Source organism: Pholis gunnellus (assembly GCF_910591455.1).
Source record: "Pholis gunnellus genome assembly, chromosome: 10".
NCBI lineage: Eukaryota > Metazoa > Chordata > Actinopteri > Perciformes > Pholidae > Pholis > Pholis gunnellus.
The window spans coordinates 24872598-25016776 of NC_136537.1; the positions used below are offsets into that span (position 1 = coordinate 24872598).

A 144179-nucleotide genomic window follows, 5' to 3' on the forward strand; every position below is an offset into this window, starting at 1 on the left:
ACACTGATCAAATTCCGTCTCTGGTAGAGACCTGTCAATCACCGTGTAGCCCCGCCCCTAAAGCATCCTCTGCTTTATGGTCTGTTTGACTCTAAATGGACCATCATTTACTAAATGAACATCATGCTGTATTGAAGAAGACTTGAAACTAGAGATTGAGACCATAAACTCATGTTTACAATGTTTACTGAGGTAATAAATCAAGAGAGAAGTAGAGTCATTTTCTCATAGACTTCTATACAACCAGAGGAGTCGCCCCCTGGTGGACACTAGAGAGATTGCAGGTTTTAAGACACTTCTGCATGGGCTTCATTCGGCAGAACCGGAGGAGTGAGAATGGTTTGGTTTGACAATAGTATATCTGTGTCCCTCTCTTCTCTCAGTTTTACTTTGCTGTACCTTACTCTTTGTCTGTCACAACCTCGTTCCTCTCCCTCTTTACTTTACTGTCCTTTGCTGTTGTCTTTGCTCTTCATCTCTTAACGTCTCTTTGTTTTGCTCTCGTAAAAATGGGATTCCTGAGGTTGATATACATTGTGACACTTTGTGGTAGAGGTTGTAAAAACAGACTATCAGTAAGCCAGACTGGTCAATTTTGTTTACTGTTTCAATCTAGTAAGGAAGAATGAAGCATGTTTTATAGCAGGTATTACTGTATAGAAAATGAAAAATGAAAGTGTTTATTTTATTATTTTTTTTACAAGCTCCAGCTGAAGAGGCGAAAGATTCTTAATGCGACAGCAATCAAGTGTGTGGCTGGTTCCAGGGTGGATTGCTGTTTTGCTAACTTGCTCGTTAATTGCCAAGTTCCAGGTTTCCTTGACTGGCATGCTCATTGGTAAGTTTATTGATTGGGTTAGCTTAGCAACAAGCTGGTTTGAATGCTGGTTGGGTTATCTGGCCGGCTGATTGGTTTGGTGCCTGTTCAGCTGTTTGGTTGAAGGTTATTAACTCCGGATGGTCGACTGCTTGATGGCAGTTTGATTGGTTTCATGGTTTCTCTGTTTCCCCGGCTGTTGCTTTATTTACAGGCTCAGTCACCACCGACCACAGAAGCTGCCTTGCTGCAAACATCCGAGCGGTGTAATGTCAGTGATTTCTTTCTCATACCATCCCTTCCCATCCATGTTGTCGCATCACCTCAGGGTCCTAAAACCCCCTCAACTTTTAAAGCCATTCTCCATTATTCTACCTTCTCTTTGCGTAACCATCTACCGCTGTCTCTCAGGATCAGCCCTCCCCGTGCCGTCCTTACTCCAGAAGAAGAACAAGTGCTGCCGAAGGCTTCAGGCCAACAAATCTCAGTGAAAATTACAGTGGTGTCCACGGCACAGTACCAACCAATACAAGCAGTCGCTGGTCTAACAGACAAGAAGCAAAATATGTTTTGATTTGTCTGAAGGTGGCCTTTGGCCTTGTTGCTCTGTTTCCAAAACTTTGTGACAGGCTGGTGAAAGCAGGGGGGCATTTTATCACACTGTAGTGGAGTAACCGGGACATCATGGGAAAGGACAGCCGGCCAGGTCACATCCCAGAGGCGTCAAATACCGACATTTTGCGATGACTCCTCTGTGTCTGATACTGACGCACGGGGCACACTTTAGCGTCTGTGCGAGACACACCAGGTTGTCCAGTGACTCCAAAGTAAAACCATCCGTGGCAGCGTTTGACTCTCATGGTTCAGATCACCGAATCCGGCCAACAAACGGAAAGACGCGACAGAACCTCAAACGGTCCGGTAGGGGGGCTCGACTTGGTTCTGGCTCCACTATTTTCAACATAGCGGTCGTGTCACAAACTTTCTCCCTTTTTACAGCTAAAAAGCACATTAAAATGTGTTTCTAAAAACGTTAATATTGATTTATTTTTGATTATCCGTCCTTGATGATGAAGGTTGGGTGGATGGGTGGACCAAACTAACTCAGGAATATCACCCAGTAAGGTCGCTGTCCGTGTCCGGTATCGCACCATAAGCCAATGTTGACTTATCGTAGTAGGCTAAGTTGCGTCCTTTATATTTTTCAGGTAATTTAGGACATTTTAACCCAAACCAGGATCTTTTACTAAACCTAACCAAGATGTTGCCTAAACCTAAGACATGCCATCGGGTCCTGACCCAGATGTGATGAGTGGTGAATGAGAACAGGATGGGACAGAGACAGAGTTTCCTGTAGACTCTGCTGCTCCAATGACACCATTTGAAAATTTGAAAATTTTATTTTCACTTATGGGACTTCACTTCTGCCCATGAAGTAATGTACGTGGTTAAATGATCTGCATGTGACAAACAGAGGGACGTCAGACAATCACTGGCGGTCGTCTCCACATCAGAGGAAAGTATCCGGACATTTATATGAGTTGTGTCGATGCTTTTACCAAACAAAACTTAATGCAAATCAGTATCAATGTCAGTGCTAGAGATTAAAGGACGAAGACAATCCGTGCACATCTCCAGCCACTACGATTGGTCCTCTGGAGTGTGTGACAGACACATGAAAACAATATTTTGATTGGTTCACAAAGGCCCGTTGGCCCTGCCAGCTTCGATCAGCAACTGCATGAGATCTTTTTTCCTGCCTTCCTTGTTTTTTTCACCCTTTTTTTAACAAAAATGTGTGTTATGGGATGTCCTTGATTGGTTTAAAGTCACAAAATCTAAATGTCTTTGGGGTCTAAAACTTTTTGGGATCCCACCTTCAAAATAAATCTCCAATTGCACGACAATTACATCTGATGTGACGAACCAGCCGGGACATGAGAGGACGGGCACATCGCTGAAGCAGTTGCTGGAAATACGGTTCAATCCAAAAGTGCTCAAATTGAGAATCCTGCTCTGAGTTTAAGGAAATATTTATAATATTTAGTCAGGATGAAATAAAAATAAAGCCTTTAATTCACACCCCGGTCATATCGAGGACATGTTTATCAATAACTGCAAAACAAATTACAAATTTTTTTTCGTAATTTTATATCAAATGATCTTTTCTTAAAGATCTTAAAATATGACTCGTGCTTATGTGAGCTAGAATCAACCAGTTCCAACCAATAATCAATCTGCAACGTTTAGCTGCAAGAGTCGACTGTTTAGAGCCAGTTTCCTTATCGGGCTACATCCTAACCCCGCCCACTTTGTAGAGGTCCAATCAAATGAGAGGGATTTGATTTAAAGCCCTTTGAAGCTGTGCAGCGCTGTTGTATTTCACAGGAAAATACATCACAGTACAGAAGATAAAGACACTGTTTTGCTCGGACATTATGAAAAGCATCATCATTGTTATCATAATTGTATCAATGTTATCATTATTTAGATCAGAATTTCTTCTAAAAAAGATGTTTGATAAACATCTCTCTGTATTATTCTGTAGCATGCGCTCCAACCAAGAGCTGCAGGAGACCAGAGTGCAGCTGAAAGGCTCTAATCTCTACATCTGCTCCTCTGAAGCGCACTTATTGAAATCAAGCTGCTTCTTTCGTTTCTCTTGAGCACGTCGTAGCTCCCTCATGCATCCGTCTCATGCAGCCGTGGAACCGTGCAGCACCTTTACAAAAAGAATAATGTATTGTTTCCAGTGTATGTAAATAAATACAGCCCGAGTACCACTCCACCTCCACAGGGTAAACACCGCTATGTGTTCCTTCCCCCCCCCCCCCGCTGGAAGACTTCACGTAAGGGAGAAATTACATGTCAGCCACAGTCTCAGAATGATTAATTTGCCTCTTGCATCATTTCATAGTAACCCTCCTCACGACGGCGCCATCGATCACACGCCGCCCCAGCAGGTCGCCACGGAACACGCCGCACAGCCCAAGCCGAACGCCGAGGTGAGACGGGTTCCTCCCGTAATACAGTCACAACAAACCGCTTGATAGAGACTTGGCTGCCAGCAGCAGCAGAGGGGAAGAGATGCAGTGTGTATGAAGAAGTTCAGAGCTTGAAACATGGAAAGAGATTCCAGATTCTCGAGATGGAGGTACGGCTCGAATAGAAGAACCATGTCGGCCTGAATGGAGCAGGGCAACGTTGCTATAGTGAGGTTGAAAATGAATAGTCAGCAATATGATTGATGATTGTTTAAATAATTTACTGGAGTTCTGCAACACTGCAGCAGTACGACAAACGCATCCTCATCCTCATCCTCATCCTCATCCTCATCCTCATCCTCATCCTCATCCTCATGCATGATTCCGAAGTTCCTCGCCGTTCTGTGTGCGCTTCTTTGTTGCACTTCTCGTTATACTTCCTCCTTCATGATTACGTGATAATACGTCTATTGACACGACCAACCAAAGGCCTGGTGCGCAAAGCCCTTATGAAGTGTCTCATTTTCTTTTTTTACAGAAATACCTCCAGGAAGGACAACATGTCCGCTCCTCATGAATGAAGTGTGACCGCAACAGTCTCAGACAAACTCATTTACAACTAAACAGGTTGAAGCTGTCGGCTCACAGCAGCACCAGGATTACAAGTCATCTCACTGCTAACCAGGTCACAGTGTGTGTGTGTGTGTGTGTGTGTGTGTGTGCGTGCTCTCCAGTGACACTCAAGCACACAACATGCACTAACCAGCCTGAGGCGATGCTCAGCTTTATCGCCGATAAATTACATATTGATTTGTCCGTGTGCACGGGGGACTGCAGGACGGGCTGAGCCGGTGAATTGACTATTGAGTTTTCTTCCCCGAAGAGATGATCGAATTCCTGCCGCTCTTCTCCGCGTACGCGAGCCGCCTGTCGGCATCTCGCAGCCCGCAGACAATATTTAACACCGACATTGTTTGTGTGATTTAAGCTCTGCAGAAAGTCCTGAGAGCCGCCCAGTAAGACCTCCTCAGTGACGTGTTAGTATTAATGGATAATTCTGTTTTCTCTCATTAAGGCCGTCATTTATATCAGACATAATACTCAGAGATGAAATCAATGATTCATTCATGAAAAATACCACGATGTAACATTTGACTAAAGTAAATGGTGGTTTAGGTTAAAATAACATAATGACTTCAGCGTTACTAAAGTACGAACGTTACGCAACTAAAATCAGAAAAACAAAGTTAAACCCACTTCTTGTTTCACACACGGAGCACAAACGGCCTCTTGGGTAAAAGACCCATCCGCCTCCCTTCCTGCCCTGTGGGGGGTTCGTGGTCTTTATACTTCCTGGTTTTGATTACGTAACAGACTAATTGATCTCCTGCATGAAGGATTGACAGCGTGGGTACAGCTATGAACGCTGTTTAACAGCCTGAAAATCAATCTTTTGCATTATTTTATGTTCACAAAATGTAACAGCAGCAGTTATTTTCTAGCAAAAATGGCCGACTTTAAAATCCACTGATAACAATTTTCAAAGGGAAATCTACACGGATGCATAACACCAGAGATTATAGCGTAGCGTGCAGGGTATCTAAACGTTATTACATATTAACGTCTGCAGTTTGTCCATTTATGTGTTGCTAAAATGTGTGAGTGTTTGCCGCATGCAGGTGTGTGTATGTGTGCGTGTGTGTGTGTGTGTGTGTGGAGGGGAACTGGTCAGCAGCCAAAAGCACCTTCTTAATACGCGCTCCGTGCTCAGCAGGGTGGAAGTGTTCCACGCAGAGCCTCGCCGGATCCTCAGCCAACTATCACTACTGTGTACAAGCTCACACTCACACTCACACATCACACACTCACACATCACACTCACACTCACACTCACACTCACACTCACACTCACACGTCACCACGTTCAGGCTCGCAGGTAACCGCCTGCTCACGTGACACGTTCTCTGTCTTCATGTGTCTGCAGCACGTCTCTGTGTGAAACACTAGATTGACTTTAATAAACCTGTGAGGATGTGAAATACGGAGGACTTGATGTAAAATACTGCGATGCTGAAGATGATATGCAGCCATATACAATATTAGAGACACTTAGTTCATTGAGTGCACTGATATGAGAGGTTCAGGTGTGAGCCGTCATTCCTAATTACATCTGTGATAATTAAAAAGGAGGAGATGTGGAATTTGGGGGGTTAGTTTGTAGTTTCATCCAGAGTCAGAGGAGAGGATCAGAGTCACGTTCATCACCTGATGAGTCAGCTGATGTGGGCAGCGGCTCTGTAGAAGAGAGAGGAACGCGTGGAATAAACAGGATATCTCTGTTTCTGCTGCATGGGTTTCATCTCTTTTGTCCACTGTAAGAAGTGGACGTCTCTGTGTGTAACAGAGGGTAACGCATTCCTCCATCTCTCCCTGTTTCCAGGAGACTGATGACATAAACAAAACCTCTTTGTCTCCAGTTGTTCCGCGTTTCTCTTCTTTATGCGCTGCGTTATTGTGTCTCCTCCAAACGACAGCAGATGGCCGTAAAAACAGGAAGAGAGAGAGAGAAAAACAAAAACAGTTGGAAGTTTAAACACCCGACTGCTGCCGGCACTCGAAAGATGGCGTCGCCATGGTAACAAATTGCTTTCTTAATTAGCCTCGATTTCCACTCGAGCCTCCAAACGGAGGAGAGCCGTGTGTGTGACGGAGACGTTTGTCAAACACCGAGTGGCTGCCGGGCGAAACACAAACGTCTTCGTATCCGGCGACGCAGACGGCGGTTCAGACGTCTGACGGGACGTCCGGAAGCTTTTCAACAGCTGAGAAACAAAAGATCTGTTTGAGGTTATTGTGGCGCGACTCGCCTGAATTCCTGCCGATGTGCGGCTTAAACCAACTTTATGATCGTAATAACAATAAACTTTATTTATACGGCACCTTTCATAACACAGAATGCGACTCAAAGTGCTTTTACAGAAGAAACAAATCAATAACACGAGTATTAAAAAGACACGCAGGAGACACGAGCAGGGAAACAATTCAATAACAAAAGTCCTGAAGGAATAACACCAGCAATAAAAACAGGTTGATTATGGTAAAAACTAGAATATATGTCGGCGTCGTACCTTTCTATAAACCACGGGATGCTTTGCGTGTCGACGTGTTTGCATTTGGTCTCGTTATTTGTTCTTGTTGAGGCTCGAATCCATCATCTCTACCGCTGCTGCTTTTATTTATTGAAACTTACAATGTCAACATTTCAGTAATCTTGACTTGAAAATATTATTATATTATTATTAGAGTCAAGAATACCAAACAGGCTTATTCTTCAGAGCCAGACTTCACAGTGTGCTTAACTATCTTAAAGCCTCTCTGAGCGTTTGCACCCGTTGTGCAGTTTAAACCGTCGAAGTGTGTTGGTGTCGCTGGTCCAGAGCGTCACAGAGCGTCACAGAGCGTCACAGAGCGTCACAGAGCGCTGTGACACCGGACACTGAGAGGAGATGTTACCATATAGCTGCTGCTGTCACCAGCCCTGCCAGATGGAAGGAGAACAGGGGAGATATAAAACTGCTGAGTTGCATCTGCGAGGCCTCCTTCAGCAGCGACACTAAGAGAGGGAACGAAGTGAAATCCCTCGGAGGTGTTGTGACGAAGCAACATTCAACATCGTGGCCCGTGCTGTCGTCTCTCTCATCCTGTCTTCCCTGGATGTCGTCAGCCCTCTAGTCCTCATAAAAGAGAGCCATAACAGCATTTTACAACGCAGCAGATGTTTCTGCATCCCCCCCCCCCCGAGTTCATCATCCGGCTGTGTGGGAAACAAATGAGGAGGCACTATTCAGAGATCCAACACGTAAAGACGCGATGGCTTCATCTACAGAGCTCCCTCTGACATGACGACGTGTCGTGCACTGTGAGGATACGTAGATCAAGCACATGATAGACAGAGACTAGGGGAACTACCAGCATGCACAATATGCACATTTAACACAGTTATTGGCTCGAACTACCTGCTGCTTGATCCAAAGTGAGGCTACATGTGACTCCAGCAGATGAAGAAGAACTCTGGTCGTCTCAAACACAATGAAACCCTCACGAGGTCATCACGTCGTGTGAGCAACAAGCAGAACACAACAGCTGTTTGTGGAGCAGCCGTCAGGCAACGGTAGTGATGTCATACGGTAGTGATGTCATACGGTAGTGATGTCATACGGTTGTGATGTCATACAGTAGTGATGTCATGCGGTAGTGATGTCATACGGTAGTGATGTCATACGGTAGTGATGTCATGCGGTAGTGATGTCATACGGTAGTGATGTCATGCGGTAGTGATGTCATACGGTAGTGATGTCATACGGTAGTGATGTCATGCGGTAGTGATGTCATACGGTAGTGATGTCATGCGGTAGTGATGTCATACGGTAGTGATGTCATACGGTAGTGATGTCATGCGGTAGTGATGTCATACGGAGTTTGATCAGGATCATCAATGAAAGATCATCACTGAGATCATTGTTTCGCTGACAATGTGTTTTAAAGATTTTATAACTTCTTGTACTGCTGCTCAATAAATACTATTTGTTTACAGACAATAATAAGGGACTGTGCGTGAAGGGCCACCCAGTGGTTTTCTTAACTGAGGTTTTGAAGCTTCAAATTTGGCGTTTTGGCCACTGTCGTCTTGTTTTTTGCAACCAGTGAACGAAAGTGACCGTATTTACACTGTATAGGAGTCACGTAGATGGACCATCATTTACTAAATGAACATCATGCTGCATTGAAGAAGACTTGAAACTAGAGATTGAGACCATAAACTCATGTTTACAATGTTTACTGAGGTAATAAATCAAGAGAGAAGTAGAGTCAGTTTCTCATAGACTTCTATACAACCAGAGGAGTCGCCCCCTGGTGGACATTAGAGAGAATGCAGGTTTTAAGACACTTCTGCATGGCAGAACCGGAGGAGTGAGAATGGTTTGGTTTGACAATAGTATATCTGTGTCCCTCTCTTCTCTCACTCTTACTTTGCTGTACCTTACTCTTTGTCTGTCACAACCTCATTTTCTCATAGACTTCTATACAACCAGAGGAGTCGCCCCCTGGTGGCCATTAGAGAGAATGCAGCTTTAACACATGAAGCGTTGGCTTCTCTTGACAGACCAGCAGGTTGCCGTCTGGTCTAAAGTCCTGAGGCTGATTCTCATTCCCACAACATACAGTGGCATTAACATGGATGACTGAATACCAAACAAAACTGTGAGTTAGAAAATAAATCTTTAAAATGGTTCAGCGGCTCCACCAGAGTTTTATTAAGCACTACAATTTAAACCCAGGATGATAATGAGAGGTAATATTAATATGCAGCCCTAACACACACACACACACACACACACACACACTTGGCCGCATGTAGAGAAGTGTTGTTAGTACACGAGAGACCGACTTTCTTACAACTAATTAGTCCCTGCTTGTTTTCCACCGTTGGTCCCGAGTGACTGATTGTGTTAAAACCACAAAGCCTTCTCTCGTCTTTCTCTCTCCATCCGCTAATACTTCCAACACCATCCAAGGGCATTCTCTAACTTTTTAGCTTCTCGCTTGAACAAACAAAACAAAGCAACAACAAGGATTTTAATGTTTGTTAAAGCGGTAACAGTGGAATGGAGGCAGTAATGGCGGGCGGATCACAAATTCTCATGGTGTCTTTGCCATCTGCTCCCAATAAAGGAAGCGGAGGTTCTGCCCGCGACGCCTCGGCCTTTCATTCCTCAAATCTGTCGGCACCAGCTGTCGCGTGGCGGCGTTCAGGTGTACGACGAGAGCGAGCCACCAACCCGGCATTTCCAAGGTCACACAGCAGTCCAAATTAACAAGAACAGAGATTATTCTGTGTGAGGTAATTCGGGTTTTGTGAAACTTTACATTTGAATGTTTAAAGGACAGAATGGAAGCGTGGAGCCGGGCGGGGTGGGCTCAGTGCTTGGTATTCAGCGAGGATTACAGGTAGCTAATGCTGACCTTTAAAAGTCAGAAACACTTCAGTTATGAGTCACGCTGCTCTTTTCCTTTGTTCCGGTTCCTGACCTTGGTGTTTCACTCGGCCTAATAAAGCAGAAGTTGTGCTGGAGGTCTGAGACACCGGAGGAAACAAAAAAAGCTGAGAAATGTTCTCAGGGCACCGCTATCGGAAACTGTTTAGGAAAGAGCAGACGCTCTAATAATGTATGTGGCAGGTCATTGGATGAACCGTCTGTCAATCAAACTCGTACTGAAACGAGTGAAACTAATATTCTCGTTCTTTACTCTTCTTTCAATAAAGAAATGCTCTGCGATTGTGAAATAACGGATGCACACAACTCGTGCGGTATAATCCAAGTGTCATTTATCGAGTTGTATACTCGATACAAACTCATGCATCCTCACTAAAACCTTTTTAAATCGGTCTCACACTTGAGCAGCTGCCGCTCCTCTGCTGTGTTTTAAATAGTTCGGTTTCAGTTTAAACGGCGAGTTTAAACCCCAGTGATTCACCACGAGAGAGAAAAACAAAGTTTCCTTTAAGAATTGAAGGCGACACGAGCCGAGTGGTTGAAATACAAAACTGTCACTTTGGGTGTGAAGACTTCCTGTCACCGGGGTTGTTCTCTCTTTGTGTACAAAAAACATTGCAAACAACATTTCTTTTGTTCTCCCAGTGGTGCAATTTAAACTAGTGCAAGAGACAAAAAAAGAGCTGAAGGCGACACCTCCAACATGTCATCAAGGTTAAAACCAATCACGATGTGTGAGCGTCACAAAATGTGATCGCGGTTGCTCGTGGCATGACGGGGTGAGAGTGTCCCAACCTCTGGATGCCCGGTGGCCTGATTTCCCCTGAAGGCATCACGTCAGTCTTTTACAGTAAAACATGAGGGTCTTTCACGTTGTGCTTCAGCCTCAGAGTTTTCAAACATGAACACAGACATGTTGCTGTCAATATGTGTCAGGTGAGTGTAGGATGACGACACAAAGTAGCACAAATGTCGTGTTTTATAAAGATTCATCGGTTCATGTCTGTTCTGGCTGAAAATGCCAATTCTACACAACAGAAGAGAAGAGATGTCCCTTTATAGATGGATGGATTACTGAACGGGCCCACTGGTCACAGGCCCAGAGACGAAGAGAGGCGAAACAACCACAAAGAGACAAAAAAAACATGACAAAGTGACACAAAACAACTACAAATAAATGCAAAACAGCTGCAGAGAGAGATAAAGAGACTCACAATGACAATGAAAGGGGCAAGACAACCACAAAGAGACACAAAATGACCACAAAGAGAGACCAAGCAACTGCAAAGCAACCACAGATAAAAAATTACAAAAGAATTACAAAAGAATTACAAAAGAATTACAAAAGAATTACAAAAAAATTACAACGTGACACAAAACGACCACAAAGAGAGACAAAGCTACTCCACGGAGACAGAGGACGACAAAAATAACTACAAAACCACCAAAACATTGTCAAAGTGACACAAAGCAACTACAAAGAAAGTGAAAATGACTACAGAGACACAACATGTCCACAAACAGAGACAAAGCCACTACACACACAGACACACAACCACATGGAGATGCAGAGCGACTACAGGACTACTTTTGCACGTTTGTCCAGAGGCCCGTTGGCCCCTGATCCTATAGGGCCTCTGGCCGTGTGAAGTATTAAAAGCAACATTTAAAAACCTTTACGTGATACAACAGAACTCTCCGTGCATTGTTAAACACTGCGTTCTCTCTCAATGCTCCACGTCGACCGATCTTAGGAATCCCGAATGCTTCATTGGAGGCTTTGCCGGCACTTTTCTATCTTGTGATTATCTTTCAGGGCTGGTTTCTCTTCTCCTCTGAGCCTCCGTCCCGTTGGCCTGCAGTCACATATTTTAATCAGGCTCTCAGACGTGACAGTTTGCTGCGACAGGATTTGGTGTTCCGGTGTTTTTTGTTGTGTTGTGCTGCTGCTGCTGCTGCTGCCAGCTCCTGTTAGGACCGGAGAGAGACGAGACACGACAAGGTGGGGGGGGAGGAGGTGAGCCAACACACACACACACACACACACACACACACACACACACACACACTGCATACATGTGTGTGTTTTTCTGTATTCATGAGGACCCACATTCATCGTATAATCCTCTCACATCAACCCTAACTTTGAGGGGATTCGCTACAGGTGAACAGGGTCAACACATGTTTAAACATGTAAATGAGGCATTATCTTATTAAATTTGTGCTAAATTGTGCAAATTCTTCTGTCATATTGTTAACATATTAAGAGTCAAAGGTTCTCACAGAGGGGATATTGGATATCTCTTTGTATCGCTCCATTAATCTGAAAATACTGTCAACAGCCATTAAAAAATCTATTTTCTACATGTTTTTATTAATGTAATGTCGTTTAAATGAGTGTGTGAGTGATGTGTGAACTAACCGCTCTGTGTGAACCTTCAGCACATAGAGAGGAGTGAACGTGTAGAGTTTGGTGTGTGTAAGAGCTGCTGAAGTGGAGATTTATCATCAGAGTCTGAGAACAAACTCATTGAGAGAAAACGTCCTTTAAAGAGACGTTTAGTTCATTACAGACATTTACAGATTCTACAGGTGAAGAGTTAACACATGAACTCATAGAGATCACCATGAAGCTTCACCACTTCATCACTCACATCAAGAGGAGGATTTATTGTATCACAGGTTTTCTTGGAAATGAAATGTCATGTTTAAATATGCAAATGAGGCATTATGTGATGGTAACTTTTGGTGAATTTAGGAGAAATCTACAGACGCAAACAGACAAAGTAGTAAAATAAATGTTTTCTTTCCAGTAGACTGAAAGAGGACGTGTTGTGGAAGAAAACAAGACTAAAATCTCAAGGATTTGTACGTGTATTTCCTTCCTGAAGTGTTTCATTTTAACTGAATGCAAACTAACAAAAAGAAAATCCCCAAATAGAGTCTGAACCAAGAAGAACGACTGGTTTCCCTCATTCAACCTGAGAGCAAATGAGGTGCATCAACATGTCTGCTGCTGCTTCTGTATCCTTGTGACAACTTCCTCAGAGTCTAGAAGTAGAGCATGTACACAAACATGCACACACACACACACACACACACACACTCCTGTCCCTGGCTCACAGCCAGTGACCATATCCTGTCCCTCTGAGGACGGACAGGACATTAACACCTCAACACCTCTGGCAGACGGGAGAGGAGGACGTTGTGTCGGGGGGGGATGGGGGGGGGGGGGGGGGGGGGGGGGGGTGAGGCCGCCTACTTTAGGCTGTTTCCTTTTTTTTAATGTTCTTTATTTTTAGCCGAGACAGATACGAACAGTCAGTGTGAGCAGAGGACATTCATGCACCATTAATTTCAATTAAATCACCTGAAAAAGTGAAATTATGTTCCGGGTGAAACGCGACACGTCAATCAAAGTGCAGCCAGAACGTGTTCATTTGTGAGGCCGTGATCCCCGATTATCCCGGTGAACTCAGACGAGCGCAGCTCATCAATCAAAGCTCAATAACAGGAAATGACACTTTTGCCTCGTAATGTTTCTCTGACATTGAGAATTCGTTTGTTCCTCTCAACGACTTCTCCTCGTTCTCCTTTTAGACGCTCAACGTATCCTCGTAGATGATATTCTACGAGAAGTCACTCCTCATTTTTCGTCCGTTTTCCAACAAAAGTCCAGCAACACGTGTGAAACGCTTGTTACATGCATACGGTATTTTCAAAATAAAGTTCCGTCTTCACAGGAAACAACTCGGTTACATTAAGGCAGCAAAACTACTCAGTTAGTTTTGAGACCGGCCTGAGACGCGCTAGTGGAATGATGCTAATGCCTCACTACATCTTTGGTCCAAACTAAAATATAGAACTGTTTATTTATTTATTATTATCTGGGTTCAGAGAAGTAATTGTAACGTCAGTGATCGCCTCACTTTAGCGTTATTTCACGACAGAACTTTAATCTGCTGTAAGACCACATACCTGCAAAGGACGACGTCCTCGTCACCTTCAGCTCTACTTTGTGTTTACCTCCAATTAGCTTATCTTAGCGTGCTAAACTGAGCTTGCCAACGCGCTACATTAAACCCGCTAAATGTCAGCATGCTAGCATCGTCGTGAGCGTGCTGACGCTGTATTTCATCTTGTGTGCTCGTCTTGTTTAATGTCTTGTAACATTTGTCCGCGCAATGACTCTGCTTTTTGTTTAAAACAAAGAAGCAGCGGATAAATAAATAAAAGGATTAGGCCCAGATATAGAATGTAGAATTGATCAAATATGTAAACAAATAGTCAACAAGGAAAGAGCATTTAGTTCCAGAAAATGAAAGTAATGAGACAAAAAGGAGATGAGCTGCTGCTGCATGCACACACACACACACACACACACACACACACACACACACACACACACACACACACACGCACACACACACACACACACACACACACACACACACACACACACACACACACACACACACACACACACACACACACACACGCACACACACAGACGGTTTGTCTCACTGTCCCCAAGTGAATCATTTTACTGTCCCGATGACAGAAAGAAATTACTGATGTGCATGCATTCGAGTTTGTCCACAGGCAAAATGAAATGACTAGCCTCCCGTGGAGAGGGCTGTTTGTTTCATAAAACTCTTGCGGTCTTGACGTTAACATTGTAATGCTAATTGCCTGAGCTTCTTCTGTCAATACTAACGCCATCTGGAGAAGATTGAAAGACGGTAATAAAAGTTGGGACAACATACATTGTTGCCAGAGGCAGAAAGACTGACCTGCAGAATAAATAAAAAGGATCCAAATGAGTTTGGATCCCTGTGTGATTAAACTAACAATGTAGAGGCAACTTGTTAAAAAGTGTTGCCGCGCATCACTGCTTTAGGACTTTTGAATTCTGACTCGTAGCAGTGCAGAGCCGAAGTACCGAGATAGCATCTAAACACTTTGTTTTCCATGAGCTGCTCCTTGTTTACAGTCGGATTAGTAACTCGAGATCAGGCGGCATCCTCCGGTTCTGCCGAGTGAAGCCGATGCTTCATGTGTTAAAGCTGCATTCTCTCTAATGTCCACCAGGGGGCGACTCCTCTGGTTGTATAGAAGTCTATGAGAAAATGACTCTACTTCTCTCTTGATTTATTACCTCAGTAAACATTGTAAACATGAGTTTATGGTCTCAATCTCTAGTTTCAAGTCTTCTTCAACACAGCATGATGTTCATTTAGTAAATGATGGTCCATTTAGAGTCACACAGACCATAAAGCAGGGGATGCTTTAGGGGCGGGGCTACACAGTGATTGACAGGTCTCTAACAGAGACGTGTACGGCGTCTCTACGTCACTCCTCCACATTTTCAATATGGTCACTTCTTGTTCATTGAGTACAACAACAAAAAACATGGCGACTGCGAAATCGACAAACTAATAACTTCAAAGCGTCCACAAACCGATGGGTGACGTCACCATTACTACGTCCACTTGTTATATACGGTCTGTGGTTTCGGTTCAAAGCTGGATTCTTTGAGAAACTGCGACGTTTCGAACGTGATATTGAATGAGGTTTTAATACTTTATGGTACAGAACCTGGAAGCTCCATTTCCACTTCGGCTCTCCGTCTCTGCAGACTTTATTATTGTGGTTTGGTCACTTCCATCGCTCTGCCCCCCTCTTGTCCTGTGTCTGAATGGGGCCTGATGAGGACTAATGAAGGAACAAAGCCTCAGTTTCTGACACCGCTGTCGACTCCCCTGCATGACTCATCATGTCTGCGCTGCAGCAACGCGAGGACGGGAGGCTCACATACATCACACACACACACACACACACACACACCCTATACATACCATATGAGCAGCCGAGTACAACCACAGGCTTCACCGCTGCAGCTCCGTTAAGAGTTTAAGCAGCTCGTTCGAGGACACTTTGATGGCGGCCATTAAAGGAGAGACGGAGCGTCTCATTCGGTTCCCGTAATCAGATTCTCCTTTTTGGAATAGAAAGAGCCAAAAAGAAAACATTAATGAAACACACACACACAAAGCACAACAGGGATATTGGAAACCCGGGGACTCACTAATGTCCTGCATTAGGACGACGTAGCTGCAGGGGGAGACATTATTCAGCAGAACAGAGGCAGGACACACACACACACACACACACACACACACACTCTCATTTCCCCCTCCTCTCCTTTAGCTCTGGTACATTTTATATCACGAATGCTCATCCAGCAATATATCGACCAAACTTTGATTCAGTCAGTTCCATCGGTAAGAAAGTCATTTATTTGCACAACAAATAGAAAACACCTCAGTAAACATACAGTCCAGAGCGGGCGAGATATTAAGAAAGATAAATGCATATCAACACACACATTTCGTGTTGCGCGAGCTCAAACACACACACACACACACACACACACACACACACACACACACTGTTTAAACACGCGAGAGAAAAACAAGCATGCCCTCTCCCGGGACCGAGGAAGATGAACTGCGGTCATTATCTCAGTCCATTGTGACACTCTTTGCTTTCGTGAGGCTTAAGAGTGTCTTGATCCAAAGATTATATCAACCTTGAAATAAATCCTGTTGGTGTGAGAGGTTAGGAACTGTTGTTGTTGTTGTTACGCTTCAGTCCATTGTTAGCAGCGTTATTTGGGTTCAGCCAAAGCAGTGCTGTCGGTTTGACTCAACAAAACTAATGAAAATGTATCTTTATATATTTTGTCAGGAGAACATCCGGTTCCACTTTTTGTTCCACTTTAGTTCGTCAAAAAGCGACATTTCCTCTGAAAATCCCAGCAGCTCATCAGTATGTCGTTGGTTCTCCAGGTATTCTGACACCTGCACCCCGACTATCAGCTGAGCGGCCAAAGCTAACTAGCTAAACGTATCCATGCAAGCTAACGTTTTAAAGTAGCAGCTGCAGGTCAAGTAAAGGACTGAGGTCAAACAAACAGAGCGGATTAAGAGTTCCAGCATGGAACAGCAAACGCACAGCGAGTTTACTTTGTGGGATCATTTCGTGTTTGATACCGACAGCATTTTTATTTCGGCAATAACCGTTAAAGTAACCGCGTCAGATCGGTTAATCTGGTTTACTACAGCGGTGTGAACCCAAAATAAATGATTTTGCTGCGATTTAATTGCCATAAACGGATCAAACAGATGGTGAAATAACTACACAATGATGCCGATTTGTAAAAAAGTCTGAATTCATGCTTTGTCTATCCGCAAGACGACAAGCAAAGACCTTTTAAAATGCTTGTTTTTCTAATGGAGTTTGGATTGATCCGTGCAAGGCTACGCTAACATTGTAGCTGCTTCATCAAACCTCAAAAAGATGTTTGTACCACAGACAGTCTGTGGTTTATAGACACAGATTTATGAGATGCTGTCGTCTGCTGACCGACGGCTGAAATATATTTTCCTCTCTTCCTGATAGAAACTGAAATGCCAGGAAGTGAGTGACGACAGGAAAATCTCAACGCTGGTAGGCTTTCATGACACGGTGCCATGCAAAAGTAACATTCTAAGATGTAAATGTGTGTCCATTTGGGAAATGTTTGCTTCGTGTTTGTTGTGAAAACAGCATGAGAGAGAGAGAGAGAGAGAGAGAGAGAGAGAGAGAGAGAGAGAGAGAGAGAGAGAGAGAGAGAGAGAGAGAGAGAGAGAGAGCTAAATGGAAGTTCCCGTTCCCATGTTCCCAAAAAACAACAATTCCAATCTGCTGCACTTTAGTCCAAAATGCAAATAAGTTGTTTGCCGTGTCGGAGGCCGTTTGGCAGATGGATTCCCTCCGAGGTGCCTCACAGTCACAGGACGGCGAACGCTTTTCCAGCACGCTCGACCTCAGTGGACAGTGAACCGCTAAGCTGGCAGTGTTAGCGCCTCGCTCTCCTCTCTGTCTTCTGCTGCACAGGAACATATGAGCTGTGATTCAGCAGATGCTCTGGGAGGCTGATTCAGTGTCCTGAAACCTCAGACCCCCCTTCACCGTCTCGGGGGCGTTCCTGTATTCCCTGACAGGTGTATGAAGTCGCCTCCTGTTTGCTACTGAAACGGTAGGCCGTGCTGCAACTGTGCAACACATTCTTTTATTACCTACAGCGAGGGCTGCGAGCTGTTAGCGCTCGTGTATTTCGTATCCAGCTCTTCATCTTCATCTGAAAATATTAGTAATTTTTAGCGTACATATTGCTGTTTGTCCAAGACTCTCAGAGGATGCTGCTGACAAAGTTAAACCTGCTGGAAAACCAGAAACACATTCTCCAGATGCTGGTCCTTATATATATATATATATATATATATATATATAATACTTACTCTACACACATTCACATTGCTGTCAGCTCAGGGATATGAGTTCCAGCAAAGACCAGATATGAACAATCAACCAGAGCATTCAATCAAAAGCATTTCACGACTGAACATGGAAGCGTACGAATGCGTAACAGAAACAATATAAACTATAAACACCTCACAGAAACCGTCAGTCACACATCTCCATCACCTGCATGAGTGCAGAATGCTGGCAGAGCTTTGAGTGTGTGTGTGTGTGTGTGTCTGTGTGAAAATAAAGGCACACACACACAGTTCAGTCACATCCAGCAAAGATAACACAATGTGCATCCGTCTAAAACGCTGTGCGATTGAAGCGTGATACTGATGAGCACCTAAAAACAGATGCAAACTCTGGATTGAAGTTAGTTTGGAGTTGGCTGTCAGTTCTGCTCCGTCACGGTCATGTGACCGCTGACCTGAGCGAGCCACAGCTGACAGAGCGACGGATCAATCACTCAATCACTCTGCAGTCAACGTCATGTCTGCTCGTTGAAAGTCTCTCTGGAACATGAAGCCAGCAGTGTGGTGCAGTAACTTCTAACAATGGTATCAGAGATTACAACTTAGAATGAATTTACGTCACAATTAGTCCCGGCAGAAGGACAAGACGAGTATTTGACAAAGTTTGGAGCGAGAACGAGTTGCTTTATGAACTCTCGGTCTGTTGTTAAGCCTTCATTTGCAGACACTCACCAGTGCTAAGCTAACGTTAGCTGTTCAGGCTGGTCTCAGCATTCGTAGCAGAAGCTACGAAAAATAATGTGCTATAATTTATAGATATTCCTCTTGTTTATTTCCCATGTGTCATCCACATAAGAATAACGCACGATGAAACACAAACAGCGACCGTTCAGCTGTGAAACGAGGCGTCACTTGTTCGACACTTCCGTAGTTATTTAAACCCAAACGACGATCTATTCCTAAACCTCACTGAGTTTCCTTTAAAGACAGAAGTCTACTTTTAAAGGACCGCGTGCATGAAACGGGTGGAAATTGACGCGTGTTGCTGTTTTGAAAAACGAGGAGTAACTTTAAGTGAGGTGTCATTCGGACCGTCGTTTAGATACGCTGAGCTGTCGATGGTCAGGAAATACCTCCGAACATCTGGCTGCTTGTTTGCGAATTCTACATGCACTAAATACAAGATGTGGTGTCTGTGGAAGCCCATTCCCGCCAGAAAAATAAAATAAAAAATCCACCCGAAAAAAAAAAAGATTCTGTTTTTTTTTTTTTTTGCATGTCGTATTTGTTCCGGAAAAAAGTGAAAAAAAAAAAAAAAAAAGATGTTTTTTTTTTTTGCCAGAAAAAATACGACATGCAATTCTACACAAGGTAACTATTACTGGTGACTTTTGTAAATGTTAGATGTTATATATCATTATAAGTATTAATATGTAGAATTGCATGTCGTTTTCATGGAAAGACTGACGAGGGGATGAAGGGACCTGTGAGGAGATCGTCACTGAAGCGCTTCTAATCTCTTTTGCTAGCAAAAAAAAAACATCATAATCTTTTTGAAGTCATTGCATAATTAGTGAAGTAAAGTAATTGCTTTTTCAATGCAACAAGCAAACTTATAAAAACCTTGAATGAACTAGTCAATAGTCTGTTTTAATGTTTAATTAAAACATTTCCATTGTGCATTCTTAAAACTATTCTGGGATGTTTGCTTTCGGAGGTTGTGCTGATGTTGTCGATCAGTGAACTTTTGTCTGTCAAAGCAGGAGTTGAAAAGTAATGGAAACTTTGCATTAAAAGCACGAATCAGGAGCTGATTCAACAACGCTCAATGTTCTCAAACTGCACACCACCGAGACTTTATGCGAAGGCTGCTGCCCGATGGCTTCCCCATCGATGGTGTGCCAGGACTATTAAGGTCAGACCTGGAACAACTTTGAACTTCAGTGTGAAAAACAGCCTCAAGCCTTAATTTATGCTTGAAGGCTCGACACTCTCTTCGTCTCATCTCTTTGACAGAATTTACACGTTTTTCAGCCGTAAAAATGTCACAGGGCATGATCGTCACATGGAGGTTTGTCATGTCATGGGCAACGTCGAGATCTCTCAGCACAATCCAAGTGAACATCAGACATGGAAGGTAGAAGAGCGGCTTGTCTGAAGAAGACAAAACCATCACTTCAGAAGACGGCAGTCTGCCAGAGCCGGAGAGGTTAATTGTGTGATCACCTCCCTATGAAGCCCCCTCGTCTCTCTTTCTTTATCTCCCCTCCAGACTCTACCTTTCTGTCTTGAGGAGCAGCTTCCTGGCAGCACAGTAAAGGAACGTCAGTCACTTTCAGACAAACTGCAGCAGACAGGCCGGTATAGGAGCCGGAGGGGGCGGCGCTGAGTCCATCAACCACGAGGAGAATGAATCCACCTCGTAGTTCATTAGCTTCCCCCAATTTCAATAAATCATACGTGACGCACAAAAGGTACGCGGTTATATACGTCAGGCAAACATAACTGACAAGAAGAGTGACGTGACATGAAGCGGCATTTCTTCCACCGAACGTTTAGGTTTACCAAACAAAACTACGGTGTTAGGTTGAGCACTTTAAAGTTAGCTTAAACTATTAATTGTTAGGTTTCGGAAACAAAGCTATGTTTTTCTTCATGACCTGGATTTAATGAAGTCATATGTAGATACAAAGGAGATTAAACTAATATCTCTTAAATGAAAGCTGAAGCCAGCAGGAGTCCAGAGCAATAACACCGGTACAGACGGTGTTCTCTAGGCAGCAAACATTTCTGTTTTGTTTTGGCCTTTTTTTCCCACCGAGTCATGCCATCTTAAGATTAGACAAGCCAGACATGAACAGAGTTTGTCTCGGGGCGCTCAGGTCTGTCACTTGATCGCTATCCAGATGTCAGGTCCAAGGTTATATCTCTGTGCCTACGGGCCCGGTGTCAGTGAAGAAGCAGATCTGAAGACACCTACAAACACACAAACACACACACACACACACACACACACACACACACACACACACACACACACACACACACACACACACACACACACACACACACACACACACACACACACACACACACACACAACAGGAGCAAAGCTCACCTATTTATTTATATTTCATGCTGGTGATACTCGGGGCAGGTGAAGAGAGGAGAGAGAAAGTGATGGGGAGGAGGACTAAAGGAGGAGGAAGAGAAGAAAGAGAGTGAGGAGAAATGAAGGAGGTGAAGAGGAGTCAATGGAGAGAAACTGAGCCCAGCTGCTGTCAGACACAGTAAATCATTCTGAAAGAGAGAAAGGGAGACAACTTCTCCAAAAACAAGAAGAAAAGCTTCACACGGTAGAAGTGTGGTCAGTGGGAGCAACAAAACCCCCAAAAGTTTTTCTAGGTAGTTATCACACATTGAGCAGGAGCGTTGATCTACGAGTTACAGCCTGAAGCTTTAAGAATCCGTGTTCTCCGTTTATTATTCATCAGATTTGAGTAGTTTCTGTGACGTTAACCTCGCCAGAGCTGCGCTCTCGTCCGACATTTGTAGCAAAAGCTGCGAAAAACAATGTGCCGTACTCGGCAGATATCCCACCAAATGATTTAGTATATTATCCACGTAAATGCACACCGGGGGGGCGGTGGGAGTGGTTGGGTCCAATAAATGAATAAATAGCGATCTTTCAGCCGGCTGTTCGTTCCCCATGTGAAACAACGTTGGTGTTTTTGTCACGTAACTCTGCGAACAAAGTGGTTTTATTGCCTAAAACCAACTGAGTTTCCTGAAGAAGTTGACACGTGTTGCTGGATTCTTCGTGGGAAATGAGGAGCAACCTTTTCGTAGAATATCATCCGAACCGTTGATTGTTTAACCCCGCATCCAGATGTGACTGCTGTGTTCACATTATGGTGAACGGACTTGTATTTCTATAGCACCGACCTCTCACAGCTCCGTACGCTTCATGTCATTGTACGCTGATGATGGCAGAGGCTACCGTGCAATGTTGCCACCTGCCCCGTCAGGACCCCAAAACTACTAATTCACATTCGTACGCCGATGGCACAGCCTCCGGGAGCAATTTGGGGTTCAGAGTCTTGCCCGACAACACTTCCGACTGCCAACCTTCCAATTGGAAGTCGACCCGCTCTACCTCTGAGCCACAGCCGCCCCCAAACACACCGAACACGGTGAAACGCTCGGTCCAAATGAGCTGCGTGCCAGACTCTCGTTTGACTTTGTTGGTGTTTGATCAAATAACTTGATGGATGAGAAAGAAAGTAGTTCCATGTCGGGGAAGCAATTACAGCCGGTAGGATCGTTAGACCGGCACGCATCTAGAAGGTGTTTGAAGAAAAAGATAAAAGCATGATTCTGGTTAGCTCGTGCTCATTACAGCAGAGGGAGAAGCACATTTAAGGAGGGACCTGTTCATGCTGTGAGTTTTAACTGCAGCACAAAATGCTAAGTTTGTTACATGAATATCCATCATTAAATGAAACTATGAGCTAAACCTCCACTAACGCCTGCTTCCAATGCTCATCCTGCAGCCTCGTCCTCTCCGCCAACAACAAACTAACGCCTCTCTCTCTCTCTTTGAGGCGCAGACTTTTAAACGTTCAATTTCCCGTCTTGTTTGGTCTCTGTTGTTCCTGTTGGAACCTTTTCTCACACTTAACCTTGCACACAAACCGCCGAAGCGGCAAAAAAAAATAAATAACCCAAAACTTTGTTCCACTTGGTTTTTCTTTTCTCCTCATCAAAAAGCTCCTTTCCAGCCTCGCGGCCAACATTGCAGAGTCAACACATTACCCCCTCTACCAAAACACACACGCACACACACACACACTCACACACACACACACACTCACGCCACAGGACAGGCAGCCTATTCTCTTTTACTACTGTCACTCCACATTAAGGATGCTCCCCCTCAAACGAGCGGCTGGAGGCTGCAGCAGCAACCTTGTTTTACATAAGCACCTCAGACACACTCTCTCACACACATGCCAACAGTACGTTCTTCTGTACTTGTGAGGACACTCGTTGACAAACTGTGTATTGCAGAGTCCTTAACCCCTTAAACCTAAACGTCCAACCTTAACCTTTACAGCCGGCTCACAGAAATAAAATAAATGGCCTCATTTACCAAAAGTCCCTATTTTTTAAATCACCTACTGAATGTGTCTTCATGTTGCCCTCCGAGGCTAATTTGTAATTTGTGATTTTGGGCTGTACGAAAATAAATTCAATTGAATGTTCAAAGTTCATTCTCTCTTTTCAAAGACTCCCTCTCTTCCCAAAATGTCCTCACCTTCAGAAACAAACATGTCAGCTTCCAAAACACAACAAAAATGCAACACTTTCAAAAGATGATCAAAATATTTCCTCAATTTTGCAAAATGTCCTCACGTTCCAACAGTGCCGTAACACTCAACTTGGTCCTCACAAAGGTAGTATGAACAACATCACACACACACACACACACACACACACACATCAGTATGCAAACAGAATGATTATATTCATGTGTGCATGGATGCAAACAAATACACTTACATATATATATATATATATATATATACATATATATATATATACATTATGTAAATGGAGATATCTGTATGCATAGAGACACAAATACACAGTCACTGTACAAACATACGAGGTGTATGTTCACAACATTACCAATACAGGAAAGCATACTGATGTCCTGCACACACACACACACACACACACACTCGGCCCTCCTGTGAGTCATTTCTCTTCCGGGCGTTTTGGCCTGAAGTCAGTGACAGTTTTAACCTTTCAGACTGAACTGTCCTCCGTCATTTATCTCTGTTCTTTAACTGAAAACCTTCCCGTCCAACAGGAGCTTGAACACCTTGAACGCAGCATGAAGGCAGGTGTTTCTCTTTCCCGTCCAGTTGTTTGGGTTTAAGTTTCTCGTACGTCACATGTGACCTCGTCTGCAGTCCCACTTTTCACCGACACCGCTCTGCTGTTTCCAGACTAAACTTCCTCCTCTTCTCACGTTCTCTCACTTCTCTTCATGCTACATCTTTGCTAATCACACCTTAAAGTCCGGTTCAGAGCTACAGGACAGCATTTGGAGGTGTGATCACACCTTCAGCGGCCTGACGTGGCCTCGCTGTGAGGCTTCTCCTGGCTGATGGGGGATCAGCAGCCATTTATAACGTGAAGTCCTCGCTAACACTGCGTCACATCAAGGTCTGTCCTGTCTGAGGGCGCTCGGCTGCAAGTCAAGAATATTGTTGACCTCCAACTCTGAGAGGGTCCTTCAGTCCGTCTTCTCAGCTCCTCTTTTAGAAACACAGCAGGAAGCATGAGAGAAACAAATGTTCTGTTGGTATCCACGACTTGTTCTTATTTTGGTGAAACCATTGATTTTCATTAGTTTTCTTGTTTATGCTTTTCTCTCCAAGATAAAAGAAAACATCTGGTTTCCACTAATCGTTTGACCAACACAAGGAAACACAAGTTTAAGAAATACTTTTCAGGACTACACATTCTCATAATGTTGATCTTCACGTGAAGTTTAATACCAATAATAATTACAATAATACCAGCCAGTCTGCTGAAACCATAAACACACCTAGATGTGATACATTTTTATGATTTAAAGTTGTTTCCCACACAAACTAACTAACTACCACCAAGTATGTAGTAATATACAACTTTTCTGTCCTCTTTTATGGGATAACATTTGATTGAAAAGGTCTCTTCACCTCCCTCCAGTATTTGCATTCACACAAATAAATTCACAGCGCATTGTTGCAAGGGCATGATGCTGAAATATTGATACGCTTTCTCCTCGGGGGGAGCATTAAAGATGAATCTAATTAATACAAATGGTCATGGCGAGTGAAATATACTGCACACGTGTGTGTGTGTGCTGAGACACGGCTGGTTGCAGCAGTTTGCGTGCAGCAGCAGAGCACCGTGTGAGCATTAGTCATCTAGAAATGTGCAGACGTGTGCACACGTTCGGTCGGTGAGTGCAGGAAGCGTCGGCGGGTAATACATGTTTGGATGCAGACGGTTGGATTGCAGCAGAACGCTCCACATATATCACTATTAAGCTATCGCACACACGGCTGAGGATCACTACATGTTGAAAGCGTATTTGTGTTCATCACCCGAGCGCTGCACTGTTTATCGGTGTGTGGCGGGTTGGCAGATAATCAACTCTGGCCTTCGGAGCGTAGACAAGTAAAGTGCAACAGTAAACGTATGAAGCTTACTATGTTCCCGACGACATCACAGTACATCAGCTCGCCAGTCAGACGACTACCGTGTTCTTCAGAGACACAGTGGCTGGAAGTTCAACCCATCTCACTATTTTATCTCCAACACAAGTATATTATTGTACTTTGCTACAATTTAAAAGCAAATAATGTACTTTTTATTCCACAACATCTATCTGATGCCTCTAGTTACTTTGTCGATTCAGATTAATAATACGAAACATAATCAATAAACACATTCTGGTTTATTATTACAATTTAAGATGAGATAAGACTTTATTGCTGGATGGGGGTTGAAATGTGTAGATTATGTATACTACATTACAAAAAAAAGTGCAAATAATAATGCTGAAGTTTGTAAAAAATAACGTAGAGTAAACCAGAGCAAGTGTATATTTGATCCGAAACACAACCTTCATGTGGTTAAAGGAGCAGTGTGTAGGATTTAGTGACATCTAGTGGTGAGGTTGCAGATTGCGTCCAACTGAAAAGCCTCTCTAGACGCAGTTTCTTTCACGTCTGTTTGACAATATTATTAAACGACGAGTGCGAGACGATGTTTAGGAACCATTTGTACGGAGCGTGTTTCATGAGGAACATAAAACGATGTTGCACGTGGGCAGTAAGGGCAGCTGGTTAGGCCAACATTAATGTAGCCTCACAGTTAGAGGGTTTTAATATATTTAGCGAATCAGGCGGCTTTAGGGCGGGGCTTACTGTGATTGACAGGTCACTGCCACTACGTCACTCCTCCTCAGTCCAAATACACAAACAGAGTGAAAGTGGGCAGGAAGAGATTATAGAGGCCGGATTAGAAATAGCCCAAAGTGTTGACGATCACTCTTATCTCAAATATTATTGATGATAAAGATTTACCTTCACAGAAATTGAGGACCTTCATCCAAAGTGTTAGACAAACAAATCTCTCAAGAAGTACAGAACAGAGAAAGCAGAATATTTTCTATCAGTTTTTAAAATAATGATAATAATAATAATAGACGAGGACAAGCGTCTCTTTAGACCAGAGAGAGAGTCAAAAGGTCGAGAGATTGTGAAAAAAACGTTCATCAATGTTCTGACAGCGGACTCAGAATGATCACACAGTGAGACGGACAGAATCAGTTGCAGGGCGGATAAATGATGAGGACAGGCTTTGTCTGCGCTGCGATTTAATGGAAATTGAAAATGAGTCTCATTTCATGTTCTATTGTCCTTTATGGGACGAGCTGAAAGGGAAGCCTCGCAGCGTAATTGCCTCAATTTCTACTAATTTCTCCTGAATGGATGAATGATGACAGACTTCAGAAAAAATGTGCTAAATTTGGAAAAGTCTGGGGAGAAAATGGCAACATTCCCCCGACGTGAAAATCTGAGTACACCACGGACACCTTGTGCATAAGACACTGACATTAAAACTAAAGTATAATTTAACACGTCCTCAGAACATTCATCACACGTCCCAACCCTGTCTCCCAGAATTGACCTTCGTACACTAGTAATTTACAACAGCAAATGTGTTTTAACAGAAGCGTAACGCCACCTGAATAACGTGTTTCACATAATAAAGTATCCTCCAAGTCCCAAAATGTTAAAGATGCTAAATATTACATTCAGAGCGCTAATGTGGAAAGACATAGTGGCGCATAGTGTTAGTGCGCGTGGGCGCACTCCACTGGTTAGCTCACGGGTGTCGTTGTTAGCACCGTTAGCTGCTGGACCGGCCACGTTGTGAGCCTGCTGAGCGTCAATCAAAATGCTCCCAATCTCGTATTTAGCACTTTAAACGTATCTGCTAAATGTTCTCTGACAACATAATTCGCTTTGCCAACAATATCTGTTTTTGCAATACAGTATCTGCTTGTAAAAATGCGTTTTTTTTCTGGTATTCTTTGTTATGGTCAGGCGGTCACTGCACTTGGTTTAGGTTGAGAAAAGAAGAAGAACTCTTCTTAGCATAAGATTGCTGAAGACGTGAAGTTGCATTTTAACCTGACAAATATACAATCGTCTGCTGTTGTTTTTTAAAGTTGTGGTTGATCGTCGAATCCTAACGTTTTCCGTGAGCCTCTGGCCTTTCCATCGGTCCAAACCTGCACAAGTAATACTCCAATTGTGTATTCATGCTCCTCAGAGGATGAACCCTTTTTTTGGGACACTCTATGAGCATTGCTGTAGCACCAACCACGGGAAGATTATCGACACTGTACACAAGATATATTTTATTACTTTGTTACTGTCACGGGGCATGGTGGAGGACTCAAGCGCAGACCAGGCAGAGTAGCGTGTAGAAGGTGTTTTAATGAACAATTCAAATCAAACAGCAGACTTACAGGCACAATGGGGCATCCACGGAAGAGACAAGGGAAGAGGACAGAAAACAGGGCAGGCAGACAGGGAAACCAGTAACAGGACAAACCGAACGGGCGGGTAGACATTGCAAGAATCTGGCAAGGAGTGACTGAGGGGCAGGAGTTTATGTAGGGGGAAGAACAGGTGAGAGGAGTTGTGCTGATGAGGGGGAAGTGCTTGATTAGTGATCAGAGGCAGGTGAAGGGAATAAGCTGAGGGAGTGACTGACAGGTAGAGTGAGGAGGGTAGACAAACACAGAACACAGAGGCAAAGCCTAATCGTGACAGTTACTTTGCAATCAATCATGATCCCCAGAGGATCAATCATAGTTTTTGGAACCTCATAACTTTTAATCTGGTGCCACCGTGAGCCTAAAACTTTTGCCTTTTGCCCAAAGACCTGTACAGCTCCACCAATAGAAACGGTCAGTATGTTGTTTATTTCAACCAATTACTATTGAGCTGTGTAGTGAACACTGCAGCCTCTAGGGGGCAGCATAAATCAACTCTTATGAATTATTATTTGCTTATTTGCTTCTGTTTTTGAACTGAAGGCTTTTTTTCCTCTCACCAGAATATTTATTTTCTCCGTTTCTTTCTGTTTTAAGACAATATTTACTTATCTTTATGCCATTTTTTTAAAGTCTAACAGCCTTGGCCGCAAATAAAAAATGGAGTCTGTCGCCTCGGGACTCTGGCTCATTAAAACGTATTTCTATCCCTGTCATGTAGGGCCCTCGCAGCAATGAGCCTGCACCGCATTCTGAGTCTGCAGACTCTTAAAAAAAAAAGGATGTTAATAGAATTCATGAAAGGAGTTTGTGTTCTGCTGGACGATTAGAGGAGGTCGACAGAAGAGTCCAAACTAAATCTATTCAGCTTCCGTCTCTGAGAATAACTTCATTTGGCTCTGAGCTGGAGCCGTAGACAACATGTTGGACAAAGAAAGTGAAATGATATAACAACAAGAGTCTGTCATTTTAAATCTCATGATCATATTGATAAGTTGTAATTTCTATACAATTTTAGCTCATTTTCTATGTTAAAGTTGGTTCATGTTTTGGTTCCACTTTCTTTTACTTTGCCACCAGTTTATTGATTTGTTGGAGCTCTAAACTTGTTTTCACAGACTGTTACAGATGTTTGTGTTCTGTGAATCAGTGTAAATGTGAGACTATCGTGTGCCGAGACGAGGAGGCGATTGGTTGACCAGCTACCGCCTCCTGCGTGTGATTGGCTCCTTTCGGATGACGGCCTCTTTTATCTAGTAGACAAGAATGTATTCAAAATATGTTCAAAAGGCAAAACAATATTCCGGCATATGAGGAAAAGCGCATCATAAAATAACGTTGATTAAGCTCCACGCATTCATTCAGATCTTCTCTAATTTGGGTAATTTATTACAAACCTTCTCATTCCAGGTGGTTGAAGGATTGGATGAGGTTTCATTTAGAACGACTCGGGTAAAGCAGCAACATCACACATAAACGTAGAACAGGTGGCGTTCAGTCGGTCCGCTCGGGGTTCTTCATATCTGATGAAAAACACTTTTTAACTATGTGTCTTCAAAAGACTTTCTATGTTACATCAAGTATCTTCTCTTCATCATGTAAGAGTCTTCATCATGTTTTCATATCAGCCAATAACTGAACGGTACATTTCAATAATATAAAGATAGTTTAAGGGGAACACGGATCAATACGGTGAACTGAGAGATATCACAACGAAGCGTCCACAGATGATCACTGACATTAAGACAATTATATTTTGTAAGTTTTCTGAACTGTGCACATTTTCATACATTTCAAGAACATAAATGTGAAAATTGGATGAAGCCAGGTTCAACATTTTAGAGAAAACGTCCTTTAAAGTTCATTACAGACATTTAGAGACTCTACAGGTGAAGAGTTAACACATGAACTCATAGAGATCACCATGAAGCTTCACCACTTCATCACTCACACTAAGAGGAGTATTTATTGTATCACAAGTTTTCTGAAATGTTGTGTTTAAATATGTAAATGAGGCGTTATGTAACGGTAACTTTTGGTGAATTTAGTAGAAATCTACAGACGTAAATAAACAAAGAAGTGAAATAAACTCCTTAATGTGTGTCGAAGATGTTTTCGTTCCACTAGTCTGAAAGAAAACCTGTTGGAAGCAAAATAAACCAAAATCTCCAAATTTACCAGTGCACTAAGATTAATATTTCAGCCGGTGGGTCTCTCCTTCAGAGCACACGGAATCAACACAAAACATAAACATTCAGCCGAGACTTCAATTAGTTTTTTACCCATAATCCCTTGTGTTTCGTGGTTGTTGACTGTAAGTGGAGGGATTATGTTCTCCCTCATAATTATCCACATCACTCTGTTTATGGTTGCAACATGCTTGTTGTGAACACAGCTTAAGACGGAGTGTTTCAAATCCAACTGTAACATATGCACAACAAACACGGGCCTCCGAGGACGAGATAACGAAACCCTCAGGACGCTACGCTCAAACATGCAACACGCTGCTGCTATTCAGCATCCACCACTGTGCACCGCCTCCAGCATCTACAACCTTCACTTACAAACATCTCAACATACAAACATGTCTGTTGATGACATTCAAGCACATGCTTTGACAGTTTATTATTCATTTCATTCCAGATACATATGTGCATATAAACATCATCTGCACAGTTTATAAATACCGTCATTTCTATAAACATTCTGCACACGACCGGTTTACATGCATGAGGCCACAAACGGAGTGGTGACCTTTTGAATTCTTCCACACACACACACACACTCAGCCTCTGTGCGTTGTTTTCATCTCGTGCATCTAATCCGGGGTCAGATGTATTTACCGGGCTGCTTTAGGAATTCCATCGGAATCGCATGTTGCGTGACACGAATGCTGCCACGCGAGGCGGAAAAAAGGTCGTCCGTAATTGAAACTGTGACATTGAAAAAGGAAAGACAGAGGTGGAATGAATGGTCTGTCCTGACATTCAAAGATGAAGTTATTCTGCCCCCTGGTGGCGGTTAGTTGTTTTTTTATTTTCAGTCCTTTTGCTGCTGTTCTGACTCGCATGATTCTTTCTTGTTGTTTTTAAATGAAATTACATCTGCTGCTATTACTGCATTCAACGTTAGTTGTTCTGGAGAATCTACTGGTGCTTTTTATATTACTGTGTAAAAGATGTGTGTGTTGCTATATTATAATAGCATATAGTATAGAACCGCTGTATTAAAGACAGCTGTGAGCTGGATATTTGCTTTTATGACAGAAGAGGTTAAGGACCAGGTATCAGGTACCTCAGTATCTTTGCAGACTCTGAGTCCGTGTGTGGATGTCAGTCACATGTTCATCAGTATGTTTCATCCCTTCACAGTGACCCAGCAATGGATCGCTTTCAAGCTCATTCACAAGAGTATTCCACTGATTCATACGGCAGCTCCGAGAGGGAAGTGAGCACAACACATTCTGGTGATCCAGTTTCTACGTCTGATCTAAATAGTTTTCTCTCCTGTGTTTATAACTAAAGAGATAAAAGTGTTTATAACTAAAGCGATAACAGTGTTTATAACTAAAGAGATAACAGTGTTTATAACTAAAGAGATAACAATGTTTATAACTAAAAGATAACAGTGTTTATAACTAAAGAGATAACAGTGTTTATAACTAAAGAGATAACAGTGTTTATAACTAAAGAGATAAAAGTGTTTATAACTATAGAGATAACAGTGTTTATAACTAAAGAGATAGAAGTGTTTATAACTATAGAGATAAAAGTGTTTTTAACTAAAGAGATAAAAGTGTTCATAACTAAAGAGATAGAAGTGTTTATAACTAAAGAGATAAAAGTTTCTATAACTATAGAGATAAAAGTGTTCATAACTAAAGAGATAAAAGTGTTCATAACTATAGAGATAAAAGTGTTTATAACTAAAGAGATAAAAGTGTTTATAAATAAAGAGATAACATTGTTTATAACTAAAGAGATAACAGTGTTTATAACTAAAGAGATAACAGTGTTTATAACTAAAGAGATAGAAGTGTTTATAACTAAAGAGATAGAAATGTTTATAACTAAAGAACAGATGAAATAAAGGTTTTGCCAGGATAATGTTTTTACGTTCTCTAATGTTTTGCTAATTTATCAGACAGGTGAAAATAAATCCATAAAAAAAGACAATCAGTTGTAAAAAGTGTTTTTTGTAATATCAATTGTGTCCACAAGAGGCTGAAATGCTCCTCTACCTCATGTTCTACATAGAAACCAGAGCATTCATGTTGTCTTCCACCTGAGTTTTAATTTGTACTGTGTGTGTTTCCTTCCGTAGTGTAGCATCGAACATGTGTGCTTCTATCAGGCGTTGAGGAGTTATTCCTGGAGTTGGGAGTGACACCCGGTTGCCCACAGTGCCACTCGACCACTCCAGATTTGGGAACGTTATGACTTTTTGATTTATATATAAAGTAAGCTAGCACTCTCAACGGACGTTGACGTGTAAAATGTAAAAATGTAATTTCCTGTTGAGCAAACACATCCCCGTCTTTTCCTTCCGTTGTCTTTGTGTGTGGTCTTTTGGAGTGGAGGCCGAGAATGTCTTTTCTACATTAGATGAAGACGACGCATCAATAATTCAGAATCATTTTTGTCACTTTTGTGTTTCTGTAAGTGCAAATTGGAAAAATAGCATTAAACAGATGAATCACGTGTGGCCTGCTTTAGTTCGTTAGTAGAGTCTTTTCATAGGGTTTTTTTTTTAGATTGGTAATTTTCATCTTTTCCTCCCTAACCTCCAAACACACAAAACGCTCCAGGATCAGAGTCACTGTCCTGCTGCTCAGCACAAAGAGTTCAAAAGACTCTCAGTGGTATGTCCCAAACTAAGGCCCCGACTGGTCCTGTGCAAATACAGACATCATGTGTTCCATCTCAAACAGATCCATGCGTAGGTACTACCGGTCAGTGCACTTTACACAGCACACAAGGAAAAAAGAACAGCTGTGTTGTTGTTTGACGTGACATCAAATCAGAGCGGATTTCTGAGAAATGTCCTCATCTTTCAAGTCTTGCATAACAAACGGCAGACCTCTGTTGGTCCGTGTGACGTAACAGGAACATCCACTGAGTTTCAAAGAGTAGTTGAGCAGCAGAAGACTGCGGTTGTACTGAGCAGCCTTCACATCTGAATATAACAATGTGTGTTTGTGTCAGTCCACCAGAGACAGAAGCTGCAAGACAAAGTCATTCTTCACTTTCAGCTGAAACAAAAATACCAACGTTTGTTTCAGAGATAATATAAAAACCACGCTCTCTGGATTCAGATGTAAAAAAACTAAAACAAGATGGCGACGGCCAAAAAAGCAGAATTCCAGGCTTCAAACCGCTGATCCACAAACCAGTGGGTGACCGACCGCTGACTGCGTCTACTTCTTCATTATAATCTACGTTGTGAGGCAGCTGCAGCGTGTACGAAAAGTACAAGAATGCAATTTGGATTGCAGCGGATGTTTCACACGGACAGCGGTCTCCTGAGTGAAAGTCTTTGTTTGACGCTTCCATCCACGTTTCCCTCACGTACTCTCTCGCTCTTCATACTACGTCACCTGACTTCCAAAGCTTTATAGAGTTTCATATCGTCACGGAGTGAAAGAAAAGCGTAATAAAAACACGCAAAACGACTTGAGACCGGGCTGTTTTCTATTCTTCGACAAAATGTATTTAATCCACAAAACATCATTTAAATGACACAAAGAAATGTTTTCCTCAAATAGTCAAGAGTGACCTTTTGGTCGTAAGTCGCCATGATGTTTAAATGTGTTGTGCGACCACATCTTTAATGTGTGCTGAGGGAAGAAACTGGAATGTAAATGTCTGACTCGTAGTTTGCACAATTCATCCTTTAAAGCTTTAACATTCTCAGGAGTTCGCTTCTCTCCATTTTGATTTATTGATATCATTTAGTTACATTTATTTTGCCATTTTCGTCACTTTTTTTAGTATTTTGTTGCAGATTATATCTCTCATATTTTTTGTTTTAGTGTAAACAGAGAAAAGATCTTTGTGTCTCTTGTCTGACCGGCTGTTGTCTGAAGGTTCACAGACACTAAGTTTGCAGTCACACACAGTTCTGTCTGTTCCTGATGAACCATCCATGCCGACCACACCTGTCCCCACGGACCAATCAGAGGCCAGAACCGGTACACACCACACACACACACACACACACACAGATAAAGTGTGGGACCTCATGTGTATGTGTTTTAGGTTAATATTTACACATGGACTTTGTCGACCGTTGATAAACTCAGGGTTTTATGTGGAAGTATAAATAATGATTCTAATGCATCATATATGGTTTCTATGCAGCTCATCCTTTTGTTTGTGTTTCTTGTATTTGTGATTTCAGGCGATAACTCCGCAGGACACAAGTTAAGAAAATAACGATTCATCAAGAGATGAGAGAGATTACCAATTTATTCAGAATAAAAATCAGACTTCTCAGAACATTGAGATTCATAAAAACAACTACGAAGGTTTTCACACTTTAATAATAAATCAATTTTAATATTGAGAGGTAAAACATGTTTCACTTCTTCCTCTCCGGTGGACTGAACATGACCCGTCTTCTATTCATTTATTAGTTATCGGTGATGTTATGAAACACTTCCTTCATATCTGAGTGGATCAGCTGGAGTGAGACAGATGTGAGTGAGGTGTGAGCGGGTCGAGTGTGATGACACGGCGGGGTGCAGGTCTTCAGTGATAAACACACGTGAGACACACCTTCTACGTATAGATACGCAGCTTATCTATCGATGTTCATCAACCAACCACAGGTTTACAATCTATCTCTCTCGTCGGTCAAATATTCATTCATCGATTCAATTCTGAGTGAATGAAGCATAACTCAATCTGTGATATTAACAATCAATAAAGTTTGTGTCTTCACAAGTGAATCTGTGCATTTGGTTTTTAACAGGACAAATGGAGCATTTCTTCCTTTCCTGGGCTTGTATTTATTCTCGCCCCGTCGATAGTCATTTAAAGTGCCGGGTTAGCGGTTCGATGCACCGGCTCCTCCGCAGGTCAAAGTGTTATTGAGCGAGACGCTGAACACCAACTCTGCTCACTGCTGCCAATGCTTCAGTGCAGGGTCCAGCATCACCGCGGTGTCTGCATGTATATGAGCATTTAAATCCAGTTTGAACCAGATGTACGTACGAACAGCTGATGTTCTGAGGTGAATCCACACAAAGCACCTTCATCTTGTTTTATTTACGCCGTAAACAAAGTGGGAGGAGCCACGGGACATGAATGCTGTGGGTTGCATTATCAATGTTAATGAACAGTATCTGAATATAAACTGGAGGTCTGGCGATAAAACGATTCTCTTCTCAGGCAACACTTTCAGAAATATGAAAAATAATAATGATAAAAAAAACTGTTTTTTGTTTGATCTGCAGGAGCAGAGGAGACCCTCTTTGTTTTGAGGAGACAGATATCAGTTTCATCTCTGTTAGCCTAGCTTAGCACAAAGACTGAAAGCAGGGGGAAATGGTAGCATTGCTCCACCAAAATAAAAAAAAAATGAAATAGATAAACAAAAGCTCTCTAATGTACATGTTTCATCTTGTCTGGGAAAAAAAAGGGGAAGGTTTCAGTGAGGTTCAACACATCGTGGAGTCTCTGCACTGAAACTGATATCTAGTCCCAGAATATCGCTCGTCCCTCTAACCTGAACCCAAGTGTTGCTGCAGATGCATATTTCTGTTACAGTAGAGTCACACGAGCTCAATATATCCTGTCAATACATGAATATATCCTCAGAATAGTTCATGAAGTCTTAAAGCTCGACACTAATAAAAACACATTGTGCTTTTTAATCCTCTTTGAGTTTGTTGTCTTCATTTTTGCCTCTTTTATTTTGAAAGATTTCTGTCTCTTAATGTTTAGGAGATGCATGATGAATCGGTTTCTATATATAACGCGGTGTTCAGAGTAGCTGGGGGATCCTGGAGGCCTGACTGTCTATAAATACTATATCTATCTATATATATATAGATATATATATATATATATATAGATATATATAGATATATATTCCTATATATATATAAATATATATTTCCTCTCCATCATAAGGAAACCCAGACTAAACTTAGTATCAGGAAGTATATTCTGACTGTTTTATACTCTGATGCTTTGATTTAGTCCCTTTTTGTGATTCAAATTGTATTTTGTATTTTTTATGTTTATATATTAATGTATCTTTTCACTGTACCAACAATTCATTAAAGGCCTTGCTAGTTTACCATTGATTGTTAAAATGCATAAAATATATAAATACAAAAATATACAAACATATAAATAAACTTAACGTAATTAGATTAAATCCGCCTACTTTAAATGTTAACAGCGATTTCAAGATCATGCAACGGTGTCGAATCATCTTTCCTCCTGTTCGTTTCCTCTCCTTCCTTTACATCACATATGGAACTTAAAGGTAGTGAGGAAAGGAAGGGAGGAAAGGAAGGGAGGAAAGTTAAAGGATAGGAAACAGAAATGGAACGGTGGGTTTCTGTTTGTGTCCGCCACAGATCAGTAAAGGTTACTGCGATGAAATGATTTGTCTCAACCTGAAAAGCAACAAGTTAAGTTGGAAACTAAGTCTGTGGGAATATTGTATTTTTGATGGGTTATTATACTTATATTTAGGTCAAATGAGATGTTCTTCCTGTTGAGTTTCCGTCGACGGCCTTGATCCTGAACAGTAGAAAGTTTTCCTAGAGAGCCGAGACTCTGATGGAGAATTATTCTGTGTTTCCAGATCACTGAGGAAATGTAGAAGCACAATAAAGAGCCAAAGTCTTTATTTATATATATAACATTCATTCTACAGATCTAGATGTGTTCAGTAACCTGTAACCTGTAACCGGCTTTAGTTTTGAGAGAGTAAGACCACAGAAAGACGTGATGCGATGCAGCAGCAGCTGCTTCTGGTGTTTCCTGCTGCAGGTCAAACTTGCATTTCTCTGGTGATTTTCCACCAAAGTGTGAAACTGTCTCTGTTATCAGCGTCTTATCACGAGGTGGAGCGGGTTGGTCTGCATGTGGAGAACGTCCTTCATAACCGCTGTCAAACATTAACTTTCATCATTTTTTGTGTTTAACCCTTTAACGATCATCTGACTGTACATATACTCTGTGTAGCTGTATTCATGGTGCTGCAGTTTAATGTGTCAAATATTAAAGACAAACATCTCATACTATATGAAAGGCCCAAAGCAAGATGATTGACAGCAAAAGCAATACAAATATATGAATCACATTATATACATGTCAATAAATAACACTATTTTAAAATATGAACAGAAAGAAATTGTGTAATTTATTTGCAAAACTAGATATTTAAATATATATATATATATATATATATATATATATATATATAAATGCATACAGAAAAAAATGAACAAATAAATTAAAATGTTTTTATATTTTGTTATTTGTCTTATATATTTTAACATTTATTTACTCTTTTATTAATTTCTCTTTATATTTCTAGATTTTTTTATTTACTTGTTTATTCTTTTCTTTATTCCTCTTTATATTTCCACGTTTATTTTCTTATGCCTTTACTGATTTAATGTTTTTTTAAGGTAATCTACTTTCAGTATCTGTTAGTCTCCCCGGGTTCACTCGGTTTGCTTTGGTGTGTGTGTGTGTGTGTGTGTGTGTGTGTGTGTGTGTGTGTGTGTGTGTGTGTGTGTGTTTTATATGAGCGATCAGGAATCCTGCCGCTGCCCGTGAATGACCTCAGGATTGGAGTTGGTTGTGTTCATTAAATTAGGACCAATAACCCAGGTATATAATATATAATATAATATAATAACAGGTATTAATAATGAAGCTGAACTTAAGAAACACAGACGGGCAGAACTGGAAACCATTTCCTTTGTTCTCAGCTGCCTCAGAGGAGGTTTTACCTTCATGTTGTTCTTTTGTTGCTGTTTTAATATATTAGTTGTTTATACTGGTGTTATATATTATATATATTAATAAAATAGAATCAGGTTTGGTCTTTGGAATATCTTATTTTTGTATGTTTGTTTTCCTCTCACATCAAAGTTAGTTATATTCCTAATTATGAAATGTAATATGTTTCTATTCATTTGGTTAATTGTGTAGTGTTTAGTTGTATGGTGAAAGATTCTTATATAATGTTTGTATTATGTCATGAAACAGCTTCTTGTGTGTTTCTGCTCAGCTCTCCACCTCATGGCTCATTTCCATGACGGAGTCTCTATTGGCTGTGTGGCTCTGGGGAGCTCGCACCTGATTGGCCAAGAAAGCTGTACCCCGCAGAACCTTGTTCTGATTGGTTTTCTCGGGGCCACACAGTTGTGTAGCTCTCTTGCCACAGCTCACACACACACACACACACAGACACAGACACACACAGACACACAAGGTCTCTTGTTGTCTTTTCTCAGAAACAGACCTGCTCGCTACATTGTCAATAAATGGCTGTAAACACGTCCAGCTTCAAGCCGCTGGCTGATGAGAGACAGTCGGCTGAAGTTTGGACGCCCTCTGATCTGAAGATGCAGAGCTCAAAGAGATTTCTGCTGGAGGACTTCATCGCAGGATGTATCGGCGGTGAGTGACACGTTTATTACCCTCTGTTACCCCGGTGTGTGTGTGTGTGTGTGTGTGTGTGTGTGTGTGTGTGGGTGGGTGCGTGGGGGGTCCGTGCACTTAATCGCTTCTCATAATGCATGCTTGTTAGGATTACATCATCTGTGCATGCATGGAGGAAAAAGGGTTTAGAAACAAGCACAAGATGTTATTTTGGAACCCCCCCCCCCCACACACACACACACACACACACACACACACACACACACATCCAGTGTAAACTAAATAGGGTCTGCACAGGAATCTCCCCCCCCCCTGTTATCCCTCCCCGACACACGCTCACCTCCCAGTGTTATACTCTGAACTGAGATAGAGCCAGTAGTTCAATGCGTTATCACGTCCACAGATGCGTTCAGGGCCGCGCAGGACTGATTATGTCAAAGTGTCAATTCTACTGTAAAAACGCCTTCTTCAAGTGGGATACCTGCTGTGACGGGCCCGGCCGCTAGGGGCGCTGTGGACGCATCGTTTTTAGTTGCTCAAACTAAAAAGTAGGCCGCTGACAGTGAGACCAGATCCAAGACAGCTGCAGCTGTTTTAAATATAAAATTAATGTACGATGAATGAAATATGAGAAGAAAGAAGCAGTGACTCTAAAATAAATCTGCTTTGTACAGAAGAAATGAAAGAAAGTTCAAACTGAACATCCATGTAAACCAAAACTAAACACATACCAAGAGAAATGAATCCTTGAGCTGTGAATGTTCCAAATCTAAGAAGAAGAGTTGTGTCATAAAAACTCTAAAGTAACGTCCTGTGATTGAATAGAAAGGAGAAGTTAAACCTCTGCCCTTCTGTGTGCAGATGTTGTGGCATCAAAAGGTAAAAAGCAACGACTGGACAAGCCGTTTAAATGCATTAAAGTGCTCCCAATACTCAAGTCAGAGCTGTCCGAGGCTGCGCTGTGATTGGCCGGTCCGTGTTCGTGGGACGGATTTAGCAAAGAGTTCATTGGTTTCTCTAAATCGTTACTGATGGATGAGCCCTGCAAAACAGGAATATAGCAATAAATCCAGAAGAGATTAAAGTGATAAGATCCATTTTAAGAAACCTTATTCGTCCCTGTGAGAGAATATTATAGGAACGTTTTACTGATTTATTGTGACGTTACAGGAAACAAGGTTTAAGTTTTTAGAAACGTATTTCAATGTCTTTAAAATGTTGCATTCTCTTGTTTTCTGCTGCTGAATTCAAGTAAATGAGTTCAAGTTAACAAAGCTGGACTCTGTTAACATGACTATGTTAACAAACATGTCTGCGAGGGTTAACTCCAGTCATGCACTGCATGCTGGGAAGCTGCAGCAGCACTTCTGAGATGAAGCTCGTTTTCTCTCCGGCAAACCGTTTGCTTTGGTTTGGAAAGTTCTGAAAGACGGATCTGAAGTCCAGCCGACACACAGCGGCCGTAGCCGGTTTGTACTCGGTGTGCTCGTGTGAGGAACACTCACAATGAGAGCGCCGTTAGAACGAGGGGTTAATAAGGGCACAAAGGCTTGTTTTTGTCCCAGGGGCCCCGTGACGGGGGCCCAACTTGACAAGTCTCTTTACAACATGGAGGAATGGAACAGAGAATGAAATATGTTTCTATACATCCCTCTCCCTCCCTCCCTCCCTCCCTCCCTCTCTCTTTCTCTTTCTCTTTCTCTTTCTTTCTATTTAATCAAAGTCAACTTTATTAGCATTACGTGCAACACGAACAAAAAGCCCAAAACATTTGAATGACATTCTGTTTCAGTTTGTTGCTTTTATCTTTAGAGGGAATAAAAAGTGTCAGAAATAAATCCAATGATTTCCTTTTCCAGCTAAAAGCAGCTCTTCATTTTCACCAGCAGTTCCACGGATGCATGTGTCTCTGTGTCTCTGTGTCTGTGTGTCTCTGTGTCTCTGTGTCTCTGTGTCTGTGTGTCTCTGTGTCTCTATGTCTCTGTGTCTCTGTGTCTCTGTGTCTCTGTGTCTGTGTGTCTCTGTGTCTGTGTCTCTGTGTCTCTGTGTCTCTGTGTCTGTGTGTCTCTGTGTCTCTATGTCTCTGTGTCTCTGTGTCTCTGTGTCTCTGTGTCTGTGTGTCTCTATGTCTCTGTGTCTCTGTGTCTCCTCCTCCTCAGCACTCATTCTGTTCTCCTTTCTCTGTCTTTCTTCGGGCTCTGGCTGCAGGAGGCTCCAGCGTGGTCGTGGGCCATCCGCTGGACACAGTGAAGGTATGAAGACCACCTCGTCCCTCAGCTCTTTACAACCTTCTCCTGGTTACACTTCTATAAAAGAGAATAAAAAACAGCAGCTGGTCCAGATGTGGATCAGCTACAGATGCTCTTTTTTAGTTCTTTATTTGAAGAACCTCCTGTTATTTATTTGCATTACTTGAGCATATATTCCTGTCCTCTTATCTGACTGCTTACTGCTCGGGTAAAGAGCTGTCCAGTCAGAGAGTAGATCTTTATTATTATTGATATCTTAGAAGTTTGGACAGAAAAACTATAATCTGTGAGGAAAGACTTAACGGAGCCGAGGCTCACTACAGAAACCTGGTCTGTCCGTTGTTTTCTGTGTTTTTGTATTTTCTTGTTTAAACTGATTTGGTTTCTCTGGTGCAGACGCGGCTCCAGGCGGGGAAAGGCTACAAGAACAGTCTTCACTGCGTCCTCACCATCTACAGGAAGGAAACGGTAAACACCAAGCTGCTGTGAAGCAGTACGGTTCATTATGATTCGTACATCGATATGCCGAGTTTTTTTATACATTTGTTAGGAAATGTGGATGTTAACAGTTTAATCACAGTCATTTTATTCAGCTTACAGGAAACAGTTGAGTTTGCAGATTCTCTGTAAGTTTCAGTGACACTTTCTTGAGGGCGAAGCAAGAATTTCACAGAATATTACTCGTATTCACACAACCGTGCATTACGAGTTTTGTAATTCTTCTTTCCGTTTGTCGCAGTAACTTGTTTCTTTTTTAAATATTTTTATTGAAAGACGAAAGTCAAATTGAAAACAGCAATGGAGAGAACGGGTCAGCAGGATCAGTCCTGCAGGGTTCATTTTATAGACATTAAATATTATTCATTATTTTTCAAAAGCTGGTTTGAGTTGTGTTGTTTGCTGGATGTGTGTGTCGCCCACAGACCCATGTTGTTGTTGTTGGAGGTTGATCTCCTTCAAAGAAAGCCGCTCCTCAGTAACCTATTTCTGTCCCGGAAATTCCAGACTCTGTCCAGGAATACTTCTGTTAAGTTAAATGAGTTCAGCCGTCCTCTGGAATTCAGGGATATCAGATCCACGAAGCCTGAGCATGTTGTAACAAGCCTGAATCTCTGTCTCCTAAACTCCAGCCTCCTCTCAGCAAAGATAAAAACACATTTGTCAGCAGAGTTGGCTCAGGCCAACATGATCTACGACGCGTGAATGAATGTGTCCTCGCTGCTCTCTGTTTCTCAGGTGATGGGCTTCTTTAAGGGCATGTCTTTCCCGCTGGCCAGCATCACCGTCTACAACTCGGCGGTGTTCGGCTTCTTCAGCAACACGCAGAGACTCATAAGCAAGTATCGCTATGGGGACGGGCGGCACCCCTGCGGTATGGTGGACCTGACTGTGGCCAGCATGCTGACCGGCCTGGTGTCGGTGGGCCTGGGAGCCCCGGTGGATCTGGTCAAGATCAGACTGCAAATGCAGACGCAGATGGTTCTCGCAGGTAAATCACTGTTTACTGTTTTTTTTGGCTTTGAGTTTTTCCTCCTTGAGCAGCAGGAGGAGGACTTGTTCCTTCCTTCAGAATTCATTCTGCAGCTGAAAACAAGATGAGGATGGTGTTGTTGTTGTTTTTTGGTTTTATCTAGTATTCTGGCACAATTACCTCGTCAACACCTGTGCAGACCCAGCTGGTCCCAACAAATTTGTCCAGTTTTGTTTGCCTAAATAAATAAATAAAAAAGAAACAAGAAAAGCAAGACTGAAATGGAAGGAGTCTTTCTTACTTCCTGATGTTGTGCCTCCTCCATTCCCTTCCCCGCCCTGCGTCTTGTTCCCGCTCACGGGAGACGCGAGTGGAGGAGACAAGAGGAGAACAAACTGCTCCTGCAGTATGTTTCTAATCACCCTAACACATAAAGATTACCACGATAGATAGTTTAGGGTACTTAAAAAAAGACTTTACCTTGAAACAATGAACCCCCCCTCTATACTCAAACTCTCACTACAACTCAACTCCACTTCCTGTTTGAACCCTAACCAGCAGGTGAAGAGGATTGAGCTCATTAACTATCATTTGGTCAGTCGATGTTACATATAAGCACTTCAATGGATTTGAATGGAACGTGTAAATAAATGAACTGAGTGGTTACTTCATTGAAAATGTGACAATGATGAGCAGAAATCTCTTATGCTAGCAGCTTAGCATGCTGGCCATGCTATAGCCACAAGTGCTTATTGTGCTAGCATAACTTAGCCGCAGAAGCCTGTGCTACGTATGTAGCAACACAATAGGACTACAGATCTGTTGTGTGGAATAGAATTGCAGGAACTAGAATGTGTCTGGCCAGTGTGCAACCTGCCCTTAAAGAGACACTAAAGGAAGTTGACATGACGATAGGGGAAGTTATAGTGCTAGCCTACTATAAATTGAAGTGGCAGTTGAAATGAAGGCACTGGACAACGTGTTTAAATGGAAGTGCTGAAAGAAGTTGAACTGGTATTAGAGCTTGAGGCTATGCTGGCAGCTGAAACGGAAGTACTCAAAGATATCGAAGTGGTTGTTGAGCTGAAAGTTTAAATGCTTAATGGAGTTGAAGAGCCAAGTTGAGATGTAACGGGAGTGTTAGCGCTGAAAGCAACTGAAGTGTTGCGTCATTGACAAGAGTTTAGATGAGTCTCTTGCTTCCATTTCCTCCTCTTCTCAGTCAACACTGTTGCAGCAGTGATTAACATCCGTACATTCATCCACTCTGACAAGACAAACTCTGACACAAATGATCCGTTTACCAGTAAACCAATAAAACTGAGGTGAGAGAAGGTTAATTACAAGATTTGGTGGACATGAAACCTTTCTATCCTTTTATTTGTTTATGGTGTCTGTCAAGCTCACACCCTTCACACCTCTCCTCACGCGATGACTCGCATTTGTTTCGTTGACTTCACGCTTCGGCCTCGTCTTTTAGGAGATTCAGATTGTTTTTATGATGGTGCAAAGTGCAACAAAGCTTCAGGCAACATTTTGAAAGTCATTTCCGCTCACTCTCCTGTGATTAATGTTTCTGAATTGTTTATAAACCTGACAGTTTGTGCATGATCATGTAAAGAGCAATGATTGTTCTTTATATCTACAATAAAAAGGTTTGTCACAGCTGAACACAGTGAATGTGTCCTTATAATAGCAGTAAACCCAATCCCAATGAACAGTAGGTCAATGATTCCTAAAGAGTCAGACATGAAGGTAATGAGTCAGACAATCTCTTTGCAAACTCATCAAGTTTTTCTATCGCAGTGTGGAGAAAGAAACACCAAAGTACAATATGTCTGCTAATGTTTAGAACATTCACCAAAAATAGTCAGTAACTACAAATAAAAGCGGTTCTTTCAAGAGTCGCCAGTTTCTACTGATTTTCAACAATCCTTAGAAAATGGACCGGTTTCAGTCGCAGGAAACAACTAATCGCTGGTTAATCACATTGTATTCCGTCTCCACAGAGAACTTAAACCTCGCCGGCAACGTACCGAATGGCACCAACATCCCTCTGCGCTCCATCGACAATCCCACCCAGAGACTCTACCGAGGCCCCGTCCACTGCATCAGCAGCATCCTGCAGACCGAGGGCCTGCAGGGCCTGTACAGGGGCGCCGGCGCCATGATCCTGAGGGACGTTCCCGGGTACACGCTCTACTTCATCCCGTACACCATCTTCTGCAACCTGCTGAAGCCCGACGGCACGTCAAGCCTTCACCCCGGTTCCATCTGGCTGGCTGGAGGACTGGCAGGTAAACGTCACGGACAATGTCCAGCTTTTTAACCTCACCAGAGCTGCGTTTATTAGGAGGTTTGGTGAGTAATTAGTGTGGTGCAGCATGAGGAAACGACTGAATAGTATTTGTGGAGCTGTCATTGGTTACTCAAGATTGAGTCTCACTGCATTGAATGACCAAATGGGGAGAAAGTTGCATTCAATCCACACCGACTTACAAAGGCCTTAAAAGTGCTGCTGCTCTGCTTTTGGGTTGGCAACTGAAGCCGGTTGTGTTTTTAGCCAAATGTATGTTCCAAACAAAACAAGAGTTTTGGCTTCTGAAGCATCTGAAAAACCCTAGTGCAGCATGTTTGACATGTTCCTCAGAGTGGTATGTCAGTCAGTGTTGATTTGAATGTGTTGGGGGAGTTTTTGTGTATTTTTAATGCAAATAGAGGAGTGTGGGGGAAAATGAGTGTGTCTGATTTAAGCTTCCACGCAATTTGGTATGAAAACAGAGTATGTTTGGAGCTTATCAATCTGTCTATCTGTCTATCCATCCATCCATCCATCCATCCGTCTACAAAACAAGACATTTAAAGGCGACATCTCGGGTTATGGTTACTATAACGACCATTTTTCCCAGTTTTCTGACTTTTAATCGACGAAATGATCAATCAAGAAAATAATCAGCAGATTAAATCATAGAGAAAATAACCCTTCAGTGTGCACTGACTGGCCACCAAAGAGTTCTTGTGGGTTCATCGTGTATTTTGGTCATACTTTCATAATTCTATTTTCACTTATTTTTAATAATATCTTGCAAACCACGTGACTTTATGTTGGACAATACAAGAACTTAAAAACATCACGTTGGGCTTTAATTGTGAAAAATGGTGTCTTTTCAGTAATTCACTTTTTGGACATTTCATAGACTGAAAGATTCATTGAAAAAAAACATGTGGCAGACTTATTGATAGTGAAAAATACTTGATCTAGCTATCTCTACATACATACCTAGCTGTAGCTCTAACTCTAGTTCTAGCTCTAGCCCTAGTTCTAGCCCTAGTTCTAGCTCTAACTCTAGTTCTAGCCCTAGTTCTAGCCCTAGCTCTAGCTCTAGCCCTAGCTCTAGTTCTAGCTCTAACTCCAGTTCTAGCTCTAGCTCTAGCCCTAGTTCTAGCCCTAGTTCTAGCCCTAGCTCTAGCTCTAGCCCTAGCTCTAGTTCTAGCTCTAACTCCAGTTCTAGCTCTAGTTCTAGCTCTAGCCCTAGTTCTAGCCCTAGTTCTAGCCCTAGCTCTAGTTCTAGCCCTAGCTCTAGCCCTAGCTCTAGTTCTAGCCCTAGCTCTAACTCTAGTTCTAGCTCTAACTCTAGCTCTAGTTCTAGCTCTAGCTCTAACTCTAGCCCTAGCTCTAGTTCTAGCTCTAGCTCTAGCTCTAGCTCTAGCTCTAGCTATCTAAAGCTAATCAGAGTCGGCATGTCACCAAGTGAAAGCAGCACAGCAGCAGATTCCTCCGGATCATGTAGTAACTGAAGCCACCAGTGTGCTGTAAACTAAATCCATCTTGGAATGATCTCCCACTGCTTCTCAGTGGACACCACAATACTCTCTTGGTCTATTTAATGGCAGCTCGGGGGCAGGGCTGCATCTGACAAGTATTTTACATTACCGATAACGCTGACACGTGTTTTTAATTAATCTTTTAGTCAAAAAACAAAATGACTGAAAAGACTCAAACGTGACGTTTTTAAGTTCTTGTTTTGTCAAACCAACAGTCACATGATTTGCAAGATTGTAATGAAAAGAAACAATGAAGAAAATATACAATGAACCCACAACAACTCAGGAAGTTGGTGATGAATTTGGTGGCCAGTCAGTTCACACTGAAGGGACGGAAGTCTTGATTCATTTCAGTCTCAAACTCATTCTGTCTGTGAGAACAAGTCAGATTTGACTCCAATAGGAGTGTCCTTCCAGCCCTGGATGGGTCTCCATGATACAATTATGTATTTTGCAAATTATTTTCTTGATGAATCCTTTTGTCGATTAAAAGTCAGAAAACTGTTGTTAACCACAACCCAAGATGTCTTGTCCGATCAGTCCAGGCAGCAACCTCCGCTTCTGAAAAGTGAGACTGTGGTCTGGGAGTTGTTTTCGTCTTCCAGATGCTAGCTGGCAAACCGGCTAAAATTATCTGCGTGTCATTAATCCGAGAGGTGTGGATGTTATATAAGCCGTCAGTTTATATGGGACTGAAGCATTCAACACAGAGAATATCCTCAACCAGACCGCTGAGCTGTTCTACTTTGTAACTGAAGAGTATAAACTGCTATTTTATAACAACACTACTGATTAACAAATTATTAATTTCTATATTTAAAGCAAGTTGTTGTCAGAAGAAAGTTTATTTAGTTTGGCATCTTGTGAGTAGCGCTGCAACTTCTAAGTATTTTCATTATCGATTCACCTGCTGGTTATGTTCTTGACTAATCCGTTACTTGTTTTGTAGATAACTTGTAAAAAGATGTTTGTTATAATTCACCACGGAATGATTAAATGACTTAAGGGGAGACACTACAGGTGAATAGGGTCAAAACATGAACTCATAGATATCACCATGAAACTTCACCACTTCATTACTCACATTAAGAGGATTATTTATTGTGTTACAAGTTTTCTAAAATGTTGTGTTTAAATATGTAAATGAGGCATTATGTAATGGTAACTTTTGGAGAATCTAGAAATCTACAGACATAAATAGAAAAAGTAGTAAAACAAATAACTAAATGTGTATTTTGGATGTTTTCGTTCCACTAGCCTGAATGAACATGTTATGGAAGAAAAATAGACCAAAATTGCAAAAATTAACCAGTGCATTAAAAACGTATTAATTAATAGTTTTTATTAGGTTTTACGTTAAATTAATCATTCCCCGTCCGATCTGACAGGATGTAGTTTTTTGGATGGATGGATGATAGATGGATGGATGGATGGATGGATGGATGGATGGATGGATGGATGATAGATGGATGGATGGATGGATGGATGGATGGATGGATGGATGATAGATGGATGATAGATGGATGGATGGATAGATACTGTATGTGAACTCTGAGTGCAGATATAGTCTTTTAAACCCTCAATATGAAAAAGCAAACTCTCTCTATCTGCATATAATACAAGCTTTGCATAATGTCCGTGTCTGTTTGCTGGAACGTTAACACTTTGTACTTTTCCTTGTTCGATGCTTTATAATCTGACTTTCTGCATTACATATGTTCGTGCCTCCCTTCGCGTCTAACAGCAGCAGCTAAAAGTTGACTTTTCTCTCATTCAGGGTCTATTTCCTGGGTCACAGCGACGCCAGCCGATGTGGTGAAGAGCCGATTGCAGGCCGACGCTCATCTGCAGAGGAAGTACAAAGGGATCCTCCACTGCATCCTCCACAGCTACAAGACAGAGGGAGCACAGGTGAGCGGTCACCTCATGGTGCTGAAAGAGGGTTTGCATTTTAAAAGACACTGGTTTTCCTCTGCATGGTATCAGCAGTGTTTTTATTGGGGAAGTTTGAGGAAATAAAACCAGAAGAGGCCGTGTTTCACACAGTGGATGCAACATTTTCTCGAGCGTGACTCGTCTTTTCGTCCATCCTCTACGAATTAAAGTGATGCTTCAAGACTCGACTGACTACATTTCTCTCATCTGCCTCCAAGCAGATGAGAGAAATGTAGTTTTGCAAAAATACCTGATGAGATTATGTTAGTTTTATTGAACATTTTACAGTATATCTACTGTAGTGCTGATATAATATACCAACCATGACTTGGTTTCAACAGCATCCTCGTGTTGTACGGAGTAGTTCCAGCCCCTTAATTCATTTATTGTTTTAATTGTAATCGTCCATCCATGATTGCATGAATGTCCTCAGATGTTATCACCGTTACCCAGCCCGGCGTTCTGTACTGGCTGCTGTAAATGCAACAGATGGTTTGATCATCGGGAGGTGAAACTGTAACCCAGATGAGACTCAAGCAGAGTTATCAGAACTTGAATCCCCTGAAGTGTAGTGAAGTTAAGATCAGGTTACAACACGACATCACATCTACACATGCAGAATGAAGAACTAACTAGTGACTGATCTGAGTATTTATTCATCAGATAGTTTTATTTACTAGAGAAAACATAGAAATATAGGTTAGTGGTCAGTGGAAGTCACATCAGGTCAACAGTTGCAACATGGCCGCCCGGCCTAAAGTCAACAACACGTCTTCTGCAGCTTCCAGTGAGGTGGCAGAATGTAGACAAACTATCCAGACGTCCGACATGGAGACGCGTCAACAAACTCTGTTTTTTGGTAAACAGTTAGGTGTGATCAATAACGGGAGGTCGCTGGTGGACCGGACCTCATGGTCACAGATAAATGGGTCGGGTTATTACTGGACAAACGTCTTCAAGTAGCAGTCGGCAAGAAAAACAATCAAGACGATGAACGACACAAAACACTGATGGAGAGAAAAAACAAGTTGAAAATAAGTACAAGTAACTAAAGCCTCTGGATACGACTCTAAAATAAGATTAACAGCATGAAATATGAAATGTATACAACATATCGAGCTATAGCTCCAACTACTGCAGATGTTATGCACTTATGAATTTGATGAAATATTGATATATGCGTTAAAGTTTCAACTGCATTTGATGTGACGTGAACAAGATTATTTTCTCCAGAGAAGAAACGAGTTTTAAACAGATTTACATTTTGTATCTACAGGTTGTGAACATTGAGGAGGACTTAATGTCTTCTGCCTTCTCAGCTAAAAAATGTGCTTACAGACCAACTGGATCTTTGAGTTTGACTTATTTTTAACTTGCTGAACATCAATGAATTGGACAGGGATTTGATTCTGGGTTCATATCGGTTAAGTCCCCCATAATCAGAAAATAAAAACTAAACGGAACGTTCTTGTGTTCAGGTGTTCTTCCGCGGAGCGTCGGTCAACGCCGTCCGAGGCTTCCCGATGAGCGCCACCATGTTCCTGACCTACGAACTCTCCCTGCAGTTCTTCAGGAGTTTCTAGGACGGAGGAAACATTTGGGTGATAACTGGAATCACACTATTTTTTTTTTGGCAAATGAGCAAACAGGCCCCAGTTTCTTTGAGACAACAGATTGGTAGCAGCTGATGCTAACGTGCACTTAACACTTTGAGCTCTCTGATGTAGACGTCGCTGACCTTCTCGCCACTCAAAGATTGGTCGTTCATTTTTGGATTGATGATGTTTAAATAGAGTAACTGCTTGATTGGGTATCGACGAAATCAAATATAACGTTATAATATTATTTATCAGCTCATTTACCCTAAACAGGACTACTCAACTACCCGAAACCTAAAACCTGCCGATAGCTAGTTAACATTAGCCGTTAGCTGTTAGCAGCCGGTGGGCAGCAAGGTCCTGCTTGGCTAAATAACGGAGCTAACAGCTAACGTTAACTGAGTTTGCATTGAACAACATTATGATGCGTTCAAGCTCTATTCAGCAAAAATTTGCATTGGATGAAGGCAAATTCTATCGTTATCATTTAGTTTTTTAGAGAGAAACTTGAATTATTCCAGTTATTTGAAGGAAATATTTTCACAGCAGTGACTTGTACTTGATGTCGGCCAATATGCAAGTCCAGGTATCGGAACTGGTATCAGGAAGAGAAAAAATGGTATCAGAACACCTCTATAAAGTAGTACTTTAAGTTTTAAATTACTGAGAAATAGGACATCAAAGTCATCGATGTGATCCTGGCTGGTGTACTGAACATTTAGCTTTAATGCTAAAACTTTACCTCACAAGTCCTTCTGGAATCTCTGGGAGATTAGTGATTATTATTAAAACAACTGAATTGTTATTTTTTTTGTACTAATACAAATTGCAACAATTGAGTTGCTGAAAGTATCGTAACTAGTTACTAGTAACTTTTCTGAGTGTAAAATATCTTAACAGCTAGCATGCGCAACAAGCTGTTCATGAAGCTGATGCCGTTGCTAAATGCTAAAATATTAGCATTACAAAGCTAACCGAGAACACATGGATGATTTTGGTGTCAAGGGATCAAAAGTATTTCTTATGCAAATGTCACCAAAGAGCTCTGTGTGCTGCTCTTGAAGCAGTTCGGAGGGATTGAAGTTCTGTTGTCTGTCTGGAATCAGTCTGTCCTGAAACGTATTTCATAAATGAAACTTCAGCTTTTTCATGGTAGAAACCTTGATTCTTCTGTGTGAGCCTGAGACAAAGAAGAAGTACTTAAACCAATGTCAAACAGCTGACATATTTAGGTTGGAGACGTTTTGGTTAAAACCAGGCAAAGTTTGGTTAAAAAGTGAATGTTTTGTAGTTATTTAGGTTCTATATAACCATTATTTTAGTAACTATATTTGAACATGTACAGACCCTCCACACCGTTTATAATAGATATGTATCCTGTAAGGGCAGTTGCTGTTGAAATAATGTCCATACGTTCCCTTTACTTTTTAACAAAATGTAACTTAGTTTTAACCGAGACGTCTTGTGATATGCAAATCACCAAATCAATGCTTTTGGTCATCAAGAAGTCATTAAGTCATTAAGAAGGGAGTCGTGCTGGATGGACATTTTCAACACAGCCGTATAAAGTTATCATTTTTGATTTGTTTCAGTTTAATTTAACTTCAGTTTAAATTTACATTTACGTGCATTGACACGTTTTCATTTCAGTTTTAGAATATTTCTTTAAACATAGAATCATATTCAAAACCAGTTGATTTTGTAGTGAATTGACTGCTCTTATGTTGTATTGAAAATGACGCATCCATCCGTTTCATTCATTAATTGTTTTCCAATGCACATGGACTGTATGTGCGTCCACCTGTAAATATGTTTGTGTTTCTTATATTAAGAAAAGGCAGTTTAACGAGTCAATTTTGACTTCACCTTTTTCATTTAATACCGTAATTCAGAGACTATGAGCTACTGCAGCAGAGTTACATTATTGTTTGTAGAATTACTAATCTCAACAGTTTTATGGCATTTGCAGCTTACGATGCACAAAAGAAGTTTCATTGTAAAATGTGATTCACCTGAGACTGAAGGAATCTTCACTTTGATGGATTAAAAGCACATTAACACGAGGACTCATGGGTCTTAAGACCTAAACCAACAGCCTCTTCACATTTTGGAGCGAATACTTTCAGAGAAATTGTCTTTGCCAGCCTAATAGCTATGTTTTAAATTATTGTCATGTAAATACTTGTAAATATGTGAATATACCATTTCAGACAGAAATGTATTATTGTAAATAATTAAAGCTTTTAAACACACGAGTGTTGCTGCTTCTTCTCTCAATGGATACTTCTCAGAAAAATGTGCGACTCATGTGACTCGCTGTCACGTGTCAATTGCAACATAAAGATAATGAATTGTTACGAGATAAACGCTTGATGCTGTCACAGGCGTGGCGGCCTGACGTTGGCCCGCTGCCTGCAGACTGCTGATAATAGTCTGAGGCTCTGAAACAGTTATGACAGTAAACTATACAGTAAACTGTATGCTCTGTTTGTACAGTAACTTGAACCTCCCTGTGATGTTAGTGTCCACTAGATGGCAGCGGTTCATTATCTGCCTCAGTTCTGTTTCTCTGCATTCAAACTGGATGTCCACTGGAGTTCAGTAGCCGAGGATATCCGCAAAGAAATCCAAGATAGCAACTAAAATATCACTAATAAGCTTCTTTTTTTTTTATTACATCTTTATTGATTTTTTTTTATTCATTTGTTGATTTCATTGTTCACTGCATTTAATAATGCAGGAATCCTGAAGTAACTTTGATTTCCAACCGGCTACACCAATGACACACTTCTAGGTTTACAATACATTGATTGTAAGATAGCACAACTAAACTCCTTGAACCACTGTATCAATGCAACATGATTCAGATAGGCGGGACGGGAACAAAGCACAAGACAATGAATTGAGTGACTAACCCAAAGCAAGGTTTATTAGAAATAGTATTATCAGTAATACACAACACTAAAAACAGTCCTGTTCCCCAGAAAAAACACTCAAACAAAGTCATAGTATAGTAAGACACCATTGACAGGCGACCACATGAAACGGGTTAATAACTTGATTAAAATGAAGGATTTCTAAATTGAATTCTCAAACTGTTTATTAGAAAGTCATTGTACAGTCCTTTAAAATAAAATCCAAATATTTAAGCATACAAAAAGTGAACAAAATTCCTAAAATTACAAAGTAGCAGCTTTAATGTTCATTACCTTTCAGCTGGTTTGATCAGAAATGACTCTGGGACTTTAACAATGGAATATACACCTGAACATAAATATTTGGGAAATACTTTTGATGAATTTATGACCTTTGAAGATGGAATTCAAATCTCAGCAGGTTCAGAAAATGACTCGCTAGATCTGAAGAAAAATGGTTGAAAGATTTCTCTGTAAAAAACCAAGCTTATGAACCTATTTTATAATTAAGCGCAGTTATGGCACAGAATGTTATGTTCTAGCAAAAGTATCAAGGAGTCAAATGTCTTTAGTTTCCCGCTGAGATCAGGAACCCTTCGTCTGAACTTTGAAGAGGGCAGATTTTAAAACATCCAGAAGGAAAACGTGTGAATTATGCAAATTAGGAGTTGAGAATGAATCACATTGTTGTCCTTGTGGTGAGTTTAGAATATCTTTATCAAACAAATGTTCAGAATCCAGAAATGTTTTGGTGCACTGATGCAAAATGAAATAACTCTTTGTTTCTGATCTTTGGTTTATTTGTTTAGAATTATTTGAAACATGTATGTTGCTACTCTGGTTTCTTGTCTCTCTTTTTTAAAATAGTGCTGGGAATATTATCTATGCATGACAATAATAAATAACAAACCCAGCCTTTGTGTCCTCGAACAAAACACTGAATATTTCACAGAGAAAATACAATTAAAACAACAAGTCTGAAAGTCCACGTTTTCCTCTTTCTGGCGTTCCTGATTCAGATTTCTGGGTAAATTCCAAAAAAGGTTTGAACTGGTTCAGAAGTTCCTCATGAAGTTTCAGACAAACAGATTATTAAATCAGAATAATACATGAGTCACAGTGTTTGTGTGTATTCAGCCTTTCAGGAGGTTGTGTTATTCAAACGTTCAGCTCGCCCACGGATCTTTCCCCGTCTTCTCCTGAAACACAATAAAAAGGTTTCCATCACAATCAGCAGCATTAACGCAGCTGACAGGAGAGATCGAGACTTAATTAATTAAGACTGTTAATAAAATGAATATTAAAGATATGAAATCACCTGGTACTTCCTGTAGTGCGTTAGAGTTCTGCAGTGCTGCAGCTTGGCTTCATCCTCGTCAGCGTAGATCAGCTGACACAAGTTACAGAAGTAACCGACGACCGGACGAACAAACTCTGTTCCTGTAGGAACAAGAAGAACACAGTGAGGGGACAGTGAACGCACCACGGCTGCTGATCCAATGAGAGACAAACTAAATGATACTATACAGTGTATGTGATAGACTAAACCTGTAAAATGCATACTAGACACTTAAAGATACCCATATCTACTGGTGTAATCAATTCCCCCCCAATAAAGTTTTAAGACATGAAGCATCGGTTTCACTCGACAGAACCGGAGGTTGCCGCCTTTTTCCACCCAGGGTCAGGTGAGCAGTGTAAACAATGAGGTGGATTCTCTTACCAACAGGTTTGGTGGGTTCCTGCAGATCCACAGCGCTCCCTGCAGGTCCAGATTGTTGCTGCACTTGGATCGTAGCCTCCGAGTCCTGCAGCCGATCAACAGCAGCTTTCTATACACAGGATAGATTATTAAAACCTTTATCTGGTGTTCCTGATCTGCAGACTGAGTATTCATTCATAAACAAACTGAACCACATGCATATCAGTGAGAATATCCAGGTTTTTAAGTTGACTTTACATTCTGCAGCTGCAAAACGCTGCTGGTCTTCAGTTGTACCTGTTCAGTCAGTGGTTTTGGAGGATCTCCAGTAGAGTCTGGTTGATCAGGACTCTGTGAATCCTTCAGTCCTGAACCAGATGTCTCCCCCTGAACATCGGAAGACTTTTCGTCATTACACTCGGCCATCTCTTGAGTCTTTTTGTCTCTAGACTCGTCCATCTCTTGAGTCTTTTTGTCTCTACACTCGTCCATCTCTTGAGTCTTTTTGTCTCTACACTCGTCCGTCTCTGGAGTCTTTTTGTCTCTAGACTCGTCCGTCTCTGGAGTCTTTTTGTCTCTAGACTCGTCCGTCTCTTGAGTCTTTTTGTCTCTAGACTCGTCCGTCTCTGGAGTCTTTTTGTCTCTAGACTCGTCCGTCTCTGGAGTCTTTTTGTCTCTACACTCGTCCGTCTCTGGAGTCTTTTTGTCTCTAGACTCATCCATCTCGTGAGTCTTTTTGTCTCTAGACTCGTCCGTCTCTTGAGTCTTTTTGTCTCTACACTCGTCCGTCTCTGGAGTCTTTTTGTCTCTACACTCGTCCGTCTCTGGAGTCTTTTTTTCTCTAGACTCATCCATCTCGTGAGTCTTTTTGTCTCTACACTCGTCTGTCTCTGGAGTCTTTTTGTCTCTAGACTTGTCTGTCTCTGGAGTCTTTTTGTCTCTAGACTCGTCCATCTCGTGAGTCTTTTTGTCTCTACACTCATCCGTCTCTGGAGTCTTTTTGTCTCTACACTCGTCCGTCTCTGGAGTCTTTTTGTTTCTAGACTTGTCTGTCTCTGGAGTCTTTTTGTCTCTAGACTCGTCCATCTCGTGAGTCTTTTTGTCTCTACACTCGTCCGTCTCTGGAGTCTTTTTGTCTCTACACTCATCCAACTTCACAGTCTCTTTGTCTCTACAATCGTTCGTCTTTGACGTGTTTTTCTCTTTACACTCGTCTGTCTTTTGAGTCTTTTTGTTTTTAATCTCGTTCGTCTCTGGAGGCTTCTTAGTTGATCCTTCCTTCTTGTGGATCGCAAACTTTTTCTCATCATTCGTCGATTCGTTCAACTTTTCAGGCATCGAGTCATTCTCATGAGTCCTTTTTCTTTTTAACATCTTGTATTCCGGACTCGTTTTAGAGATGGACTCTTTTTCTGGAACTTTTTTAGCAGCAGACTCCTTCTCAGTGGAGTTCTTCTCTTCAGTCTTTTTTGACTCTCTTTCTGGAGTATTATTATTGACAGACTCTTTCTCTGAAGTCACTTTAGACCAGTCTTCCTCTGGACTCTTTTTAGACGTAGACTCTTCCTCTCGAGTCTTTTTAGACGTTGTCTCTTCCTCTCGAGGCTTTTTAGGCGTAGGCTCTTTCTCTCGAGGCTTTTTAGACGTAGACTCTTCCTCTCGAGTCTTTTTAGACGTTGTCTCTTCCTCTCGAGTCTTTTTAGGCGTTGGCTCTTTCTCTCGAGGCTTTTTAGACGTTGGCTCGTCCTCTCGAGTCTTTTTAGACGTTGGCTCGTCCTCTCGAGTCTTTTTAGACGTTGGCTCGTCCTCTCGAGTCTTTTTAGACGTTAACTCTTCCTCTCGAGGCTTTTTAGACGTTGACTCTTCCTCTCGAGTCTTTTTAGACGTTGGCTCGTCCTCTCGAGTCTTTTTAGACGATGGCTCTTCCTCTCGAGGCTTTTTAGACGTTGGCTCTTTCTCTCGAGGCCTTTTAGACATTGGCGTTTTAGACGTTGACTCTTCCTCTGGAGTCTTTTTAGATGTTGACTCTTTCTCTGGAGTCTTCTCAGACGTAGACTCTTTCCCTTGATGTTTTTTAGTCGTTGACTCTTTCTCTTGAGGCTTTTTAGATGTTGACTCTTTCTCTGGAGTCTTTTTAGACGTTGACTCTTTCTCTGGAGTCTTTTTAGACGTTGACTCTTTCTCTGGAGTCTTTTTAGACGTTGACTCTTTCTCTGGAGTCTTCTCAGACGTAGACTCTTTCCCTTGATGTTTTTTAGTCGTTGACTCTTTCTCTTGAGGCTTTTTAGATGTTGACTCTTTCTCTGGAGTCTTTTTAGACGTTGACTCTTTCTCTGGAGTCTTTTTAGACGTAGACTCTTTCTCTTGAGGCTTTTTAGACGTAGACTCTTTCTCTTGAGGCTTTTTAGACGTTGACTCTTTCTCTTGAGGCTTTTTAGATGTTGACTCTTTCTCTGGAGTCTTTTTAGACATTGACTCTTTCTCTTGAGGCTTTTTAGATGTTGACTCTTTCTCTGGAGTCTTTTTAGACGTTGACTCTTTCTCTGGAGTCTTTTTAGATGTTGACTCTTTCTCTTGAGGCTTTTCAGACGTAGACTCTTTCTCTGGAGTCTTTTTAGATGTTGACTCTTTCTCTTGAGGCTTGTTAGACGTTGACTCTTTCTCTGGAGTCTTTTTAGACGTAGACTCTTTCTCTGGAGTCTTTTTAGATGTTGACTCTTTCTCTTGAGGCTTTTTAGATGTTGACTCTTTCTCTGGAGTCTTTTTAGACATTGACTCTTTCTCTGGAGTCTTTTTAGATGTTGACTCTTTCTCTTGAGGCTTGTTAGACGTTGACTCTTTCTCTGGAGTCTTTTTAGACGTAGACTCTTTCTCTGGAGTCTTTTTAGACGTTGACTCTTTCTCTGGAGTCTTTTTAGACGTTGACTCTTTCTCTGGAGTCTTTTTAGACGTTGACTCTTTCTCTGGAGTCTTTTTAGATGTTGACTCTTTCTCTTGAGGCTTGTTAGACGTTGACTCTTTCTCTGGAGTCTTCTTCAAGGACTCCTCGCTCCCATCAGACTTCCTCTTATTAGATTTGTCGATGTTTAGTCTCTCACTCCTTTTGCTGCCCTTCTTCACATCCTCGGCCGACTGAGGCGACAACCTATGAAGACAGGGATTCAGGATTAATGACCACAGAAATCTGAATGGTGAACAGAAGAAGAGGTGAAAGTTTGGGGACTCTGACCCGTTGGGGAGAGTCTTGTATCTGTTGGAGATGTGTGGGTAGATTATGAAGCCGTTGATTTTAACAGATTTAGATGTCAGCTCTTCAACGACTCTCAGAGCCTCAGAAGAAGTCGACATCTCGATGAAACCCTGAAACACACCAACAATAATGATGAAGAGATGTCATTAAACTCAAGTCCCATCTGTGTTTCCCCCAATTCAAAATCCGCTTTATGAAAATCCGCCTATTCAGAATAAATTTGCAATCTAGTATTAATTATTGGTTTAGATGAGGCAGAACATGGCGCGTATTGGGGTTATCCCAGGGTAGAAACTTCAGTAGCAAATCTCAAATTCATGCTTATTAATGAATAATGTTAGGCCTATGCCTAGACGGTGTGTTTTTTATTTTATTTATTTATATTTATATATATATATATATATATATATATATATATATATATATATATATATATATATAAATTAGTGGTGGGCAAGTTAACACATTCATTAATTAACGCCGACAATTATTTTATCACGCGTTAACGCAGTTTTTAAAATTTATTATTAAGCGGACATTTTTAACAAGAACCGGGCAGCGAGCGTTTCTCCCTACGTTGCATCAACAGATGACATTGTGTGTTGTAACAAACAGAAGAACAGTTTCTGACCGCTCTGCGTCTGCGGGTCCGATAGAACTTCACCGCCGTCCCAAAATCTTTCACCAGGTTGATGAATTCAGTGTCGTCCATGGGACTAATCGGGAGGTTAAGGAAGTAAACCACTCGGGACGGCGAAGACTGCAAACAACAACAAAAAAACATCAAGACACATCTGACCAACAAATTAATTAATTATTAATGTCATTATTTCCTTCTTACTTCGCATTCATCTCGTACTTCTTCATCTGCAACAAACAAAGCAGAGATTAAATATTATATATAATGACTAATGAAATTAGATTAGAGTCATTTCAGATTGTTCCAGAACAGTCGCTCCTGGTTTACCTTGATCATCAGACTGGTCTTCTCCCAGTTCATCCAGAGTGATGCAGTTCTCCAGGTCTATAGGGAAATCTGGTTCCTCCTGGAGACAACACACAGGCCAGAGACTGGTGAGACCATTTGCTGATATTTGTTGTTCATCTGATATCAGTGATTCATAGTTTGAAGTCTAAACATTAGTTTTATACACGTATCCTGTTTCAAACATTGGGTATTTAAGTCTTCTGAGCCCACAGTGGTTAAATACTTTAAGTAGTACTATTCCTACTGCTACTACAAATACTCTGTCTGCAGATATCGGACTGGTGGATTTGATTATTATTATCATTACTGATATTATTGTTTTCTACTTGAATCATCTGTTGCTGACAATCCATAACCGTCAAAGTGTATTTCTAAATACTAGGGGAGCAAATATTACTTTTAGAGATGGCGCGATCACGTTTTCTGTGCCGTCTGTACCGATTGTCTATGAGCAATAACGGCCGATACAGATAGTTTGTTTTATTTTAGCAGCTGGTGAACAACACTTTTTCTTTCAACACCATCACGAAATTTCAATCATTTCCACCACCGTAAAGTCAGTATGAACCGTCAAAAATGCTAAGTCAATGGACTCCACCGTTACTCGCTCTACTTCTGTCGATGTTACAATGTAACATTATCAGAAAGCATCAACGGCGATCTCCAGATAGCAGATTTTCTACTGAATATTGGCTCATAACTTTTAACACTACGATGGTCAAACTGTGTGATTAATCCACAGTTCATGTAAGCGCCGAACCGTGACGGGGGATCCGTACGGATCATCCATCAACTCAATCTGTTACAGGGCTACTAAATACATGTGTATTTCAATTTTATATCAAAGTATGATGTTTCATCTGTAAAAGAAGTGTGTTGCGTTTGCACCTCGTCGTCCTCCAGTTGAGTCTCCTCTGCTTCTTCCTCCTCCTTAATCGGTATCTCCTCCTCTTTTTCTGCCTTTTCCTTCTTTATCTCCATTACTCTCTCCTGATGATCAACCTTTTCCTTCTTTATCTCCATTACTCTCTCCTGATGATCAGCCTTTTCTTTCTTTATCTCCATTACTCTCTCCTGATGATCAACCTTTTCTTTCTTTATCTCCGTTGCTTCCTGCTGATCATCAGCCTCTTCCTTCTTCAACTCCGTTTCTTTATCTGAAAACGGAAATCAGAACAGTTTCTTTAAAATCTGTCTCTGGTTTTCCTTTTCCAGAAACAGCGTAGAATTTATTCATGTCTACCTTCTTTAGGTGAGTCAGTTCTCTCTGCAGGACGGTCGTCTTCCTCCAGCTGGTCCTCTTCCTCCTCCTCTACATCTTCATCCTCCAGACTCTCTCCGTCCTCTCCGATTACCTCCATCCCCTCGATGTCACTCTCCTCTGCAGACGACCTGCAGGGGATCACCATCGCAGTTTTTTACTTTGTAAAACTCAAAGACATTCAAAGCAGCAGGTGGTGTTAAATGTGGGATTGATATAACAAACAGGAGAAACTCACTCGTCTTCCTTCTCAGTGGCTTCTTTGTCTTCAGGTTTGGAGTCTTTGACAAGAGCTGGATCAGGATCAGACCTGGACTCAGAGTCTGAGGAGAGAAGGAGACAATCATCTAACAGGTTTTACGGGTTGGATGATTTTTTCAAAGTGGAAAGACTTTACTACAATTGTTTCTTTCTGTTTCTTCTTTATCATATTCCCCAGATGTTTTATGATCCCTCTGTTGGTTTTATTGTTGCTTTTATCTGCCATCTTTCTCTGTAAAGCACTTCTTAAAAATACGTGTTAACTATATTATTATTACTACAATCACTAATCATACTTAATGTATGGAGAGATTAAAAAGAATGAGTTGACAGTTGATTAATCTGCATCTATTCTGATAGAGTAATTATTGCTTCTCAGCTGTGTAGATTTGTTGCTTTTCTTCCTCAAACATCAAAGCTAAGTTAAATAGTGCTGCAACTAAACATCTACCGAATATATTCCGGATTGACTGCCTGGTAAATAAAATTTCCAAATTTTTTGTTCCAAATCCAAAGATGTTCTGTTTAATATGATATAAAACAGAGAAGAGCACAAAATATTCATATCTGAGAGGCTGAAAACTGCATTTTCCGCAATTTTTAAATGAAAAACTATCAAAATAGTGGATAACACGGTTTCTGTCAATTCACTGATCGATAAGTCGACTTATAGTTGCAGCTCTTCAGTAAATATCTGTTTTCTTAGCCGTTGGTCCGATAAAGAAACTTTAGTGAACATAATACATATATAAAAACATTGTGTTTTCTTACCAGTCGTCTCTGGCACCACCAACTTTTCTCTGGACTTGCTGCTGGATTCCTCTCTGGACTTAGACCTGGACCTCGTCTCTCTGCTGGGCTTTTCTCTAGATTTATCTCTGGTTCTGTTGCTTTTCTCTTTTGTGGACTTTTCCCTGGATTTAGACCTGGTTCTGGTGGCCTTGTCTTTGCTGGATTTGTCTCTAGACCTGGACCGCCCCTCTCTGCTGGACTTTTCCATAGATTTATCTCTGGATCCGGACTTAGTTCTGGTGCTTTTCTCATTTGTGGACTTTTCTCTGGATTCAGACAGGGTTTTGGTTGTCTTGTCTCTGCTGGATTTATCTCTGGACCTAGACTTGGATCTGGACTTCTCTTCGCTGGACTTATCTCTAGATTTATCCCTGGATCTGGACTTCCCCTCTTTGCTGGACTCGTCTCTAGATTTATCTCTGGATCTGGACCGGGTGCTCTTTTCCCTGCTGGATTTCCTTCCCTCCGCCTCCTTCTTCCTGTCCTTCTCTCTGTCCTCACTGCTCCTCCTCCTCTTGGTCTCTGTCATCTTGTCTTCATTCTCTCTGCTTGAACTCCGCGTCCTTTTGGTCGAGGACATTTCCTCTTCGTACCTCTTAGCTGCAGTGACCCGCCTGCAAGAAGAAAAGTATTCTTACTGATCAATAATCCATGGATCAGAATCAGCTGATCAATCACCCATCAGGCTGATCGTACTCACATGAGGCTCTTGTATTCTCCGGAGAAAGACACTTTGATGGATTCATTGTTGATCCACAGAGCTTTGGAGGAATAATAATCCACCATCTTCTGAGCATCAGGAGTGTTTTTCATCTCTACAAAGGCCTGAAGAATAAACACAACTGATGTTCGAATATGGTACTCTGATAAAGTACTACAGTACATTATTACGGAAATACAGAATGGTACTACGGCATGGTATTAGAGTATGGTACAGTATGGTATTACAGCACAACAGTACGGCACAAGAGTATGGTACTATGTACTACAGTTTGGCACTATGTATTACAGTATGGTATTATGTATTACAGTATGGTACAACAGTACGGTACTATGTACTACAGTATAGTACTATGTATGGTATTACAACACAACAGTACAGTACTATGTACTACAGTATGGTATAGTACTACTACAACAAAAACACTATATTGTCTTCAACAAAGGACGAAGGACTCGTCTATCTCCAGATTAAATGTTTCCTAGTTGTAAAGTTTTACTTTACTTGTAGATTTTAACAAAAACATTTACAGATTGTTAAATGTGGAGGAAAAGAGGTATTGGATCAGCATTCAGTACGAGGGGAGAAAGAGTCGGATCGGTACAGACCGAACAGGACTCTCTCACCTTAGACGGCAGGAACAGGGTGTAGAGCGGCGGGCCGAAGCGCTTGATGATGGTGAGCAGATCTGATTGGTTGTCTTCTCCTGCTGGAGCCGGAGAGAAACTCACCACCCGAGAACTCTGTGAGGAGAAACAGCTGATTTTATCTCTCTAGTGTGGAGGGCAAGCTGAGGCTTTTTTTAAACTATCCACGACCGTTTTAGACATGATTTCCGTCCACACTAACACGTCTACATATGTACACTGGCCATGCGGGTGCCGGTGTAATCAGGAAGTAGATTGTTGTATTTTCTGTAGCTAAGCTATCAGAATATTATTGTAATAATAAAAGGTCAGACTTGATACTTGAGATATATATCTTTATATTACCAAAGCATGCACTCAAACAGACACATTTAGTGTTAAAAATACTCTTCCTAATTTAGTTTCAAGGCTGCAGGTGTATATTTTAAAATTAAAGTTTTACTAGATTATGGGTCAAGAAATTTGGTCTCTCACTCGCCTCCTCTTGGTTTCATTGTCGGTTCTCTCACTCTTAGCTCTGCTGGTGGCTGAAGTCTCTGTCGTACTGGAGAGCATTTATGCTTTTGTTTGTTTACAGTTTCTTTGTGAACTTCACAATAGTTGTGCAGAACAATAGGCATTGATAAGAAAAGGAAAGTCCTTCGCTTTGTGTCCATCGTCCTCCTCAAAGCCGCTAACCGTGACTTCGGGCGCCTGCTCCGTAGGGCTGATAACGCCGCCGGACACGTCACTCGCTAATTGCTCCAATAACAGCTGCTTCCACCACATGTTGGCAGTAGAAGAATTATAAAATGCAGAATTTAACTGCACAACAGCTGCTAGTATTAGCAACGCCTGTAATCTGTTACACATGTTGAATTAAGCTGGTAGTAGATTGGTAATCAAGGCTAGCAGTAAACGTAGCAAAAGATATGCGTTGTAAAACAAAAATGTAGCAGCGTGGATGTAGCCTGAGTTTTATATGCAAGTGTTATCTAGTAAATGATGTTTACGTGATGCTAAAGCTGTCACTGAAGAGTCAGGCCGTATTGTAACTGTGAAGCTCAGATGTAAAGGGAATGGGTGAAGTGGACTTTGAGTCTGACCATCGTGTTGCTTCAGCGGCGGCATGTTGGATGAATATCTACCTGGAGGAAGTTGAAGGTATTGGAGATCCTGAACTCCATCTTTTCTCCGTTCACAGTTGGAGGATAGTTCCCGTGGAACTTCACCAAGTCTTTGGCCTGGTCGGTGGTGCCCAGCTCCACAAACGCCTGCAGCATTCACAACAGATTGATTTTTTTGTTGCGTGTGAAAAAATAAACTACATTTTTTTGTTATGCTTCACTGAGCTGCACATTTGTCTGAAGTGGTTGATTCTTCCAGCTATTTATGTACAACATGCATGCCATTTACTTTGTTTTCTAACCACCGAATAGACTGCAGAGGACCCAAAGACAAACGGACTAACTCAATACGTAGAGCCCAGTTGCTCCGTGTGGTTCAATAAAGATCGAGGGTCACTTGCACTAAACAAATTCAAAGTCCAAGTTCCAACGATAACTGTCATGCAACACTGTGGGGACGTTGGCAAAGTTGGAATCATTTCATTCTTTTGCTGCCGAAACTATTTCATACATCTGGTGTCTTAATTACACCTTTTGTATTTCTGTTAACATAGTTATTACTGAAGGGGAGAAGAAGACCATCACTGTAACAGCTGATTCATAACATTTGACCAGTGGTGTATTACACCGCTGTGTGTGATGAACCACGTGGACTCACTAGAGACGGGAACATGAGGACCGTGACGATCTTTCCAAACGGTTCGGCCAGCTTCCTGAGGTACGCCTCGTCCACGGACTGAGCCGGAAACCTCACACACACCACTTTACCTTTCTCTGACGTCTGACAGGAAACACACACACAAGATGTTTGTTATTTAAGAGCAGATACATTCAACGTTAATGCTTTCTGACTTTCTGAGTCTTTACCTTCTTTTGGGTCTTTTTATTTGGCTTTACTGTTAAACACAGAAAACAACAAATGTTAGTGCAATAATAAGAAGAGAATGAACAGTGAACTGAAAACAATAAGATGTCTTTACTGGAGGAGTTCTGATTGGCTGTCTGGGGCTGCTGGGCAGCCTTTCCTTCGTCCTTCTTCTCCGATTGGTCGTCGGGCCTTAAATGACGAGACAGATGATATTGAAGACGTAAACCTCTTTATTAAAACTACATAAATAAAGGCTGTTACGACCATATATGAGGTACTCTTTAGGTAAAAAATAATTAAACAAATACATTATGAAGTAGGGGGAGGGGGGTGATATTCAGTTCATTAATTCAGACGTCACCGTTAACGTGAGCCACCCAGTGCAAAATATATTATTTATATTTATTTATGGATGGTTCCTTGACAAAAGAAATCTCGTAAATGTATTCAACTTTTCGTCTCAGTTGTTTTTTTCCCCTTACAAAAATATACCACTTTAATCTCAGATATTTTTTTGGCCCTTTTAAATTCCATTCCACAGTCTTTATGGATATTTTGTTGATCTGTTCTAGTGGTGAATGCCACTGACCTGCTGAATGTCTCCATGCGACAGTCCCAGTTAGGAAACCTGCAGCAGAGACGTGACGTAGTTATTAAAACAGAAACAAAAGACAATCATTAAATGAAATCCTAAGACTTATTCTAGTCCTTCAGGGTTAGGACTGCGTTAGGGCTCCAAAAGTGTTTTGGGTCACTGAAAACAAACCTTTTCCTTTCAAGGTGAAGATGTCAAGGTGAACTTTTAAGTGTTGACATTTCAACGCGGTAAACAGAGATCTGGACTTGTGATGTCAGACTGTGCGCTATCAACTCCTTTATGAGGCATCACTAATAAGGAATTGGCCAAAATGACTTAGGTCACTGCTACATAACCCAAGCCTTTATGACGAATAATTTGTTCATCGTTTCTATGATGTTTTTTTAAGCTAAAGGTTTCAGGGCTTGGAGCAGTTAAAGTGAACTACTCTGAGGAAAAACAAGAAAGAGAAACTTACTGCTGCAGGAGGCTGAGCTGTCCGTCTGCATGGTGAGGCCCGTTTATATGTTTAACCCACACCTGAAACACAAGAACAAACAGCAGCATAAACAAACTCGTCTCACTGGACTGCGTCTACCTGACAGCTGCTGCAGGTGCATACAACTTCCATCCCACCCCCCATCAGACTCTGTAGAGAGAGGGTTCGAGGAGGAGAACAGGTGTACTTACCTTCTCTGACATCACAGTGATATCACACAGAGAGCACGAGTACGGGAACCCTGGCGGAGACGTCCCGTGGAAGTCCAGAGCTTCATTCTTGGAGGGCAAAGAGGCGGCGGCGGCGGCTACGACGGCAGGCCGGCTGCTGCTGCTCCTGATGGAAGAGGTCTCAGACTCACAGCGCTTCACACAAGTTTTTGGATGGTACTCTTCAGTAGGAGGCATTGACATGTGATCAGCTGGTTCCAGCTGAGAGAAACGGGAAGCACGAGTTTTTTTGGTTCTTCCTGCAGAGCTGAAAGAGGGTCGGTCCTGTGAGGATGCTGGAACGGTGTCTCTGCCTGTCTTACCATACTTAGAGGGTCCTGGCTCGGGGTTGTAGTCCTGAGAGGGCACTGGACCAGCATCTCTGCCCGTCTTACCATAGTCAGAAAGTCCTGGGTTGTAGCTGTAGTCTTGAGAAGACACTGGAGTGGCGTCTCGGCCCGTCTTACCATAGTCAGAAAGTCCTGGGTTGTAGCTGTAGTCTTGAGAAGACACTGGAGTGGCATCTCTGCCCGTCTTGCCATAATCAGAAAGTCCTGGGTTGTAGTTGTAGTCTTGAGAAGACACTGGAGTGGCGTCTCTGCCCGTCTTGCCATAATCAGAAAGTCCTGTGTTGTAGTTGTAGTCTTGAGAGGACACTGGACTGGCGACTCTGCCCATCTTACCATAATCAGAAGGTCCTGGTCTGTGGTTGTAGTCTTTGGAGGAAACTGGACCGACGTCTCTTCCCGTCTTGCCATAATCAGAAGGTCCTGGTCTGTGGTTGTAGTCCTTGGAGGAAACTGGACTGGCGTCTCTGCCCGTCTTGCCATAATCAGAAGGTCCTGGTCTGTGATTGTAGTCCTGGGAGGAAACTGGAGCGGCGTCTCTGCCCGTCATGCCATAATCAGAAGGTCCTGGTCTGTGGTTGTAGTCCTGGGAGGAAACTGGACCGGCGTCTCTGCCTGTCTTGCCATAATCAGACAGGCCTGGTCTGTGGTTGTAGTCCTGAGAGAACACTGGACTGGCGACTCTGCCCGTCTTACCATAATCAGAAGGTCCTGGTCTGTAGTCCACCAAAAAGCTGGAGGACGATAATAATGATGGTATGTATTTTCTGACAGAGCTGTCGGTCTTGGGATTCCCCCACCGGTCCAGCTCAGATGAAAGAGGACCAGCCGTTACCTGGTCTAGAGGGTACTGGAGTGGCTGGCTGCGGGGATGATCCCAGTCGCCAGCGGTGGGGTTGACGGTAGGTCGAAGGGAGGAGCTGGGGGGATAAGAGGAAGAAGAGGAGAAAGAAGGAGAAAGAGTATCGGGACAGAAAGGTTTGACGGTCCCCCTTTTTCCTTTGATCTGTTTGAGGACTTGAGGCAGGGACTCGAGGGTGAGGACGTCTTCGGGAAGCTCGGCCAGCAGCGCCAGGTCGGCAGGCTCCAGACCACAGCTATTCAGGATGCCAAGAGCGCCGTCCTGCGACAACTGAGACCCTCTGGAGGAAAAGGACGAGGGCGGGTGGGACGAGGATGGATGGGACTCCTGAGGTTGCCTGTAAAAGTCGCGGTCCGATGAGGCGTGGCGGCGGTCCGATGAGGCGTGGCGGCGGCCCGAAGAGCCATGGCGGTGGTCCGAAGAGCCGTAAGGTCCAGGATCAGGTCTGCGATCGGAGTCAGACGAAGGTGGTCTGTACGGGTAGTTGTGAGACATGATGGAAGTAGAGACGCTCGGGGCGTCTTCTGCAGACAGAAGGTGTCAGGGAAGACAGGAGATGTAAAATCTGACTCACAGAGACGCAGAAATGGTGAAGACGGTTCGTCTCAAGATAAAAACATGAACACAAGCTGATCAGTTGAGTGAAAAGTACACAGGAATGGTGACGGTATCTTTGTTTCATACGAGAAACAAAGAAAATGAACAAGTAAATTGTATTAAATACATGAACTTTAACTAAACCTCTTACCAAAGTATACCTGAAAAAGCCAAATCCATCTTTACAATTCAACCATAAAAAAAAGGAAGACCCATCATAATAAGACAACGGTAGATATTGTACTTTGTACTTAAACTTGTTATGTATTTAAACTGAAGGATGAAGCGTTCCTTTATGTGTTGATGTTGAATGTTTGTGATAAACTGAAGGATGAAGTGTTCCTTTGTGTGTTGATGTTGATTGTTTGAGATAAACTGAAGGATGAAGTGTTCCTTTGTATGTTGATGATGAATGTTTGTGATAAACTGAAGGATGAAGTGTTCCTTTATGTGTTGATGTTGAATGTTTGTGATAAACTGAAGGATGAAGTGTTCCTTTATTTGTTGATGTTGAATGTTTGTGATAAACTAAAAGATGAAGTGTTTCTTTGTGTTGATGTTGAATGTTTGTGATAAACTGAAGGTTTACGTGTTCCTTTATGAGTTGATGTTTGTGATAAACTGAAGGATGAAGTGTTCCTTTATGAGTTGATGTTTGTGATAAATTGAAGGATGAAGTGTTCCTTTATGAGTTGATGTTGAATGTTTGTGATAAACTAAAAGATTAAGTTTTTGTGTTGATGTTGAATGTTTGTGATAAACTAAAAGATGAAGTGTTTTTGTTTTGATGTTGAATGTTTGTGATAAACTGAAGGATGAAGTGTTCCTTTATTTGTTGATGTTGAATGTTTGTGATAAACTAAAAGATGAAGTTTTTGTGTTGATGTTGAATGTTTGTGATAAACTAAAAGATGAAGTGTTTTTGTGTTGATGTTGAATGTTTGTGATAAACTGAAGGATTACGTGTTCCTTTATGAGTTGATTTTGAATGTTTGTGATAAACTAAAGGATGAAGTGTTCCTTTGTGTTGATGTTGAATGTTTGTGATAAACTGAAGGATGAAGTGTTCCTTTGTGTTGATGTTGAATGTTTGTGATAAACAGAAGGATGAAGTTTTCCTTTGTGTTGATGTTGAATGTTTGTGATAAACTTAAAGATGAAGTGTTTCTTTATGTGTTGATGATGAATGTTTGTGATAAACTGAAGGATAAAGTGTTCCTTCATTTGTTGATGTTGAATGGTTGTGATAAACTAAAAGATTAAGTGTTTTTGTGTTGATGTTGAATGTTTGTGATGAACTGAAGGATGAAGTGTTCCTTTATTTGTTGATGTTGAATGTTTGTGATAAACTAAAAGATGAAGTGTTTCTTTGTGTTGATGTTGAATGTTTGTGATTAACTAAAAGATGAAGTGTTTCTTTGTGTTGATGTTGAATGTTTGTGATAAACTGAAGGATGAAGTGTTCCTTTGTGTGTTGATGTTGATTGTTTGAGATAAACTGAAGGATGAAGTGTTCCTTTGTATGTTGATGATGAATGTTTGTGATAAACTGAAGGATGAAGTGTTCCTTTATGTGTTGATGTTGAATGTTTGTGATAAACTGAAGGATGAAGTGTTCCTTTATTTGTTGATGTTGAATGTTTGTGATAAACTAAAAGATGAAGTGTTTCTTTGTGTTGATGTTGAATGTTTGTGATAAACTGAAGGTTTACGTGTTCCTTTATGAGTTGATGTTTGTGATAAACTGAAGGATGAAGTGTTCCTTTATGAGTTGATGTTTGTGATAAATTGAAGGATGAAGTGTTCCTTTATGAGTTGATGTTGAATGTTTGTGATAAACTAAAAGATGAAGTTTTTGTGTTGATGTTGAATGTTTGTGATAAACTAAAAGATGAAGTGTTTTTGTTTTGATGTTGAATGTTTGTGATAAACTGAAGGATGAAGTGTTCCTTTATTTGTTGATGTTGAATGTTTGTGATAAACTAAAAGATGAAGTTTTTGTGTTGATGTTGAATGTTTGTGATAAACTAAAAGATGAAGTGTTTTTGTGTTGATGTTGAATGTTTGTGATAAACTGAAGGATTACGTGTTCCTTTATGAGTTGATTTTGAATGTTTGTGATAAACTAAAGGATGAAGTGTTCCTTTGTGTTGATGTTGAATGTTTGTGATAAACTGAAGGATGAAGTGTTCCTTTGTGTTGATGTTGAATGTTTGTGATAAACAGAAGGATGAAGTTTTCCTTTGTGTTGATGTTGAATGTTTGTGATAAACTTAAAGATGAAGTGTTTCTTTATGTGTTGATGATGAATGTTTGTGATAAACTGAAGGATAAAGTGTTCCTTCATTTGTTGATGTTGAATGGTTGTGATAAACTAAAAGATTAAGTGTTTTTGTGTTGATGTTGAATGTTTGTGATGAACTGAAGGATGAAGTGTTCCTTTATTTGTTGATGTTGAATGTTTGTGATAAACTAAAAGATGAAGTGTTTCTTTGTGTTGATGTTGAATGTTTGTGATTAACTAAAAGATGAAGTGTTTCTTTGTGTTGATGTTGAATGTTTGTGATAAACTGAAGGATTACGTGTTCCTTTATGAGTTGATGTTTGTGATAAATTGAAGGATGAAGTGTTCCTTTGTGTTGATGTTGAATGTTTGTGATAAACAGAAGGATGAAGTGTTATTTTATGTGTTGATGATGAATGTTTGTGATAAACTGAAGGATGAAGTGTTCCTTTATTTGTTGATGTTGAATGTTTGTGATAAACTAAAAGATGAAGTTTTTGTGTTGATGTTGAATGTTTGTGATAAACTAAAAGATGAAGTGTTTTTGTGTTGATGTTGAATGTTTGTGATAAACTGAAGGATGAAGTGTTCCTTTATTTGTTGATGTTGAATGTTTGTGATAAACTAAAAGATTAAGTGTTTTTGTGTTGATGTTGAATGTTTTTGATAAACTAAAAGATGAAGTGTTTCTTTGTGTTGATGTTGAATGTTTGTGATAAACTGAAGGATTACGTGTTCCTTTATGAGTTGATGTTTGTGATAAATTGAAGGATGAAGTGTTCCTTTATGAGTTGATGTTGAATGTTTGAGATAAACTGAAGGATGAAGTGTTCCTTTATGTGTTGATGTTGAATGTTTGTGATAAACTAAAGGATGAAGTGTTCCTTTGTGTTGATGTTGAATGTTTGTGATAAACAGAAGGATGAAGTGTTTCTTTATGTGTTGATGATGAATGTTTGTGATAAACTGAAGGATGAAGTGTTCCTTTATTTGTTGATGTTGAATGTTTGTGATAAACTAAAAGATGAAGTGTTTCTTTGTGTTGATGTTGAATGTTTGTGATAAACTAAAAGATGAAGTGTTTCTTTGTGTTGATGTTGAATGTTTGTGATAAACTGAAGGATTACGTGTTCCTTTATGAGTAATGTGTTTGTGATAAACTGAAGGATTACGTGTTCCTTTATGAGTTGATGATGAATGTTTGTGATAAACTGAAGGATTACGTGTTCCTTTATGAGTAATGTGTTTGTGATAAACTGAAGGATTACGTGTTCCTTTATGAGTTGATGTTGAATGTTTGAGATAAACTGAAGGATGAAGTGTTCCTTTATTTGTTGATGTTGAATGTTTGTGATAAACTAAAAGATGAAGTGTTTCTTTGTGTTGATGTTGAATGTTTGTGATAAACTGAAGGATTACGTGTTCCTTTATGAGTTGATGTTTGTGATAAATTGAAGGATGAAGTGTTCCTTTATGAGTTGATGTTGAATGTTTGAGATAAACTGAAGGATGAAGTGTTCCTTTATGTGTTGATGTTGAATGTTTGTGATAAACTAAAGGATGAAGTGTTCCTTTGTGTTGATGTTGAATGTTTGTGATAAACAGAAGGATGAAGTTTTCCTTTGTGTTGATGTTGAATGTTTGTGATAAACTTAAAGATGAAGTGTTTCTTTATGTGTTGATGATGAATGTTTGTGATAAACAGAAGGATGAAGTGTTCCTTTATTTGTTGATGTTGAATGTTTGTGATAAACTAAAAGATGAAGTGTTCCTTTGTGTTGATGATGAATGTTTGTGATAAACTGAAGGATGAAGTGTTCCTTTATGTGTTGATGTTGAATGTTTGTGATAAACTAAAAGATGAAGTTTTTGTGTTGATGTTGAATGTTTGTGATAAACTAAAAGATGAAGTGTTTTTGTGTTGATGTTGAATGTTTGTGATAAACTGAAGGATGAAGTGTTCCTTTATTTGTTGATGTTGAATGTTTGTGATAAACTAAAAGATGAAGTGTTTCTTTGTGTTGATGTTGAATGTTTGTGATAAACTAAAAGATGAAGTTTTTGTGTTGATGTTGAATGTTTGTGATAAACTGAAGGATGAAGTGTTCCTTTATGAGTTGATGTTGAATGTTTGTGATAAACTGAAGGATGAAGTGTTCCTTTGTGTTGATGTTGAATGTTTGTGATAAACAGAAGGATGAAGTTTTCCTTTGTGTTGATGTTGAATGTTTGTGATAAACTTAAAGATGAAGTGTTTCTTTATGTGTTGATGATGAATGTTTGTGATAAACTGAAGGATGAAGTGTTCCTTTATTTGTTGATGTTGAATGGTTGTGATAAACTAAAAGATGAAGTGTTCCTTTGTGTTGATGATGAATGTTTGTGATAAACTGAAGGATGAAGTGTTCCTTTATTTGTTGATGTTGAATGTTTGTGATAAACTAAAAGATGAAGTTTTTGTGTTGATGTTGAATGTTTGTGATAAACTAAAAGATGAAGTGTTTTTGTGTTGATGTTGAATGTTTGTGATAAACTGAAGGATGAAGTGTTCCTTTATTTGTTGATGTTGATTGTTTGTGATAAACTAAAAGATGAAGTGTTTCTTTGTGTTGATGTTGAATGTTTGTGATAAACTAAAAGATGAAGTGTCTCTTTGTGTTGATGTTGAATGTTTGTGATAAACTGAAGGATTACGTGTTCCTTTATGAGTTGATTTTGAATGTTTGTGATAAACTAAAGGATGAAGTGTTCCTTTGTGTTGATGTTGAATGTTTGTGATAAACTGAAGGATGAAGTGTTCCTTTGTGTTGATGTTGAATGTTTGTGATAAACAGAAGGATGAAGTTTTCCTTTGTGTTGATGTTGAATGTTTGTGATAAACTTAAAGATGAAGTGTTTCTTTATGTGTTGATGATGAATGTTTGTGATAAACTGAAGGATGAAGTGTTCCTTTATTTGTTGATGTTGAATGGTTGTGATAAACTAAAAGATTAAGTGTTTTTGTGTTGATGATGAATGTTTGTGATAAATTGAAGGATGAAGTGTTCCTTTGTGTTGATGTTGAATGTTTGTGATAAACAGAAGGATGAAGTGTTATTTTATGTGTTGATGATGAATGTTTGTGATAAACTGAAGGATGAAGTGTTCCTTTATTTGTTGATGTTGAATGTTTGTGATAAACTAAAAGATGAAGTTTTTGTGTTGATGTTGAATGTTTGTGATAAACTAAAAGATGAAGTGTTTTTGTGTTGATGTTGAATGTTTGTGATAAACTGAAGGATGAAGTGTTCCTTTGTTGATGTTGAATGTTTGTGATAAACTAAAAGATGAAGTGTTCCTTTGTGTTGATGATGAATGTTTGTGATAAACAGAAGGATGAAGTTTTCCTTTGTGTTGATGTTGAATGTTTGTGATGAACTTAAAGATGAAGTGTTTCTTTATGTGTTGATGATGAATGTTTGTGATAAACTGAAGGATGAAGTGTTCCTTTATTTGTTGATGTTGAATGTTTGTGATAAACTAAAAGATGAAGTTTTTGTGTTGATGTTGAATGTTTGTGATAAACTAAAAGATGAAGTGTTTTTGTGTTGATGTTGAATGTTTGTGATAAACTTAAAGATGAAGTGTTTCTTTATGTGTTGATGATGAATGTTTGTGATAAACTGAAGGATGAAGTGTTCCTTTATTTGTTGATGTTGAATAGTTGTGATAAACTAAAAGATTAAGTGTTTTTGTGTTGATGTTGAATGTTTGTGATGAACTGAAGGATGAAGTGTTCCTTTGTGTTGATGATGAATGTTTGTGATAAACTGAAGGATGAAGTGTTCCTTTATTTGTTGATGTTGAATGTTTGTGATAAACTAAAAGATGAAGTGTTTCTTTGTGTTGATGTTGAATGTTTGTGATAAACTAAAAGATGAAGTGTTTCTTTGTGTTGATGTTGAATGTTTGTGATAAACTGAAGGATGAAGTGTTATTTTATGTGTTGATGATGAATGTTTGTGATAAACTGAAGGATGAAGTGTTCCTTTATTTGTTGATGTTGAATGTTTGTGATAAACTAAAAGATGAAGTTTTTGTGTTGATGTTGAATGTTTGTGATAAACTAAAAGATGAAGTGTTTTTGTGTTGATGTTGAATGTTTGTGATAAACTGAAGGATGAAGTGTTCCTTTGTTGATGTTGAATGTTTGTGATAAACTAAAAGATGAAGTGTTTCTTTGTGTTGATGTTGAATGTTTGTGATAAACTAAAAGATGAAGTGTTTCTTTGTGTTGATGTTGAATGTTTGTGATAAACAGAAGGATGAAGTGTTACTTTATGTGTTGATGATGAATGTTTGTGATAAACTGAAGGATGAAGTGTTCCTTTATTTGTTGATGTTGAATGTTTGTGATAAACTAAAAGATGAAGTGTTTCTTTCTGTTGATGTTGAATGTTTGTGATAAACTAAAAGATGAAGTGTTTCTTTGTGTTGATGTTGAATGTTTGTGATAAACTGAAGGATGAAGTGTTCCTTTATGAGTTGATGTTTGTGATAAACTGAAGGATGAAGTGTTCATTTATGAGTTGATGTTTGTGATAAATTGAAGGATGAAGTGTTCCTTTATGAGTTGATGTTGAATGTTTGAGATAAACTGAAGGATGAAGTGTTCCTTTATGTGTTGATGTTGAATGTTTGTGATAAACTAAAGGATGAAGTGTTCCTTTGTGTTGATGTTGAATGTTTGTGATAAACTAAAAGATGAAGTGTTTTTGTGTTGATGTTGAATGTTTGTGATAAACTGAAAGATGAAATGTTCCTTTGTGTTGATGATGAAAGTTTGTGATAAACTAAAAGATGAAGTGTTTTTGTGTTGATGTTGAATGTTTGTGATAAACTGAAGGATTACGTGTTCCTTTATGAGTTGATGTTTGTGATAAACTGAAGGATTACGTGTTCCTTTATGAGTTGATGTTTGTGATAAATTGAAGGATGAAGTGTTCCTTTATTTGTTGATGTTGAATGGTTGTGATAAACTAAAAGATGAAGTGTTTTTGTGTTGATGATGAATGTTTGTGATAAACTGAAGGATGAAGTGTTCCTTTATTTGTTGATGTTGAATGTTTGTGATAAACTAAAAGATGAAGTGTTTCTTTGTGCTGATGTTGAATGTTTGTGATAAACTAAAAGATGAAGTGTTTCTTTGTGTTGATGTTGAATGTTTGTGATAAACTGAAGGATTACGTGTTCCTTTATGAGTTGATGTTTGTGATAAATTGAAGGATGAAGTGTTCCTTTGTGTTGATGTTGAATGTTTGTGATAAACAGAAGGATGAAGTGTTATTTTATGTGTTGATGATGAATGTTTGTGACAAACTGAAGGATTACGTGTTCATTTATGAGTTGATGTTTGTGATAAACTGAAGGATGAAGTGTTCCTTTATGAGTTGATGTTTGTGATAAATTGAAGGATGAAGTGTTCCTTTATGTGTTGATGTTAAATGTTTGTGATAAACTAAAGGATGAAGTGTTCCTTTGTGTTGATGTTGAATGTTTGTGATAAACAGAAGGATGAAGTTTTCCTTTGTGTTGATGTTGAATGTTTGTGATAAACTTAAAGATGAAGTGTTTCTTTATGTGTTGATGATGAATGTTTGTGATAAACTGAAGGATGAAGTGTTCCTTTATTTGTTGATGTTGAATGGTTGTGATAAACTAAAAGATGAAGTGTTCCTTTGTGTTGATGATGAATGTTTGTGATAAACTGAAGGATGAAGTGTTCCTTTATTTGTTGATGTTGAATGTTTGTGATAAACTAAAAGATGAAGTTTTTGTGTTGATGTTGAATGTTTGTGATAAACTAAAAGATGAAGTGTTTTTGTGTTGATGTTGAATGTTTGTGATAAACTGAAGGATGTAGTGTTCCTTTATGAGTTTATTTTGAATGTTTGTGATAAACTAAAGGATGAAGTGTTCCTTTGTGTTGATGTTGAATGTTTGTGATAAACTGAAGGATGAAGTGTTCCTTTGTGTTGATGTTGAATGTTTGTGATAAACAGAAGGATGAAGTTTTCCTTTGTGTTGATGTTGAATGTTTGTGATAAACTTAAAGATGAAGTGTTTCTTTATGTGTTGATGATGAATGTTTGTGATAAACTGAAGGATGAAGTGTTCCTTTATTTGTTGATGTTGAATAGTTGTGATAAACTAAAAGATTAAGTGTTTTTGTGTTGATGTTGAATGTTTGTGATGAACTGAAGGATGAAGTGTTCCTTTGTGTTGATGATGAATGTTTGTGATAAACTGAAGGATGAAGTGTTCCTTTATTTGTTGATGTTGAATGTTTGTGATAAACTAAAAGATGAAGTGTTTCTTTGTGTTGATGTTGAATGTTTGTGATAAACTAAAAGATGAAGTGTTTTTGTGTTGATGTTGAATGTTTGTGATAAACTGAAGGATGAAGTGTTATTTTATGTGTTGATGATGAATGTTTGTGATAAACTGAAGGATGAAGTGTTCCTTTATTTGTTGATGTTGAATGTTTGTGATAAACTAAAAGATGAAGTTTTTGTGTTGATGTTGAATGTTTGTGATGAACTAAAAGATGAAGTGTTTTTGTGTTGATGTTGAATGTTTGTGATAAACTGAAGGATGAAGTGTTCCTTTATTTGTTGATGTTGAATGTTTGTGATAAACTAAAAGATGAAGTGTTTCTTTGTGCTGATGTTGAATGTTTGTGATAAACTAAAAGATGAAGTGTTTCTTTGTGTTGATGTTGAATGTTTGTGATAAACTGAAGGATTACGTGTTCCTTTATGAGTTGATGTTTGTGATAAATTGAAGGATGAAGTGTTCCTTTGTGTTGATGTTGAATGTTTGTGATAAACAGAAGGATGAAGTGTTATTTTATGTGTTGATGATGAATGTTTGTGACAAACTGAAGGATTACGTGTTCATTTATGAGTTGATGTTTGTGATAAACTGAAGGATGAAGTGTTCCTTTATGAGTTGATGTTTGTGATAAATTGAAGGATGAAGTGTTCCTTTATGTGTTGATGTTAAATGTTTGTGATAAACTAAAGGATGAAGTGTTCCTTTGTGTTGATGTTGAATGTTTGTGATAAACAGAAGGATGAAGTTTTCCTTTGTGTTGATGTTGAATGTTTGTGATAAACTTAAAGATGAAGTGTTTCTTTATGTGTTGATGATGAATGTTTGTGATAAACTGAAGGATGAAGTGTTCCTTTATTTGTTGATGTTGAATGGTTGTGATAAACTAAAAGATGAAGTGTTCCTTTGTGTTGATGATGAATGTTTGTGATAAACTGAAGGATGAAGTGTTCCTTTATTTGTTGATGTTGAATGTTTGTGATAAACTAAAAGATGAAGTTTTTGTGTTGATGTTGAATGTTTGTGATAAACTAAAAGATGAAGTGTTTTTGTGTTGATGTTGAATGTTTGTGATAAACTGAAGGATGTAGTGTTCCTTTATGAGTTTATTTTGAATGTTTGTGATAAACTAAAGGATGAAGTGTTCCTTTGTGTTGATGTTGAATGTTTGTGATAAACTGAAGGATGAAGTGTTCCTTTGTGTTGATGTTGAATGTTTGTGATAAACAGAAGGATGAAGTTTTCCTTTGTGTTGATGTTGAATGTTTGTGATAAACTTAAAGATGAAGTGTTTCTTTATGTGTTGATGATGAATGTTTGTGATAAACTGAAGGATGAAGTGTTCCTTTATTTGTTGATGTTGAATAGTTGTGATAAACTAAAAGATTAAGTGTTTTTGTGTTGATGTTGAATGTTTGTGATGAACTGAAGGATGAAGTGTTCCTTTGTGTTGATGATGAATGTTTGTGATAAACTGAAGGATGAAGTGTTCCTTTATTTGTTGATGTTGAATGTTTGTGATAAACTAAAAGATGAAGTGTTTCTTTGTGTTGATGTTGAATGTTTGTGATAAACTAAAAGATGAAGTGTTTTTGTGTTGATGTTGAATGTTTGTGATAAACTGAAGGATGAAGTGTTATTTTATGTGTTGATGATGAATGTTTGTGATAAACTGAAGGATGAAGTGTTCCTTTATTTGTTGATGTTGAATGTTTGTGATAAACTAAAAGATGAAGTTTTTGTGTTGATGTTGAATGTTTGTGATGAACTAAAAGATGAAGTGTTTTTGTGTTGATGTTGAATGTTTGTGATAAACTGAAGGATGAAGTGTTCCTTTATTTGTTGATGTTGAATGTTTGTGATAAACTAAAAGATGAAGTTTTTGTGTTGATGTTGAATGTTTGTGATAAACTAAAAGATGAAGTGTTTTTGTGTTGATGTTGAATGTTTGTGATAAACTGAAGGATGAAGTGTTCCTTTGTTGATGTTGAATGTTTGTGATAAACTAAAAGATGAAGTGTTTCTTTGTGTTGATGTTGAATGTTTGTGATAAACTAAAAGATGAAGTGTTTCTTTCTGTTGATGTTGAATGTTTGTGATAAACTAAAAGATGAAGTGTTTCTTTGTGTTGATGTTGAATGTTTGTGATAAACTGAAGGATGAAGTGTTCCTTTATGAGTTGATGTTTGTGATAAACTGAAGGATGAAGTGTTCATTTATGAGTTGATGTTTGTGATAAATTGAAGGATGAAGTGTTCCTTTATGAGTTGATGTTGAATGTTTGAGATAAACTGAAGGATGAAGTGTTCCTTTATGTGTTGATGTTGAATGTTTGTGATAAACTAAAGGATGAAGTGTTCCTTTGTGTTGATGTTGAATGTTTGTGATAAACTAAAAGATGAAGTGTTTTTGTGTTGATGTTGAATGTTTGTGATAAACTGAAAGATGAAATGTTCCTTTGTGTTGATGATGAAAGTTTGTGATAAACTAAAAGATGAAGTGTTTTTGTGTTGATGTTGAATGTTTGTGATAAACTGAAGGATTACGTGTTCCTTTATGAGTTGATGTTTGTGATAAACTGAAGGATTACGTGTTCCTTTATGAGTTGATGTTTGTGATAAACTGAAGGATTACGTGTTCCTTTATGAGTTGATGTTTGTGATAAATTGAAGGATGAAGTGTTCCTTTATTTGTTGATGTTGAATGGTTGTGATAAACAAAAAGATGAAGTGTTTCTTTGTGCTGATGTTGAATGTTTGTGATAAACTAAAAGATGAAGTGTTTCTTTGTGTTGATGTTGAATGTTTGTGATAAACTGAAGGATTACGTGTTCCTTTATGAGTTGATGTTTGTGATAAATTGAAGGATGAAGTGTTCCTTTGTGTTGATGTTGAATGTTTGTGATAAACAGAAGGATGAAGTGTTATTTTATGTGTTGATGATGAATGTTTGTGACAAACTGAAGGATTACGTGTTCATTTATGAGTTGATGTTTGTGATAAACTGAAGGATGAAGTGTTCCTTTATGAGTTGATGTTTGTGATAAATTGAAGGATGAAGTGTTCCTTTATGAGTTGATGTTGAATGTTTGAGATAAACTGATAGATGAAGTGTTCCTTTATGTGTTGATGTTGAATGTTTGAGATAAACTGAAGGATGAAGTGTTCCTTTATGTGTTGATGTTGAATGTTTGTGATGAACTAAAAGATGAAGTGTTTTTGTGTTGATGTTGAATGTTTGTGATAAACTGAAAGATGAAGTGTTCCTTTGTGTTGATGATGAAAGTTTGTGATAAACTAAAAGATGAAGTGTTTTTGTGTTGATGTTGAATGTTTGTGATAAACTGAAGGATGAAGTGTTCCTTTGTGTTGATGATGAATGTTTGTGATAAACTGAAGGATGAAGTGTTCCTTTATTTGTTGATGTTGAATGTTTGTGATAAACTAAAAGATGAAGTGTTTCTTTGTGTTGATGTTGAATGTTTGTGATAAACTGAAGGATTACGTGTTCCTTTATGAGTTGATGTTTGTGATAAATTGAAGGATGAAGTTTTCCTTTATGCGTTGATGTTGAATGTTTGTGATAAACTTAAAGATGAAGTGTTTCTTTATGTGTTGATGATGAATGTTTGTGATAAACTGAAGGATGAAGTGTTCCTTTATTTGTTGATGTTGAATGTTTGTGATAAACTAAAAGATGAAGTGTTTCTTTGTGTTGATGTTGAATGTTTGTGATAAACTAAAAGATGAAGTGTTTTTGTGTTGATGTTGAATGTTTGTGATAAACTGAAGGATGAAGTGTTCCTTTATGAGTTGATGTTGAATGTTTGAGATAAACTGAAGGATGAAGTGTTCCTTTATTTGTTGATGTTGAATGTTTGTGATAAACTAAAAGATTAAGTGTTTATTTGTGTTGATGTTGAATGTTTGTGATAAACTAAAGGATGAAGTGTTCCTTTATTTGTTGATGTTGAATGTTTGTGATGAACTGAAGGATGAAGTGTTCCTTTATTTGTTGATGTTGAATGTTTGTGATAAACTAAAAGATGAAGTGTTTCTTTGTGTTGATGTTGAATGTTTGTGATAAACTAAAAGATGAAGTGTTTTTGTGTCGATGTTGAATGTTTGTGATAAACTGAAGGATGAAGTGTTCCTTTATGAGTTGATGTTGAATGTTTGAGATAAACTGAAGGATGAAGTGTTCCTTTATTTGTTGATGTTGAATGTTTGTGATAAACTAAAAGATTAAGTGTTTATTTGTGTTGATGTTGAATGTTTGTGATAAACTGAAGGATGAAGTGTTCCTTTATGAGTTGATGTTGAATGTTTGAGATAAACTGAAGGATGAAGTGTTCCTTTGTGTTGATGTTGAATGTTTGTGATAAACAGAAGGATGAAGTTTTCCTTTATGTGTTGATGTTGAATGTTTGTGATAAACTTAAAGATGAAGTGTTTCTTTATGTGTTGATGATTAATGTTTGTGATAAACTGAAGGATGAAGTGTTCCTTTATTTGTTGAAATTGAATGGTTGTGATAAACTAAAAGATGAAGTGTTTTTGTGTTGATGATGAATGTTTGTGATAAACTGAAGGATGAAGTGTTCCTTTATTTGTTGATGTTGAATGTTTGTGATAAACTAAAAGATGAAGTGTTTCTTTGTGTTGATGTTGAATGTTTGTGATAAACTAAAAGATGAAGTGTTTCTTTGTGTTGATGTTGAATGTTTGTGATAAACTGAAGGATTACGTGTTCCTTTATGAGTTGATGTTTGTGATAAATTGAAGGATGAAGTGTTCCTTTGTGTTGATGTTGAATGTTTGTGATAAACAGAAGGATGAAGTGTTATTTTATGTGTTGATGATGAATGTTTGTGATAAACTAAAAGATGAAGTGTTTTTGTGTTGATGTTGAATGTTTGTGATAAACTGAAGGATGAAGTGTTCCTTTATGAGTTGATGTTGAATGTTTGTGATAAACTAAAAGATGAAGTGTTTCTTTGTGTTGATGTTGAATGTTTGTGATAAACTAAAAGATGAAGTGTTTTTGTGTTGATGTTGAATGTTTGTGATAAACTGAAGGATGAAGTGTTCCTTTATGAGTTGATGTTGAATGTTTGAGATAAACTGAAGGATGAAGTGTTCCTTTATTTGTTGATGTTGAATGTTTGTGATAAACTAAAAGATTAAGTGTTTATTTGTGTTGATGTTGAATGTTTGTGATAAACTAAAGGATGAAGTGTTCCTTTATTTGTTGATGTTGAATGTTTGTGATGAACTGAAGGATGAAGTGTTCCTTTATTTGTTGATGTTGAATGTTTGTGATAAACTAAAAGATGAAGTGTTTCTTTGTGTTGATGTTGAATGTTTGTGATAAACTAAAAGATGAAGTGTTTTTGTGTCGATGTTGAATGTTTGTGATAAACTGAAGGATGAAGTGTTCCTTTATGAGTTGATGTTGAATGTTTGAGATAAACTGAAGGATGAAGTGTTCCTTTATTTGTTGATGTTGAATGTTTGTGATAAACTAAAAGATTAAGTGTTTATTTGTGTTGATGTTGAATGTTTGTGATAAACTGAAGGATGAAGTGTTCCTTTATGAGTTGATGTTGAATGTTTGAGATAAACTGAAGGATGAAGTGTTCCTTTGTGTTGATGTTGAATGTTTGTGATAAACAGAAGGATGAAGTTTTCCTTTATGTGTTGATGTTGAATGTTTGTGATAAACTTAAAGATGAAGTGTTTCTTTATGTGTTGATGATTAATGTTTGTGATAAACTGAAGGATGAAGTGTTCCTTTATTTGTTGAAATTGAATGGTTGTGATAAACTAAAAGATGAAGTGTTTTTGTGTTGATGATGAATGTTTGTGATAAACTGAAGGATGAAGTGTTCCTTTATTTGTTGATGTTGAATGTTTGTGATAAACTAAAAGATGAAGTGTTTCTTTGTGTTGATGTTGAATGTTTGTGATAAACTAAAAGATGAAGTGTTTCTTTGTGTTGATGTTGAATGTTTGTGATAAACTGAAGGATTACGTGTTCCTTTATGAGTTGATGTTTGTGATAAATTGAAGGATGAAGTGTTCCTTTGTGTTGATGTTGAATGTTTGTGATAAACAGAAGGATGAAGTGTTATTTTATGTGTTGATGATGAATGTTTGTGATAAACTGAAGGATTACGTGTTCCTTTATGAGTTGATGTTTGTGATAAATTGAAGGATGAAGTGTTCCTTTATGAGTTGATGTTGAATGTTTGAGATAAACTGAAGGATGAAGTGTTCCTTTATGTGTTGATGTTGAATGTTTGTGATAAACTAAAGGATGAAGTGTTCCTTTGTGTTGATGTTGAATGTTTGTGATAAACTAAAAGATGAAGTGTTTTTGTGTTGATGTTGAATGTTTGTGATAAACTGAAAGATGAAGTCTTCCTTTGTGTTGATGATGAAAGTTTGTGATAAACTAAAAGATGAAGTGTTTTTGTGTTGATGTTGAATGTTTGTGATAAACTGAAGGATGAAGTGTTCCTTTGTGTTGATGATGAATGTTTGTGATAAACTGAAGGATGAAGTGTTCCTTTATTTGTTGATGTTGAATGTTTGTGATAAACTAAAAGATGAAGTGTTTTTGTGTTGATGTTGAATGTTTGTGATAAACTGAAGGATGAAGTGGTCCTTTATTTGTTGATGTTGAATGTTTGTGATAAACTGAAGGATTACGTGTTCCTTTATGAGTTGATGTTTGTGATAAACTGAAGGATGAAGTGTTCATTTATGAGTTGATGTTTGTGATAAATTGAAGGATGAAGTGTTCCTTTATTTGTTGATGTTGAATGTTTGTGATAAACTAAAAGATGAAGTGTTTCTTTGTGTTGATGTTGAATGTTTGTGATAAACTAAAAGATGAAGTGTTTTTGTGTCGATGTTGAATGTTTGTGATAAACTGAAGGATGAAGTGTTCCTTTATGAGTTGATGTTGAATGTTTGAGATAAACTGAAGGATGAAGTGTTCCTTTATTTGTTGATGTTGAATGTTTGTGATAAACTAAAAGATCAAGTGTTTATTTGTGTTGATGTTGAATGTTTGTGATAAACTGAAGGATTACGTGTTCCTTTATGTGTTGAATGTTTGTGATAAACAAGGATGAAGTGTTCCTTTGTGTTGATGTTGAATGTTTGTGATAAACTAAAAGATGAAGTGTTTTTGTGTTGATGTTGAATGTTTGTGATAAACTAAAAGATGAAGTGTTTCTTTGTGTTGATGTTGAATGTTTGTGATAAACTGAAGGATTACGTGTTCCTTTATGAGTTGATGTTTGTGATAAACTGAAGGATGAAGTGTTCATTTATGAGTTGATGTTTGTGATAAATTGAAGGATGAAGTGTTCCTTTATGAGTTGATGTTGAATGTTTGAGATAAACTTAAGGATGAAGTGTTCCTTTGTGTTGATGTTGAATGTTTGTGATAAACTAAAAGATGAAGTGTTTTTGTGTTGATGTTGAATGTTTGTGATAAACTAAAGGATGAAGTGTTCCTTTATTTGTTGATGTTGAATGTTTGAGATAAACTGAAGGATGAAGTGTTCCTTTATTTGTTGATGTTGAATGTTTGTGATAAACTAAAAGATGAAGTGTTTATTTGTGTTGATGTTGAATGTTTGTGATAAACTTAAAGATGAAGTGTTTCTTTATGTGTTGATGATGAATGTTTGTGATAAACTGAAGGATGAAGTGTTCCTTTATTTGTTGATGTTGAATGTTTGTGATAAACTAAAAGATGAAGTGTTTCTTTGTGTTGATGTTGAATGTTTGTGATAAACTAAAAGATGAAGTGTTTTTGTGTTGATGTTGAATGTTTGTGATAAACTGAAGGATGAAGTGTTCCTTTATGAGTTGATGTTGAATGTTTGAGATAAACTGAAGGATGAAGTGTTCCTTTATGTGTTGATGTTGAATGTTTGTGATAAACTAAAAGATGAAGTGTTTATTTGTGTTGATGTTGAATGTTTGTGATAAACTGAAGGATTACGTGTTCCTTTATGTGTTGAATGTTTGTGATAAACAAGGATGAAGTGTTCCTTTGTGTTGATGTTGAATGTTTGTGATAAACTAAAAGATGAAGTGTTTTTGTGTTGATGTTGAATGTTTGTGATAAACTAAAAGATGAAGTGTTTCTTTGTGTTGATGTTGAATGTTTGTGATAAACTGAAGGATTACGTGTTCCTTTATGAGTTGATGTTTGTGATAAACTGAAGGATGAAGTGTTCATTTATGAGTTGATGTTTGTGATAAATTGAAGGATGAAGTGTTCCTTTATGAGTTGATGTTGAATGTTTGAGATAAACTTAAGGATGAAGTGTTCCTTTGTGTTGATGTTGAATGTTTGTGATAAACTAAAAGATGAAGTGTTTTTGTGTTGATGTTGAATGTTTGTGATAAACTGAAGGATGAAGTGTTCCTTCATGTGTTGATGATTAATGTTTGTGATAAACTGAAGGATGAAGTGTTCCTTTATTTGTTGAAATTGAATGGTTGTGATAAACTAAAAGATGAAGTGTTTTTGTGTTGATGATGAATGTTTGTGATAAACTGAAGGATGAAGTGTTCCTTTATTTGTTGATGTTGAATGTTTGTGATAAACTAAAAGATGAAGTGTTTCTTTGTGTTGATGTTGAATGTTTGTGATAAACTAAAAGATGAAGTGTTTCTTTGTGTTGATGTTGAATGTTTGAGATAAACTGAAGGATTACGTGTTCCTTTATGAGTTGATGTTTGTGATAAATTGAAGGATGAAGTGTTCCTTTGTGTTGATGTTGAATGTTTGTGATAAACAGAAGGATGAAGTGTTATTTTATGTGTTGATGATGAATGTTTGTGATAAACTGAAGGATTACGTGTTCCTTTATGAGTTGATGTTTGTGATAAATTGAAGGATGAAGTGTTCCTTTATGAGTTGATGTTGAATGTTTGAGATAAACTGAAGGATGAAGTGTTCCTTTATGTGTTGATGTTGAATGTTTGTGATAAACTAAAGGATGAAGTGTTCCTTTGTGTTGATGTTGAATGTTTGTGATAAACTAAAAGATGAAGTGTTTTTGTGTTGATGTTGAATGTTTGTGATAAACTGAAAGATGAAGTCTTCCTTTGTGTTGATGATGAAAGTTTGTGATAAACTAAAAGATGAAGTGTTTTTGTGTTGATGTTGAATGTTTGTGATAAACTGAAGGATGAAGTGTTCCTTTGTGTTGATGATGAATGTTTGTGATAAACTGAAGGATGAAGTGTTCCTTTATTTGTTGATGTTGAATGTTTGTGATAAACTAAAAGATGAAGTGTTTTTGTGTTGATGTTGAATGTTTGTGATAAACTGAAGGATTACGTGTTCCTTTATGAGTTGATGTTTGTGATAAACTGAAGGATGAAGTGTTCATTTATGAGTTGATGTTTGTGATAAATTGAAGGATGAAGTGTTCCTTTATTTGTTGATGTTGAATGTTTGTGATAAACTAAAAGATGAAGTGTTTCTTTGTGTTGATGTTGAATGTTTGTGATAAACTAAAAGATGAAGTGTTTTTGTGTCGATGTTGAATGTTTGTGATAAACTGAAGGATGAAGTGTTCCTTTATGAGTTGATGTTGAATGTTTGAGATAAACTGAAGGATGAAGTGTTCCTTTATTTGTTGATGTTGAATGTTTGTGATAAACTAAAAGATCAAGTGTTTATTTGTGTTGATGTTGAATGTTTGTGATAAACTGAAGGATTACGTGTTCCTTTATGTGTTGAATGTTTGTGATAAACAAGGATGAAGTGTTCCTTTGTGTTGATGTTGAATGTTTGTGATAAACTGAAGGATTACGTGTTCCTTTATGAGTTGATGTTTGTGATAAACTGAAGGATGAAGTGTTCATTTATGAGTTGATGTTTGTGATAAATTGAAGGATGAAGTGTTCCTTTATGAGTTGATGTTGAATGTTTGAGATAAACTTAAGGATGAAGTGTTCCTTTGTGTTGATGTTGAATGTTTGTGATAAACTAAAAGATGAAGTGTTTTTGTGTTGATGTTGAATGTTTGTGATAAACTAAAGGATGAAGTGTTCCTTTATTTGTTGATGTTGAATGTTTGTGATAAACTAAAAGATGAAGTGTTTTTGTGTTGATGTTGAATGTTTGTGATAAACTAAAAGATGAAGTGTTTCTTTGTGTTGATGTTGAATGTTTGTGATAAACTGAAGGATTACGTGTTCCTTTATGAGTTGATGTTTGTGATAAACTGAAGGATGAAGTGTTCATTTATGAGTTGATGTTTGTGATAAATTGAAGGATGAAGTGTTCCTTTATGAGTTGATGTTGAATGTTTGAGATAAACTTAAGGATGAAGTGTTCCTTTGTGTTGATGTTGAATGTTTGTGATAAACTAAAAGATGAAGTGTTTTTGTGTTGATGTTGAATGTTTGTGATAAACTAAAGGATGAAGTGTTCCTTTATTTGTTGATGTTGAATGTTTGAGATAAACTGAAGGATGAAGTGTTCCTTTATTTGTTGATGTTGAATGTTTGTGATAAACTAAAAGATGAAGTGTTTATTTGTGTTGATGTTGAATGTTTGTGATAAACTTAAAGATGAAGTGTTTCTTTATGTGTTGATGATGAATGTTTGTGATAAACTGAAGGATGAAGTGTTCCTTTATTTGTTGATGTTGAATGTTTGTGATAAACTAAAAGATGAAGTGTTTCTTTGTGTTGATGTTGAATGTTTGTGATAAACTAAAAGATGAAGTGTTTTTGTGTCGATGTTGAATGTTTGTGATAAACTGAAGGATGAAGTGTTCCTTTATGAGTTGATGTTGAATGTTTGAGATAAACTGAAGGATGAAGTGTTCCTTTATTTGTTGATGTTGAATGTTTGTGATAAACTAAAAGATCAAGTGTTTATTTGTGTTGATGTTGAATGTTTGTGATAAACTGAAGGATTACGTGTTCCTTTATGTGTTGAATGTTTGTGATAAACAAGGATGAAGTGTTCCTTTGTGTTGATGTTGAATGTTTGTGATAAACTAAAAGATGAAGTGTTTTTGTGTTGATGTTGAATGTTTGTGATAAACTAAAAGATGAAGTGTTTCTTTGTGTTGATGTTGAATGTTTGTGATAAACTGAAGGATTACGTGTTCCTTTATGAGTTGATGTTTGTGATAAACTGAAGGATGAAGTGTTCATTTATGAGTTGATGTTTGTGATAAATTGAAGGATGAAGTGTTCCTTTATGAGTTGATGTTGAATGTTTGAGATAAACTTAAGGATGAAGTGTTCCTTTGTGTTGATGTTGAATGTTTGTGATAAACTAAAAGATGAAGTGTTTTTGTGTTGATGTTGAATGTTTGTGATAAACTGAAGGATGAAGTGTTCCTTCATGTGTTGATGATTAATGTTTGTGATAAACTGAAGGATGAAGTGTTCCTTTATTTGTTGAAATTGAATGGTTGTGATAAACTAAAAGATGAAGTGTTTTTGTGTTGATGATGAATGTTTGTGATAAACTGAAGGATGAAGTGTTCCTTTATTTGTTGATGTTGAATGTTTGTGATAAACTAAAAGATGAAGTGTTTCTTTGTGTTGATGTTGAATGTTTGTGATAAACTAAAAGATGAAGTGTTTCTTTGTGTTGATGTTGAATGTTTGTGATAAACTGAAGGATTACGTGTTCCTTTATGAGTTGATGTTTGTGATAAATTGAAGGATGAAGTGTTCCTTTGTGTTGATGTTGAATGTTTGTGATAAACAGAAGGATGAAGTGTTATTTTATGTGTTGATGATGAATGTTTGTGATAAACTGAAGGATTACGTGTTCCTTTATGAGTTGATGTTTGTGATAAATTGAAGGATGAAGTGTTCCTTTATGAGTTGATGTTGAATGTTTGAGATAAACTGAAGGATGAAGTGTTCCTTTATGTGTTGATGTTGAATGTTTGTGATAAACTAAAGGATGAAGTGTTCCTTTGTGTTGATGTTGAATGTTTGTGATAAACTAAAAGATGAAGTGTTTTTGTGTTGATGTTGAATGTTTGTGATAAACTGAAAGATGAAGTCTTCCTTTGTGTTGATGATGAATGTTTGTGATAAACTGAAGGATGAAGTGTTCCTTTATGAGTTGATGTTTGTGATAAACTGAAGGATGAAGTGTTCATTTATGAGTTGATGTTTGTGATAAACTGAAGGATTACGTGTTCCTTTATGAGTTGATGTTTGTGATAAACTGAAGGATGAAGTGTTCATTTATGAGTTGATGTTTGTGATAAATTGAAGGATGAAGCGTTCCTTTATTTGTTGATGTTGAATGTTTGTGATAAACTAAAAGATGAAGTGTTTCTTTGTGTTGATGTTGAATGTTTGTGATAAACTAAAAGATGAAGTGTTTTTGTGTCGATGTTGAATGTTTGTGATAAACTGAAGGATGAAGTGTTCCTTTATGAGTTGATGTTGAATGTTTGAGATAAACTGAAGGATGAAGTGTTCCTTTATTTGTTGATGTTGAATGTTTGTGATAAACTAAAAGATCAAGTGTTTATTTGTGTTGATGTTGAATGTTTGTGATAAACTGAAGGATTACGTGTTCCTTTATGTGTTGAATGTTTGTGATAAACAAGGATGAAGTGTTCCTTTGTGTTGATGTTGAATGTTTGTGATAAACTAAAAGATGAAGTGTTTTTGTGTTGATGTTGAATGTTTGTGATAAACTAAAAGATGAAGTGTTTCTTTGTGTTGATGTTGAATGTTTGTGATAAACTGAAGGATTACGTGTTCCTTTATGAGTTGATGTTTGTGATAAACTGAAGGATGAAGTGTTCATTTATGAGTTGATGTTTGTGATAAATTGAAGGATGAAGTGTTCCTTTATGAGTTGATGTTGAATGTTTGAGATAAACTTAAGGATGAAGTGTTCCTTTGTGTTGATGTTGAATGTTTGTGATAAACTAAAAGATGAAGTGTTTTTGTGTTGATGTTGAATGTTTGTGATAAACTGAAGGATGAAGTGTTCCTTTATTTGTTGATGTTGAATGTTTGAGATAAACTGAAGGATGAAGTGTTCCTTTATTTGTTGATGTTGAATGTTTGTGATAAACTAAAAGATGAAGTGTTTATTTGTGTTGATGTTGAATGTTTGTGATAAACTTAAAGATGAAGTGTTTCTTTATGTGTTGATGATGAATGTTTGTGATAAACTGAAGGATGAAGTGTTCCTTTATTTGTTGATGTTGAATGTTTGTGATAAACTAAAAGATGAAGTGTTTCTTTGTGTTGATGTTGAATGTTTGTGATAAACTAAAAGATGAAGTGTTTTTGTGTCGATGTTGAATGTTTGTGATAAACTGAAGGATGAAGTGTTCCTTTATGAGTTGATGTTGAATGTTTGAGATAAACTGAAGGATGAAGTGTTCCTTTATTTGTTGATGTTGAATGTTTGTGATAAACTAAAAGATCAAGTGTTTATTTGTGTTGATGTTGAATGTTTGTGATAAACTGAAGGATTACGTGTTCCTTTATGTGTTGAATGTTTGTGATAAACAAGGATGAAGTGTTCCTTTGTGTTGATGTTGAATGTTTGTGATAAACTAAAAGATGAAGTGTTTTTGTGTTGATGTTGAATGTTTGTGATAAACTAAAAGATGAAGTGTTTCTTTGTGTTGATGTTGAATGTTTGTGATAAACTGAAGGATTACGTGTTCCTTTATGAGTTGATGTTTGTGATAAACTGAAGGATGAAGTGTTCATTTATGAGTTGATGTTTGTGATAAATTGAAGGATGAAGTGTTCCTTTATGAGTTGATGTTGAATGTTTGAGATAAACTTAAGGATGAAGTGTTCCTTTGTGTTGATGTTGAATGTTTGTGATAAACTAAAAGATGAAGTGTTTTTGTGTTGATGTTGAATGTTTGTGATAAACTGAAGGATGAAGTGTTCCTTTATTTGTTGATGTTGAATGTTTGAGATAAACTGAAGGATGAAGTGTTCCTTTATTTGTTGATGTTGAATGTTTGTGATAAACTAAAAGATGAAGTGTTTATTTGTGTTGATGTTGAATGTTTGTGATAAACTAAAAGATGAAGTGTTTCTTTGTGTTGATGTTGAATGTTTGTGATAAACTGAAGGATTACGTGTTCCTTTATGAGTTGATGTTTGTGATAAACTGAAGGATGAAGTGTTCATTTATGAGTTGATGTTTGTGATAAATTGAAGGATGAAGTGTTCCTTTATGAGTTGATGTTGAATGTTTGAGATAAACTTAAGGATGAAGTGTTCCTTTGTGTTGATGTTGAATGTTTGTGATAAACTAAAAGATGAAGTGTTTTTTGTTGATGTTGAATGTTTGTGATAAACTAAAGGATGAAGTGTTCCTTTATTTGTTGATGTTGAATCTTTGTGATGAACTGAAGGATGAAGTGTTCCTTTATTTGTTGATGTTGAATGTTTGTGATAAACTAAAAGATGAAGTGTTTTTGTGTTGATGTTGAATGTTTGTGATAAACTGAAGGATTACGTGTTCATTTATGAGTTGATGTTTGTGATAAACTGAAGCATGAAGTGTTCCTTTATGAGTTGATGTTTGTGATAAATTGAAGGATGAAGTGTTCCTTTATGAGTTGATGTTGAATGTTTGAGATAAACTGAAGGATGAAGTGTTCCTTTATGTGTTGATGTTGAATGTTTGTGATAAACTAAAGGATGAAGTGGTCCTTTGTGTTGATGTTGAATGTTTGTGATAAACTAAAAGATGAAGTGTTTTTGTGTTGATGTTGAATGTTTGTGATAAACTGAAAGATGAAGTGTTCCTTTGTGTTGATGATGAAAGTTTGTGATAAACTAAAAGATGAAGTGTTTTTGTGTTGATGTTGAATGTTTGTGATAAACTGAAGGATTACGTGTTCCTTTATGAGTTGATGTTTGTGATAAACTGAAGGATTACGTGTTCCTTTATGAGTTGATGTTTGTGATAAATTGAAGGATGAAGTGTTCCTTTATGAGTTGATGTTGAATGTTTGAGATAAACTGAAGGATGAAGTGTTCCTTTATGAGTTGATGTTGAATGTTTGAGATAAACTGAAGGATGAAGTGTTCCTTTATGTGTTGATGTTGAATGTTTGTGATAAACTAAAGGATGAAGTGTTCCTTTGTGTTGATGTTGAATGTTTGTGATAAACAGAAGGATGAAGTTTTCCTTTATGTGTTGATGTTGAATGTTTGTGATAAACTTAAAGATGAAGTGTTTCTTTATGTGTTGATGATTAATGTTTGTGATAAACTGAAGGATGAAGTGTTCCTTTATTTGTTGATGTTGAATGGTTGTGATAAACTAAAAGATGAAGTGTTTTTGTGTTGATGATGAATGTTTGTGATAAACTGAAGGATGAAGTGTTCCTTTATTTGTTGATGTTGAATGTTTGAGATAAACTGAAGGATGAAGTGTTCCTTTATTTGTTGATGTTGAATGTTTGTGATAAACTAAAAGATGAAGTGTTTATTTGTGTTGATGTTGAATGTTTGTGATAAACTAAAAGATGAAGTGTTTCTTTGTGTTGATGTTGAATGTTTGTGATAAACTAAAAGATGAAGTGTTTTTGTGTTGATGTTGAATGTTTGTGATAAACTGAAAGATGAAGTGTTCCTTTGTGTTGATGATGAAAGTTTGTGATAAACTAAAAGATGAAGTGTTTTTGTGTTGATGTTGAATGTTTGTGATAAACTGAAGGATTACGTGTTCCTTTATGAGTTGATGTTTGTGATAAACTGAAGGATTACGTGTTCCTTTATGAGTTGATGTTTGTGATAAATTGAAGGATGAAGTGTTCCTTTATGAGTTGATGTTGAATGTTTGAGATAAACTGAAGGATGAAGTGTTCCTTTATGAGTTGATGTTGAATGTTTGAGATAAACTGAAGGATGAAGTGTTCCTTTATGTGTTGATGTTGAATGTTTGTGATAAACTAAAGGATGAAGTGTTCCTTTGTGTTGATGTTGAATGTTTGTGATAAACAGAAGGATGAAGTTTTCCTTTATGTGTTGATGTTGAATGTTTGTGATAAACTTAAAGATGAAGTGTTTCTTTATGTGTTGATGATTAATGTTTGTGATAAACTGAAGGATGAAGTGTTCCTTTATTTGTTGATGTTGAATGGTTGTGATAAACTAAAAGATGAAGTGTTTTTGTGTTGATGATGAATGTTTGTGATAAACTGAAGGATGAAGTGTTCCTTTATGTGTTGATGTTGAATGTTTGTGATAAACTAAAGGATGAAGTGTTTTTGTGTTGATGTTGAATGTTTGTGATAAACTGAAAGATGAAGTGTTCCTTTGTGTTGATGATGAAAGTTTGTGATAAACTAAAAGATGAAGTGTTTTTGTGTTGATGTTGAATGTTTGTGATAAACTGAAGGATGAAGTGTTCCTTTGTGTTGATGATGAATGTTTGTGATAAACTGAAGGATGAAGTGTTCCTTTATTTGTTGATGTTGAATGTTTGTGATAAACTAAAAGATGAAGTGTTTTTGTGTTGATGTTGAATGTTTGTGATAAACTGAAGGATGAAGTGGTCCTTTATTTGTTGATGTTGAATGTTTGTGATAAACTAAAAGATGAAGTGTTTCTTTGTGTTGATGTTGAATGTTTGTGATAAACTGAAGGATTACGTGTTCCTTTATGAGTTGATGTTTGTGATAAACTGAAGGATGAAGTGTTCATTTATGAGTTGATGTTTGTGATAAATTGAAGGATGAAGTTTTCCTTTATGCGTTGATGTTGAATGTTTGTGATAAACTTAAAGATGAAGTGTTTCTTTATGTGTTGATGATGAATGTCTGTGATAAACTGAAGGATGAAGTGTTCCTTTATTTGTTGATGTTGAATGTTTGTGATAAACTAAAAGATGAAGTGTTTCTTTGTGTTGATGTTGAATGTTTGTGATAAACTAAAAGATGAAGTGTTTTTGTGTTGATGTTGAATGTTTGTGATAAACTGAAGGATGAAGTGTTCCTTTATGAGTTGATGTTGAATGTTTGAGATAAACTGAAGGATGAAGTGTTCCTTTATTTGTTGATGTTGAATGTTTGTGATAAACTAAAAGATTAAGTGTTTATTTGTGTTGATGTTGAATGTTTGTGATAAACTAAAAGATGAAGTGTTTCTTTGTGTTGATGTTGAATGTTTGTGATAAACTGAAGGATTACGTGTTCCTTTATGAGTTGATGTTTGTGATAAACTGAAGGATGAAGTGTTCATTTATGAGTTGATGTTTGTGATAAATTGAAGGATGAAGTGTTCCTTTATGAGTTGATGTTGAATGTTTGAGATAAACTGAAGGATGAAGTGTTCCTTTATGTGTTGAATGTTTGTGATAAACTAAAGGATGAAGTGTTCCTTTGTGTTGATGTTGAATGTTTGTGATAAACTAAAAGATGAAGTGTTTTTGTGTTGATGTTGAATGTTTGTGATAAACTAAAAGATGAAGTGTTTCTTTGTGTTGATGTTGAATGTTTGTGATAAACTGAAGGATTACGTGTTCCTTTATTTGTTGATGTTGAACGTTTGTGATAAACTAAAAGATTAAGTGTTTTTGTGTTGATGTTGAATGTTTGTGATAAACTGAAGGATGAAGTGTTCCTTTGTGTTGATGATGAATGTTTGTGATGAACTGAAGGATGAAGTGTTCCTTTATTTGTTGATGTTGAATGTTTGTGATAAACTAAAAGATGAAGTGTTTTGTGTTGATGTTGAATGTTTGTGAGAAACTGAAGGATGAAGTGTTCCTTTGTGTTGATGATGAATGTTTGTGATAAACTGAAGGATGAAGTGTTCCTTTATGTGTTGATGTTGAATGTTTGTGATAAACTAAAGGATGAAGTGTTCCTTTGTGTTGATGTTGAATGTTTGTGATAAACAGAAGGATGAAGTGTTTCTTTATGTGTTGATGATGAATGTTTGTGATAAACTGAAGGATGAAGTGTTCCTTTATTTGTTGATGTTGAATGTTTGTGATAAACTAAAAGATTAAGTGTTTTTGTGTTGATGTTGAATGTTTGTGATAAACTGAAGGATGAAGTGATCCTTTGTGTTGATGTTGAATGTTTGTGATAAACTGAAGGATGAAGTGTTCCTTTATGTGTTGATGTTGAATGTTTGTGATAAACTGAAGGATGAAGTGTTCCTTCATGTGTTGATGTTGAGTGTTTGTGATAAACTGAAGGATGAAGTGTTCCTTTATGTATTGTTTGTGATAAACTAAAGATTTACTCTTTAAAAAGAATCTTGGATCAGCTGTTAAATGCATAGTCACAAATCTGAAAACAGGGTGTTTTTCTTTTTAGAGAAACGTGGTTTTCACAGCAACATATGAGGATCATATAAACTGATGCATTGCTGTAGATTAAACTAGACAACAGGATATAAATCAGATATCAGATATAACGTCAATAGGGAACATTTTATTGCAATACTTCTACTTTGAGTACATTTTGGTGACTCATGTAAAGTTATACGTTCACTTAATTCATGTTTTGAGTGATGAATTCTTGCTCGAAGAGGATTATTTCACAGTGTTTATGCATGCATGTATAAATATATGCATTATACTGGAGCTTCTTCGATTTCTTGTTTACTGCAGACTGAACAAAATGTGTCTTTAACACACACAAACAAGCTTATGCCACACTTGAAATAATAAAAGACATTTGTCTCATTTTGTCACTAAAATAACAGACAACAGTCACCGTGAATGTGAACCGTTATGACGTTTGTGATATCTCAGAAAGAGGCTGACAGCGTTAGCTTACCGAGCTAATGCAGAAATTATCATCAAAGTTAGCTGACGGCCAAAAAACAGCTAACAACTTTTTCAGCAGCGGACTTACCTTAAATGAAATACGGAACTTGTGTCAAGTAACCCACGTCGTTTTCTAAAGTCAGCCAGTAAAACGCTCAGATGTGAAAACGTTGTTTAAACCGAAGACGAATGCAGAAAGTCGTTTCGAGCTATTTGTGTTGTGACCAGCTAGCTACGTGACGGAAGCTACCTTCTTCTTCTTCTTCTTCTTCTTCTTCGTCGTAGTTTTGTTCACCGCCACCTGCTGGTGCTAGATATTCATTTAAATTCAATTGAATGGGTAAAATAAAATAAATCAATATTGAATTAAATTAAGTATAGTACAATAGAGTAAAATATCGTCAATAACAGACTTAATATTTTTATTAAAATATTTTTTAATAGATATATTTATATTTCAAAAAATATGTATATTTTAATATACGTCAATATATATATATATATATAATTATATATAATACATATATAAAATGTTTATATATTTTAAATATATGTATTATTTGCACACATACATACACAAATACAAAAATATACAATATATGTTATATTTAAAAGAAAAAAAATATATATATACATACAGTATATTACAAAATATATATATATATATAAATATATTTCAAAAATTTCAAATACATATATAAAATATATATATATATGTATACATACAAAATATTTTTGATGTATGGGAATGTATATAAAAGCTACAACGTTATTCAACTGTCATTGTACATCAGGGTTGCACAACGAGATGCAGATTGTAGTCCTATTTTGCTACACAAGTAAAACACTCCATGTGGATGTTGGAGGATGAGTGGAGGAGTCTCCCAGCTGGAGGAAAGAAGCTGTTTTGACGTCTGGTGGTATGGCAGCTGATCTCTGCAGGGTGAACAGGTTGTGGCTGTGGTGAGATTAGTCTTTTAATATCCTTTGAGCTCTTTGCAGGCACCTCTTCTCACCAATATCACTGATGCTCAGTAGACGGACACCAATGGTGTTCTGGATGCTCTTAATCACCCTCCTGCCTCCTGTCTGTAACGGTGAGGACGGTTTGTAACGTTTCCAGTCAAGATTCTTTCTTTTGCTCTTCTGTAAAAGTTAACAAGATATTTAAAATACACATACAAGATTCAATCTTCATTTTCACCTTAATTCTCATAAATTGTCATCTTTCTCTCAGAATATGCCAATTTATGAATATAACTAGATACTGGATTCTCATGCTGTCGGTTCTAACCAGCAGGTGGTGCTGTAGGACTACTTTTCAGAGCAAAGGTTTTAAAGAAGGTTTATCTCCAGTCAATCATCTGGGTTCTCTGTGTTTAATAAGACAGAGAGCTGAAACAGAAGATGTACTGGACTAACACGGAACCACAGACCGCATAAGCAAGAAACACTGAACGTTTCAGATCGTGTGATGTAACTTGTTTTTATTGTGAAATGTATTCTGTTCTAAAACGTGTACATTTCTTAATTTCTGTATCTATCGAGTACGTAAAAAGACCCTGAACATTACTCAAGTAAAAGCAGCAACACCACAGTGTAAAAACACAATTCAAGTTAAAGTTCTGTATTCAAAACCGTGACTTAAAAAAACAGTCGTAGAAAGTAGCAGAACATGTAAATAATCAAGTAAAGTAGAAGTACATGGAACTGAATTTGTACTTTACAGTGCTTGAGTAAATGTACTATGTGTATGTATATATATATATATATATATTATAATATTTAATCTAAGTATGGGCTCACTGACATATCATAACCCCTAGTAGATCGTTTTAGATAGAAAATATATAGAACTAACAGAAAAACTCTTAAAAAGGAAAATATATAAATATTTTGTCGAATGACTCTTCATAAATGAAACCTATACAGAACATAATATATTTGTTTCTGCTTATGATGAAAGAAGATACGAGATGTTATTCATCTAAACATTAGCTGTAAAATAAATAAAAACATCTCACACGAGGTCCGTTCTGTTCTGGAGCTTTCAAGGCTTTCACATGGCTTTCCTCCGCAGATGAACCACGTTAAGGACTCAACGTGGGCTTCAATTAAACTTTGATATACTTTAGAAATACTCACTAAAATAACAATAAACACAATGAAAGGAAATGTAGAAAAAGGAATCAAACAAAAGTACAACTGAGGATGCAACACAATAATAAAAGTGGACGTGAACATTTTACTGTATTCAATTCTTAGCTTCATGTTTTTCTTTCTCCTGGAATAAAACTAAACTGCACAGTAGTACTAGTAGTACTAGTAGCAGTGGATGTACTAGTGGTAGTATTCCAACAGCAGGTGGAGCCACAGACTGCATGTTAACCATCGAGTTCTTCTGCTGATTCTGTTTGACTTTGTAGAAATAAAGATCAGGAAATACATCGATGTGTTATGATGATTCAAATCAGTTCCATTCAAAGTGTTTCTATTGTTAAAATATATAATCTTGCTTATTTTATGTTTATATATTTGTCAAAGTAGTAAACAAACAAACAACTCCTTTTGATGTAAAATAGATTTTACAGCTCCGTCAGGTTTCAATTCAACTCACATGAATTTAAAGAAATTTACTTTATTTAAACAACAAACGTGCTGTTTGTGTTTGAGTACGAGATCACATTCAGAGTTTATTTTATATTATCATCATGGACAAATCAAGAGGAATACTTTCAGTTAATAACATTTAAATCAATGAAATATGACAGAAACAGAACGAAACCAAACGTGTTAAGATCTCCGTCAACATGCTGCACAGCTGATCAACTGATGCATCACGTCTTTATTAAATATAGAAGAACAAGAACAGATGAAATGTAGTTTCAAGTGTTTCACAATGATATCAAATAAATATTTACATCAGTAGAAGAGAAAGAAATATTACAATATCAAACTAACAGCAAAACGTTTCAAAGAAATCAGCTGATAAAGAATTATAATCATAATTAAATGTAAAATATGTTTTAATTAAGATTGACTTCCTGATTTCACAACAATCCTTCCCTCTCCTGCTAAACAAATATCATGTAAACACAGGAAGATTATTTCTACTCTCGTTGATTTATAAGAACATTTTCTGACGTTCAGTTTTTACTGAACGCTTCGTTCGTCCGTCACTCTCGTGCACCAAAACACACAAGTTAAGCAATTCACATTCATCGTCCCGTAGATTGAGCCACGTGTGATATGAATCCTGTTTAATGTCATTTTTCTTCTTTAGACATTCATGTTGTAACAAACAAACTTGACTCCATCAGTCAGAGCTCATCATGTAAAACACATCTAAACTCAGTAGTTAGTTGTGCCGTACAGATAAATGTCTGAACACAACAGACTTGTGCCGTAGAATTCCTCCGGTCCGGCCACAGAGATTACATTTGATATTTGCTCGTAAGAGAAAAAGATGAAAATCTCTTCCAATTTAAAGATGTTGTTTCCTTTATTATAAATAAGGTGGTAAATCCAACATTAGAGCCACTGTGTTCAAATAAATATACAAATGATAGTAAATGTATGATGCTAATTACAAATGCTGTTCTTAAAAACAAGACAATTAAAATGGGCAATAAAAACAAATGTAAAATTCCAAAAATACACCAAAAAATCAATGAAAACATAATTCTGTCTGATGTAAACTTCTTTCCTCCAAAGCAGTTCATAATACATCTGAATATCTGTTATTGTGTTGAATTTGTATCGATATATTTGTGTATTTATGGGTTAAAGTAAAGCGTGTTGACGTGAGGTTAACCTGTAATCGGCTGATTAACTGTCATCATGTGGAGGAGCTGATGACTCAGAACACAGGTCAGTATTCAAACACCTGTGTGTCTGCCAACAAACAATGAACTCAACTGACTCTGGATCTGTCTGTTTCACAACAGAACGGCCTCAGTGCGTTCTTTCATGATTTCATAGTGAAAAGAAGTATAACGTGTAATTTATGAACAATGTATAATTCATAGTTTAAATACTCAGAGGCTCTGCAGGGATCTGGTCCAGGTCTTCGGCTTTAAACCAGTTTTTTGAGACCAAACTGTTGAGACCTGATACTGAAGCATGACCAACATTTAACTGATGACGTGTCGTTACACACCAGCTAACGATCTTAGCTTTGTTAGCGTTGTTAATATCACCACAATGTTCTCCCCTTAAACGTTCTTATTTTCATAAAATCAAGATATTTTGTAGAACTTGAATAATTTTGTTAAAGCTAACGTAACCTCAGTTCTGTTGTTTTATTGGAACGTTGACCAGCAAATATTTGTAATTTTCGCTTTATAAATGACAAATATAATCAACCGATTATCAAAATGATAATCAATTAATTCGACCAATCAGTTCATTCTTTCAGCTCTAAATGACTCGTGTAAGCCCCATAATGATTACACACAGGACTAGTATTTAATAAAGATCGATACAAAATAAACATGTAGTTTCTGTGATTGTAGCCCAAACTGCTGAACAGAACGTGATAAATTGTTGGATATCAGAACAAAAGATGAATGATGTAATAGATTTATTTTGTAGAGAAAATAGCAACACATGAGTAACAGTAAAAGAAACTAGAAACAGCATAAACACATTGTAACAACCGGCGGAACAACAGAGATCAAACGCTCCACACTCTCTCGGTACTGAACATATTGTTTGTGGGTCTTTTCCATCCACAGCAGATGTGGTTTACAGCTCCGTGTCCAGATGTGGCAGCAAAGAAAAGCAGAGTTTAGATCGCTGTCCGCTGCACTTTCTTACAATTATCAATCGGCATAACTCCACCACACAACTGGTTTGAGGTCTGGCTCTGAGGTCGAGGTGTGTGTGTGTGTGTGTGTGTGTGTGTGTGTGTGTGTGTGTGTGTGTGTGTGTGTGTGTGTGTGTGTGTGTGGGGAACATGGATGTGTCATCAAAGATGAGGCTCCTGTAGTTTGACACCTGCTGCAGAGGAAAGGAATGAGTTCTGGTTTGAACAGACATGATTGGTTTCTTGTTAACGCCCAAAACCTGCCAGCAGGGTTTAAAAAGAGTGTGAATTTACACCATTTATGTAAAAACAGACGTCAGCTTCTCGTCTTGGACACATCATGTGTGATAAACCATTCCATCAGATAAAGCAACCAAATCAAAAGCTTAAGATTGTGTGATTAATCAAAACCAGATCCTGTAAAATAAAACTTTAAATTCTGCGCCATGATTGACTCAGTGACAAGAACTCCTCTGCATCTCAGAGATATTGTTCTTCTCTACTCCAGGTTTTGAAAGCAGTACTTGTACCTGTATCGTGTTTTTACTCTCCGGTGTTGCTACTGTTGAGTCACTGAGTCGTGGTGGAGCCTCCATCTCTTTTATTTAATATTGATAACACTTGTGGGCACTTGGAAACATTTTATATAGACTCCATTATTTTTACATTTTTGTAAAATAAAATATTAAATAGATTAAAAACAAAATGTTTTCAAATAATTTCTGTCATAACTGTTCTTCTGCATGAGAGAGATGTTTGAGTTCTCTCTACTTCTAGCCAGGACTGTGCTGCGTACATAGATGGACTTCTATACACTGAGGCCCCATTCAATACACCAAATATTGATAATATATTGTATTATTGAAATATTGAATATTTATGAGCAAAGTAGCAACTGTTAAAGAAACCTGTTCATGTTGAATGTGCTGCTGGTCATCTGGGCTCAGAAGGTTCTGCTCCTTCTCCCCGTCTCGCCCCGTCTTTCTTATGACTAAAGCACAGATCTGGGCTCAAACCGACTGCTCATTTCACCGTCTATTGACGGCCGATTAACATCAGGTCTGTCTCAGCTCTGTTGCTAACAAGCTCCGAGATAACAACAAAAAGAAGAAATAATTCAGCAGCAGTCTGGTTGACAAGCAACACCACTAGATGTCTAACTACAATAAAGACATCTGCTATTATAATGTGCTCAATGAATTATTCAAAAATTACACACAACCAAATGGAATGTAGGAAGTACATGAACTCAATTTGTACCAATAAAAATAAACATGAACAACTTTCCAACACAAAACCTCCCGCCTCTCTCTGCTGCCTCGTATCGCTCACATGATTTCTGGCATTATATCATTTACATGTAGATGTGATAATTGTGCTGTAACTTAGTATTCACATTAATTACATTAATTAAAGGTTGCTAAATTTGAAATTCAGTGCATATCTTACATGTCAACGGCTGAGCCAGCAGCTAACAGTGCTAACGGCGCTAACAGTGCTAACTACGTCAACAGTGCTAACGGCGCTAACAGTGCTAACTACATCAACAGTGCTAACGGCGCTAACAGTGCTAACTACGTCAACAGTGCTAACGGCGCTAACAGTGCTAACTACGTCAACAGTGCTGACAGTGAGGTTTCTTATAAATGAATATGGGCGCTACGCTTTGGGACAACGTTGTTATCAGTTGTAACCTCCGTATGAGGCCAGCGCAGAGCAGCGGCCTTGAGCTAACCAGCGGGGCACGCTCACGTGCGCGCTATAGTAAAACCCTGAATGTCGCATAGAGAACCTTTAACTTTCCCTGTTGTCTCTCACTGTTGAGTCGGACATCACCAGACAAACAGACGTTTATTTGCAGCGACAACGGCTGTCGACCTTGACCTTCCTCGTCAGAAATGCATATGGCTTGCATTGGAAAGTTGTTCACTTGCACATGTTTTATTTGTTATTGGTACAAATCTTATTCATGTACTTTTTACATTCAATTAGGTTAGATTTGGTAGTGTGTCTTTTTTTGTGCAGCACGTTGTAACGTTGGATGTCCTTAGAGTAGTTTGACTCTAATCTAGCGGTGTTGTCAGCCAGACATTAGCCGACTTATTTCTTCTTCTGTGGTATTGTGGAGCTCATTACCAACAGAGATAGCCGCGACTAACCTGATGTTATTCTTCTGTCAACAAACGGTGAACTGAGAAGTTGGTTGGAGCCAAGATTTGTGCTTTATTTATAAGAAAGGAAACAAACATCAAACAGAACTGACGGGAAAAAAACAACTTTGAATCGCCAAAATCAGCCCCCGAGAGTGGAAACACATCGAAGAGACGAGTGGACGGAGGGACGGACGCATCTGAAGGGGACAAACCGATACGTCTGATACGTCTGATACGTCTGAAACGGATTCACACACACTCGTCCGTCAAGTGATTAAAAGTTGTTTCTGTCTTTAATCAGCTGATGGGTGTCCAACGCGTTGTCCTGAGGGGATAATTAAGAATCTGCTGCTGGTTGAGTTAATGTATCATCATGTCTCACGGCATTCATTTACACTGAGTCACATGTTTTCTTCACCTCTGCTGGGAAAATGAATTTCTTCTGCTGGTTTTGAAGATTTGGACTTTTTGGATTTTGTCCAAAACTTCTCTGACAGGACTGCCTTTGTATTTCCAATACTTTAAAACTCTTTAATAATAATACTGATTACAATAAGCTGATGTGTGCTCAACGTCTCTCTGCTGTCTGTCAGACTCAGAGTCAGAGATGATAAATGGATGCTTTCTGCATTATGTATGGCTGTTTTGTTGGGACGATGTTCATCCGAGCACTTAAGTCTTTCCAAACCTGATGAGCTCCTCCTTCAGGTTTCTGCCCCATTTCCCCTCCGCTCCTCCTTTTCTTCTGGATATACATCTGCAGCAGCATAAATGTTTAAATCCAGTGTTTTGTCTGAAGCGGCAGTTTGTTTTGTCATTAAAATATAGACGAGCGTGCTCACGTTGTTCATGTCCCTTTTTCTGAAAGACAAATCTGCTAAGTGAAATTAAAGTAAAATATTAATCGGGTGAGTTGATTTATATTTATGTAACACTTTGCAGACAATAGATCGAGCTAAAGTGAGTGAGAGCAGTTCAGTCATGAGGAAGACAGTCGAGAAAACAATCACACCGCAAGCTCTCAAACAGAGCGCTGCAGGAACGACTCCGAAAACACAGAAATGACTCAGCGCTTCTTCACTTCCTGTTTCCTCCTCTTAAAGTCGATTTGTGTTTTGGTCAGATGTCTGAAATAAGGTCCGTGGTTAGCACAAGAGATGTCAACGCTTTGCTCTACGATATAAAATAAATACTCTTCTGGTGAAATGACTTCCCCAAGAATCAGACGTGGAGGTCTGAATTATTGTCGCCTTCTCAAAAGGAGAAGAAGACTTATTAAGGATTACAAGATCGGAAAATATGTATTTGTTACTTCATCGGTTTTGTTTGAGGGCGAATATTTGCAAAAAACTCCCAAAAAACGCGAAAGCATCTCGTTCCTGAACACAACACCTTCCTTTTAGTTCCTGAACTCACCACAACTGTCAGGTTGGACATTATTGGGCTGAAATTGTGGAGTCTGATTTCCTTGAGTTATCATTATTTAATCAGCGTCGTTGTCTCTCATCTTGAGTCTTCTTTCAGCAGAAGCTGAAAACATTGAGTGTTTGTCAGGAAACAGAAACACCTTCATCACGTTGCATCTCTTCATCAGAAACATCACGGCTTTCTAACCAGCTGACACGCTGAGACCCTCCATCGGTCGCCTGTGACCTCCTGCGGGGCCGCGGGGCCTCAGGTTGGGCCCCTGTGCCGGTTTATCTGCAGCCTGATGGCTCCCAGCGGGAGAATTCAACATAATAGTTCTTCTGAATGTAGCACTGTGATTTAAATTGCTAATTATGATGGTGATGGAACAAATAAATAAAACATGACCTTAGCGTGTTTTTATCTCTCACTGTAAAAACTTTGGACGACAGTAAATCTTCTCCCATCGTCTGACAGCGATGACTCGTCTGTTGTCGGGTAGATGCTGCCTCCGTTTTATCGGCCTCTCTGTAAATGTCACACTGGAAACGATGTCGCAGCGTGTTTAACATACTTTATTTCAGTTATGATTTGATCAGTTAGTGGTTAATATTTGTGTTTCTTGTTCTGGCTGACCAGGAAAAAGATGGAAAACTTTCTCACATATTTTACTTTTTGTTTAATTTTTAATAACAATTTCCTCTTTTTGTCTCAAAACACTTGCTAGCTGCTATTTATGTTTGTTTATATACTATTTAGTACGTTTCATTCTTGTGCTTTCTGGAAAGCTCTCTGCATTTGTTCCTCTTCTGTTGTGACACCGAGTTCCTCTTTTTGGGATCAAAGTTGATTTCACGTCATCTTTATCATTATGAGACTTAAAAAGCTCTCTGTGGAGTTTTCTTGTAAACAAACAAAAGTTTGTACGTTTACATTCAGTATTTCTCACTAAAACTCAAATAATCATGTTGAATGTATTAACTTTTTAAATGTTTGCAAAATAGACTTTTTTAAAGTATTTTAAATGCAGCTTTGTTTACCTTCATGTGTACTTAAAGCTTTCTATATGTCAAAAACTCCAAAGCCATTAGTTCCAATGAATCCGTCTAAAGCTTTATTTAGTTGTTTGTTGTGTTGAGAGAGCGGTATAACATGTGATATGCGTCTTTGAATCTTAAATGTGCTTACGTAAGATCTGGCCAGAATTTTACTTTAAAACAGTAAAAAAAGAACAAGCAAGGTCAACAGGAAGTGGAGAGGTTACAGCACTCTGGGGACGTTAAGAACAAAGACCGAACTGAGCACACGCCATGGACGTATAGAAGGATTCAAGGAGGATTTATTGTCATTATGCAACACTGGGTTGCATAATGACAATAAATTATCCTCCTGGCAGATAATATGGCCGACATCTTAACGTTACAAATTCAACATCAGGGAAGCTTTGTGCATTGATGTAAACAGAGAATCCATCGTCTCTCAAGCTAGAACTTTGACTGTTGATCGGAAACATCGTCAGATGATTCGGTTTGTGTCTCTATCATTGGCTGTCATGGTCCCACTCAGGAAGTGCTCACGTTATCATGGAGAACTTTTTATCGAGGCGGCACCGAGGAGGCTGCAAACAGTTTTAAGATAATCTGAGCCGAACATCGGTACTGATTCGAGGTCCCGGACCGTCGTGAGGAGTGAATCAGGGTAAAAACTCCCGCAGACCCGGCTTTAGTCTGACCAAACTGAAAGCAGACACTTGATCTCGTCTTGACTCCATCCACGAGGAACTTGAACGTCCATTTTGACAAAGTTGTTTTCTTGCTATTAGCTTAGCTCGCTAACTGGCTAAAATGGCCGCTTCCTCTCTGGTTTGGAGCAGCTGTGCACGATTACATATTTACATCCAGTTGGTTATTGTATGTGGATTGATAAATACATTGCACAACACAATGAGTTCAATGTGGGCCACAATGCTTCCCTGATGCATTCTGGGTGCATTAACTGTAATCTCACGTCGTCTAGTGCCGTCCGCTTGCAATCCGATCACATTAAACTCATGTTAATACAAAGTGTTAAGGGGATGAAGAGAGAGAGCAAATGATATCTGACGTACACAGAAACTAAAACAACTTTTGCAAGCACACAGAAAACAACCTGGCCTCACACAAGCACCGACCCTGGACCTTATGCACAAGCAGGGCATCCACAGTACGGATGAGTAGTTATAGTTCGTTCCCTGTTTTTGCATTAGAAATCAAGATTTCACTCCAGATGTTATATGAGCAACAAATGAGAGCTTTACATCGTATTCATGTTATCTCTTCTACAAAGCTCACAGAAGCTTTCACTCCGTCTTCAGAGCTTAAAGTTCATTTATTTTAAGCGTTTTGTTTCCTCCTGATCACCTTCACAGATTCATGTTTCACTCGTTGGACAACTTGAGGATTTGTCTCTCTAATCTTCGTCGACAAAGTCGATTATCGGAGGAGAGGCTTCGGTCACTGTAAAGTCAACGTCTTCATCACAGACACAAAGACACATCAAATATAAAACATGTTAAGCTGCCGTGAAAAGAGCTCAGCATCATCCTGTTTGCAGCGTGACGACACCACCACCACTACCACCTCCTCCTCCACCTCCTCCTCCTCCTCCTCCTCCTCCTCCTCCTCCTCCACGTCCCACAGGACCGCAGACAGCAAAGATACCGAAGTTTAATTACAGGAAGCCTCAGAGGGACAAACCAACACCGACCTGATTATAAACGTATTTATGTCTTCAAAAGAAAGTGTCTTCATAATGTCATCAGACTGAAGAGTTATTATCGTAAACATTACAACGACGCCTTCTGATATTGACCGGCTCTCAGGTTTTTTCTCGTATGAACTATAAACTATTCATGGTTTTCACACAGTGAGGGTTCTACGTTGATTCTTTTCTGACTGAAATCTAAATCTGACTCTTACTGCTATGAAACTAGATCATGTTTTGAAGTAACTGTGCCTCACAAGAGAAACACTTGTAGAACAGATTTGGGGTTTTTCTTAAGTGTCGTGAAGAAATACATAAATAAAACTTGATGTGTTCACAGATTTAAAAAGTGAACTAACTGTACTGAGAGGTTTGACAGCCTTTCTTTGTAGGTTTTTATTGTCATCAGTACTTTGTGCAGGTCTCTGTGTTTCCACCTGTCATGTAATGACATCACGGTGATTTGAAAGCCTCTAATATAAGACAAAAAAATGTTTTCTTAAAATTAAACTGTGATAAATCATTCACCTCTCTCTCTCTTTTCTTTCCTCAACACACACAAACAGCTCACTCAGATGTTTTCGTCAGCTGGTTTTCGTCTGAAGGACTCGGAGCTCTGAACACTCTGAAGTTCTTTCTTTTGATTCACTGTTTCGTGATTGAAAACTTCTCCACAAACGGACACGTTGCCGTTAACGAGCAGGTATTTATCAAGTTGTAATGTGTTGAAAGTTTGGTAAAAACTGACTTAAAACACTCGTAAACCTGAAACATTTAAGAAAATAATATAAAAATGTTCTTGCATGAAAGAAGTCAGACATTCTAGAGCTAAACGATTTTCAAAGGCAATTTTGGGAAAAATTCGGAAACCATTCATTTCCCAAGAAAATCAGTTAATAACATATATAATATATATACATATAATATTATTACCAACTGTTTAAAGTGTTGGACTAGCAGATAAATATACGATTCTGTAAAACAAACACTCCTTTGTGAGGCGGTGGGTTGAGGATGAACTCCTTTCTCTCTGTCAAACTTTTTTTCTTTTTTGGTCAAACTTCCCTAAATATTCCTGAAACAAAGAAAAGAAAAGCGATAAATCAGTAACGAGAGCGAGTTTCCTCCATGCAGGATCCATGTGGCGCTGTGATGTAATATTGATGACCCTCCTCGTCTCCCGACGACCTCCGTTTGGTCGTCTCATGTTTTATCAAATATTCATCAAGCTCTGCGTCCCCTCAGATCCCATAATGCATCTGTAATGTCCTGTCAGGTGAGGCATGATGGGAGAGGTGATGATGGAGTGAAGCTCCTGGAGGGACGGAGGAGGATAATTTCTGATCACAGCTTTTTCTTCCCTTTTCTTCTCTTCCTCTAAAGTTGTGGAAGTTCATCTGAAACTGACAGGAACCCGAGGTGGAACCCTGAGGAACACCAAGCTCCTCTTCTCCCTCTGTTCTATTTCTATTCATTTTTCCTGGGTTCTCTCTCGTGCTCTCTCATGTCAGACTGTTCCTGTTGTATTGTTTCCCACCAACCTAACGTGGCCCCATGCTAGAGGGCAGATTGTGGGTCGGATTAGCTCATCCCCACTATCTATTTTCAGTATAACATCAGAATACATTAATTATTACAAACCTGAAGTCAAACTGTGGAGAAAGGCTCGAGCATGAAAATCTGTTCAACCCTTCAAGGAATCCATCTGCTGTTTGTTAGACTTTAATAACTTTTAGCATCTTATTGAATATAACAGATTGTGCAGCGTCGAGGTCTGACCTCTTTATCGTCTCTTTGTCTTGATGTTCATCTCTTCCATCATTCAGTCTCTCACTGGTCCAACTTTCTTCTCTTCTTCCTCTTCTTATCTAACTCTTCTCTCTCTCTCTCTCGCTGCATCATCCCTTCTCTCTGTCTGCTCTCTCTGCCTCCTGCTGTTTTCTTATTTATCACCATCACTAATATCTCTCACCTCTCTCCTCCTCACCCCCCTGAGCCTCACCTCACTCCTTCACCTGTTCCTCTCTTCTTTCACCTCCTTGTTCCCTCCCCATGTCTCCCCCGTCCCTTCCTCCCCGCTCTCTCCCCTCATTAACGCCGAGCCCTGATGGATGTCGGGGCGAGGCCCGGCTCATCCTCAACATCACACTCGCCCCTGATGTTCTGCGCAGGAAACCCCTCACCTCTCGGCAGGGGTGGCAGTCGAAGTGGCCGTTTGTTTCCTATCGGGGCCGCCCGCCATCTGCCGCCACCATCACCCCCCCAGCAGCAGCCCGCCACAACTGCCGCCGCCGCCGGAGCCCCGTGACTCCCGACGCTGCTGGGACGCCGAGGTGATGATGGGAAGGAAGACCTGCTGCTGTTGCATTCAGGACCCACAGGGAAGATCGTACGTATGGATTTCCTACAAGGAAATATGAGATAGACCAGGTAGACTATTGTTAGCCATTGTTAACAATACCAGTTGATAACAACGAATTACACGGTATTTTGCTCATACCAACACTGCAGCAACATGTCCACTGATAAACGTTTGACGGTACTATGAGTACGACTGATTTAATAAGACACAAATACTGTAAGACAGAAGTGCAGATAAACAGTAAATGACCACAGTTGTTTTAGTGGTGATTGGTGGAGCAGCCATCTTGGAATTTGACGTCAGGGTTGGTGAGGTTTGTCTGACTTTCTGAGTTCGAAATCCGACTTCAGGGAACATTCCAGTTGAAATTCCAGTTCAAATGGAACGCAGCTTAACTCCAAATTTAAAACGCACTTGATAGACGCTCAGAGCAACTGACGCAGTATAAAGTGTGAGATGATACACATGGGACGGACGTCTTTGTCCAGGAACCCTTGAAGACGGAAGTTTATTTTGACAAGACACTATGCATGTAACATGTCAAATGTTCAGTGTGTTTAATGTGTTGTATGTTCATTATGTCATATGTTCAGTGTGTTTAATGTGTTGTATGTTCATTATGTCATATGTTCAGTCTGTTTAATGTGTTGTATGTTCATTATGTCATATGTTCAGTCTGTTTAAAGTGTTGTATGTTCATTATGTCATATGTTCAGTGTGTTTAATGTGTTGTATGTTCAGTCTGTTTAATGTGTTGTATGTTCATTATGTCATATGTTCAGTGTGTTTAATGTGTTGTATGTTCAGTCCGTCATATGTTCAGTGTGTTTAATGTGTTGTATGTTCAGAGTGTTTAATGTGTTGTATGTTCATTATGTCATATGTTCAGTGTGTTTAATGTGTTGTATGTTCAGTCCGTCATATGTTCAGTGTGTTTAATGTGTTGTATGTTCATTATGTCATATGTTCAGTGTGTTTAATGTGTTGTATGTTCAGTGTGTTTAATGTGTTGTATGTTCATTATGTCATATGTTCAGTGTGTTGTATGTTCATTATGTCATATGTTCAGTGTGTTTAATGTGTTGTATGTTCAGTCCGTCATATGTTCAGTGTGTTTAATGTGTTGTATGTTCATTATGTCATATGTTCAGTGTGTTGTATGTTCATTATGTCATATGTTCAGTGTGTTTAATGTGTTGTATGTTCAGTCCGTCATATGTTCAGTGTGTTTAATGTGTTGTATGTTCAGTGTGTTTAATGTGTTGTATGTTCAGTCCGTCATATGTTCAGTGTGTTTGATGTGTTGTATGTTCATTATGTCATATGTTCAGTGTGTTTAATGTGTTGTATGTTCAGTCCGTCATATGTTCAGTGTGTTTAATGTGTTGTATGTTCAGTGTGTTTAATGTGTTGTATGTTCAGTCCGTCATATGTTCAGTGTGTTTAATGTGTTGTATGTTCATTATGTCATATGTTGATAGTCTTTAAAGTGATTCCAGGCTCTGGTTTCGTCTCCACCTTCCTGATCTCAGTGTTTGAGTCTCAACAGCAGCTCATCGTGCTGCTGTTGATGATACTGATGGTGATGATGATGATGCAGATGACCACACAGTCATTATCATTCACTACACTCCCACAATCCTCTGCTCCAACTCCAATTACCGTGTGATTGTATGCTTGGCATGGAAAACATAATTAACAACCTGCGTCTCTGCCAAACTAAGCAGCCAACACGCTGTTTGTGTAGAACGTCGATCTGAACGCAGGAAAGCAAACACAACAACGGCAACAACAACAACGACACAAACAGCTCGCTGTCTTTTCGGGGTTCAGAGGCAGAGCGGCGGCTCCACGTTCCCGCGAGGCCGCCGCTATTCGCCGTAATGGCGGCGGCGGCTCGGCACTCTTCTCTCTGATGGACTGCAGGCTGCTAAGGGAGGACACTTTGTGGTGTGGACAAGAGGAATTATGGGAGAGCACGCCAAGAGAGGCCCACGGGGACGCATGGATGTGTGTGTTATCAGGTCTGTTTTAAAACACAGACTGAAAAATATCTGTGTATCAGAAACACAAATGTGCTTGTTAAAGGCTGTTAGAGTGTAGACACGTACATCACACACAAGCTCGTGTGTGTGTGTGTGTGTGTGTGTGAGAGTGGTCCAGCCTGATATCCTGAACTGAGTCTTATTAAAGTCCAAACTAATTAACTTGAATAGTTAAATAGAGTTTGTCGTTGTTATAACTACCGACCAACTTCTCATGTCTCTTTGGAGATACGTTGGCATGTCATAATGAGAAGAATTACTTTTACGAGAGTTTATATATAAGTTACGGGACAGATTTGGTATTTAGTCATACGATAAATGTGTCAATATAACGTGAAAATATAAACTATTTTGTGATCATTGTCGCAGCAATTAGTTACCAAAATGAGCCCATTTTACTCAACGTGTCCTCATACTGTTGGTTTGATATCTTAGGAAATGTTACTCCTCTTATTTCGTGCATTTTCCTTCAAAAGTCCAACAGCTCATGTCACTCTCTGCTCCTCACATGCAGATGGTCTTTTCAAAATAAATTTCCGTCTTCACAGGAAAAAAGCTTAGTTCGGTTTAGGAATAGATCGTGAAATACTGAGTTAGATTTCACATGAGGAACAAACAGCAGTCTGTTTGTTGGACCCACCCCCCCCCCCCTCCTGTCTGCAGACTTTAAATAACAAAGTAAGTCATTTCATGGAATATCTACGAATCATGCCACATTATTTTCAGCAGGTATGGCTACGAAAGCTGGATGAGACCAGCCTGTTTTATTTCATATTTGCAGTTTTTATGATTGCACCACCTGTGAACTGTTTGGACAAATATAGTCACATATTTCTTGTGGTTGAGTATCTCATGCTTGTACTTATATACTTAGTAGATTAAAATACACGACGGGATACCGTCCGTCATCTTCATGCACACAAACACAAACATGCAGACGCGTTAGTACAAACAGATGAAGCTCTCAAAAACACAAAAACACACTCAGTAAAACTGAGAAGCAACGGTGTTCAAACAGGAAGAAACTGCTGTTGTGCAGAAACACATGTACATACAACACTATTGTGTGTGTGTGTGTGTGTGCATGAATCCATCATATCTCAACAGCAGAACAACGAGGAAAACAATGTACAACTGTGTGTGTGTGTGTGTGTGTGTGTGTATCTTGTATATTCAGCAGAAAGAGGCTGCAGCTTCTTCTCTTTTTTATTTATCGGGTGGCAGCGAGTCGCTGCTGCTTATTTACAGCAGATTGTTTCTCCAGATGTTTTACAGGGAGAGAAATCCCTAAACACACACACACTCCTCTCTTTGTCCAGATGGAAGTCATTCTTTATAAGACTCCATAATCCCTCTCTCTCTCTCTCTCTCTCTCCCTCTCTCTCTCTCTCTCTCTCTCTCTGCGAGAGGAAACAGAGGGAAGGTGGAAGTGAAGCGTCTCCTCCTCTTCGTGTCACTGATGTTCTCCAGTTGTGTCGACATGTTTTCAGTAAAACTCTCTTGACGCTTGAAAATGTTTCAACTGAAGGTTTGAAAGAAGTAAAATTTATGGATTTGAAACATTTGAGTGGATTGAATTCGAGTCGGCCTCCTGACTTACTGGGTACAGGAACAGTCAAATCTGAGGTACTTGTACAAATCTGAGAGTATTTCCATTTTAAGGTACTTCATATGTCTCCTAAACTAATATCTCAGAAGTAAATATGACTAATACTGTACTAGCTACATTTGTCTGATCGCTGTGATGAATAAAAACCATCAAGGTTCTCCAGATGTGTTTGCTTTGAATCACAGACTGTATATCAGAAGTGGACGTAGTCGTGGTGATGTCACTCATTGGTTTGTGGAACGATGTTTTGAACCCTAGAACTCCGCGTTTTAGCCGTCGCCATCTTGGATTACGGCCGTCGCTTATCTTGGCTTTTTTTGTAACCAGTGAACAGGAAGTGACCATATTTGCACTGAGGAGGAGTGATGGAGGGACGTTGTATTCGTCTCTGGTAGAGACCTGTCAATCACTTATGATCAGGTTTGTTCAAACAAACAAAAGACTTTCACCCAGGAGACCAATGTTCATGTCCCGTTTCAAACCAAGAGTCAGGGAGCCCCCCAAAAAACAGACTGTTGAGAGAAGACTAGTTTAGAGTCGCCTGTACACTCTCAATTAGCCTGTTAGTGACTTATGCTAACATACTCTTACTTTAGTGAGGTTTTTATTAGACTTTAAGTACTTTCACTGTGTGTATTAGTACTTTTACTGCAGTAAATTATCTGAAAACTGGAAGGTACAAACTGTTTTTAATCAGTATTATTTTTGTCCATCGGGTTTAATTCAGATAAGCAGTTAACCTGAAACAAACTGTGTGAGAATCTCAGCTTTTATTTGAATGTGTTGTGAAAACCTTTTCTTCTTCACTGTTTTAGCTGCTAAACTGAACTATAAACCAACACGTGCTCACGGTTTGAGCTGCTGTGTTAGCTTTAACCTTCTCTGCATATTATACTGACAATACTATTGTGGACTTTTTCTGCATCTGTTGCCAAACGTCTTTGGACTTTCTCACTAAAGATATTCACAATGTTTCTGACAGCTTTGTTTTAAACAGGTCCTCTGTTCTAAAACAAGTCATAACTTTGATACCCAATTTGTGTAAAAGAGGAGAGAAATGAAAGAGGAGCAAAACTCCAACGTGCGAAACAAAGAGGTTTCATAATATTCCCACAGCTTTTATTGGAAAAACATCCACCTCTGTGAAGTCCAAGTTTCCTGTGAGATTTCCCCAAAAACAAGAGCTGATTTCTAAACTGAACTACAATAAAAAGGCTTTGTTCTGAGTCTTTGTATCGCTGCTCCTCTCAGTCAGTGTGGGCGAGAGGGAGAAAAATAACAACACCCTCCCAAAAAAAAAAAAAAGAAAAGGAAATGGCAGATTGATGAAAAGCCAAACTAGTCCCAGGATGACACGTTCTTCTTCTCTCCACAATATTAAAAACTCCCACACGTTTCAGGAGGAGGGCAGAATTAGCCTTGCCGGGACACACTGTAAGCTGCTGTAATGACTCATTTGTTTCATCCTGATAGATGGCTCTCCGGATGGAAGAGGAACCTCGTTTAAATAAAAAATAAGAAAGCGATGAAAAGGCGGCGGGCGAAGGACGACGCGCCGAATCACGGGCGAAGGTCTTCGGCTCGCCGCTTCAAAAGACCGACTCAGACCTGCCGGGGGTCGCTCTGAGGGGCGAAGAGGACAAGATAAAAATCCTCTAAACATCGAGCCAACACACACACACACACACACTCACTTTGAAGCTGCTGTTAAACAGCGTGCGGGAGGGCAGGTGGTGCTGATGAATATTCAGACGGAGGGTCGACGCTCTGCTGCCAAACAAACCGCCTGTTTGCTTTCTGTCACCTTCCAAATTCTGATAGATTAGTTTTTTCTTTCAGTGTGACTCAGATCAGATGTTTGATGTTTGTTTCCTTCGGTCTGGACCACACAGGGGCTCAGGTGATAATCAGGTGATCATCAAATCAATTACCAGGTGATGTTCAGGTGAGAGCTCAAGAGAAACCAGCCGGCAAACCTCCGGTTCTGAAGAGTGAAGCCGATGAGGAAGTGTCTTAAAACCTGCATTATCTCTAATGTCCACCAGGGGGCGACTCCTCTGGTTGTATAGAAGTCTATGAGAAAATGACTCTACTTCTCTCTTGATTTATTACCTCAGTAAACATTGTAAACATGAGTTTATGGTCTCAATCTCTAGTTTCAAGTCTTCTTCAATACAGCATGATGTTCATTTAGTAAATGATGGTCCATTTAGAGTCACACAGACCATAAAGCAGGAGATGCTTTAGGGCGGGGCTACTGTGATTGACAGTCGTATACGGCGCCTCTACATCTCTTCTCCGCTTTCCAAATTTGGGAACTTCTGTTCATTGGCTGCAAAAAAACCAACATGGCGACATCCGAAGTCCAAGACGGCGACCCAGAAACAGCACGTCGCCGATGTAGAGGCATGACGAAAGCAAAAAACAGGCAACCTTACCTACCAAAATGAGTGAGAGGATATTTGATTATATGCAATACAGTATCTATATATATCTATATATATAGATACTGTGGCCTCAATACTATCTTGTCTCATTTCCGCTTTGAGACTGTTAATCCAAGCCTTGTGGATAAAGACATTAAAATAAATGAAACAGTAAACAGGCTGATTCCTGCCTCCCAATAATGGACTCGTCCAGATGATTCTCCTCCTCAGGTTTCTATCTCTCCCAGGAGCTTCCTGATGGTCCTCAGAGATCCTCTCTCGGCTTCCCACGCTCCTCATATCCTCTCTGGGCTGCTGCAGCTCCGAGAGACCAGCTGACGCCGACACCACCTGTTGAGGTGAGCTGAAGAGAGGTGAGCCGGTCTGAAGATCGCTGCTGTTTTTTTTAAATAGCAAATTGAAATATCTTTCTGTTTTTTTATCTGCTTCAGCAATGAATCTGTATTTAGATCAAAAACCAAACGGGAGAAATAGCGTCTCCTAGTTTTGCATTGATTTGACAAATTATCGTCAGATGTCAGACTATGTGAAGGAAAACCTTATACAGAGTAGCGAATATTAATAAAGCGGTACATTATCATTGTACCAGAGGCAGAGTTGTACTGCTAAAAAGGTGTGATACCACAGTTTAGAAATACTGTAATGTTCACTTAAAGGTGCAGTGTGGAGGATCTGGTGCCATCTAGTGGCACGTTTTCAGATTGCAACCAACTGAAACTTCTCTAGTAAGAGAACTACGGTGGGCGCCGGCAGAAACATGGAGGCCAGCTCCGTGAAGAGGACCGGCTCCATGTGTAGAAATAAACGGCTCATTCTAAGCTAATGGAAACACAATGACTCTCATCTTCAGGTGCTTCAAGACTAAAGAAAACAAACTTAACAAAGGTTCTCTATACGACATTCAGAGCATTAATATCGCAGCAAACAACTATTGTCTATAAGAGGAATGTTTAAAGTATAACAAAAGTAAAAACAGTAATATGTACTATATATACTCTTATATTATACATATTGATGCATTAATGTGTTCATTAATGTATCAACTGTTAAAAGTCAAGCTCATTATAATTGATTTATATACTGCTGGGTAGTTTTGTTCATAATAATACATCAACATGTATTAGTTGATTATATTTGAAAGATAAATTTCGATAAATTTTGATAAATTTCGATAAATAATCGGACACTTTAAAGTAAACAGCACAATGTTTCCCTCTGAGTTGTGTTGGAACAGAAGCATAAAGTAGCATTAAATGGAAATAGTACAGTAAATGTACTGTAAATGTTACGTTCCACTGGTTACTCTCATGGAGGAGGAAACATTACAGACGAGTCTTCAAAAAGACGGATTTACACCTTTTCAACATCTGACTTGAATGAGTCTGAAAGCTCCTCCAGAGGAGATTTAAACGATCGGGTTTCAGTCCGTCTTGGATGCGTTTACTGTTTCTCTCCGTCTGAGCTGCTTCTCTTCTGCAACATGTTTTTTTTATTTTCATATGAAGAACAGCTTCTTCTCTGCAGCCTCTCAGCTGTTAAATCAGATTGAGCCACAGACAGAGCTGTTAACACACAGAAACACACACACAGCTGCTCAACGTTAGCGTCGGTGGTTTACGGCGGGACTGTTAACATGCAGCGTGTTGTGGAGGTGCAGGATAATTCAGACCGACTGGTTTACAGTGGAGGTGACAGCGTGTGGAGCATGTGGGCAGCAGATGACTCTGATGTGCAGCTTCATTACAGCAGAAACACAAAAGAACACAAACCTGCACATCGCGGTCTGAACCCCCGACGACTGGAATCACTAAATCAGCATCGACCGCCGTACACGTCTGCTTTTGTTCCGTGAGACAAAGTGACACATCTTGTTTCTTTAAAAGCTTCTCGGGGACAATAAAGTCCTGATGTCACTTCCTGCAGCTGAATGGAAACAGATCTGGTTTTATTAAGTGCAGAACTGTCAAACATCGAATTAAGAAAAGGTTTCAGCGTCTCCCCCGACGGTCGTATTTAGAAAAAGCTGCAGATGAAGTTTTACTGTTTTCACCTGTCAGACATTACACAAAGCTGACCTGCTGAATATCGGGTTGATTTAACTTATCAATGATTAATAGATACAAATAATAACAGTAGTAATGACAATAATAATAATAATAATAATAATAATAATAATACAATAACTCCTTTTTTGCTACATATGTATGTACAATAATTATTAGTATTAATATTAATAATAATAATAAAACTAATAATAATAATGAAAATAATTCTGATAAAATACTTTCCAGCTTATGTTGAATAAATAAAAATCCTTTATTGCTACGTATATATATATATACAATAATTATTAGTGTTAATATTATTAATAATAATAAAACTAATAATAATAACGAAAATAATTCTGATAAAATACTTTCCAGCTTACTGTTAATGGTAAATAAATAAAAATCCGTTATTGACACCTGGTTGACCAAAAGTGTTTCATTAATTAAAACTCGTCAAGTGGTCACATGACATGTGTCACATGACAAGTGTCACATGACATGGTAATGCTGCACACTTAGTTAAAGAGATCAGACGAGACATGACGGTGAACATGAGTATACTGGCAGATAAAGAAGAATATTAAATCACAAATGAATGAAGTGAGGTCGACAGAGTGCTGCTGCAGCAATGACGTGGTTTAGTAGTCCAACAGGAAGTTAGCTTCACGCTGGTTGCTGTCCACATAGAAGCCGATGGGATCCCGGTCCGAACCCGTTCAAACCCAAAACAACATTCACTGTCAACATTTCTCTTCAAGGACCGAGAGAGGGCTGATGGGAAATGTGGTTCTCGTTTGTAGAAACATGAGCGCCGATGTGTGTGTGTGTGTGTGTGTGTGTGTGTGTGTGTGTGTGTGTGTGTGTGTGTGTGTGTGTGTCGCTCTGGATTTCATGATGACAGAATAATAGTTACTGAGCAGCAGTCGGGCTGTTTTCTACATGCAGTCCACCTGGACTGTGGTGGTCTCTGATAAACGGATCCTCAGCTGTCAGGACCTCAAACCTCCTCCAGCTGTGACCACTTATGATGTCACGCAGGTCGCCGTCTATCTGCCTCGCCATCACGTGACATCACCGCCGCCGCCTCGACATGAAGTCAACCTCTGAGCTGAAGGAAGGTGGTGGATGATCATCATGATTGTAGAGATTGTTATAGACAAGAAGCCTGTGGACATAAAAACTGAAGGAGAGAAGTCAGTAACGACTCCCAGGGTGCATTTCACCGACAGGCATCCAAACACAGAGCTCCAGACTCTGCTATGTGCACTGCTAACGGCTAGCTGAGGCTAAAGATTACAGTGTTGAGAAAACAGATTAATGATCTGCAACAGCAACTACATGATGGCTGTCTTTTTGAGGGCAAACCTACTGGATCTAGTGCCATGAATAATTGTATTCTGTTGCAATAATTACAGTTATTCTGTTGCCATAAATACAATTATTCTAGTGCAATTATTGCATTTATTCTAGTGCAATAATTCAATTTAAGTATTGATTCATTCATTTTTGATTTATTGTTTTACGACATTTAATCAAAGTCTAAATTGATTATAAATATAAATTACATGGCTGCATAAGTATTCACATCTTTTGCAAAGACACACTAACAGTGTTAGTAGAAGTATAAAGTAACATAAAATGGAAATACTAAAGTAAAAGTACCTCAAACCTGCACAAAGTAATCGTACTTTACTTTCCCCCACTGGCAGGTCCAGTTAAACAGTCCTGAACACAACAATAATATTCAGATAAGAAGACAATGAAGAACAAAGAACACTTTGCTCAACATATTACTGGATCCGTCCCCGCTGATGGAGCCCGGTCAGTGTTGTGGTGAAGCAGACTCTCTAACGGAGACGAAATCCTGCGGGCGGATCCCCTCGATCAGACCCAGATCACAACAAGATCTCCGTGACCATGACGTCCAAACTCTCGCCGGCTTTCAGACGCTTGTTAATTAATTGTCTCTGCACCAACATCTGTCGTCTCTGGAGTCCCCACTGTGCGCCGCTGCGATTCAACATTTATACATGAATCCTTACAGCAGCCGCAGTTTTTAATGATGAAGCATATGGAATACAGCCGAGCAGAAGAGGAAGTACATTCAGGCTGCGACGGCTCTCGGCTGTGACTGAGCTGCATCACAAAAAACAAACGATACGTTTTTAAAAACATCTCGTGGACAGAAAAATGTGCTGATTAGGTTTGAACAGTCAGGTGAAGCTGCAGCCGAGTCGAGAGGAAACAATGTTTGGCTTTCTGCAAACCAGGGATACGTTGACTGTTGTTGTTTTTTGTTATTTAGTCTGAGTGACGTAGTATATCCAGCAGCCGTGGTGTGGAGGGTGGATTGGTCAAACAAACACAGGACTTTCACTCAGGAGTTTGGTGTTCGTGTCCCGTGTGAAACCACAAGTCAACGTTGACTGAAGCCTCGAGTTCAGCATTTTGGCCGTCGCCATCTTTTCTTTTTACAGCCAGTGAACAGGAAGTGACTACTACTACTACTAAATGAACATCATGCTGTATTGAAGAAGACTTGAAACTAGAGATTGAGACCATAAACTCATGTTTACAATGTTTACTGAGGTAATAAATCAAGAGAGAAGTAGAGTCATTTTCTCATAGACTTCTATACAACCAGAGGAGTCGCCCCCTGGTGGACATTAGAGAGAATGCAGGTTGAAGCAATAACTTCACTTTTCATAGGTGATAGCTGATTTTTGCTATAGTTACGGTTGTTATGTGACGTAACATTTTTACTGTCTTTACGGTCTGTAACGTTGACCAACAGGAGCACAGAGTCTTCAACCGTAAACACGGAGAAGCGAATGAGGAACAACGTTGTTGGTGCTGTGAGGTGGAAGCGTTAAACAGGAAAAGTCACTTTTTTTCTTTTCTTTTATTAGACTTTTCCAAACACAACACAGCCGGCATCGAACACACGTCGTCATCTGTTTACATTCTGGTTCCTTCCCGATGACATCACGTATTCTGTAAACGGTACATTTCTGTCGGTTGGGGGCACACCTGTAGTCTATGTCTCTTAGCTTATACATTTATAACTCAATAATCTGACACAGCGACAGAAGTATCGTGTAGTCTGAACCCGGCATGATCCGGGGCGAGGTGGTCCAGACGCCCGTCTCACCAGCAGCGTCCTGCAGCTCCTTCTGGGAGGATCCCGAGGCCAGATGGGATTCATGAAACTCCTCCAGCATGTTCTGAGTCCGGGGTCTCCTCCCGGTTGGACGTACCTGGAAACACCTTCACGAGGACCCTGATCAGATGTTCAACCACCCCAAACCGGCTCCTTTAGACCTGGTGTTGTTTGAAGGTGTTATACATGTCTGGAGGGAATCTTTAATAGAAGTAAAGGGATGTTTGTGACTGTGAGGCGATCGAAGGCTCTGAATGAACTCGGGTCAGATTCCTTTAGCCGATGATCACGGCAGCGTGTTTGTCCTACATCTGTGTTCCTGCAGGAGACGCCTGCAGAGACTCAGCCACAGGAAGAGATTCTTCCACCCACCTTAACTGGCAGCGCGGCCTGGCCCACATCCCTCGGTGTGTGTGTGTGTGTGTGTGTGTGTGTTGGTGTGTGTGACTTCCTGTGGTCTCATTATGTTTGCCCCGTTTCCCTCCAGCGCACATCAGATGTAACAAAACCAGAGGACAAAATAAGAGCATTACTTTTTAAAGACGCTGTCCTGAAGAAGGGAGACGGTGATGCGCGCTGACAGCGGCTGCTAATTGGAGTAAATTAATTTACCTCGGGCGCCGATGTTCGCACAAAGCGCCGCTCGCCGCGTGAATAAGTGATGATCGGCAGCGCCCGTATAAGCCCCGACTTTTTGAATCATTTAACGCCGCAATCTGCTAATTAGCAGGGAGAAAAGCCAGCTTTCAGCCACAATTAAGATAGGCCTCTGTCAGTCAGGGGGGGGGGGGGAGGTTGAGGGAGGGGGTGGGGGGGCGGTGGAGAGGGAGCGCTTCATTTATTCATCCTCTGAGCAGATGCTGAGTGCAGTGGGGGTTTGGATGGAGAGATGCAGGGATGGAGAGGGAGAGCGGAGGGATCTGAAGGGCCTGGATAGGGATGAGGGAGGAGGAGGAGGAGGAGGAGGAGGAGGGGGGGTGTTGGCGTGTGGTTGTGGAAGAAGTTTTCCAAACCCCCCCCCTCACCCCCCCCTCACCACCTCTCCCCTCTTTTTCTTCTTCTTCTTCTTCTTCTTGTTCTGTGAGCCTCAGAGGAAGCCGAGCAGCGTGGAGGGGCCCGCCACCAACCAAAACAAAAGCAAAACAAAAGACCTGATATGTGAGGAGGAGGAGAAGGAAGGGGAGGGAGGAAGGGGAGTGTAAGAGTGTGTGTGTGTGTGTAGGGGGGGGGGGGGGTAGAGGAAGGTAGCTCTTTAGCATCTAGAGGCGAACACACTGCGGGAGGGTTCCTGCTTCACACGCAGAGTGTTAACCAGTTGTAGAGCCCAAGGTCAAACACGACCCGCAGGTTCCCCAGGTCATAACACCAACACCCCCCCCCCCCCCCTCCCTCACCCGCCCTCCTCCACCCAGCAGCAGCAGCAGCTCCTTCGCTTGGCACGGATTCAAGTGAGCGTGCTCGTGGGTGGATCTCACTTTAAAGTGTAGGAATCTCAGCAGCTGAGTGACTGCTGCTCGGGTCCACGTGAGATCTGAGATCGTCGACTCTTCGTGCTTTAATGTGGATGTTTCACTTGTGGATTTGTGTCTGAAAACACACTTTAAAACCACACGTGTCTCAGTTTGAACCCCGACCTTTCACTTTGAGATACAAACGGAGAGCGGACGTATACGCGTCTCTTCAAATCTCCATCACGTCAGCGCAGACGCTCACAGCTTAGAAGTTAATTGTCTCATTTAATATTCACCGTCGGTACGACTGATGAAATCAATGCTTTTAAGCTGCAGTATTTAGATTTCTGTACTCATATTAAAGGGTCTCACTTTGTGTCCATCACGCTAAATAGACAGCGAGTGGAGATTTTATTTGATTCAATAGAAGAGAAGAAATCTCTGTAAAGCTTGCAGCATTTGGAGGTAATAATAAACGATTTAATACAATAATAAGAACACATTGAAATAAAGTTCCTGTCATCAGCGTTGACACGTTGCAGGAACGAGCCGACGCCGGGCTGATTTAGTGTCGTGTGATTTGCATCATTTGAATATGAAGGGCCACATGCAGAAGAGGAGCAGAGCAGTAAAAAAGCTCAGAAACGAGCCGACTCTCACGCCGCCGCTGTAAATAAGAAGCTGTCCGTCTGAAACATAAATACAGTGGATCACAGCCAGGGTTCGGGGGGGATCTCCTCGCTCTCATTACGACACGGAGCGACCCGGTCAATTTATTCACGCTCAGGCCCGGGGAGTCCTGCCCCGGACATCCGGCGCCGAGCATTAGCGCTGCTTAGCACCTCCGACTTGGAAATCAGCGGCGAGCCGAAGGTAATGAATATGTTAAAACAGGAAGCCCCGAGGATTTATGTCCGACACAGAGCTGTGAATGTATGCATGTGAGGCTGATGTTTATGCAGAGAGGACCCGACTCACTGGCCTGTTGACTGCTGATTATTTATTAGCAGAGGAGGAAGTATTCACATCCTTTACTGCAGCACAAATACGGCATTGAAAATGTTCCTTCTGTAAAAGTATGTGAGTCTACTCGTGAAAATATAGTTTAAAGTATTTTAACTTGTACTTATATTAATGTTATACTACATCGCCTCACTTCAACCTCGTCACACGACAGACGTTGAGAGCAAAACATAACATATTCATTATATTAGTATTTATTTATATTCATTAAATAACACAGAAAGAAAAACATTTATATGTATCTTTCAGGACCTTTTCCTCATTCAGACGCCACCTTTAAAATAAAAACACTTTAGGAGCAAAGAAATTCAATTTTCTCGAAGATGTTCGACTTTAGTGTCGAATATTCGGCATCTTTTTCTGGGAATATATTTATTTACTCACAATAAACACTTTACATTATTAACATTATTAACTCATATGTTAAACAGCTGTAACAACTGGTCATAACAAAGTTTGTAACAATACCATTTTTAAAAATTCATGATTGTCAAACTGCAGCTTTTCTCTTTGTCACATTTTACGACACAAAAGTATTTCCTCTCGATCTTCTGACCGACTGTCAGCGTGATGAGGTGTTTGTTTCTGCACAGACTTTTATTTTGTAGCTTTGTGACGTTTCTGGGCGTCAAACTTTGATAAAAACGCAGCAGTCGGGCGTCTGATTGTCCAAGAAGTAGCTTCAAAGATGGCGGCAACATCGCCTAAAAAAACACAAATATAGCGCGAGAAGAAAGAGCCAAACCTCTAAAGTTGAGCTTTCACACCTATAGTGACAAAAAAAACTATTTTTCGATAAATACGTAAGAAAACAGATTCATATCAAGCGACTGCTGGAACCGAATCAAACGTGATACTTACAGCCTGTTTTTAAACATTTCACCACATTTAGTTGTTCTTGTTTCAGCTGCAAACATTGAGTTCAATAAGATCTCTGTATGTTTATTGTACAGAAATGTGTAGTAGTAAGTAGTAAAATAGTACTTTTTATTGCAGTATATTTATATCTGAGGAGTAGAAGTATGAAGATAAGAAAAGAACTCAAACAAAGCTGGATGTGTTTTGCAGCGCTGCATTAAATGTACACGCAGTTACATTCCAGCACTCCTCCCGACGTTCCTGGATGGTTCTCACTCAGCTTGGCAGCGCCGGTGCTGAACACCCCCCCCCCCCCCCGCCCCCGCCCATCCCTTCCTAAAATAAAATTTAAAAAAACTCCTCTTGCTTCCTTCGGAGGCTGAAGTCTTTCACTTTGATCTGAAAGTCTTTGCAGCCTCATTGACTGTAATGAGATCTGGAGAATCCGTGAGGACGGCGGGGATTTGACGCCGAGCCGAAAAACTCCGGCCGGGGAATCGGCAGCGGGCACAAACAAAATCGAAAACGGGAGAAAGAGGAGGAGGAAGATCTCAGATGGCTTGGCAAGCGGTTTGCCTTCACCCCCCCCCCCCCCCCCCCTCTTCCATCCCAATGTTAATTTCCCCAACGTCTGAGATTCCAGGGTAGGTGGGAGGGGGGGGGGGGGCGTTGGGATGGGGGAGGTGGTGGTGGTTTGTGTGTGTGGGGGGGGGGGGGGGTTGGGGGACTGGTTGGCACCAAGGCTGCTGGATGTTTCTCTTTGCAGCGGCGTCCCCAGACGAGGAGGCGGCGTTTCTGTAATCTCACCAGCTGACTGCCGTCCAGTCCATTAATCAGTCAGTCAAGGTCTGAAGGGCCCTGAAGACCCACACACACACACACCCCGAGGTGGGAGGACGGGTGAGGCGGGGGGGGGGGGGGTGGAGATGTCCGCCGGCTCTGGGTCAAGGAGACGACGTCGGTGTCACCGACACAGAAAACATTTTTCGTTGTTGTTGTTTGTTCCCACAATGCACTGCAGTGTCTCTCCGCTGTCCGCAGAGTCCGCGAAACCGCTCCTCTCCACCAATCACAAGTCTGAACCGCCACAGCCAATCAGGAGTCGACGTGGCGTCGTGCCAGCGAATTCAGAGTTGTGTGTCCCAGTTGTGGCTGAACACTGCGAGTCTGGAAATGTGATGGTACCGACGTCCCACAATGCAACACTCAGCAGGAGAGGCGTGACGGGGGTCAAATCTGAGAGGAAGTAGGTCTGTTAATTTGAGATGAATAGATATTTATTTATAGTTGTATATGGGAGGAAAATAAGATGTATTTAATGACACAGATGTAACATCTCAATATCACCTGCTGCTGAGAAGCAGAGCGGTTAGGATGCTTCATGTAGTGTAACGGTAAACATGCAAAACATAAAAAACAAGACCAAGATATTTAGTTTTCCCATCACACACCCAGGACTGTGAGCAGCGTTGGTGTGACACTAGATGACCGGCTACCCGGCAACCTCCGCTTCTGCCGATGCTTCATGTGTTAAAGCTGCATTCTCTCTAGTGTCCACCAGGGGGCGACTCCTCTGGTTGTATAGAAGTCTATGAGAAAATGACTCTACTTCTCTCTTGATTTATTACCTCAGTAAACATTGTAAACATGAGTTTATGGTCTCAATCTCTAGTTTCAAGTCTTCTTCAATACAGCATGATGTTCATTTAGTAAATGATGGTCCATTTAGAGTCAAACAGACCATAAAGCAGGGGATGCTTTAGGGGCGGGGCTACACAGTGATTGACAGGTCTCTACCAGAGACGTATACGGCGTCCCTGCGTCACTCTTCCACATTACAAATACGGTCACTTCCTGTTCATCGGTTGCCAGAAAGCGAAGATGTTGACGGCCAAATAGTCAAACTCTTCATAACAACTACGGGTGTTTATGAAGTCACAACATTTTCCAACAGATTGATAGATCTTCCATCCAGCGGATCGGGCGACATTAGTTTCACATATTGTTAAAGTTTCATCAACATCAGTTCTGGTCCAGGGTTGAGGTCCTGGTTCCCCTCATAATGCTTCTATCTGGTTTGCCTGCATGTGCCCTCTGACCTCTGCAGCTCATCCAGAACGAAGCAGCTACATATCTTCAGTCTGAACACTCACCTGTTCACACTATTCTTTGGTATTTCCTATTGTCTCTAAATGCAGCACTTGAAGTAAATCAACATATTTGATGAAGCTGATGATGATTCTTGTGTGGTTGTTCCTGCACTTTGTCCCCGCTGGAGCATTTGAACGCACCACACTTTGTCCCCGCTGGAGCATTTGAACGCACCACACTTTGTCCCCGCTGGAGCATTTGAACGCACCACACTTTGTCCCTGCTGGAGCATTTGAACGCACCACACTTTGTCCCTGCTGGAGCATTTGAACGCACCACACTTTGTCCCCGCTGGAGCATTTGAACGCACCACACTTTGTTCCTGCTGGAGCATTTGAACGCACCACACTTTGTCCCTGCTGGAGCATTTGAACGCACCACGCTGCTCCACATGTCACACTGTGATAATGGTGTTGTTGCAGATCTCACCTCCCTCCTGCCTTCACGCCGCCATCACTAAATAAACTCTTCCTGTGTGTTTTGGATTTCACGCTGCAGTTTTTCATTTCTTATTAACGAGCGTGTAAATAATAAGGAGGGTTAAATCCGACCCCGAGGTCTCTGGCTGAATTATTGTGATGCTGTTTTAGCTCTTTGGGGGTCTGAAGCTGCTCAGGACTGAATCCCATCAGCATACGTTCAAACCTCCGACATCACAGCGTCCTCCTGACCTGCTCTCTCTCTCTCTCTCTCTCTCTCTCTCTCTCTCTCTCTCTCTCTCTCGCTCCTCTGACTGTGAATCTTGTTTTACCTTGATATATTTTCAGTTGTAATTTTCAAGAAGTCACCTGAACATCATCTTTACAGAGGGAACAGAGGTGGTTGGAAAACTGAAATCCTTTAATAAAGTAAAAGTATCATAAAATACTCACATATTGATATCAGTTGTAAGTCATGAATTGAAGCATGTGGTAAAATGTAAACATGAGTTGTTCCATTTTCCTCGTTTACACTATTTAGTTTGACATAAAGTTTATGTAAAGATACAAACACTAACCTTATGAGTGAACACTTGACTTTACTGCTTCATCAGGTGAAACTTACGATGTTTCTGATAAATGAAGCAGAACCTGAAGATGACAACAGTCCAGCCTCACAGGAAAGAACCTGGTTCTGATTATGTGTCGAAAAAGTAAGTCCAGGTACGAAACAAGAATTTCAAGAATCCATCAGTCCGAAGAACATTTAGTAACTGATGGTCCGTTTGGTCCAAAAAACAAGATGGCGACGGACAAAATGCCAAAATCGTAGGTTAAAATACGGCAGTCGTTCAACTCGATGTGTTGTTTCCAATTCCAGTTCATGTGGCTGGTGTTCACACCCTAACATGCACAATGGCATAAAAATGTAAAAATGATTCCGATTGAATCGAACTGTTTATAAAACTGCTTTAAATATCGATATGAACGGGCGTCAGCAGCAGCACTGAATGCGTTGTCTGAATTGCCGGTTGCTGTAAAACACGTTTTAAAGCTTCACGTTTGCAAACGGATACGTTTAGTTCACCAAAAACACCGACTCCTTCCACCTCTGAGCTCTGAGGTTTAAACACACGGCACTTACTCTGCTGGATAAATACGTTTGAACATAATCTAGGGAAGATTCCCTCAAACAGTTCAATAAATTAGCAGCATATAATCTGACAAACAGGACATAAACTGTATTTGTATTTAATCCCGCAGGAAAGACGTTCCAGGATCTAATTTCCCACAAGCACATGTGCATAAATTCCTTATGCACATGTACAATAACGTGTGAATAAAGTTGCTTGTTAATAATCTCATGACCCTCTCAGATTTATCTTGTGACCCCTCAGAGGGGCCCCCGGCCCCCAGGTTGAGCATCCGGCACTCTAAACTGGAGAAGATGGATTCAGGTGTGCTAAACCTCTGGATGACAGTCTGTCTCCGTCTCTGTGTGCAGTTTAATTAAAGCAGTGTATGAGTAGGAGAGGTCATTAGCGCAGAACAGATGGGGCCCTGGTCGCCATGGAGACGCATCCTCATTGTTTACAGCTCCCTTCTCCTTTGTTTGGCAGCCCCCCCCCCCCTAAATGAGCCGCTGCTCCGGCGACGTGGGACGCTGCAGAGTTCGCCGCCGCTTTTGTTTTCTCTAAATGTTCATTCAGTGCAACATCTGCACCTTCTTTTTATATTCAGTGTGCAGGGGTTTATGTTAACTACCTGATGATGGTGCTGGCGGTGGAGCAGAGGGGTCATGCCCCCCCCCCCCCCCCCCCCCCCCCGCACCGGGGCCTGAACACTGTTGTGCCTCGCGGCCGCGAGGACGCCGCGGCGCCGCGGGACAAATAGGACGCGGCGCAAAAACACCTGAGGTGAAGATTTTAAGAGGTCAGAGACCGAGTCAACCGGCCTGGATCCTGTCTGCATGTGGATGCGAGCTCACCTCCTCCTCCTCCTCCTCCTCCTCTTCATCCTCCTCCACCTACACGCTCCCCTCCGACATCCATCTTTAATGTAAAAACCTTCCGACAGAACAATGGCTCTTCCCCCGACGGGGGGCCCCGCTCGCTAATAATTAGCCGGGGGTCATCACTTTTTGATAAAGCCGAGACGGAGACGGACAGAGGGACACATTTCATTTGCATCATCTCATGTTAATGCAGCGTCTCCTGCCGCCGCGGGTCAGGCCGGCGCGGGGATCGTTGGCGAGGTAATTAGCTCGAATCCCCGTCGCATCATCTGAAATATTGAACATCGGCGGGCCGAGCAGAGCTCTGGATGGAGATGGAGAGAGAGAGAGAGAGGTAGAGGGAGGGAGAGAGAGAGAGAGAGAGCGCATTGTTTCACTGCAGCCGGACGACGAGAGGAAAAGTGCTTCTGTTTGTGTTTGTTTGTTGAGCTGAGAGAGAGAGTCGAAGCCTCGGGGCTGTTCTGCAGCATTTCTGCTGAATGTGAATCAGAGTTTTCACTTTGGACTCAATAATGTTCAAACTTCTGTCTTTATAAAAGCAGAGAAGACAGAAGACGAGTGTTTCTGTGCAGCGCACGTGCTGCACTATACACCGAAACAACCAACAGAGGATCAGCCGGGGAAGAGATGTCTGTAAAGACCAGTAGGACGGTTTACTCTGTGGACGTTAACAATGAAAAAATCAAATGAATGAAGTACAAACATATGAAGTTAACCAGGGTTGTAAACACGTGGAGCTCAGTATGTCCTCAGAAAGAGACACGAGCTCCTCAGAAAGCCTCATTCAAGACATTTAGAGGCTAATAGGCTAATAGTGAGGACGCTGGAAACGTGTTTGTTCGTGTTTAACATTTTTTGGTAAATCTGTGTCTAATAAACACTGTTCCTGCTGTGGGGTCACACTCAACACATGATATGCATCGTAAACGTGTGTTGTGCAACTCTTGTGTCTTAAGAATTACATCCCCAAACATCTGAACTGGATTCAGGTTTCGAGGGTAACGAGTTTTCTCCTGGATTACGGTTGTAAACACGTGATTAACGTTGTTAATTAAAACAAGACCTGGGTTCAGGAAAAGATGATTTGTGTTAAAATAAGTATCTTTTACATTCCTAAAGTTACTACGAGGAACTTTCATTATGGAGTAGACGTTAGCGCCCCCTGTGGACTACAGTGGTAGTGTCTCTGAGCACCAGGGTCTCTTTAGAAAACCTCACATTTTACTGCAGTCTGCTCCTCTCAGTCCTGGTCCTGGTTCTCCCGTTGCCTCCCTTCCCTCCAGCGGGTCCAGCAACGCGTCCTGGGTCTCCAGCAGCGTGGTGTCGGTGTCGGCTCCCAGAGAGGAGAAGCTCTGCTCCTGGAGGAGGAAAACATTTTAACTTAAAAGACAAAGTGAATCACTAGTTCTGTTTCTGTCTGACTGAGATGATCAGATGGCCGTTCGGAGCTGGAGTCAGGATGGGGCTAGCTTAGCTTAGCATGAAGACTCATTGGTTTGAGGACACTTTGAAGCCTTGAGTTCGTCATTTTGGACGTCGCGATCTTGTTTCTTTGCATCCAGTGAACAGGAAGTGACCATATCTGGACTGAGGAGGAGTGACGTAGAGATGCCGTATACGTCTCTGGTAGAGACCTGTCAATCACGGTGTAGCCCCGCCCCTAAAGCATCCCCTGCTTTATGGTCTGTGTGACTCTAAATGGACCATCATTTACTAAATGAACATCATGCTGTATTGAAGAAGACTTGAAACTAGAGATTGAGACCATAAACTCATGTTTACAATGTTTACTGAGGTAATAAATCAAGAGAGAAGTAGAGTCATTTTCTCATAGACTTCTATACAACCAGAGGAGTCGCCCCCTGGTGGACACTAGAGAGAATGCAGCTTTAAAAGATAAATTAGACTTATATCATGTTAAAGTTGATCGTCGAGTGAAAATAAACGATCGTATAGTTTTGGCTCAGTCATACTTTGTGCAGGTTGATGCCATGAAATAAACTAAATGCATTAAATGGACCACTTGGTTAGAAAGTTTGACTTATGCACTAAGTTAGTAAACTAGGTTATACCATCTAAATCTGTGTTAAGTTAAAAGAAAATATAAATATTTAGAAATATTTGATATAAAGACAATATTTAAAGGTGCTCTCTCTGTTCTGCTCAGCCGGTAGAACCCGTTGTATAAAGACATCTCTGTGTCTCTGGAGGTGTGGCTGTTTACCAGACGGGGAGGCTCTAATGAAAGACACTGTATCCAGGTGCATTGTGGGAAATGTAGGATCCAGTGTTTTCCGACTAAAAGCCAGGATCTCTCCATCTCTCCTACTCAGACTCAGGAATTTCATGGAAGTGGAACAGTACATTACATAGGTACATTTGGCTGAAAATACTTTAACATTTTAATTTGATATTACTCTGTTTACTTTCATAAAGGATTTCAGTACTTCTTCTTTCACGGATGAGTACCTTTAAACCATTATTAGCAACACAAAGACATACTTTCACCAGTTCTGATGTGGAAGAACTTGAACTCAACCTCGTCCGACACCTCTGGGATGAACCTGATCACCGATGCTTTTAAAACACACGGAAGCTTCTCTCCTGCATCACTGATCATAAACAGCTTCTTTATATTAAAAATCAGATAATAACTCCCAGAAAGCTCTTTTATTAGATTAAAAAAAGAGGTCCATATAGGAACTTCTCTGCTGCGTTATGTTCTGAATATTAATTTACAGATGGACGGAAACAGGGGAGCCGTGGTGGAAAACAAATTATTTGGAGGCGGCGATTACGGCGCGTTGGGTCCCCGGAGTGAAGCAGATGATATTAAAGTAATGTACGTGCTGAGGTGAATGCGCTCCCGTCCGCCATGATGGACGTCTAAATTAGTCCAAGAAGAAGAAGAAGAAGAAGAAGAAGAGGAGCCTCTGCAACAGGAAGCTGTCAGCAGCTCCAAAAACACCGAGACTTCATTACGAGGAATTCACGTTCTGTCAGCGGTTTGAAGAGGAGCATTATGGGTAATCAGATCCTCAGAGGTTTTCTGTTTTTCTCTGGATCCAGAGGGAAAGATCTCACAGTACTCAAATCCTTTAAATAAGGTAGTAATTGTACAGGTACAAGTTAAAGACCTGAAATCAAAAATACTACTGAAGTCAAAGATATTTTCAAAGTAACAAATAATGTGTTTATCCCATTTCATAGTGTTGTATAGAAATACATCTTTACAGTATTATTGTTGAAGCATTAATGTTTAATTAATGTGTATTTTACCAGTGGTCGGAGAAGTACTCAGATCCTATACTGAAAAGTACAAGTAGTAGTACCACAGTGTATAAATACTCTGTTACAAATAAAGATCCTGCATTCAAGTAAAAAGTATAACGAAGTTAAACACACACACACACACACACACTGTTTCCCAGAGGGCCGTGCAGCTGAAAGGAACAGGAAGTGGAGGACGAGCTCCGACTCCATCTGGACCCAGAGTCACCTGACACCTGAGCCAGGGCGCCATGGCAACCAACGAGTTCAAACCCAGAGAGCCCGCCGCCATGGCAACCAAGGAATCTCACACGAAGCGCCTTTAAAACATTGTTTTATTTATTCATTATAATCTTTAGTCTCTTCAATGTAAAACACACTTTTCTGATGTCTCGGGGAGTAAAAGGTGTTCCAGTAGCAGACGGGTGGGGACCCCTAAAGCTTCTGGGTAATGTAGTTTGTTGTTAAGGAGTCAGGAACTCGTTGCTCGTGTTGTTTCCTTTTCAGTAATTTAACTTTTAAAAATGTTCAAACTTCATAATCTGATTCCTTCTGGGAAATAAAAAACGTTGCAGCTCCATAAACCTGCAGGAATTTCTCAGCCCGGCGTTTTGTGTGAGCGTCCGGAGAGCCGGCTCCTTTCCCACACCTTTCTGTGGTTCCACTGCAGGCCTCCTGCTGCTTCCTGTGATGAAGTCAGTAAATTATTGGCCTCCAGCTGCAGCGTTATGGATTAGCACGGCTCCATTCACTCTGTGATTTACAGCGCCAGCAGAAATATATGATCGCTTTAACACAAACCTCTAAAACCTGCCGTTTGGAGTTCAACTTGGCTCGTAACCAAACTCCATTTCCCCTAATTAGATGTGATTGCACAATCAAGCTGCACAAAAAAAATGGGTCCGGGTCGGCTCAAAGCCGTATTTTTAGCGCGGGAAAAAAGATGGCTGTCTGCCGGCCGGCGGAGTGACCAATCAGAGGACGTTCCCAGCAGACATCCATTATGGCGCCCGCTGTTTCTGGCTGCTCCAGGAAACGTTCACTTCTTGCTGAAAAATGGAGCGTTTGGCTTCCTGTCAGGAAAGACTTGTTCTCAGAGAGGCGTCACTCTGAGCCATTATCCTGCACCAGGACGGAGAGGCGTCACTCTGAGTCGTTGTCGTGCACCAGAACAGAGACTCCGTGATACTTCTTATACTTCTACATCAAAACATCTCACAGTTAAATAATTTACTTTTTAAAGTGTCCATGCTGACTCCAGCCGGCTGTGATGCATCGGCAAACCTCCACATTAAACACAGACGTCTTTAAATATCAGAAAGGTACAAAATCTCCTTTGTTTTTCACAGAGAGAGATTATCAACACAAGATACATTTCTCAGAGTTTTCTCCACCTGATCCAAGCCAATTGTTTTCTATTTTAAATGATATTTTGATTATTGATCAAGTTCATTTATTCCAAGAGATGCTGAGGGCAAACATTTCAAAATAAATATCATATTTTATCACATCCGCTTCCTGAACGATAAGAGAAATGGCTGCGAAGAAGTAAAACAGCCACCGTATTAACGGGTTTGAGCTTCTTCTTCCATCAGGTAAACACAGTGATGGACTCCATCACCCCCACGGCGACGGACTCCATCACTCCTCACGGTGACGGAGTCAGATCACCCCTCACGGTGACGGACTCCGTCACCCCTCACGGTGACGGAGTCCGTCACCCCTCACGGTGACGGACTCCGTCACCCCTCACGGTGATGGAGTCCGATCACCCCTCAAAGTGATGGAGTCCGTCACCCCTCACGGCGACGGACTCCATCACCCCTCACGGTGACGGAGTCAGATCACCCCTCACGGTGACGGACTCCATCACCCCTCACGGTGACGGACTCCATCACCCCTCACGGTGATGGAGTCCGATCACCCCTCAAAGTGATGGAGTCTGACGGCTGAGCCGGGTGGAAGCGTGAGGTAATTGCAGCCCATTTGTAGCTCGACAGCTGGGCAGAATTCAGGATTGCCATTTGGCCCGGAGTGGAGGGGAGGAGATGCCACATGTTCTATTAAAATGTGATGATCCTGGCTCCCGCCGCGTCGCTGCCTCCACCCGGTTTGATGTCCTGCTCTTTAGGGCCTTAATGGGAGACGACTCGGCTGCCCGTGTCACTCCGCGTTCTCTCACACGCTTCACGACGCTTATTTACGCCGGCGAGTTGGCTTCCTGTTTTATGTACAAGCGGCTGCGTGTTTTTTTGCGACGCTCTTGTTTGTGTCCAGATGTTCGTGGTCGGGGCGCCGCGGGACGAGAAACCGTCATCCATTTTGTTTTATTTAAGAGATGTGAGAGCGGGACGCGCCGCGGAAAACTAGTTAACAGGAAAAAGGTGACGGATGTAAAGCTGACATGTTTGTTTCTGTCACTTAAAGGCAGGATGTCACTCTGTGTCGGTCTCCATGTTGGAGCGGCTGAGAGAACAGGAGGAGGAGGAGGAGGAGGAGGAGGAGGAGGAGGAGGAGGAGGAGGAGGAGGAGGAGGTGCAGATGGTGTTTCAAATGGAAGATTTGTCTGAGACGTCGACTCACTTAGAGTCTAAATGTGTCGTCGTGTTGTCTCACATCACAGCAGCAGACAGTCAAAGAAGTGACACTTCTATTAGAAATTGATTGTGGGGACATTTTATATATGTGGATGCAGATTCATCTTTTTGATACATTCAGTTCATACGGCGGCGTCACGCTTTGTCTCGTGGTTTTCTTTATACAACCGTGGAATTGGAACATTGGTACATTTTTCTGCTTTTGAGGCCATATTACACAAACCTGGGGATCATATGAATATACATAAAAGTTAAACAAATCAAGTTAAAAAACAGCAGTGATAGGGACACATGCCTTGCTAAAGGGCACACACATCATCAGCAGCAGCAACACACTTAAATAATCAAACTCGTCTCTTGTTCAACTAAGCTTCCTTTTACTAAAACAGTCACAAATATTAGAATCATCAGTAAGTCGAGTTTAAAGTCAGAACAGCCACAGTCTCTAACCTCGTGTCATTGTTCAGGTTCTGCTCCTCTGTTGTGTTCATGTGCAACATGACGTCGTGTGTCGCTCTCTTCTCTGTCTGCTCTGTGGGATAATCACAGCTATTTAAACAGGAGGCATAAAGTTGTCGTGTAGCTTGAACTCGAGTGTCATAATTCCTATATTTGTTTAGATGAAGTATCTCCATTAACAGTGCGCTGAATGATTCAATATCAGCTCAATGTGAACAGTGCACTCACGGATTAACGGACAACGGTCGCTGGATTACTTTGATACTGAAGAAAACTTAAACACATGATGTTTCTCAGGCAGCTTCTGCAGCATCTGTTCTGTGGATTTCGGGGCATTTATTCTGGATGGACATCAGAGAAATGATGAGGGACATTTAAAGGTTTCTTAATCAGCTCCACGAGTGTCTGAACTTTCACTTTGCGTTAACAAACTAAACCTCTGAAACATGTTTGTGTTGAGCTCTGAGGCCGCAGCAACATTAACGGCTAGTAGCAGGAAGCCGTTAAACCCGTAAACACCAGTTAAATTAATACAGTCTAATGATGCGGAGGGAGCGAGGTGAGCTTTTATTACACCTGCAGCTCCTCCGCCTCGCTGCACCCACAAACAACCCTCCGCCTCAAAAATCAAAGGCAAGGACTGTGAACGCCCCCTGAGGCCACTTCACTTGCAGTCCAGCACGCTGCAGTTAGCGTTGTAGCATGTTAGCGGCGTGGCGTCACATGTTGTCGACGAGGAACAAAAAAAAAAAAGAAGCCATGCAGGAAAAAACGCCGCTTCGCTGAGTTCAGGTAAACACCCTAAATACCTCGGAGCCGAGCGCCACGCCCTGCAGCTCAGCCCCCCCCCATCGTCGTCTTCATCACCCCCAGCCGAGCATGCTAACGGTGCAGCCCTCCCCTCCCCCCCGCCTCCTCCCCTCCACTTCTCCCAGACCTCCACACTTTCATTTCATCTCTCCTTCCTCTCCTCTCTCTCTGTTTTTTTTTTCTTTATTTCCCTCTGGCTGCGTCTGCTCTCTTTACAAAGCCCCGGAGCATTATCAGAACATTACAGCGCGCAGCATGTGTTTGATTAAAAAAGTGTAAAGTTACAAATTAGTTAATAAAATCATTTAGGCCGATCGCTGCAAATGGTGATAAATGTCTTCCATATGTTCCCAATAAAACAGCAAAGTGCCATGTGCCCGTCCCCTCTGTCTTCGCCATAAACAAATAAATTAAAACAATTACCGCGCCGAGCGCCTTCCGTCTTTAATGAGAGCGCGGCCGTGTGAAATATGTGACAGCTCTCGTTTGCCCAGAACGGCGGCTGTCTCTATCGAGAGGCCGGCGGCCATCTTTGTGATAAATCGCTCCTCCCGCTCGCGGTTTGGTCGGTTTTCTCTCCTGAACCACCTGAGAACACCTGCTGGAGTCCCCGCTGGATCTCAACATGTGGTCATGGGCCACCAAGAGGGTCCAGAGGATCTACCATTGGGTCCAGAAGGGTCACCAAGGGGTCCAGAGGATCTACCAGAGAGTCCAGAAGGGTCACCAAGGGGTCCAGAGGATCTACCAGAGAGTCCAGAAGGGTCACCAAGGGGTCCAGAGGATCTACCAGAGAGTCCAGAAGGGTCACCAAGGGGTCCAAAGGATCTACCAGAGAGTCCAGAAGGGTCACCAAGGGGTCCAGAGGATCTACCAGAGAGTCCAGAAGGGTCACCAAGGGGTCCAGAGGATCTACCAGAGAGTCCAGAAGGGTCACCAAGGGGTCCAGAGGATCTACCAGAGAGTCCAGAAGGGTCACCAAGGGGTCCAGAGGATCTACCAGAGAGTCCAGAAGGGTCACCAAGGGGTCCAGAGGATCTACCAGAGGGTCCAGAAGGGTCACCAAGGGGTCCAGAGGATCTACCAGAGGGTCCAGAAGGGTCACCAAGGGGTCCAGAGGATCTACCAGAGAGTCCAGAAGGGTCACCAAGGGGTCCAGAGGTTCTACCAGAGAGTCCAGAAGGGTCACCAAGGGGTCCAGAGGGTCCGGATGATCTACCAAGGTGTCCAGAGGATCCACAGTTGAATGAAATACTGTAAATGTCACCAAAACCTAAAACGTAAACTTGACATTCAGCCTTTAAGAACTACTGTATTATCAGCAGATCGGCAGAGGAAGACCATGTGAAACGGTTGAAAGCCCGGTGAAAAGCTGGTAAGTGGACCTTTAGTCAGGAATGATTTGTGAAAACTGTTTCCAAGAACGAGAACTAACTTTTAATGTTAAACGTCATCGAGACACCAGACTTGGCCGTTGACCAGGCGGAGAGTCTCCTCATGAAAAACACTATATGCAGGTGCATTATGGGAAATGTAGGATCCAGTGTTTTTCAGACTATACATCAGGAAATCGCAACCAACACAATTAACGCCTGTTTAGTTACAAACTCTGTGTTAAAACAGTTTTGTTGTTGAGTCGACTTGTAGTCTTTTTTAACTCCCTGTTGTAGTTTTATAATCTCACCTGCAGAAATTATTGATTTCATTTCGTCTGTCTGTGTTTTTAATCTCTGTATTTAATCAGTGTGTTTGTGTGTTTTTGCTAATTAACTCCATAAAACACGTGCAGCAGCTGAGTGGGATCTTTCTGGCTTCATGTTCTCGTATCCGTCCCGACTCAGTGACTGAAACTCAGGGTTTGTAACGGACGTGTTTATATTTTAAACATGTTTAAACATCGTCTTCATTAAAGGTTTCCTCAGAAACAGCCACACCGATTCTCTGTTTATAATTCATTTATATTTGTTCATATACGTGTCTGAGTTATTGGTAAAGGGTGAACTGTTTCAAAGCCCGACAGCAGATCTTTCATGTGTCGGACGGATCTTTCACATCTGGAATCTCACGTTTTCATATCCGACACATCTGGAGTCTTTATCGCCGCGATCAGAAACATTCCTGTCAGCTTGTTCTGATCTGCAGAAACTGAATCTGATCGGCTGTTTTTAGTCAGAGGAGAAACAAGCATTACATTACATTACATTACATTACAGTCATTTAGCAGACGCTGTTATCCAAAGCGACTTACAATAAGTGTGTTCAACATCGGTGTTCAGGAGAACTGCTGGTCACCAGAAGTCATCAGTGCATCTCCTTTGTTAAACAAACGTACAGAAAGAACTAATACTGTAGCAGGACGTGAATCTGAAGGTTTCATACTTTCACCTTGATGTTTCTGTCGTTGATATTATGATGAATACAGGAGTAACCGAGTGTTACGTTAAGTCATCATAAAATAAGATAATCAACCTTTATTGATGTTTAGGTGTTGCAGCAGAACAAGAGAAACAAAACATAAATAATTAAAGTAAATACATTGAAAATAAGAATAAAGAAACTAAACACGAGCAATCACAGCTAACTCAACATTTCAAGACATTTCAAGGCAATTGTCCGTTTCACGATAACGACGTGGCGTTAAATGACGCGTGAGAACCCTTAAATGTGTAATAATGACACTCAGGAAATATCGAGCTGTTTAAACTCCTTTATGGGTCGTCTTCAGATCTTTAAATCTTACAGATCGGCGAGTGAACGGGAGTTTCTGTGCAGATCCGTCACGTGTTGATCTTTACCTCGGACCTGTTAGCGTTAGCGTCCGTCCGCGTTAACGTCGTCTGCGTGTCCACCGTGTGCGTATTTAAAAAAGCTTTGTGCAGGATTCACACGTTCATACGGGGGAGCCGGTGTGTTCAGGCCTAAATGAATCTCTTTGTGTTTCCTTTTCTACGTCACAGAAGTCCAAATACAGACAAACTTTAGTCTTTAATACAATTATTGAAATACATAAATGTGAGTGTGTGATTTCACCTCTGAAGGTCTGTTGGGGGGGGGGGGGGGGGGGGGGGGGGGGTCTTTATGAGGATTTGGGACAAAGCCACAGCTTTAATGGGACTCAGGTAATGGTCCTTACACTGGCCGAGGGGGGGGGGGGGGGGGGGGAGAGAGGGGGAGACAGTCCAGGTTTCTGTCCACTGACCTTCACAGCGCTCCAGCACTGAGAGGATCCGGTCATCTGGACTCAAAATATATAAAACACAGAAGAAGCAGATGAGAGGAAATGAGCCTTTTAATTGAGGCGTTTATTAAAGGTGCAGAAGAAGAGAGGGGGGGGGGGGGGGGGGGGGTCAGACGAGGTCAAGTTCACGAGGACGATCAGAGCGACGTGGTTTAAAGTCTGAATGTGGTGAAATCCTGTTTTGTTCTGTTTATATTTCTTATTCATTCACGTCTTCCTGTCATATTTAATATTTCAAACTGTTCAGAAAATATACATAAATAAAATATATGAACTTTTCATTGTACTCAAGGTTCAACGACTTTCATAATCTGTACATTTCTCCTGTAAACAGGTTTGAACACTAAGAGGTAGAACATAAATATAATCACATCAACATGAAGATCAAACTGTGACCAGAAAAGACGAAAGAGCTTTAACTTCCTCAAAGACCTTTAAACTGTGTTAACACAGCCCGAGCTGAATGTCAACAGAAAAAGATGCAAATTTATGAAAATGTGCATCTTTATGGCGACGAAACACAAACATCCAGCAGTCAGATTGGTGAGAATGAGGGAGAACATCTTCTGTTTCTATCTCTGTGGACCTTGAGAACCTCCTCACTGACCTCTCAGACCTCCTGACCTGCAGAACGTTTCCGTGGAGGATTTTCAAGGACTTTTCAAGGACCCGCATCCGTCTGTACGGTTTCACTTGTAACGTCTGACACATGTTGAGCATCCTCGGTAACAACAGCGTCCCGTCACGAGTTTCATCTTAAAAATGGGAAGAATATTTCAGGTTCAGCGGCGTCGTCCTCCTCCACTCTGTCACTTGTGTTTTATTCCCGACATCCTCAGTAATAGTAGTATTTTTTTAAAGCACGGTCGTGTATTTCCATATATTCGTGTAACTAAACAAGAACACAGAGGAGCCGTTTAAAAGGAACCGTTTAATAGAAACGTTCCCCTCGACTCCTCCAAGACTTCCAGGGTTTTATAAGACCGGAGCGATGCACAATCTCGTCTTTTTCGTGCATCGCTTGTCAACAGGAAGTGTTGCCGAACACACACACACACACACACACACACACACAAACAGCCTCAGTGTGTTCAGTTGATCAGCTTCTGATGAAGGATCACACACCTCCACAAGGTTTGTCCCTGAGAGCTGCTTCAAGGAGCTGAGAGTGTGTGTTTCTGTGTTTCTGTGTGTGTGTGTGTGTGTGTGTGTGTGTGTAGTGGGAGCAGTGGGAGACAGGGGGGGGGAGGTGGGGGGGGGGGGGGGGGGGGGGGGGGGGGTGAGTGAAAGAGAGAAAACTGCCTCTTGTCTTTTCCAGTTTGGGGCGTCCAGATGGGAAGTCATTTTTTATTCGTCTTGAGGCGGCTCTTCACATCTGTCGGCCCAGATGCCTAATGAATACGGAAGCAGGCCGTGCTGTCGCCTCATTAATACTGCACTCGCGCGGGGAGCCCGGCCCGGCCCGGCTGCGTCGTACCGCCGCCGCCCACCGCGTCCCGGCGCGGCGCCGGAGCAGAACGTGGCGCCGCAGCGGCGTTCCTCTGGGCCCGGCGCCGGCAGCTGGCGCCCCGCAGGAACAAAGCTGCCGCACTTTGTCGGCCTAATGCCTCCCTGTGTTGTCACTTAAGGTCTTTATTGGTATTAATTGATACGATCGGAGCAACTTCGCCTCCCTGTCTCCCCAAACATCATCACCCCCCCACACCCCCGACTCCCCTCCCTCACCCCTCTCACCCCTCACCGAGGCTTCAAACAGGTGGACCGGAGGCAGCCTGCGAGGCCTCCTGCTGAAGGTGACGTTTTTTTGGGGCGTAAACACTAAAATCTGTGTTTCACAGACGACACACACGTTTATGACCGAAAACTTTCACAGGAAAACAAATATAATTAAACTGACGTAATAAATATAACCTTTCATGTAAAAAAACACAAGTGGTTCATCGTGTTTCTAACATCTTTAAAATCAGGTCCTTTCCCTCTGAAGGTCCTTCACTTCTACAGACAGTTAATATGTTAATATGTTAATATGTTAAGTCATAAAGAGACACAGCTGATGTGATTCTGACCTTCAGAGCTCGCTGATCCTTTAACATCACTTCCTGTCTGACATTTAACATGAAGCTCCGTCGGTCACATGATCAGAGACTTCATGTTCATACAGCGGTCAGTACATTTAGTCAAGTACTTCATCTCAGAGGTACATATTGTACTTTTTACTCCACTACATCTCAGAAGTACATGAAGTATTTCACAGCGTGGTATTAGTACTTTTACTTCAGCAGGATGTCAGGTTTTAACCTGGACAGATGTCAGCATTAGGACTCTGCTGCTGATCTGTAGACGATGAGATTTTTATTCCAAAATATGTCGAGAAAAGAAGAAGATTTTAGTAAATTGGCCATAAATTAGTTAATCTGAGAGCCAGATTAGAAACAGAATGCTGTAAAACAGAGCAGCAGAGCTGGAGACGTCCAAACACACTGGATCCTACGTTTCCCATAATGCACCTGGGTAATATTTTTTATTAGAGCCTTCCTGCCAGCCGCGTCCGTCTGACGCCACACCTCCGGTTTACCAGCTGGTGCTGAAGTATGAAAGTTATGAAAATTAAAAAAAGGCGACATGTTGTCTTTAAAGTGCACTTCCTGTTTCCTGCTCTGTGTGTGTACTTCACTGACCGTCGGTCACCGGGGGACTCTTCACTAATTTCAGACCATTTCACAGGTCGTTTCTTCCTCATAACATATTGATGCAGTCACTTAAAGGACACATCCGCGCCGCTTTGTGCACACGCTCGTCCGCTCTACGTCTGATTTCCCAAACTGTCTGAAGGGGGGGGGGGGTCATGGTGTGGAGATTTGGGGGGGGGGGATTTGGCGTCCCTGCAGATTAACGTCCTGGAATAAACTGTGGGACTGTGGCTGTAAACCTGATCTTCGTATCAGGACTCCTGCTCTCAGTGATAACCGTTACACTTCCCTCTCATACTGTCTCATTTTCACATCACATCAGCGGTTCAATAAAGGGTTTATTTATTTCATCTGTAAAAGGAAGGTTTTATGTTGTTATTTATTTTAAATGTACAGCACTTTGAGCTACATAGGCTGTATGAAATATGCTATATATCTAGATTATTATTATTATTATGATTATCAATAAGTTGCAAAAAGACAAATGTCAGGAGAGTCAGCTGTTTCATTTGTCAGATCAACAACAGACGAAGCAGGAACTCTTTCTGATGACTGCTTGTTGTTGTTGTAAAGTTCAGACAGGAGCTCGTTCGTTAGTCACGGGACGAGCTCATGAGAGGAAAACAAACTTCTCTGTTTGGCAGCACGAGGCTGGAGAACGAAGCTTCTTCCTGGTTTTTAAACTGGGAGCTCACTGATTGGTCGCCTCTCACAGGTGCGGTCCATCAGCTGATCGACAGCCAGCAGGTGAAGCTCACAGACGTCTAACATGTATATCACATTAAACCTTAAATATTACATTCCTGACTTTAATTAATGCCACAGATGAACATATCTTCATCAGATTTTCCATAATAAAATGTGTGTGAAGTGAAAAAAAAGATCCCATTTGTGCAATTTACAGTGAATGATTTAATGTAAACTCATCATTATAAACGTTAATAGATGTAAATTTCATGGATTAAAGTGTGATCGAGAAATAAAAATGAGTGTTGAAGAAGAACAAACTGATGAAGACTGAGACGCTGTTGAAACACGTGAAACTCTTATTTAAAGCGTTTTGATCCGTTCCAGGTTTGCAGATCTCCGTTTGAAAGATGAAACCACGTAACAACAGCATGATCTTCTTTAATTTACATGTTTATTTGACAAGAACAACGTGCAACATATATATCAGACACAACAAGCTTTTCCTCATTATGTCTCTTTAAAACATTTCTGCTGTTGCAAATTAGTTTTAACAGGATTTCTTGTTTTCATTTGATGTTTTCGGCTAATATTCCAGGTTTTATTGGAGACCACAGACTGAATATAAGAAGCGTCACCGTGACATCATCCATTGGTTTGTGAACTGCCGACTTGAGGCCTCTATTTTGGCATTTTGGCCGTCGCCATCTTGGTTTGGAAGGAGAAGTGACAAGAGAGGGTGGAGCCAAGAACAACCGCCCTAAAGCATCCCCTGCTTTATGGTCTGTTTGACTCTAAATGGACCATCATTCACTAAATGAACATCATGCTGTATTGAAGAAGACTTGAAACTAGAGATTGAGACCATAAACTCATGTTTACAATGTTTACTGAGGTAATAAATCAAGAGAGAAGTAGAGTCATTTTCTCATAGACTTCTATACAACCAGAGGAGTCGCCCCCTGGTGGTCACTAGAGAGAATGCAGCTTTAACACATGAAGCTTTGGCTTTAATTTTCAGAACCGGAGGTTTCTGCCTGGTAGAGACCAGGATGCACTAATCAATATTTCATCCATTCAGCGTTTTTCCCTCAATCAACTGTTTTGGTTCACGTTTCAATTAAATAACAGCTAAAAAGTATAATAAACGAGCTGCTACCACATCATCTTCTCTGGTGGTCCAGAGGTCTGACGTCGTCCTCAGGTCACTTCCCCCGTTTCTTTATTTCAACACACTCGACACTTTTAACATTACACTTCATCATACTTGTTTATAGTCCTGTTATCTGTTTCTTGTGCACTTTATTTTGTATTCTTTTATATTCTATTGTAAATGTGTAGTTTCTGTTTCTTGCACTGTGTTGATTGTTGTTGACTGTTTAATGTTATGCACCGCCCGCCATGACAACTTCCTTGTAGGTGCAACAAACATTGGCAACAAACGGTTCTGATTCTGATTCAGACATCGTTCGGTTCTGGTGAAGTGCGTCTGGCAGCAAACAAATCTAATAAAAATACAACAGTGCAACATTCCGGAACACAAAAACTTGAGCTTTGCATTATTAAAAGGACATTATGTCAACCTTAACTGTCTGTTCATTTCTTAATATCTACATATTTATTTATGATAAGAAGTTAATTAATCAAATCAATGATTCCTCATCATTCAGACCGGGCACATCATCGGCCTCATAAAGGTAGACAATAGCTCCTTGTTCGGGTTTCATCGGTCTGTTAGAGTAGAGACAGTAGAGTCTGACTTTAATGCTCTCTGACTGACGTGCACACACTGACGTGCACGTGACACGGGGGACTAATACCTCAAGCAGGAAGCAGTGAAAGTGATCCGTTCTCAGCCTCCGCCGGTCACATGACGCGCGGGATGACTGACACGCGTTGGTGGTCGAGGCGACGTCACGTGAAAACAAACCTAAAAACAGATTATATGAATTATACAAACCTGCAGAAACGGGCTTTAAGAGATCCGCTGTTCGTCCCTCAGGAGGTCGATATCAATTTTTATCATGACGTGATCTGCAGGAAAACATCAGAGAGACACATTCAAGCTAATGTGTCTTTAAATATACAGTTAGATCAATAATAAATACTGACTTCTTATTCTTCTCAGCCAATGCTGGTGGATGCTGATGTCAGTCAGTGCTGGAGAAACAATGAGAATGTAATGTGTACTTTTTGCCTGTTAAAAACAAGAATAGAAACATCTTAATAATAAAGTAATATTAATAAAAATATTACTTATTGCTTCTCTACAGTGAAAAACATCTCGTTTTGAGCGACTTTGAAATTTTGTAGTAAAAATTCTGCAAATTTTTAATCGTTTGTAAACATTTAAAATGAAAACATGTTGTCACGATGCTGAAACCAGTTTTTCTTCGCTCATGAAATATATTATTCATAATAATAATATAATATAAATATTATTAAAGCTTGTATCCTGTTCGAACCAGCTCCTTTATAATCAGCTTTAATGACCATGTTATTACAGTGTTATTATTGTTATTATTAGTTTGACTCTCTGTCAGACACGTTTAGTGGAAATGGGGACATTTGTGCAAAGCAAGGACAGCGAGGACATTTAGGGAACGTTTTTTACTCGCAGTCTAATTTTTGCAGTCTAAGAAGTTTTACTTTCGTTTCGCCTCTTTCATTTTTCTGTACATAAAATATCTTGCCCGACATGTTAAGAGGTCTTAAATTAAGGTGGGTTATTAGTGGTACAGATTTCCCAGAATGCCGATCCCTGCGACCATTCACACACGAGCACCAATGCAGGAAACGTTCCTGGACATCTCAGGGACGATACATTTAAAAACTAAACAAACTGTAAGGTCTTCAGTCCGTCCTGTGTTATTATTCAGGGTGAGGGGGGGGGGGGGGGGGGGGGGGGGGGGGTGATGGGTGAGGATGACGGTCGGGGGGGGGGGGGGGGGGTTGATGTGGGAGCTGAAGGGCAGCTCGGTGGCAGCTGCTCGGCGGTGCCGTTCTGCGGGTGTCGGTGCGTTGGAGGGAAAGGTCACCTTACCTAAAGGCGGACCTGCAGCTCTCAGACAGGTGGCTCCGGCTGCCGGTCCAGATGTTGGTTTGTCCTCTTTAGCTTCCCGTAGATGTAGTCCGTGTCGACACGCGGT

General features: G+C 40.0%; 2 protein-coding genes across 3 annotated transcripts; one reads left to right on the forward strand and one right to left on the reverse strand.

The window, feature by feature from the left end:
* Positions 1-38409: 38409 nt before the first annotated feature.
* slc25a48 (solute carrier family 25 member 48) lies at positions 38410-51721 on the forward strand (the record flags this gene model as incomplete). Its single annotated transcript, XM_079167464.1, has 7 exons — positions 38410-38464; positions 40655-40698; positions 41092-41163; positions 41932-42184; positions 44176-44463; positions 47769-47902; positions 49405-51721. The coding sequence occupies 7 exons, from the start codon at positions 38410-38412 to the stop codon at positions 49507-49509; spliced, it is 951 nt and encodes a 316-aa protein (XP_079023590.1). The 3' UTR covers positions 49510-51721.
* Positions 51722-52450: 729 nt separating this feature from the next.
* Positions 52451-94790, reverse strand: LOC306701764 (uncharacterized protein). 2 transcript variants are annotated; one of them, XM_079167167.1, is made up of 21 exons: positions 94672-94790; positions 65091-65152; positions 64625-64663; positions 64148-64224; positions 64035-64063; positions 63826-63948; positions 63189-63314; positions 62041-62157; positions 61394-61518; positions 60673-61307; positions 59879-59963; positions 59623-59771; positions 59268-59536; positions 58359-58437; positions 58233-58258; positions 58023-58151; positions 57371-57501; positions 54439-57286; positions 54163-54271; positions 53758-53879; positions 52451-53638 (listed from the first exon to the last, which is right to left on the reverse strand). In XM_079167167.1, the coding sequence occupies exons 3-21, from the start codon at positions 64639-64641 to the stop codon at positions 53606-53608; spliced, it is 5229 nt and encodes a 1742-aa protein (XP_079023293.1). In that variant the 5' UTR covers positions 64642-64663; positions 65091-65152; positions 94672-94790; the 3' UTR covers positions 52451-53605. The 2 variants fall into 2 exon arrangements, with proteins under 2 accessions (XP_079023293.1, XP_079023292.1); XM_079167166.1 differs by lacking the exon at positions 94672-94790 and adding an exon at positions 65303-65557.
* Positions 94791-144179: the final 49389 nt, after the last annotated feature.

Coding starts and splice junctions, on each gene's coding strand:
- LOC306701764 (XM_079167166.1), bottom strand. CDS start 65,524: ATGTCAATGCCTCCTACTGAAGAGTACCATCCAAAAACTTGTGTGAAG. Junction 62,158..63,188: donor ATACCTTCAACTTCCTCCAG/GTAGATATTCAT, acceptor TTCTCCTCACAG/AGTTCTCGGGTGGTGAGTTT. Junction 53,880..54,162: donor GGAACCCACCAAACCTGTTG/GTAAGAGAATCC, acceptor TTGTTCCTACAG/GAACAGAGTTTGTTCGTCCG.